This window comes from Amblyraja radiata, chromosome 13, assembly GCF_010909765.2.
Source record: "Amblyraja radiata isolate CabotCenter1 chromosome 13, sAmbRad1.1.pri, whole genome shotgun sequence".
Taxonomy (NCBI): Eukaryota; Metazoa; Chordata; class Chondrichthyes; order Rajiformes; family Rajidae; genus Amblyraja; species Amblyraja radiata.
Window position 1 is genome coordinate 52,406,629 of NC_045968.1, and position 144,179 is coordinate 52,550,807.

At 40.7% G+C, this 144,179-nt stretch overlaps 1 protein-coding gene and 3 long non-coding RNA genes across 6 annotated transcripts in view; 1 reads left to right on the plus strand and 3 right to left on the minus strand.

Moving 5' to 3' along the window:
- Positions 1–5,151, minus strand: part of LOC116980036 — a 9,724-nt gene extending 4,573 nt beyond the window's left edge. The window contains exons 1-2 of one of the 2 annotated variants that reach the window (XR_004413834.1): positions 5,121–5,151; positions 1,525–1,620 (exon numbers count right to left, since the gene is read on the minus strand). This is a non-coding gene — a long non-coding RNA (uncharacterized LOC116980036). Of the gene's footprint in view, positions 1–1,524; positions 1,621–3,686; positions 3,714–5,120 lie in introns of those variants that run through there. The other variant, XR_004413833.1, reaches the window with a different exon arrangement.
- Positions 5,152–10,370: 5,219 nt separating this feature from the next.
- Positions 10,371–14,091, minus strand: LOC116980033. Of its 2 annotated transcripts, none has more exons than XR_004413829.1 (3): positions 14,033–14,091; positions 12,669–12,764; positions 10,371–10,428 (listed from the first exon to the last, which is right to left on the minus strand). It is a non-coding gene; the product is annotated as an uncharacterized LOC116980033 (long non-coding RNA). The 2 variants fall into 2 exon arrangements; XR_004413830.1 differs by lacking the exon at positions 14,033–14,091 and adding an exon at positions 13,663–13,720.
- Positions 14,092–35,267: 21,176 nt separating this feature from the next.
- On the minus strand, positions 35,268–83,705 carry LOC116979504 (cell wall protein DAN4-like). Its single transcript, XM_033031014.1, has 10 exons — positions 83,664–83,705; positions 81,868–81,963; positions 65,063–65,122; positions 53,354–53,449; positions 51,743–51,802; positions 48,696–48,791; positions 45,950–46,009; positions 42,242–42,285; positions 41,356–41,407; positions 35,268–35,371 (listed from the first exon to the last, which is right to left on the minus strand). Exons 2-10 carry the CDS (start codon positions 81,908–81,910, stop codon positions 35,268–35,270), a joined length of 615 nt encoding a protein of 204 aa, XP_032886905.1. The 5' UTR covers positions 81,911–81,963; positions 83,664–83,705.
- Positions 83,706–126,882: 43,177 nt separating this feature from the next.
- On the plus strand, positions 126,883–132,189 carry LOC116980034. The gene is made up of 4 exons (XR_004413831.1): positions 126,883–127,066; positions 127,184–127,207; positions 128,617–128,623; positions 132,179–132,189. It is a non-coding gene; the product is annotated as an uncharacterized LOC116980034 (long non-coding RNA).
- Positions 132,190–144,179: the final 11,990 nt, after the last annotated feature.

Here is a 144,179-nt window from a genome sequence, read left to right on the forward strand (position 1 = left end):
TTATTTCCATTCGGATTGACACAATTACTCTCTAAGTCTAGGCGGGATTGACAAGAGAAGTTTAATCAATATTTCTTAATTTCCCATGCCCAGATTTGGTGTACTGACATTAATTATTTTATTTTTTATTTGATGATGTGAATTAGCAACATACAATCATGTAAGTTGTAACTGGTGCAATTGATTTACTGATATTTTCCAAATAAAAAAGGATCCACGATAATAGAAATGTTCAATTAATAATTGTCTGACTTAAATTATTGATTTTTTTGACTACGTATGATATTTCTATATAAACTATAGGGTTGATTACTATGGCAACCATTTTTCAAAGTGAATTCCAGATGTTAGGCAACAATATTCTACTCGAGTTATCACTATATTTCTGTTATGCCTTACGACCCATTATTGATTGTCACGTGTTGATCAATAATGTATCTTTTTAAATTTTGATCAGTGAATCCTGGTGCTGCATTGTCCTCATACCTGTTGTTTCGCTGCTGGTGGTGGACGTAGTCGATGCAGGGGCAGTTGTTGTGCTTGGTTCTGAGAATGAAATAAAGATGTGACATTAATGAAAATTGAAGTGGATTCAAACACTTTTTTCTTTCCTAAATGTCCCTGGGTGTTCAAGAAGATGGTATTTTTTTTAATCTGATGATGCATATTAACATCATACAATCATGTAAGTGGTAACTGGTACATTGGATCTGCTACTATTTCCCAAAACGAATAAGCATCGATGTTGTTCACAAATAATAAATTAATAATTGCCTGACTTTCATTATTGGCTTATTTGGCTGCTTGCATGATATTCTAACATAAATTATAACTGATGAGATGTAATGTTACCTAGTATTCAAGGAACATGGGTATATGGGGCAAGCATGCATATGAAGTGGTTGCGACAAGAACAGTTATATTATTCAAAAGAGACTTGGACAGATGAATGGAATAGAAAGTTTAGAGTGATATGGCACCGTCGTGGGCAAATGGAGCTAGCTTCAATGGCTGATCATATTGGACTGTGGAGATTATTTCCATTCTGATTAACACTATTACTCTCTAAATCTAAGAGGGGTTGACAAGCCAAGTGTAATCAATATTACCAAATTACCCATGCCCAGATTTGGAGTACAATTCTAAACTGACATTAATTATTTTATTTTTTATTCTGATGGTGCTGCATTATCCTCGTACCTGTTGTTTCGCTGCTGGTGACGGACGTAGTCGATGCAGTGGCAGTTGTTGTGCTTGGTTCTGAGAATGGAATAAAGATGTGACATCTTTTGGACAGGCGCATGGATTGGAACATTTTAGAGTTATATGGAAGCGCGGAGGCCAATTGGAGCTAGCTTCAATGGCTGCTCAACCGTGGCTTGGACATATTGAGCCGGAGAGACTTTTTTCATTCTGTATGACACAATTACTCTCTGAGTCGAAGAGGGGTTGAGAAGATACGTTTTACTATTATTTCTGAATTTCCCTTGCCAAATCTGGTGCACTAGATGTGACTTATGGTACCTGTCTCTGTTGATGTTGATTCTGTTGTATAAGAGGTCATCATTGTACTTTGGTGTGTGGATGTGCTTTCTGCTGTGGATGTAGATATTGTTGAATCTTCACATATGCAGAGAAATATCAGTTAAAATACATGGCAGCATACTCATGGCGACACATAAAATGTCCCTGGATGTCCAAGAAGATGTAATTTTGTTTTAAATCTGATGATGTATATTAACATCGTACAATCATGTAAGTGGTAACTGGTACATTGGATCTGCTACTACTTTTCCAAATCGAATAAGCATCGATGATGTTAAGAAATAAGAAATGAATAATTGCCTGACTTTCATTATTGGCTTATTTGACTGCTTGCATGATATTCCAACATAATTTATAACTGATGAGATGTAATGTTACCTAGAATTCAAGGAACATGGGTATATGGAGCAAGCATCCATATGAAGTAGTTGCGACAGTTATATTATTAAATGAGACTTGGACAGATGAATGGATTAGAAAGTTTAGAGTGATTTGGAACCGTCGTGGGCAAATGGAGCTGGCTTCAATGGCTGATCATATTGGACATATTGGACCGTGGAGATTATTTCATTCGGATTGACATAATTACTCTCTAAGTCCTAGGAGGGGTTGACAAGACAAATTTAATCAATATCTCTTAATTTCCCATGCCCAGATTTGGAGTACAATTCTAAACTGACATTAATTATTTTATTTTTTATTCTGATGATGTGTATTAGCAACATACAATCATGTAAGTTGTAACTGGTGCAATTGATTTACTGATATTTTCCAAATAAAAAAGGATCCACGATAATAGAAATGTTCAATTAATCATTGTCTGACTTAAATTATTGATTTTTTTGACTACGTATGATATTTCTATATAAACTATAGTGTTGATTACAATGGCAACTACTTTTCAAAGTGAATTCCAGATGTTAGGCAACAATATTCTACTCGAGTTATCACTATATTTCTGTCATGGCTTAGGACCCATTATTGATTGTCACGTGTTGATCAATAATGTATCTTTTTAAAGTTTGATCAGTGAATCCTGGTGCTGCATTATCCTCATACCTGTTGTTTCGCTGCTGGTGGTGGACGTAGTCGATGCAGTGGCAGTTGTTGTGCTTGGTTCTGAGAATGAAATAAAGATGTGACATTAATGGAAATTGAAAGTGGAATAAACACTCCTTTCTTTCCTAAATGTCCCTGGGTGTTCAAGAAGATGGTATTTTTTTAATCTGATGATGCATATTAACATCATACAATCATGTAAGTGGTAACTGGTACATTGGATCTGCTACTATTTCCCAAAACGAATAAGCATCGATGTTGTTCACAAATAATAAATTAATAATTGCCTGACTTTCATTATTGGCTTATTTGACTGCTTGCATGATATTCTAACATAAATTATAACTGATGAGATGTAATGTTACCTAGTATTCAAGGAACATGGGTATATGGGGCAAGCATGCATATGAAGTGGTTGCGACAAGAACAGTTATATTATTCAAAAGAGACTTGGACAGATGAATGGAATAGAAAGTTTACAGTGATATGGCACCGTCGTGGGCAAATGGAGCTAGCTTCAATGGCTGATCATATTGGACTGTGGAGATTATTTCCATTCTAATTGACACTATTACTCTCTAAATCTAAGAGGGGTTGACAAGCCAAGTTTAATCAATATTTCCAAATTACCCATGCCCAGATTTGGAGTACAATTCTAAACTGACATTAATTGTTTTATTTTTTATTCTGATGGTGCTGCATTATCCTCGTACCTGTTGTTTTGCTGCTGGTGGCGGACGTAGTCGATGCAGTGGCAGTTGTTGTGCTTGGTTCTGAGAATGAAATAAAGGTGTGACATCAATGGAAATTAAAAGTGAATTAAACACTCTTTTGTTTCCTAAAGTATGTAATGAGCAGCAATGAAAAATAAAATGTGAAATAAATTAGTGTGATATGGAACTGCCATTGTCAAATAGAGCTCAATTCAACGGCTGATCATCCGTGTCTTGGACATATTGGGCCATAGAGACTATTTCCATTCTGTGTGACATAATTCCTGTCTGAGTCTAAGGAAGGTTGACAAGACAAGCTTGATCATTTGCCCAGTTTTGGAATACAAGTTGATATACTGTATATGGTACCTGTCACTGTTGATGTTGATTCTGTTGTATAAGAGGTCATCGTTGTACTTTGGTCTGTGGTTGCAGAAATTGTCGAATCTTGACATATTCAGAGAAATATCAGTTTAAATAGATGGCACCAATCTCATTGCTACATTTGTAAAATCTTTTGCCCAGATTTGGAGTACAAGTTGTTATACTGTATATGGTACCTGTCTCTGATGATTCTGTTGTATAAGAGGTCATCGTTGTACTTTGGTCTGTGGTTGCAGAAATTGTCGAAACTTCACATATACAGAGAAATATCAGTTTAAATAGATGGCACCACTCTCATTGCTACATTTGTAAAATGTACCTGGATGTTCAAGCTTATTACTTTTTGTTTAATCTGATGATGCTTATTAACATCATGCAATCATGTAAGTGGTAACTGATGCAATGGATTTGCTAGTGTTTTCCAAACAAATAGGCATCCATGATATTAAAAATGAACTACATAATCTATAACTAATGAGATGTAATGTTACCAAGAACGCAACAAATTATTGTATGGATAACAATTTGATTTCTGAAGAAACCAACGAATTACAATAAATTATTTAATATAATTTTGTTCTCAGTATTCTGCTTTTATTTGTCACCACATTACGGCACAATGTTTAATGCAGTAGTCTTCAACTGAAAATACTGAAGTTGTCCATGCAAATTTGACTGAGAATTATCTGTTAGATTTATCATTCTCTCTCTCCATAGTTACCTAAATAATCTTGTCCTTTCTGACCAATCAGCTGAAATCTTTTTTTGTACAAGTCAATAACTATTCCTAATATCCCTAGTTACCTGGAATGTGGCTAGTTCATTTTAGTATTGTTTTGCAAGGCCAGCACTTTGTATAAAACTGCAATATGTTTGAGGATATAACCAGTATAAAAGCTGATCTGCACACATATGTTGGGCAGGCTTTACTTTATTTCTTGGACTGAAGGAGGATGAAGTTTTATCTGATAGATTTGTGTAAATCATGTTGAAATAGAAGTATTAATGAACAGAGTCTTTACCCAGGTTGTTTATCTAGTATTGTAGGGCACTGATTTAAGGTTAGAGGGAATAGATATAATAAGAACCTGACCTTATTTTTTCACAGAGGGTGATGGTTGTATGGAGCAGGCATGCAGATGAAGTGATTGAGGCAGGAACAATTATATTATTTAAAAGAGATTTGGACAGGCGCATGGATTGGAACATTTTAGAGTTAAATGGAAGCGCCGAGGCCAATTCGAGCTAGCTTCAATGGCTGATCAACCGTGGCTTGGACATATTGAGCTAGAGAGACTATTTTCATGCTGTATGACACAATTACTCTCTGAGTCAAAGAGGGGTTGAGAAGATACGTTTTATCATTATTTCTAAATTTCCCTTGCCCAAGTCTGGTGCACTAGATGTGATTTATGGTACCTGTCTCTGTTGATGTTGATTCTGTTGTATAAGTGGTCATCATTGTACTTTGGTCTGTGGATGTGCTTTCTTCTGTGGATGTAGATATTGTCGAATCTTCACATATACAGATAAATATCAGTTAAAATACATGGCAGCATACTCATGGCTACACAGAAAATGTCCCTGGATGTCCAAGAATATGTAATTTTACTTCGGAGTCACGTGACTGACTAGGTGAAGAACCCGCCAGGACGCAAGCGTGACATATCGCTTCACGCATTGCGAAACGACAAGCGGGGTGGAACAACGTTCCCCCGCAGAAGTAATTTTGAAACCGAGACCACAGGCAAGGGAATTACTCTGCGGTCATTTTTTGTTTCCCATGCTGTGTTTCACAGGAGAAACTATGGACAAGAGTCCACAAGGGCTGCACTGGCTGGAAAGAACCGCGGAGTTGCGGGCAGCTAGCAGCGGCTGACGGCACCAGATCACCGTGAGTGGGATCAGCTTTGCCCGACTTGGCACCCGCACCGGCCAGATCAACACCACGGCCGGGCGGGAAGGCTATACGGAACAGAGCCGTTGACTCTGAAAAGTCGGACTGGAAGAAATGCCGCGGGGACCAGCGTTGCTGGGGCCAAATGGAGCGGCTTATGGAGCAGATGCTCCAATGTGACAGACTCCGGGAGATGGAGTCTAGTCACCATGGGTTATACAAAACACCCACAGCAGCACCTTACGTAGGGCTGCACAGTGCATCCCCCTTGTCAGAGGGGAGTACTGGGGGTCAATTCTGGGCTGACCCTGAAGAGGGGTTTGCTGAACAAACAACAAGTGTGCAGGGGGTGCAGGAAGGAGAAAGAAGGAGCTCGATGAGAGGACCTCCTACACTCAAAAACAGCACCCTCACGCACCCACCAGCAGAGCAAGACAATCAGAAGCTGGTGAAAGCTCAAAGGCCGGTCATACAGGACAGCGGTCTTTTTTAGGCCATGGCCCAAACCGGTCTTTGTGGAAAATGCGCAAACCCTAAACCCAAACCCAGACACCGGCGCCTCAACCTCCTCGAAGACTACACAGGAAGGAGTAAACTTTCCACTGGTAACCATGGAGGTAGGTGGGTCTGGTCCCTTACAAATTATAGAAAGTGTGGATAATACACATATCGGTGGAGATTACACTTCTTTTGGGAGGCATGGAGTGCATTAACCAGGGATATACCATTGAATTTGTGCACAAAAATATCCCAATTCAGCATGTACCGAACCGAACGTTCGTACTTTCACGAAAATAAAAATTGGAAGCACATGCTGAACTGGTGAGACTCCACGCTAAGGGGGTTATTGAAAAAAGATGGTGGTTGTCGAATCATCATAGATTTGACCAAATTGAATACATTTGTGCAGTATATTCATTTCAAAATGGAAACCTTTGTTACTGCCAAACAATTGATTTCCACAGGCTACTTCATGGCCAGCATCGACCTAAAAGATGCTTACTATTCAGTGCCTATACGGACTGATCACAGACGTTATTTAAAATTCAACTGGATGGGGCAACACTGGCAGTATGGAGCACTACCAAATGGATTAACATCAGCCCCAGGCTGTTTACAAAAATTTTGAAGCCAGCCCTAGCGTTTCTTCGGAAACAAAAACATATGATCATGGCCTATCTAGATGACATATTGATTGTGGGCTAAACTTTGGAATTAGCCAAACTAGCTGTATCAGCCACCAAACAATTGTTTGAGAAACTAGGGTTTATCATCCATCCAGTTAAATCTAAACTAACGCCTTCCACCATAATGGATTATTTGGGGTTCACTATTGACTCAGTTCACATGTCGGTGACTTTACCAAAGGACAAGGCTACAGTCTTAACTAAGGCCTGCAACAACCTCATTGACATCAGTGAACCATCTATCAGATTGGTAGCAAGGGTGATTGGCAAAGAAGTGGCTGCTTTTCCAGCCACACAATTTGGACCTTTGTATTATCAAAATTTACAAAGGGCAAACATACAAGCACTCAAAATTAATGCTGGTCAATTTCGACAGACCAATGAAGCTACCAATCAAAGCAATTATGGAATTTAAATGGTGGAGGGATAACATTCGACATTGTTCCAGCCCTATCATTATCAGCAACCCCTCAGTGGTGCTACAAACTGATGCCAGTGCACTTGGTTGGGGTGCTACCAATTCCATCTCCAGCTGTGGAGGTAGATGGAATGCACAGGAGGCATCATTACTACAGACACTTGGCATAAACTACCTTGAAATGTTGGGTGCGTTCTATGGCCTAAAGTCATACTGTTCTGGAATATATCACCAGCATGTTAGACTACAGATTGACAATACCTACCGTGGTGGCATATATTAACCATATGGGTGGAATCAAATCGACATCATGTGACAATCCGGCTAATACAATTTGGCAATGGTGTATCCAGAGAAATATTTGGATATCAGCTACTTACCGACCAGGTAACCTAAATTCAGTGGCAGACACCAGGTCACGTAAATTCAATGAAAACATCGAATGGATGTTGGATATAAAAGTATTTGCTGATATTGTAGCACGGTATGGAACACCAGATATCGATCTATTTGCATCTAGACTCAATCACCAGTTACCAAACTATGTTACTTGGGAACCAGACCCTGGGGCATCAGCGATAGATGCTTTTTCGCTGCATTGGGGGAAATTGTTTTTTCTATGCATTCCCTCCTTTCTGCCTCATCAGTCGGGTATTACGCAAAATACAACAAGACTCAGCGTCTGGTATTTTGGTAGTGCCCGATTGGCCTAATTAACCATGGTTCCCTGTGATAGTCGACATGGTCTTAGAACCATGTATCACCATCCTGAAACGACCAGATTTGTTGGTTCATCCCGTAACTGGGGATAGCCATCCATGTCATAATACGACAAACTTATTAATTTGTAGAGTTTAAAGAAACCTCTACTGGAACTGGGACTGACGGACCGAACATTGAACATTATCTCAGCGGCTCACAGGCAGTCCACCAAAAAACAATATCTGGTATACATCAGGAAATGGGAGATATATTGTCACAGAAACAACATCACTTACAGCTCGATGAACATAACGTCTGTTCTGGAATTCCTGGCAGGCCTCCATTATGATGAGGGGCTCAGTTACAGTGCCATTAACTGCGCCAGAAGTGCCCTTTCAACATATCTATGGCGAGGATCAGAGCGTCATTCTGTTGGGACTCACCCCCTGGTAACAAAACCTATGAGGGAAATTTTTAATATCAATCCCCCAAGAACCAGGTACTCTCAAATATGGGATGTGAGTCTTGTCCCAACGTTGCTAAGGAACTGGTCTCCAGCAACAGCTCTGTCCCTGCAAAAACTGACGCATAAAACAGTCATGCTGATGGCTTTGGTCACAGTACAAAGGGTACAGTCTTTACATAAGTTAAGGCTGGACAATATGACTTCTTCAACAAGAAATATACCTTTTCATATTCACGAATTAGTCAAACAGAACAGACCATCAGGCCTCAAAATAGAATTTAGGGCTTACCCTATAGATGATCGTCTCTGTATAATAAGACATTTATTGTTAGATATGGAGAACACCAAAAACATCAGAGGCTATGAGATGGCACTACTAATCAGCCACAAGCAACCCCACAAAATAGCGTTGGTTCAAACTTTTCCAGATGGCTGAAACAGGTTTTAACAACAGCTGGAGTGGATACTAACATATTTAAATCTCATTCCACCAGGGCTGCAGCTACATCGGCAGCTATGGAGTTGGACGTACCGATGGACCAAATCCTGGAATACAGCAGGATGGTCAAGGGAAAAAACATTCCAACAATTCTACCATAAACCAGTGGTTAAGCCTGGAAATTTTGCAGAATCAATTTTAAGTTCTGTAATATGATTTCACCCCATGAAATAGGGGCTATAATTTGTTGTTAATAACTTTATCATGGATTTCAATGTCGGATTCATGTTTAAACAAGTTAACACAATTCCTCCCATAGTCAATTAAGGCAGATGTGATGCATGGACTCGTTTCCACGGCATGAAATCACAGAGCTTTGAAATCTTCACGTAGTCACTCACGTGACTCCGAAGTAAAATAGTAAGATTAAACGAGAACTTACCAGTTCGAAGTTTGATCATTATTTTATGAGGAGTAACGTTGAGCGATTACGTGCCCTCCGCTCCCACCCTTGATCATAAAGTTCAACTGGTAACCTCTTCTCTAATCTTACTATGTTCAGTCATTACTGTTATCTGTGATTTCACACCGCTGCTTTGAAGAATGACACGCATGCGTCCTGGCGGGTTCTTCGAACTGGTAAGTTCTCGTTTAATCTTACTATTTTGTTTTAAATCTGATGATGTATATTAACATCGTACAATCATGTAAGTGGTAACTGGTACATTGGATCTGCTACTATCTTCCAAATCGAATAAGCATCGATGATGTCAAGAACTAATAAATGAATATTTGCATGACTTTCATTATTGGCTTATTTTGACTGCTTGCATGATATTCCAAACATAATCTATAACTGATGAGATGTAATATTGCCTAGAATTGAACGAACATGGATATATGGAGCAAGCATCCATATGAAGTTGTTGCGACAGTTATATTATTTAAAAGAGACTTGGACAGATGAATGGATTAGAAAGTTTAGAGTGATTTAGAACCGTCCTGGGCAAATGGAGCTGGCTTCAATGGCTGATCATATTGGACATATTGGACCGTGGAGATTATTTCCATTCGGATTGACACAACTACTCTCTAAGTCTAGGAGGGGTTGATAAGAGAAGTTTAATCAATATTTCTTAATTTCCCATGCCCAGATTTGGCGTACAGTTCTAAACTGACATTAATTATTTTATTTTTTATTCTGATGATGTGTATTAGCAACATACAATCATGTAATTTGTAACTGGTGCAATTGATTTACTGATATTTTCCAAATAAAAAAGGATCCACGATAATAGAAATGTTCAATTAAAAATTGTCTGACTTAAATTATTGATTTTTTTGACTACATATGATATTTCTATATAAACTATAGGGTAGATTACAATGGCAACTACTTTTCAAAGTGAATTCCAGATGCTAGGCAACAATATTCTACTCGAGTTATCACTATATTTCTGTCATGGCTTACGACCCATTATTGATTGTCACGTGTTGATCAATAATGTATCTTTTTAAAGTTTGATCAGTGAATCCTGATGCTGCATTATCCTCATACCTGTTGTTTCGCTGCTGGTGGCAGATGTAGTCGATGCAGTGGCAGTTGTTGTGCTTGGTTCTGAGAATGAAATAAAGATGAGATTAATGGAAATTGAAAGTGGATTAAATACTTTTTTCTTTCCTAAATGTCCCTGGGTGTTCAAGAAGAAGGTATTTTTTTAATCTGATGATGCATATTAACATCATACAATCATGTAAGTGGTAACTGGTACATTGGATCTGCTACTATTTCCCAAAACGAATAAGCATCGATGTTGTTCACAAATAATAAATTAATAATTGCCTGACTTTCATTATTGGCTTATTTGGCTGCTTCCATGATATTCTAACATAAATTATAACTGATGAGATGTAATGTTACCTAGTATTCAAGGAACATGTGTATATGGGGCAAGCATGCATATGAAGTGGTTGCGACAAGAACAGTTATATTATTCAAAAGAAACTTGGACAGATGAATGGAATAGAAAGTTTAGTGATATGGCACCGTCGTGGGAAAATGGAGCTAGCTTCAATGGCTGATCATATTGGACTGTGGAGATTATTTCCATTCTGATTGACACTATAACTCTCTAAATCTAAGAGGGGTTGACAAGCCAAGTTTAATCAATATTTACAAATTACCCATGCCCAGATTTGGAGTACAATTCTAAACTGACATTAATTATTTTATTTTTTATTCTGATGGTGCTGCATTATCCTCGTACCTGTTGTTTCGCTGCTGGTGGCAGACGTAGTCGATGCAGTGGGAGTTGTTGTGCTTGGTTCTGAGAATGAAATAAAGATGTGACATCAATGGAAATTAAAAGTGAATTAAACACTCTTTTGTTTCCTAAAGTATGTAATGAGCAGCAATGAAAAATAAAATGTGAAATAAATTAGTGTGTTATGGAACTGCCATTGTCAAATAGAGCTTGATTCAATGGCTGATCATCCGTGTCTTGGACATATTGGGCCATAGAAACTATTTCAATTCTGTGTGACATAATTGCTGTCTGAGTCTAAGGAAGGATGACAAGACAAGCTTGATCATTTGCCAGATTTGGAGTACAAGTTGATATACTGTATATGATACCTGTCTCTGTTGATGTTGATTCTGTTGTATAAGTGGTCATTGTTGTACTTTGGTCTGTGGTTGCAGAAATTGTCGAACCTTCACATATACAGAGAAATATCAGTTTAAATAGATGGCACCACTCTCATTGCTACATTTGTAAAATGTACCTGGATGTTCAAGCTTATTACTTTTTGTTTAATCTGATGATGCTTATTAACATCATGTGATCATGTAAGTGGTAACTGATGCAATGGATTTGCTAGTGTTTTCCAAACAAATAGGCATCCTTGATATTAAAAATGAACTACATAAACTATAACTGATGAGATGTAATGTTATCAAGAACGCAACAAATAATTGTATGGATAACAATTTGATTTCCGAAGATACCAACGAATTACGATAAATTACTTAATATAATTTTGTTCTCAGTATTCTGCTTTGATTTGTCACCACATTACGGCACAAAATACTGAAGTTGTGCATGCAAATTTGACTGAGCATTATCGGTTAGATTTATCATTCTCTCTCTCCATGGTTACCTAAATAATCTTGCCCTTTCTGACCAATCAGCTGAAATCTTTTTTTGTACAAGTCAATAACTATTCCTAATATCCCTAGTTATCTGGAATGTCGCTAGTTCATTTTAGTATTGTTTTTCAAGGCCAGCACTTTGTACAAAACTGCAATATGTTTGAGGATATAACCAGTATAAGAGCTGACCAGCACACATATGTTGGGCAGGCTTTACTTTATTTCTTGGATTGAAGGAGGATGAAGGTTGATCTGATAGATTTGTGCAAATCATGTTGAAATAGAAGTATTAATGAACAGATTCTTTACCCAGGTTGTGTATCTAGTATTGTAGGGCACTGATTTAAGGTTAGAGGGAATAGATATAATAAGAACTTGATCTGATCTATTTCACCGAGGGTAATGGTTGTATGGAGCAGGCATGCAGATGAAGTGGTTGAGGCAGGAACAATAATATTATTTAAAATAAATTTGGACAGGTGCATGGATTGGAACATTTTAGAGTAGTATGGAACCGCCGCGGGCAAGTGGGGCTAGCGTCAATGGCTGATCAACTGTGGCTTGGACATATTGTGCCGCAGCGACTATTTTCATTCTGTATGACACAATTACTCTCTGAGTCGAAGAGGAGTTGAGAAGAAAAGTTTAACCATTATTTCAGAATTTCCCTTGCCCAAATCTGGTGTACTAGATATGACTTATGGTACCTGTCTCTGTTGATGTTGATTCTGTTGTATAAGAGGTCATCATTGTACTTTGGTCTGTGGATGTGCTTTCTTCTGTGGATGTAGATATTGTTGAATCTTCACATATGCAGAGAAATATCAGTTAAAATACATGGCAGCATACTCATGACTACACATAAAATGTCCCTGCATGTCTAAGAAGATGTTATTTTTTTTTTAAATCTGATGACGTATATTAACATCGTACAATTATGTAAGTGGTAACTGGTACATTGGATCTGCTACTACTTTCCAAATCGAATAAGCATCGATGATGTTAAGAAATAATAAATGAATAATTGCTTGACTTTCATTATTGGCTTATTTGACTGCTTGCATGATATTCCAACATAATTTATAACTGATGAGACGTAATGTTACCTAGAATTCAAGGAACATGGGTATATGGGGCAAGCATCCATATGAAGTGGTTGCGACAATTATATTAATTAAAAGAGACTTGTACAGATGAATGGATTAGAAAGTTTAGAGTGATTTGGAACCGTCATGGGCAAATGGAGCTGGCTTCGATGGCTGACCATATTGGACATATTGGACCGTGGAGATTATTTTCATTCGGATTGACATAATTACTCTCTAAGTCTAGGAGGGGTTGACAAGTTTAATCAATATTTCCAAATTACCCATGCCCAGATTTGGAGTACAGTTCTAAACTGACATTATTTATTTTATTTTTATTCTGATGATGTGCATTCGCAACATACAATCATGTCAGTTGTAACTGGTGCATTTGATCTACTGATATTTTCCAAACAAAGAAGCATCCATGATAATAGATATGTTAAATTAATAATTGTCTGACACATTATTGACTTTAACTACTTGTATGATATTTCTACATAAACTATAGGGTTCTGTCATGGATTATGACCCATTATTGATTGTCACGTGTTGATGAACAATGAATCTTTTTAAAGTTTGATCAGTGAATCCTGGTGCTGCATTATGCTCGTACCTGTTGTTTCGCTGCTGGTGGCGGACGTAGTCGATGCAGTGGCAGTTGTTGTGCTTGGTTCTGAGAATGAAATAAACATGTGACATCAATGGAAATTAAAAGTGAATTAAACACTCTTTTGTTTCCTAAAGTATGTAATGAGCAGCAGTGAAAATTAAACATGTGAAATGAATTAGTGTGATATGGAACTGCCATTGTCCAATAGAGCTCAATTCAATGGCTGATCATCCGTGTCTTGGACATATTGGGCCATAGAGACTATTTCTATTCTGTGTGACATAATTGCTGTCTGAGTCTAAGGAAGGTTGCAAAGACAAGCTTGGTCATTTGCCCAGATTTGGAGTACAAGTTGTAATACTGCATATGGTACCTGTCTCTGTTGATGTTGATTCTGTTGTATAAGAGGTCATCGTTGTACTTTGGTCTGTGGACGTGCTTTCTTCTGTGGTTGCAGAAATTGTCGAAACTTCACATATACAGAGAAATATCAGTTTAAATACATGGCAGCACTCTCATTGCTAGATTTGTAAAATGTACCTGGATGTTCAAGCTTATTATTTTTTGTTTAATCTGATGATGCATATTAACATCATGCGATCATGTAAGTGGTAACTGATGCAATGGATTTGCTAGAGTTTTCCAAACAAATAGGCATTCACAGACAGTGTACTGTGTTACATTAAAAACTGCATGGACACGGTCACAGTGGACAAACGCATCCGGGTCTACCCCAACCAGAAGCCCTGGATGAACCGGGAGTTCCAGCGGCTGTTAAAAGAGAGGAACACCGCTTTTAGGTCTGGCGATAGGGCTTTATACAGCACGGCCCAAGTTAACCTGAAGAGAGGCATCAGATACGCCAAATCAGACTACAGCAGGAAGAAAGAGGACCACCTGGACAGTAATAACAGCAGGCAGGTGCGGCAGGGGATCCAGTATCTCACCAACTACAAGACCAACCTTGGAGCTGCTGAAGGTGATGCCTCGTTGGCAGAGGAGCTGAACCTCTTCTTTGCTCGCTTTGAAGTGGAGCCACCCGAGACAGCCTCATCACACCATATGGTCCACAGCAGCCTAACCCTCAAGATAGAGGAGCATGAGGTGAGGCGCACGCTGCGGGCCATCAATCCAAGGAAGGCTACTGGACCCGACGGCGTCCCTGGACGCATGCTGAAGGACTGCGCAGACCAGCTGGCTGGAGTCTGTACGAGCATTTTCAACCAGTCTCTGGCCCAGTCCACTGTTCCACCCTGTCTCAAGTCCGCAACCATAGTCCCCTTGCCCAAAAAACCCCACATTTCCAGCCTCAACGACTACCGGCCAGTCGCACTCACACCAGTGGTGATGAAGTGTTTTGAAAAACTGGTCCGGGGTCATATCACATCACTCCTGCCCCGAAGCTTTGACCCCCACCAGTTTGCGTACAGAGCGAATAGATCTACAGAGGACGCTGTAGCCACAGCTCTCCATGCTGCACTGTCCCACCTGGAGCAGCGGGGGAGCTACGTGCGGATGCTCTTTGTGGACTACAGCTCTGCTTTTAATACCATCCTTCCCCACAAACTGGTGGACAAACTGGGGGACTTGGGACTTCCACACTCCACCTGCATGTGGATAAATAGCTTCCTGTCGGGTCGCAGCCAGAGAGTCAGAGTGGGCCATCACACATCCACGGCCCTCAGCTTCAGTACCGGCTCTCCACAGGGCTGCATGCTGAGCCCCCTGCTCTACACCATCTACACACATGACTGCACCCCCGCCCACCACAGCAACACCATAGTCAAATTTGCGGATGACACTACGGCGGTGGGACTCGTCTCCGGGGGGGACGAGTACGCCTACTGGGATGAAGCGGAGCAGCTGACAGTGTGGTGTGGAGAAAATAACCTGCTCCTCAACACCTTAAAGACAAAGGAAATAATAATAGACTTCAGGAAGAATAAAACGGACATGGTACCATTAATTATCAGAGGGGACTGTGTGGAGAGGGTGGCGGATTTCCGCTTCCTGGGAATCCATATTGAGGAGGACCTGACATGGAGCGTGAACACCTCTGCGCTGTTGAAAAAGGTCCAGCAGAGACTGCACTTCCTGAGGGTGCTCAGGAAGAATAACATCACTCAGAGACTGCTGCTGTCCTTTTATCGGTGCTCCATTGAGAGCATCCTAACATACTGTGTATGCGTATGGTACACCAGCTGCACAGCGGCTCAGAGGAAAGCGCTCCAGAGGGCCATTGACAACACCCAGAGTATTGTCGGCTGCCCTCTCCTTACCTTGGAGATCCTACACAGTTCCCGCTGCATCAAAAAATCCCAGAGTATTATAAAGGACATTTCCCACCCCGGACGCTCCCTGTTTGAACTGTTGCCATCAGGCAGACGGTACAGATCTACAAGGACAAGGACAAACAGACTTAAAAACAGTTTTTACCCCACTGCTATAAAGGCACTAAATGTAGCCGCCAAGGATATTTATTTTAGTTGTTTATCTTTTTTAATATTTTACCTTGTATGTATCGTTAGCTTTTAGAAATGTTTGAATGGTGCACTGACTGGCTGACATTTTTAAATTTCGTTGTACATGGTTCATGTTACAATGTCAATAAAGAAACTATTATACTATGATATTAAAAATAAACTACATAAACTATAACTGATGAGACGTAATGTTACCAAGAACGCAACAAATAATTGTATGGATAACAATTTGATTTCTGAAGATACCAACGAATTACGATAAATTACTTAATATCATTTTTTTCTCAGTGTGCTCCTTTGATTTGTCATATTACGGCGCAATGTTTAATGCAGTAGTCTTCAACTGAAAATACTGAATTTGTGCATGCAAATTTGACTGAACATTAGCTGTTAGATTTACCATTCTCCCTCCATAGTTACCTAAATAATCTTGCCCTTTCTGACCAAACAACTGAAATCGTTTTTTGCACGTCAATAACTCTTCCTAAAATCCCTAGTTATCTGGAATGTCGCTAGTTCATTTTAGTATTGTTTTTCAAGGCCAGAACTTTGTACAAAACTGCAATATGTTTAAGGATATAACCAGTATAAGAGCTGATCTGCACACAAATATTGTGCAGGCTTTACTTTATTTCTTGGATTGAAGGAGGATGAAGGTTGATCTGATAGATTTGTGTAAATCATGTTGAAATAGAAGTATTAATGAACAGAGTCTTTACCCAGGGTGGTATCTAGTATTGTAGGGCACTGATTTAAGGTTAGAGGGAATAGATATAATAAGAACTTGATCTGATCTATTTCACCGAGGGTAATGGTTGTATGGAGCAGGCATGCAGATGAAGTGGTTGAGGCAGGAACAATAATATTATTTAAAATAAATTTGGACAGGTGCATGGATTGGAACATTTTAGAGTAGTATGGAACCGCTGCGGGCAAGTGTGGCTTGGACATATTGTGCCGGAGAGACTATTTTCATTCTGTATGACACAATTACTCTCTGAGTCGAAGAGCAGTTGAGAAGAAAAGTTTTACCATTATTTCTGAATTTCCCTTGCCCAAATCTGGTGCACTAGATGTGATTTATGGTACCTGTCTCTGTTGATGTTGATTCTGTTGTATAAGTGGCCATCATTGTACTTTGGTCTGTGGATGTGCTCTCTTCTGTGGATGTAGATATTGACGAATCTTCACATATACAGAGAAATATCAGTTAAAATACATGGCAGTATACTCATGGCTACACATAAAATGTCCCTGGATGTCCAAGAAGAGGTTATTTTATTTTAATCTGATGACGTATATTAACATCGTACAATCATGTAAGTGGTATCTGGTACATTGTATCTGCTACTATTTTCCAAATCGAAAAAAGCATCGATGATGTTAAGAAATAATAAATGAATAATTGCCTGACATTCATTATTGGCTTATTTGACTGCTTGCATGATATTCAAACATAAATTTCAACTGATGAGATGAAATGTTATCTCGATTTTAAGGAACATGGGTATATGGAGCAAGCATCCATATAAAGTGGTTGCGACAGTTATATTATTGAAAAGAGACTTCGACAGAAGAATGGATTAGAAAGTTTAGAGTGATTTGGAATCGTCGTGGGCAAATGGAGCTGGGTTCAATGGCTGATCATATTGGACATATTGGACCGTGGAGATTATTTCCATTTGGATTGACACAATTACTCTCTAAGTCTAGGAGGGGTTGACAAGACAAATTTAATCAATATCTCTTAATTTCCCATGCCCAGATTTGGAGTACAATTCTAAACTGACATTAATTATTTTATTTTTTATTCTGATGATGTGTATTAGCAACAAACAGTCAGTTGTAACTGGTGCATTTGATCTACTGATATTTTCCAAATAAAAAAGCATCCACGATAATAGAAATGTTAAATTTATAATTGTCTGACTTACATTATTGACTTTGACTACTTGTATGATATTTCTATATAAACTATAGTGTTTATTATAATGGCGACTACTTTTCAAAGTGAATTCCAGATGTTAGGCAACAATATTCTTCTCGAGTTATCACTATATTTCTGTTATGCCTTACGACCCATTTTTGATTCTCACGTGTTGATCAATCATGTATATTTTTAAAGTTTGATCAGTGAATCCTGTTGCTGCATTATCCTCATACCTGTTGTTTCGCTGCTGGTGGCGGACGTAGTCAATGCAGTGGCAGTTGTTGTGCTTGGTTCTGAGAATGAAATAAAGATGTGACATTAATGGAAATTGAAAGTGTATTAAACACATCTTTGATTCCTAAATGTCCCTGGATGTTAAAGAAGATGTTATTTTTTTAACCTGATGATGCATATTAACTTCATACAATCATGTAAGTGGTAACTGGTGCAATTGATTTACTGATATTTTCCAAATAAAAAAGGATCCACGATAATAGAAATGTTCAATTAATAATTGTCTGACTTAAATTATTGATTTTTTTGACTACGTATGATATTTCTATATAAACTATAGGGTTGATTACAATGGCAACTACTTTTCAAAGTGAATTCCAAATGTTAGGCAACAATATTCTACTCGAGTTATCACTATATTTCTGTCATGGCTTACGACCCATTATAGATTGTCACGTGTTGATCAATAATGTATCTGATTCAATGATTTAAAGTTTGATCAGTGAATCCTGGTGCTGCATTATCCTCATACCTGTTGTTTCGCTGCTGGTGGTGGACGTAGTCGATGCAGTGGCAGTTGTTGTGCTTGGTTCTGAGAATGAAATAAAGATGTGACATTAATGGAAATTGAAAGTGGAATAAACACTTCTTTCTTTCCTAAATGTCCCTGGGTGTTCAAGAAGATGTTATTTTTTTAATCTGATGATGCATATTAACATCATACAATCATGTAAGTGGTAACTGGTACATTGGATCTGCTACTATTTCCCAAAACGAATAAGCATCGATGTTGTTCACAAATAATAAATTAATAATTGCCTGACTTTCATTATTGGCTTATTTGGCTGCTTGCATGATATTCTAACATAAATTATAACTGATGAGCTGTAATGTTACCTAGTATTCACGGAACATGGGTATATGGGGCAAGCATGCATATTTTTTATTTTTTATTAGTTATTTATTTCGGACAGAATAAAAGAATAAAAAGCAAATGTGAAACAACATACAAAAAACAAAACACAAATATTTATAGTGTCATAAACAATATCTATAAATAAATGAAATCATATGTGTCCGAAAAGGAGCAGGAAGAAGCCAAAGCTTATTAATTCCCACCCCTTATTCAACTGCTTGTAATTATCTCATACAAATTTAGCAGCTATATGTACACCATATGTACACCAGCCACTATATGTACACCAAATTATTTACATTTGAACACTAATCAAATACTTACAAAGCCATACAAAAAAGAAAAAAGAAAAAGAAAAGAAAAAACCCGCAAATACTATACAGTATCTTAGTCATATTTAAAACCCATCACTCTATAATCACCCTTCCCAATACAATCAGTACAACAAATATCACAATCACCTATCCTCATCCCAATATCCTTTTAAACAAGTGTTTTTGTACAACTTTTTAAACTGAATTATGCTTGTGCTAAGTTTTATCTCCTGTTCCAAACCATTCCACAAATTCACACCACAGATTGCTATGCACATACTTTTAAGAGTTGTTCTGACATTGAGTTTTTTAAATTATGTTCCCCTCTCAAATTATACCCACCCTGTCTTTCCATAAACAGTTTTTGTATATTTCTTGGAAGTAAATTATTTCTTGCTTTGTACATGATTTGCGCACTTAAATTTAACCAGATCAGTGAACTTCAGTGTATGTGACTTTAAGAATAATAATTCGGTATGTACAAGATATCCAACGTTATTGATAATTCTTATTGCTCTTTTGTGCATAATGGCTGTAGGTTGGTTTTGTAGGTGTTACCCCATATCTCCACACAGTAACTCAGATATGGCAATATGAGTGTATTATACAAAGTATGTAATGATTTGTGGTCCAGAATGTGTCTTGACTTTCCCAATATTGCTATAGATTTTGCCAGTTTTGCTTTGACGTGGTTTATATGTGGTTTCCAGCAGATTTTGTGGTCTAAGATCACACCAAGAAATTTATTTTCATATACTCTTTCTATACTTATGTTATCTATTTTCAATTGTACTTGAGGGTTTATTTTATGTTTTCCAAATAGCATAATCTTTGTTTTGCTTAAATTTAGAGACAATTTGTTGACATCAGACCACTGTTTTAATTTATTCATTTCTGATGTGATGACTTCCAAAAGCTGCTTCAAATAATCATCGGAACAAAAAATATTCGTATCATCGGCAAATATAATCAATTTCAGTACAGGTGCACAACCTTTTATCCGAAGATCCAAATAACGAAAACCTCCGAATAGCGGCCATTTTTTCGGTCCTTGAAGAAAGGTCCTTGAAAACGTTCACCGAGGGCGGCCCGCAGAGGTGACAGCTGAACCTCCGGTCGGTCCTCGAAGAAAGGGTGACTAAATCCCCATTCATAAAAGAGAAGGTGAGGGTATATTGCGCGGGAAGGTTAATAATTGACAATATGCTGCTGCCTGCCCGCTGAGTTAAAAAGTTCCCACGGTAGATCGTGAGTCTACCGTGGGAACTTTTTAACTCAGCGGGCAGGCAGCAGCATATTGTCAATTATTAACCTTCCCGCGCAATATACCCTCACCTTCTCTTTTATGAATGGGGATTTAGTGCCCCTTTCTTCGAGGACCGACCGGAGGTTCCGCTGTCACCTCTGCGGGCCGCCCTCGGTGAACGTTTTCAAGCGCAAGCACGGAGATCCCAGAGACCCACAGCCAACAGCAGCCCAGCCCAGCCCCACTCCAACTACAGAGGAAAACTGCAAACTGGCCGGAGACGTCAGGACCACCAGAAGCCGTTCCCCGAGCTGCGCCCCCTCATCGGGACACCGACCCCCAGGCCCACTGCAAGCACGGAGATCCCAGAGACCCACAGCCAGCAGCAGCCCAGCCCCGTTCCGACCAAAGATCTTTGGTTCCAACTACAGAGGAACCTGGGTTGCGGATGACGGGGCGCAGCTCGGGGCGTCGTAGGGGCCCATCGGGGAGCGGGTTCCTGTTGGTCCTGACGTCTCCGGCCACCTGCCATCCTCCGGGAACTGTACCGCCCTTGCAGGAGAGTGGGGTTGTTTGCAGTTGCAGAGGGAGGGGGCAAGGGCGGTACAGTTCCCAGTCTCAGATCCAGTCCAGGGGGGTGGCCAGAGACGTCAGGACCAACGGGACACCGACCCCCAGGCCCACTGCAAGCACGGAGATCCCAGAGACCCACAGCCAGCAGCAACTCCAGCCCAGCCCCGCTCCAACTCCAGGGGAACACGTAGGGGAAGAAGCTGATGGTGTGCAAGGTACGTCTTGTTCTTGGGGTGGCGGATGAGGGGGCGCAGCTCGGGCTGTGGGCAAACTGCCACTTGTCGCCGTAGCGGCCCATTGGGGAGCGGATTCCTCTGGAGTTGGAGGGGGAGGTGGGTATTGTGCTGTTTGATCGCCCCCTGCTATCCCAGGGACAGGGAGACACCGCGGCTTTTTAGACTGGTGGGCAATCACTTCCAAAGTTCTGCCCACACAGTCAGTACACCTCTCCTACACTGCATTTCATACAAACATTTATTCTGCAAGAAAAAACTACATTGAAGACACAAACTCGCGACCGAGTAACTGCCAGGATCGAGGCGCAAACTCGCGACCTAGCTCGGGGATTCAAGAATCCCCGAGCTAGGCCGCCTAAAGGCATGTAGCCCCGCTAGGGTGACATGAGTGCGAGAGGTGATTCAATGCTGCGGGCACATTTACAAATTCAGGAATTCATTCAACACACTGCATTTCATACAGACATTTATTCTGCAAGAAAAAACGACATTGAAGACTCAAACTCGCGACCGAGTAACTGCCGGGATCAAGGCGCAAACTCGTGACCTTGCGGATATGAGCCGAGCACTCTACCACTGAGCCAGCCATTAAAATCTACGCTAAAAAATTTCCATTCCGAAGACCGACAAATTCTGAATTACGAAAAGTGTCTGGTCCCAAGGCTTTCGGATAAAAGGTTGTGCACCTGTATATTTGATACTTTACATATGTCATTAATGTACATTATGAAAAGCTTTGAACCTAACACAGACCCTTGAGGTACTCCACAAGTTATGTTCATGTAAGTTGATTTATGTTCACCTATTTCTACAAATTGTTGCCTGTTTCTTAAATAGCTTCTCACCCAATCCAGTCCAACCCCTCTGATGCCATACTTATCCAGTTTCATGAGTAAAATGTCGTGATTTACGGTATCAAATGCTTTTTTTTAATCTATAAATATTCCTACTGCAAGTTTTTTATTATCTATGCAATTTGTGATTTCCTCAATTAGTTCCATTAGTGCCATAGATGTTGATCTGTCTGTCCGGAATCCATATTGACTCTCGACCAAAAGCTTATGTTTTTCAATGAAATTGTCAAGTCTTTCTGTAAAATGTTTTTCAAGGATCTTGGAGAATTGGGAGAGTAAAGAAACAGGCCTGTAATTTGTGAAATGGTGTCTATCCCCAGTTTTATATAATGGTATTACTTTAGCTATTTTCATTTTGTTTGGAAATTTACCGGATTGAAAAGACAAGTTACAGATATGAGTTAATGGTTCGGCAATTTCTTCAATAACGTTTTTTATTATAATCATGTCAATATCATTCCAATCAGTAGAGGATTTGCTTTTACATTTTCTTACAGTGTCTATGATTTATTTTCCTTCGACTGCTCTAAGGAAGATAGAACAATTATTTCTATCCCAAAGATCAGTATCTGCCCCTTCTTTTGTTTCTGGGTCATTAATTTTTTCTCCCAAATCTGGTCCCACATTTACAAAGAATTTGTGAAAACCATTAACCGCATCATCCATATTATTTATTGTCTTTTATCCTCAATAAAATACTCAGGGTAGCCTGTATTTTTGATCCATTTCTAATAATACTATTTAGCACGTTCCATAAACCTTTCATATTGTTTTTATTATTCTCTAACATTTTATTATAGTATTCTTTCTTACATATCCTCATAATATTGGTTAATTTATTCTTATATTTTTTATATTTATTTTCTGCTTCTGAAGTTCGATATTTTATGAATTGTCTATATAGTGTGTTTTTCTTTTTGCAGGCATTTTTTAAACCCTTAGTGATCCATGGACTATTTGTTTGTTTTTGTCTATCACTATATTGTTTCACAGGACAGTTTTTGTCATAAAGTGATTTAAAAATATTTAGAAATCCATTGTATGTTTGTCGACATCTTCACCCTCATATACTACCCTCCAATTCTGTTTCAGTAATTCATTCTTAAATGCATTTATGTTTTCTTCGGTTCTCACCCTTTTGTATTTGAAATGACTGGTGTTCCTAGGTTTCCTATAACTACAGTGATAAACAATAAAAACAGGTAAATGGTCACTGATGTCACTGTATAATAGTTTGCTTACTGTATTATTTTCCATAATGTTTGTGAATATGTTGTCTATTAATGTCGCACGATGAGAAGTAATTCTACTCGGTCTGGTTAATCTAGGATATAAACCCATACTGTACATAGTATTGATGAATTCTTCTGTCATTTTATGCTTTTTTGGATTCAACAGGTCAATATTGTAATCCCCACAGATGAACATAATCTTTTGTAATGATTTTGTAAACATTGTTTCCATCCAATCTTTAAATATTTCAATACTGGATCCAGGAGCTCTGTATATACAGCTCACAATAAAAATGTTGGTCTTTTCCATACAAATTTCTACTGTAATACATTCCAACAAGTCGTCAACAGCAGTTGTCATGTTCTCCACCACCTTATATTTCAGTCTTTTATCCACATAGATCGCCACAACTCCTCCATTTTTTTCCTTCTGTTTATATAATTCAGTTCATAGCCATCCATGTCAAAGTCCACACCTTTCTCAGGGCTGATCCAGGTCTCTGATATTGCTATAAGGTTAAATGGGTTATTGAACTGTCTTAAATATTCTTATATGGAGCGGAAGTTGGCATATAGACTTCTGCTATTAAAGTGGATAATTGATATATTATGTTCTGATTGGAAAGTTATATTGAATTGCTCATCTGTGTAATAACTGCAGCTGTTGTTGATATTGTTAAGTAAATTATTTTCTGGATCAATATCATTTTCTACGTTATGTGTGTTATGCTCTGTATAGGCAAAGGTTTCTAGTCCTGATAGAGATATATTTTTTTCGTCAGGAATTATCATGGTTGTGGTTTTTATTTTATATATTATTTATTTGCTACTAAGTGTATTCCATTACCTTGTTCAGGTTTGTCACCTTGGTATTTATCCAGTTCATTCTGGTCCCTAATGACTAATACTTTGGCTTGTTCAGGTGGTCCGTTCAGCTTGATGAATATTTTGCAGTTTGCAGTCCATGTAGATTGAATTTTCTTCTGCTTTCTCAAGAGTCGGGCTTTTCTGGCGATGTCAGCATTTTTCTTTGTCATGTGTTCATTCAAATATACATCCGAGCCCTTTAGCCGTCTTCCCTGTTTCAGCAGTTCAGTTTTGTGCTTCCTGTTAGCAAACCGAATTATTATGGCTGGTTTGTCCATCTTATTTCTCCGTGTGAGCGGGTGACAAGCCTTGATGTTGTCCCTGTCCATCTCAATCCCTTTTGAGTGGAGGAACGCCGTCACCTGTTGCTCCACAGATGCAGCGTCCTGCTCGCTTGTCTCCCCTTCGTTCTGCGTTGTCACCGCCCGTGCATATGAGCGGGGTTTTGTCTCCAGACCAATGACAATGATATCGTTCATTCTGGTGTACTGCTCCAGATTAGCCACCCGGTTCTCCAGCAACATAATCTGCTGTCCTTCTCGGAGTTTTGTTGCCTCAGGGCTTTAACTTCCTCCACCAAATTCATGATGGTTTCCTGCTGTTGTCTAACAACAGAAACCTCCTCCATCAGCATGTCGAGCGATTTCTTAATATAGTCAACCTCCTCAGCAGATGCGGGATTTTCTTTTGGCGGCATGGCTATCCCGACTCTCCAGCGTTCCTCGGCGAGCTGCAAATTCTCTCAGATAACCCCAGCTGATCTTAGCTGTTCCTGCAGCAACGAAAGGGATTTCTGCTATCTGTGTTGCTGGAATCTCCTTATCTCCGTTGTTCTTGCAGAGAAAAAGGAGGCTTCCTCAGCTCCAGCTTTCAAGGCCGCAGAAAGTCGAGACAGTGTAGAAATTCTCCCATACCACACAAAACCAGACCAGTAATGATGAGGCAGTAAGGAGGGTTGTTCTGGACACAGGTGTAAAGTCCAGAAACGTTGTTCTCTCCTAATGTTTGAGTCGATAAAGTTTAGGCAGGCTGCCAGCGACAGTAGTGGGAGCTACGCAGTGGGGTGATAACACCGCACACAGCCCAAAAACACGCAGAAACTTCTTCAAATACATTTCTGCAGAGTTGCAGCGATACACAAGATGTTTATGTATTGCTGTACCTCCTCCAACATCACAAAGATGTTTTGAAACACCAAATTTGTGTGATTTCCACAAGAGCACTTATACACGGACCTCCGAGCTCCGAGCTCCAACATCATCATATGAAGTGGTTGCGACAAGAACAGTTATATTATTCAAAAGAGACTTGGACAGATGAATGGAATAGAATGTTTAGAGTGATATGGCACCATCGTGGGCAAATGGAGCTAGCTTCAATGGCTGATCATATTGGACTGTGGAGATTATTTCCATTCTGATTGACACTATTACTCTCTAAATCTAAGAGGGGTTGACAAGCCAAGTTTAATCAATATTTCGAAATTACCCATGCCCAGATTTGGAGTACAATTCCAAACTGACATTAATTATTTTATTTTTTATTCTGATGGTGCTGCATTATCCTCGTACCTGTTGTTTCGCTGCTGGTGGCGGACGTAGTCGATGCAGTGGCAGTTGTTGTGCTTGGTTCTGAGAATGAAATAAAGATGTGACATCAATGGAAATTAAAAGTGAATTAAACACTCTTTTGTTTCCTAAAGTATGTAATGAGCAGCAGTGAAAATTAAACATGTGAAATGAATTAGTGTGATATGGAACTGCCATTGTCCAATAGAGCTCAATTCAATGGCTGATCATATTGGACTGTGGAGATTATTTCCATTCTGATTGACACTATTACTCTCTAAATCTAAGAGGGGTTGACAAGCCAAGTTTAATCAATATTTCGAAATTACCCATGCCCAGATTTGGAGTACAGTTCTAAACTGACATTATTTATTTTATTTTTTATTCTGATGATGTGCATTCGCAACATACAATCATGTCAGTTGTAACTGGTGCATTTGATCTACTGATATTTTCCAAACAAAGAAGCATCCATGATAATAGAAATGTTAAATTAATAATTGTCTGACACATTATTGACTTTAACTACTTGTATGATATTTCTACATAAACTATAGGGTTCTGTCATGGATTATGACCCATTATTGATTGTCACGTGTTGATGAACAATGAATCTTTTTAAAGTTTGATCAGTGAATCCTGGTGCTGCATTATGCTCGTACCTGTTGTTTCGCTGCTGGTGGCGGACGTAGTCGATGCAGTGGCAGTTGTTGTGCTTGGTTCTGAGAATGAAATAAAGATGTGACATCAATGGAAATTAAAAGTGAATTAAACACTCTTTTGTTTTCTAAAGTATGTAATGAGCAGCAATGAAAAATAAAATGTGAAATAAATTAGTGTGATATGGAACTGCCATTGTCAAATAGAGCTTGATTCAATGGCTGATCATCCGTGTCTTGGACATATTGGGCCATAGAGACTATTTCCATTCTGTGTGACATAATTGCTGTCTGAGTCTAAGGAAGGTTGGCAAGACAAGCTTGATCATTTGCCCAGATTTGGAGTACAAGTTGTTATACTGTATATGGTACCTGTCTCTGTTGATGTTGATTGTGTTGTATAAGAGGTCATCGTTGTACTTTGGTCTGTGGTTGCAGAAATTGTCGAATCTTCACATATACAGAGAAATATCAGTTTAAATAGATAGCACCACTCTCATTGCTACATTTGTAAAATGTACCTGGATGTTCAAGCTTATTACTTTTTGTTTAATCTGATGATGCTTATTAACATCATGCGATCATGTAAGTGGTAACTGATGCAATGGATTTGCTAGTGTTTTCCAAACAAATAGGTATCCATGATATTAAAAATGAACTACATAAACTATAACTAATGAGATGTAATGTTACCAAGAACGCAACAAATAATTGTATGGATAACAATTTGATTTCTGAAGATACCAACGAATTACGATAAATTACTTAATATAATTTTGTTCTCAGTATTCTGCTTTAATTTGTCACCACATTACGGCACAATGTTTAATGCAGTAGTCTTCAACTGAAAATACTGAAGTTGTGCATGCAAATTTGACTGAGCATTATCTGTTAGATTTATCATTCTCTCTCTCCATAGCTACCTAAATAATCTTGCCCTTTCTGACCAATCAGCTGAAATCTTTTTTTGCACGTCAATAACTATTCCTAATATCCCTTGTTATCTGGAATGTGGCTAGTTCATTTTAGTATTGTTTTTCAAGGCCAGCACTTTGTACAAAACTGCAATATGTTTGAGGATATAACCAGTATAAGAGCTGATCTGCACACATATGTTGGGCAGGCTTTACTTTATTTCTTGGATTGAAGGAGGATGAAGGTTGATCTGATAGATTTGTGTAAATCATGTTGAAATAGAAGCATTAATGAACAGAGTCTTTGTGTATCTAGTATTGTAGGGCACTGATTTAAGGTTAGAGGGAATAGATATAATAAGAACCTGACCTTATTTTTTCACCGAGGGTGATGATTGTATGGAGCAGGCATGCAGATGAAGTGATTGAGGCAGGAACAATTATATTATTTAAAAGAGATTTGGACAGGCGCATGGATTGGAACATTTTAGAGTTAAATGGAAGCGCCGAGGCCAATTGGAGCTAGCTTCAATGGCTGCTCAACCGTGGCTTGAACATATTGAGCCGGAGAGACTATTTACATTCTGTATGACACAATTACTCTCTGAGTCGAAGAGGGGTTGAGAAGATACGTTTTACCATTATTTCAGAATTTCCCTTGCCCAAATCTGGTGCACTAGATGTGACTTATGGTACCTGTCTCTGTTGATGTTGATTCAGTTGTATAAGAGGTCATCATTGTACTTTGGTCTGTGGATGTGCTTTCTTCTGTGGATGTAGATATTGTTGAATCTTCACATATGCAGAGAAATATCAGTTAAAATACATGGCAGCATACTCATGGCTACACATAAAATGTCCCTGGATGTCCAAGAAGATGGAATTTTGTTTTAAATCTGATGAAGTATATTAACATCGTACAATCATGTAAGTACATTGGATCTGCTACTACTTTCCAAATCGAATAAGCATCGATGATGTTAAGAAATAATAAATGAATAATTGCCTGACTTTCATTATTGGCTTATTTGACTGCTTGCATGATATTCCAACATAATTTATAATTGATGAGATGTAATGTTACCTAGAATTCAAGGAACATGGGTATATGGGGCAAGCATCCATATGAAGTGGTTGCGGCAGTTATATTAATTAAAAGAGACTTAAACAGATGAATGGATTAGAAAGTTTTGAGTGATTTGGAACCGTCGTGGGCAAATGGAGCTGGCTTCGATGGCTGATCATATTGGACATATTGGACCGTGGAGATTATTTTCATTCGGATTGACATATTTACTCTCTAAGTCTAGGAGGGGTTGACAAGACAAGTTTAATCAATATTTCTTAATTTCCCATGCCCAGATTTGGAATACAGTTCTAAACTGACATTATTTATTTTATTTTTTATTCTGATGATGTGCATTCGCAACATACAATCATGTCAGTTGTAACTGGTGCATTTGATCTACTGATATTTTCCAAACAAAGAAGCATCCACGATAATAGAAATGTTAAATTAATAATTGTCTGACACATTATTGACTTTAACTACTTTTATGATATTTCTACATAAACTATAGGGTTCTGTCATGGATTATGACCCATTATTGATTGTCACGTGTTGATGAACAATGAATCTTTTTAAAGTTTGATCAGTGAATCCAGGTGCTGCATTATGCTCGTACCTGTTGTTTCGCTGCTGGTGGCGGACGTAGTCGATGCAGTGGCAGTTGTTGTGCTTGGTTCTGAGAATGAAATAAAGATGTGACATCAATGGAAATAAAAAGTGAATTAAACACTCTTTTGTTTCCTAAAGTATGTAATGAGCTGCAGTGAAAATTAAACATGTGAAATGAATTAGTGTGATATGGAACTGCCATGGTCAAATAGAGCTCAATTCAATGGCTGATCATCCGTGTCTTGGACATATTGGGCCATAGAGACTACTTCTATTCTGTGTGACATAATTGCTGTCTGAGTCTAAGGAAGGTTGCAAAGACAAGCTTGATCATTTGCCCAGATTTGGAGTACAATTTGTAATACTGCATATGGTACTTGTCTCTGTTGATGTTGATTCTGTTGTATAAAAGGTCATCGTTGTACTTTGGTCTGTGGACGTGCTTTCTTCTGTGGTTGCAGAAATTGTCGAATCTTCACATATACAGAGAAATATCAGTTTAAATTCATGGCAGCACTCTCATTGCTACATTTGTAAAATGTACCTGTATGTTCAAGCTTATTATTTTTTGTTTAACCTGATGATGCATATTAACATCATGCGATCATGTAAGTGGTAACTGATGCAATGGATTTGCTAAAGTTTTCCAAACAAATAGGCATCCATGATATTAAAAATAAACTACATAAACTATAACTGATGAGATGTAATGTTACCAAGTACGCAACAAATAATTGTATGGATAACATTTTGATTCCTTTTTTTTTTCTTTTTTTTAATAATATTTTTATTAGAAGTAGACATATTATAAAGTATAGTTACATATTATAGTAAAAAAACTTTTCATATACATCAGTCATACATTATTAAAATTTTCAATTGTCGATTACTTCTGCTTCTAGTGTTTTTTTTAAATATAGAAAAAGAGAGAAAGAGAGAATAAAAAGTTACAAATATCAAAAAAACAGAAAAGGTGGAATGGATTACTTATAATACGTCATTGGATATAGGTTCATAGATTATAAAGTATGACTTTTCATCTAATCCTGAGTTCAAGTTTCAGTTGGGTTTTCGTGCTGGACCAATCTATCCCGTTAGATAATTAATGAATGGAGCCCATATTTTATCAAAATGTTCTTGTTTGTCCATTAAGACAAGTCTAATTCTTTCTAGATATAGGGTCTCCAACATTTCCACAATCCACATTTTAATTGTGGGGGTTGTAGGGCCTTTCCAAAATCTTAATATTAATTTTTTCCCGGTTATTATACTGTAGTCGAGGAAATTTCTTTGGCTTGTTGTGAGTGTTAAACTTTGCTCTGATATTCCAAATATTATAAATTTTGAGTTTGGATCCAGTTTTGTATTAATAACTTCTGAAATTATTTCAAAAATATCAGTCCAGAAATGTTTAATTTTTATACAATTTGCAACCGTATGTGTTAAATTAGCATCTAGATGTAGACATTTATCACAAATAGGAGAGATTTGTGGGAAGATTCTATTTAGTTTTATTTTAGAGTAGTGTAATCTATGTAAGACTTTAAATTGTATTAAAGCATGTCTGGCATTTAACGAACAATGATATATATGTTGTAAACTTTCGTCCCACAAATCTTTCGTTATAGGATGACCCAATTCATTTTCCCATGTGTGTCTATATGGTTCCGTCGGTGGTACCTCGTTGTTTAGGAGGGTGTTATAAATATAAGCTATCAATTTTTCAGTGTTAGGATGCTTGTTCAAACAATCATCAAGGATTTCTGGTTCCCTAGTCCTGTAGACTTGTGTGTTAGATTTAACATAATCTCTAATTTGTAGATATCTGAAGAAATTATTTGAGTGCAGTCCATGATTCTGTTGTAACTCTTGAAATGAAAGAAAAGTGCCTTTCCCATAAAGATGTCCATTCTTTTTAATTCCATAATTTTTCCATTGTGTGAAACCCCTATCCAAAAAGGATGGCTTGAATAAAGGATTATTTACAATGGGAAGGCATAGTGGTATATTATTCAATTTTAAAACTTTTTTAAAATGTTTCCAAATTCGTATTCCACTATGTATTATGGGGTTTTCCTTATAGGTTTTTTTGTGCAGTTTTGTGGTAGCAAATATGATCGAACCAATTTCAAAAGGTAAACAGTCTTCCTTTTCCATCCTTAACCAATCTGGTTGTTGATCCATTTCTTCCAGCCAGAAATTCATGTTTTTAATATGGACTGCCCAGAAATAAAACAAGAAATTGGGCAAAGCCAAACCTCCATTTATCTTTGACTTACATAAATGTTTTTTACTTATTCTATGATTCTTATAATCCCAGCTACAACTTGTAACAATGGAGTCGACTTTTTTGAAAAAAGTTTTTGGGATATATATCGGGATTAATTGAAATAGGTACAGTAGTTGCGGTAAGAAGATCATTTTTATAGCATTAATTCTCCCAAGCATTGAAATGGGAAGTGTTTTCCAGTATTGAATATTCTTGTGTAGTTTATTCAGTAAGGGTGTAAAATTTAGTTTAAATAAAGAGGTATATGTCTTAGTTACATAGATTCCGAAGTATTTAAATTTATCTTTAACTATTTTAAAAGGGGATTGTTGTAATGTATGTAAATTGAGTTTTGTTATTGGCATGATTTCACTTTTATTCCAATTAATTCTATATCCTGAAAACTGACCAAATTGAGTTATTAAATTTAATAGATTTGGAATACTAGTTTCTAACTTTGTAATATATATTAGTACGTCATCTGCATATAAGGACATTTTATTCCTTGTGTCTCTAGTGTTGTATCCATATATTCCTGTATGGGTTCTAACGCTTTTTGCTCAGGGTTCGATTGCAAGAGCAAATAATAGTGGGGATAGTGAACATCCTTGTCTACAACCTCAAGAGAGATTACATTTAGTTGATAACATTTGGTTTGATAATATTCTAGCTGTTGGATTAGAGTATAACAATTTAACCCATGTACAGTACTTCTCTCCCAATTGAAATGTTTCCATCACCGAAAATAAATATGGCCAATCTACCTGGTCAAATGCTTTTTCAGCATCTAACAAAATAATTGGTAGATCTGCATTAGGAATTCTATTGGAGTATATAATATTGAATAGTCTTCTCAGATTATAAAATGAATAACGTTTTGGAATAAATCCTGTTTGGTCGGGGTGTATTAATTTGTTAATCACTAAGCTCAATCTATGAGATAGAATTGTTGTTAATATTTTATGATCAGTATTTAAAAGGGCTATTGCTCTATATGAACCTGGGTCTTCAAGATCCTTATCCGTTTTTGGTATGAGTATGATTGTAGATTCATTTAGAGTTTCTGGGAGTTTCTGTTGAGTGTAAGCGTAATTGTACAGTGTCTGTAGGCGTGGAGAGACCAGATCATAATTGTTTAAATAAATTTAGAACTTAGACCATCAGGACCTGCAGCCTTTCCGTTTTTTAAAGATTTAATTGACTCTTCAATGTCTTTTATCGTAATTTCAGCACCAAGTGATTCTCTCTCTTTCTGATCTAAACCCGCAAGCTTACATTTCTGTAGAAATGTTTCCATTCCTGCTGATTGTTCTGTCATTTTAGATGAGTACAATTTTTGATAGTATTGTAAAAATCTATCATTAATATCTTTAGGCAGTGTTAATGTTTCTCCCTTGTCTTTTCTAATTTTGTAAATTGTTTTTTCCCCGTCCAGTTTACAAAGTTGTCGCGCTAATAGTTTTTGTGGTTTATCACCAAATTCAAAATTTAATTGTTTTGTATGTTGATAAAGTTTTATAACTTGGTCTGAGTATATCTTGTTCAATTTATATTTCAGTACTGCAATTTTATTGTATTTTATCATGGATGGTGCTGCTGCATTTTCTATGTGTAATTGCCTTATTTCCATTTCCAATTTCTGTTGTTTGGCCCTATTCTCTTTGTTAAGAAATGATTGAGAAGAGATTAATGCTCCTCGCACAAATGCTTTAAATGTTTCCCAAAGAAGGGAGGCAGAGATTTCAGGGTTACATTTTTTTCTCAGTGTGCTGCTTTGATTTGTCATCACGTTATGGTACAATGTTTAATGCAGTAGTCTTCAACTGAAAATATTGAATTTGTGCATGCAAATTTGACTGAGCATTAGTTGTTAGATTTCTCATTCTCTCTCCATAGTTACCTAAATAATCTTGCCCTTTCTGACCAATCAACTGAAATCGTTTTTTGCACAAGTCAATAACTCTTCCTAATATCCCTAGTTATCTGGAATGTCGCTCGTTCATTTTAGTATTGCTTTTCAAGGCCAGAACTTTGTACAAAACTGCAATATGTTTGAGGATATAACCAGCATAAGAGCTGATCTGCACATATATGTTGGGCAGGCTTTACTTTATTTCTTGGATTGAAGGAGGATGAAGGTTGATCTGATAGATTTGTGTAAATCATGTTGAAATAGAAGTATTAATGAACAGAGTCTTTACCCAGGTTGGTATCTAGTATTGTAGGGCACTGATTTAAGGTTATAGGGAATAGATATAATAAGAACTTGATCTGATCTATTTCACCGAGGGTAATGGTTGTATGGAGCAGGCATGCTGATGAAGTGGTTGAGGCAGGAACAATAATATTATTTAAAATAAATTTGGATAGGTGCATGGATTGGAACATTTTAGAGTAGAATGGAACCGCCGCGGGCAAGTGGAGCTAGCTTCAATGGCTGATCAACTGTGGCTTGGACATATTGTGCCACAGCGACTATTTTCATTCTGTATGACACAATTACTCTCTGGGTCGAAGAGCAGTTGAGAAGAAAATTTTACCATTATTTCTGAATTTTCCTTGCCCAAATCTGGTGCACTAGATATGATTTATGGTACCTGTCTCTGTTGATGTTGATTCTGTTGTATAAGAGGTCATCATTGTACTTTGGTCTGTGGATGTGCTCTCTTCTGTGGATGTAGATATTGTTGAATCTTCACATATGCAGAGAAATATCAGTTAAAATACATGGCCGCATACCCATGGCTACACATAAAATGTCCCTGGATGTCCAAGAAGATGTAATTTTGTTTTATATCTGATGATGTATATTAACATCGTACAATCATGTAAGTGGTAACTGGTACATTGGATCTTCTACTATTTTCCAAATCGAATAAGCATCGATGATGTCAAGAAATAATAAATGAATAATTGCCTGACTATCATTATTGGCTTATTTTGACTGCTTTCATGATATTCCAAACATAATCTATAACTGATGAGATGTAATATTACCTAGAATTGAACGAACATGGGTATATGGAGCAAGCATCCATATGAAGTTGTTGCGACAGTTATATTATTTAAAAGAGACTTGAACAGATGAATGGATTCGAAAGTTTAGAGTGATTTGGAACCGTCGTGGGCAAATGGAGCTGGCTTCAATGGCTGATCATATTGGACATATTGGACCGTGGAGATTATTTCCATTCGGATTGACACAATTACTCTCTAAGTCTAGGAGGGGTTGACAAGAGAAGTTTAATCAATATTGCTTAATTTCCCATGCCCAGATTTGGCGTACAATTCTAAACTGACATTAATTATTTTATTTTTTATTCTGATGATGTGTATTAGCAACATACAATCATGTAAGTTGTAATTGGTGCAATTGATTTTGTGATATTTTCCAAATAAAAAAGGATCCACGATAATAGAAATTATCAATTAATAATTGTCTGACTTAAATTATTGATTTTTTTGACTACGTATGATATTTCTATATAAACTATAGTGTTGATTACAATGGCGACTACTTTTCAAAGTGAATTTCAGATGTTAGGCAACAATATTCTACTCGAGTTATCACTATATTTCTGTCATGGGTTACGACGTATTATTGATTGTCACGTGTTGATCAATAATGTATCTTTTTAAAGTTTGATCAGCGAATCCTGGTGCTGCATTATCCTCATACCTGTTGTTTTGCTGCTGGTGGCGGACGTAGTCGATGGAGTGGCAGTTGTTGTACTTGGTTCTGAGAATGAAATAAAGATGTGACATTAATGGAAATTGAAAGTGGAATAAACACTTTTTTTTTTCCTAAATGTCCCTGGGTGTTCAAGAAGATGGTATTTTTTTAATCTGATGATGCATATTAACATCATACAATCATGTAAGTGGTAACTGGTACATTGGATCTGCTACTATTTCCCAAAACGAATAAGCATCGATGTTGTTCACAAATAATAAATTAATATTTGCCTGACTTTCATTATTGGCTTATTTGGCTGCTTGCATGATATTCTAACATAAATTATAACTGATGAGATGTAATGTTACCTAGTATTCAAGGAACATGGGTATATGAGGCAAGCATGCATATGAAGTGGTTGCGACAAGAACAGTTATTTTATTCAAAAGAGACTTGGACAGATGAATGGAATAGAAAGTTTAGAGTGATATGGCACCGTCGTGGGCAAATGGAGCTAGCTTCAATGGCTGATCATATTGGACTGTGGAGATTATTTCCATTCTGATTGACACTATTACTCTCTAAATCTAAGAGGGGTTGACAAGCCAAGTTTAATCAATATTTCCAAATTACCCATGCCCAGATTTGGAGTACAATTCTAAACTGACATTAATTATTTTATTTTTTATTCTGATGGTGCTGCATTATCCTCGTACCTGTTGTTTCGCTGCTGGTGGCGGACGTAGTCGATGCAGTGGCAGTTGTTGTGCTTGGTTCTGAGAATGAAATAAAGATGTGACATCAATGGAAATTAAAAGTGAATTAAACACTCTTTTGTTTCCTAAAGTATGTAATGAGCAGCAATGAAAAATAAAATGTGAAATAAATTAGTGTGATATGGAACTGCCATTGTCAAATAGAGCTCGATTCAATGGCTGATCATCCGTGTCTTGGACATATTGGGCCATAGAGACTATTTCCATTCTGTGTGACATAATTGCTGTCTGAGTCTAAGGAAGGATGACAAGACAAGCTTGATCATTTGCCCAGATTTGGAGTACAAGGTGATATACTGTATATGGTACCTGTCTCTGTTGATGTTGATTCTGTTGTATAAGAGGTCATCGTTGTACTTTGGTCTGCGGTCATGTAAGTGGGAACTGATGCAATGGATTTGCTAGTGTTTTCCAAACAAATAGGCATCCATGATATTAAAATGAACTACATAAACTATAACTAATGAGATGTAATGTTACCAAGAAAACAACAAATAATTGTATGGATAACAATTTGATTTCTGAAGATATCAACGAATTACGATAAATTACTTAATATAATTTTGTTCTCAGTATTCTGCTTTGATTTGTCACCACATTACGGCACAATGTTTAATGCAGTAGTCTTCAACTGGAAATACTGAAGTTGTGCATGGAAATTTGACTGAGCATTATCTGTTAGGTTGATCTGATAGATTTGTGTAAATCATGTTGAAATAGAAGTATTAATGAACAGAGTCTTTACCCAGGTTGTGTATCTAGTATTGTAGGGCACTGATTTAAGGTTAGAGGGAATAGATATAATAAGAACCTGACCTTATTTTTTCACCGAGGGTGATGGTTGTATGGAGCAGGTATGCAGATGAAGTGATTGAGGCAGGAACAATTATATTATTTAAAAGAGATTTGGACAGGCGCATGGATTGGAACATTTTAGAGTTAGATAGAACTGCCGAGGCCAATTGGAGCTAGCTTCAATAGCTGCTCAACCTTGGCTTGGACATATTGAGCCGGAGAGACTATTTTCATTCTGTATGACACAATTACTCTCTGAGTCGAAGAGGGGTTGAGAAGATACGTTTTACCATTATTTCTGAATTTCCCTTGCCCAAATCTGGTGCACTAGATGTGATTTATGGTACCTGTCTCTGTTGATGTTGATTCTGTTGTATAAGTGGTCATCATTGTACTTTGGTCTGTGGATGTGCTTTCTTCTGTGGATGTAGATGTTGTCGAATCTTCACATATACAGAGAAATATCAGTTAAAATATATGGCAGCATACTCATGGCTACACATAAAATGTCCCTGGATGTCCAAGAAGATGTAATTTTGTTTTAAATCTGATGATGTATATTAATATATAGTCAGATGTAATAATAATCAGATGTAATATTACCTAGAATTGAACGAACATGGGTATATGGAGCAAGCATCCATATGAAGTTGTTGCGACAGTTATATTATTTAAAAGAGACTTGGACAGATGAATGGATTCGAAAGTTTAGAGTGATTTGGAACCGCCGTGGGGAAATGGAGCTGGCTTCAATGGCTGATCATATTGGACATATTGGACCGTGGAGATTATTTCCATTCGGATTGACACAATTACTCTCTAAGTCTAGGCGGGATTGACAAGAGAAGTTTAATCAATATTTCTTAATTTCCCATGCCCAGATTTGGTGTACTGACATTAATTATTTTATTTTTTATTTGATGATGTGAATTAGCAACATACTATCATGTTAGTTGTAACTGGTGCAATTGATTTACTGATATTTTCCAAATAAAAAAGGATCCACGATAATAGAAATGTTCAATTAATAATTGTCTGACTTAAATTATTGATTTTTTTGACTACGTATGATATTTCTATATAAACTATAGGGTTGATTACTATGGCAACCATTTTTCAAAGTGAATTCCAGATGTTAGGCAACAATATTCTACTCGAGTTATCACTATATTTCTGTTATGCCTTACGACCCATTATTGATTGTCACGTGTTGATCAATAATGTATCTTTTTAAATTTTGATCAGTGAATCCTGGTGCTGCATTGTCCTCATACCTGTTGTTTCGCTGCTGGTGGTGGACGTAGTCGATGCAGGGGCAGTTGTTGTGCTTGGTTCTGAGAATGAAATAAAGATGTGACATTAATGAAAATTGAAAGTGGATTAAACACTTTTTTCTTTCCTAAATGTCCCTGGGTGTTCAAGAAGATGGTATTTTTTTTAATCTGATGATGCATATTAACATCATACAATCATGTAAGTGGTAACTGGTACATTGGATCTGCTACTATTTCCCAAAACGAATAAGCATCGATGTTGTTCACAAATAATAAATTAATAATTGCCTGACTTTCATTATTGGCTTATTTGGCTGCTTGCATGATATTCTAACATAAATTATAACTGATGAGATGTAATGTTACCTAGTATTCAAGGAACATGGGTATATGGGGCAAGCATGCATATGAAGTGGTTGCGACAAGAACAGTTATATTATTCAAAAGAGACTTGGACAGATGAATGGAATAGAAAGTTTAGAGTGATATGGCACCGTCGTGGGCAAATGGAGCTAGCTTCAATGGCTGATCATATTGGACTGTGGAGATTATTTCCATTCTGATTAACACTATTACTCTCTAAATCTAAGAGGGGTTGACAAGCCAAGTGTAATCAATATTACCAAATTACCCATGCCCAGATTTGGAGTACAATTCTAAACTGACATTAATTATTTTATTTTTTATTCTGATGGTGCTGCATTATCCTCGTACCTGTTGTTTCGCTGCTGGTGACGGACGTAGTCGATGCAGTGGCAGTTGTTGTGCTTGGTTCTGAGAATGGAATAAAGATGTGACATCTTTTGGACAGGCGCATGGATTGGAACATTTTAGAGTTATATGGAAGCGCGGAGGCCAATTGGAGCTAGCTTCAATGGCTGCTCAAACGTGGCTTGGACATATTGAGCCGGAGAGACTATTTTCATTCTGTATGACACAATTACTCTCTGAGTCGAAGAGGGGTTGAGAAGATACGTTTTACTATTATTTCTGAATTTCCCTTGCCCAAATCTGGTGCACTAGATGTGACTTATGGTACCTGTCTCTGTTGATGTTGATTCTGTTGTATAAGAGGTCATCATTGTACTTTGGTCTGTGGATGTGCTTTCTGCTGTGGATGTAGATATTGTTGAATCTTCACATATGCAGAGAAATATCAGTTAAAATACATGGCAGCATACTCATGGCTACACATAAAATGTCCCTGGATGTCCAAGAAGATGTAATTTTGTTTTAAATCTGATGATGTATATTAACATCGTACAATCATGTAAGTGGTAACTGGTACATTGGACCTGCTACTATTTTCCAAATCGAATAAGCATCGATGATGTCAAGAAATAATAAATGAATAATTGCCTGACTTTCATTATTGGCTTATTTGACTGCTTGCATGATATTCCAAACATAATCTATAACTGATGAGATGTAATATTACCTAGAATTGAACAAACATGGATATATGGAGCAAGCATCCATATGAAGTTGTTGCGACAGTTATATTATTTAAAAGAGACTTGGACAGATTAATGGATTAGAAAGTTTAGAGTGATTTGGAACCGTCGTGGGCAAATGGAGCTGGCTTCAATGGCTGATCATATTGGACATATTGGATCGTGGAGATTATTTCCATTCGGATTGACACATTTACTCTCTAAGCCTAGGAGGGGTTGACAAGAGAAGTTTAATCAATATTTCTTAATTTCCCATGCCCAGATTTGGCGTATAGTTCTAAACTGACATTAATTATTTTATTTTTTATTCTGATGATGTGTATTAGCAACATACAATCATGTAAGTTGTAACTGGTGCAATTGATTTACTGATATTTTCCAAATAAAAAAGGATCCACGATAATAGAAATGTTCAATTAATCATTGTCTGACTTAAATTATTGATTTTTTTGACTACGTATGATATTTCTATATAAACTATAGTGTTGATTACAATGGCAACTACTTTTCAAAGTGAATTCCAGATGTTAGGCAACAATATTCTACTCGAGTTATCACTATATTTCTGTCATGGCTTACGACCCATTATTGATTGTCACGTGTTGATCAATAATGTATCTTTTTAAAGTTTGATCAGTGAATCCTGGTGCTGCATTATCCTCATACCTGTTGTTTCGCTGCTGGTGGCGGACGTAGTCGATGCAGTGGCAGTTGTTGTGCTTGGTTCTGAGAATGAAATAAAGATGTGACATTAATGGAAATTGAAAGTGGAATAAACACTCCTTTCTTTCCTAAATGTCCCTGGGTGTTCAAGAAGATGGTATTTTTTTAATCTGATGATGCATATTAACATCATACAATCATGTAAGTGGTAACTGGTACATTGGATCTGCTACTATTTCCCAAAACGAATAAGCATCGATGTTGTTCACAAATAATAAATTAATAATTGCCTGACTTTCATTATTGGCTTATTTGACTGCTTGCATGATATTCTAACATAAATTATAACTGATGAGATGTAATGTTACCTAGTATTCAAGGAACATGGGTATATGGGGCAAGCATGCATATGAAGTGGTTGCGACAAGAACAGTTATATTATTCAAAAGAGACTTGGACAGATGAATGGAATAGAAAGTTTACAGTGATATGGCACCGTCGTGGGCAAATGGAGCTAGCTTCAATGGCTGATCATATTGGACTGTGGAGATTATTTCCATTCTGATTGACACTATTACTCTCTAAATCTAAGAGGGGTTGACAAGCCAAGTTTAATCAATATTTCCAAATTACCCATGCCCAGATTTGGAGTACAATTCTAAACTGACATTAATTATTTTATTTTTTATTCTGATGGTGCTGCATTATCCTCGTACCTGTTGTTTCGCTGCTGGTGGCGGACGTAGTCGATGCAGTGGCAGTTGTTGTGCTTGGTTCTGAGAATGAAATAAAGATGTGACATCAATGGAAATTAAAAGTGAATTAAACACTCTTTTGTTTCCTAAAGTATGTAATGAGCAGCAATGAAAAATAAAATGTGAAATAAATTAGTGTGATATGGAACTGCCATTGTCAAATAGAGCTCGATTCAATGGCTGATCATCCGTGTCTTGGACATATTGGGCCATAGAGACTATTTCCATTCTGTGTGACATAATTGCTGTCTGAGTCTAAGGAAGGATGACAAGACAAGCTTGATCATTTGCCCAGATTTGGAGTACAAGGTGATATGCTGTATATGGTACCTGTCTCTGTTGATGTTGATTCTGTTGTATAAGAGGTCATCGTTGTACTTTGGTCTGCGGTCATGTAAGTGGGAACTGATGCAAAGGATTTGCTAGTGTTTTCCAAACAAATAGGCATCCATGATATTAAAAATGAACTACATAAACTATAACTAATGAGATGTAATGTTACCAAGAAAACAACAAATAATTGTATGGATAACAATTTGATTTCTGAAGATATCAACGAATTACGATAAATTACTTAATATAATTTTGTTCTCAGTATTCTGCTTTGATTTGTCACCACATTACGGCACAATGTTTACTGCAGTAGTCTTCAACTGGAAATACTGAAGTTGTGCATGCAAATTTGACTGAGCATTATCTGTTAGGTTGATCTGATAGATTTGTGTAAATCATGTTGAAATAGAAGTATTAATGAACAGAGTCTTTACCCAGGTTGTGTATCTAGTATTGTAGGGCACTGATTTAAGGTTAGAGGGAATAGATATAATAAGAACCTGACCTTATTTTTTCACCGAGGGTGATGGTTGTATGGAGCAGGTATGCAGATGAAGTGATTGAGGCAGGAACAATTATATTATTTAAAAGAGATTTGGACAGGCGCATGGATTGGAACATTTTAGAGTTAGATAGAACTGCCGAGGCCAATTGGAGCTAGCTTCAATAGCTGCTCAACCTTGGCTTGGACATATTGAGCCGGAGAGACTATTTTCATTCTGTATGACACAATTACTCTCTGAGTCGAAGAGGGGTTGAGAAGATACGTTTTACCATTATTTCTGAATTTCCCTTGCCCAAATCTGGTGCACTAGATGTGATTTATGGTACCTGTCTCTGTTGATGTTGATTCTGTTGTATAAGTGGTCATCATTGTACTTTGGTCTGTGGATGTGCTTTCTTCTGTGGATGTAGATGTTGTCGAATCTTCACATATACAGAGAAATATCAGTTAAAATATATGGCAGCATACTCATGGCTACACATAAAATGTCCCTGGATGTCCAAGAAGATGTAATTTTGTTTTAAATCTGATGATGTATATTAATATATAGTCAGATGTAATAATAATCAGATGTAATATTACCTAGAATTGAACGAACATGGGTATATGGAGCAAGCATCCATATGAAGTTGTTGCGACAGTTATATTATTTAAAAGAGACTTGGACAGATGAATGGATTCGAAAGTTTAGAGTGATTTTGAACCGCCGTGGGGAAATGGAGCTGGCTTCAATGGCTGATCATATTGGACATATTGGACCGTGGAGATTATTTCCATTCGGATTGACACAATTACTCTCTAAGTCTAGGCGGGATTGACAAGAGAAGTTTAATCAATATTTCTTAATTTCCCATGCCCAGATTTGGTGTACTGACATTAATTATTTTATTTTTTATTTGATGATGTGAATTAGCAACATACAATCATGTAAGTTGTAACTGGTGCAATTGATTTACTGATATTTTCCAAATAAAAAAGGATCCACGATAATAGAAATGTTCAATTAATAATTGTCTGACTTAAATTATTGATTTTTTTGACTACGTATGATATTTCTATATAAACTATAGGGTTGATTACTATGGCAACCATTTTTCAAAGTGAATTCCAGATGTTAGGCAACAATATTCTACTCGAGTTATCACTATATTTCTGTTATGCCTTACGACCCATTATTGATTGTCACGTGTTGATCAATAATGTATCTTTTTAAATTTTGATCAGTGAATCCTGGTGCTGCATTGTCCTCATACCTGTTGTTTCGCTGCTGGTGGTGGACGTAGTCGATGCAGGGGCAGTTGTTGTGCTTGGTTCTGAGAATGAAATAAAGATGTGACATTAATGAAAATTGAAAGTGGATTAAACACTTTTTTCTTTCCTAAATGTCCCTGGGTGTTCAAGAAGATGGTATTTTTTTTAATCTGATGATGCATATTAACATCATACAATCATGTAAGTGGTAACTGGTACATTGGATCTGCTACTATTTCCCAAAACGAATAAGCATCGATGTTGTTCACAAATAATAAATTAATAATTGCCTGACTTTCATTATTGGCTTATTTGGCTGCTTGCATGATATTCTAACATAAATTATAACTGATGAGATGTAATGTTACCTAGTATTCAAGGAACATGGGTATATGGGGCAAGCATGCATATGAAGTGGTTGCGACAAGAACAGTTATATTATTCAAAAGAGACTTGGACAGATGAATGGAATAGAAAGTTTAGAGTGATATGGCACCGTCGTGGGCAAATGGAGCTAGCTTCAATGGCTGATCATATTGGACTGTGGAGATTATTTCCATTCTGATTAACACTATTACTCTCTAAATCTAAGAGGGGTTGACAAGCCAAGTGTAATCAATATTACCAAATTACCCATGCCCAGATTTGGAGTACAATTCTAAACTGACATTAATTATTTTATTTTTTATTCTGATGGTGCTGCATTATCCTCGTACCTGTTGTTTCGCTGCTGGTGACGGACGTAGTCGATGCAGTGGCAGTTGTTGTGCTTGGTTCTGAGAATGGAATAAAGATGTGACATCTTTTGGACAGGCGCATGGATTGGAACATTTTAGAGTTATATGGAAGCGCGGAGGCCAATTGGAGCTAGCTTCAATGGCTGCTCAACCGTGGCTTGGACATATTGAGCCGGAGAGACTATTTTCATTCTGTATGACACAATTACTCTCTGAGTCGAAGAGGGGTTGAGAAGATACGTTTTACTATTATTTCTGAATTTCCCTTGCCCAAATCTGGTGCACTAGATGTGACTTATGGTACCTGTCTCTGTTGATGTTGATTCTGTTGTATAAGAGGTCATCATTGTACTTTGGTCTGTGGATGTGCTTTCTGCTGTGGATGTAGATATTGTTGAATCTTCACATATGCAGAGAAATATCAGTTAAAATACATGGCAGCATACTCATGGCTACACATAAAATGTCCCTGGATGTCCAAGAAGATGTAATTTTGTTTTAAATCTGATGATGTATATTAACATCGTACAATCATGTAAGTGGTAACTGGTACATTGGACCTGCTACTATTTTCCAAATCGAATAAGCATCGATGATGTCAAGAAATAATAAATGAATAATTGCCTGACTTTCATTATTGGCTTATTTGACTGCTTGCATGATATTCCAAACATAATCTATAACTGATGAGATGTAATATTACCTAGAATTGAACAAACATGGATATATGGAGCAAGCATCCATATGAAGTTGTTGCGACAGTTATATTATTTAAAAGAGACTTGGACAGATTAATGGATTAGAAAGTTTAGAGTGATTTGGAACCGTCGTGGGCAAATGGAGCTGGCTTCAATGGCTGATCATATTGGACATATTGGATCGTGGAGATTATTTCCATTCGGATTGACACATTTACTCTCTAAGCCTAGGAGGGGTTGACAAGAGAAGTTTAATCAATATTTCTTAATTTCCCATGCCCAGATTTGGCGTATAGTTCTAAACTGACATTAATTATTTTATTTTTTATTCTGATGATGTGTATTAGCAACATACAATCATGTAAGTTGTAACTGGTGCAATTGATTTACTGATATTTTCCAAATAAAAAAGGATCCACGATAATAGAAATGTTCAATTAATCATTGTCTGACTTAAATTATTGATTTTTTTGACTACGTATGATATTTCTATATAAACTATAGTGTTGATTACAATGGCAACTACTTTTCAAAGTGAATTCCAGATGTTAGGCAACAATATTCTACTCGAGTTATCACTATATTTCTGTCATGGCTTACGACCCATTATTGATTGTCACGTGTTGATCAATAATGTATCTTTTTAAAGTTTGATCAGTGAATCCTGGTGCTGCATTATCCTCATACCTGTTGTTTCGCTGCTGGTGGCGGACGTAGTCGATGCAGTGGCAGTTGTTGTGCTTGGTTCTGAGAATGAAATAAAGATGTGACATTAATGGAAATTGAAAGTGGAATAAACACTCCTTTCTTTCCTAAATGTCCCTGGGTGTTCAAGAAGATGGTATTTTTTTAATCTGATGATGCATATTAACATCATACAATCATGTAAGTGGTAACTGGTACATTGGATCTGCTACTATTTCCCAAAACGAATAAGCATCGATGTTGTTCACAAATAATAAATTAATAATTGCCTGACTTTCATTATTGGCTTATTTGACTGCTTGCATGATATTCTAACATAAATTATAACTGATGAGATGTAATGTTACCTAGTATTCAAGGAACATGGGTATATGGGGCAAGCATGCATATGAAGTGGTTGCGACAAGAACAGTTATATTATTCAAAAGAGACTTGGACAGATGAATGGAATAGAAAGTTTACAGTGATATGGCACCGTCGTGGGCAAATGGAGCTAGCTTCAATGGCTGATCATATTGGACTGTGGAGATTATTTCCATTCTGATTGACACTATTACTCTCTAAATCTAAGAGGGGTTGACAAGCCAAGTTTAATCAATATTTCCAAATTACCCATGCCCAGATTTGGAGTACAATTCTAAACTGACATTAATTGTTTTATTTTTTATTCTGATGGTGCTGCATTATCCTCGTACCTGTTGTTTCGCTGCTGGTGGCGGACGTAGTCGATGCAGTGGCAGTTGTTGTGCTTGGTTCTGAGAATGAAATAAAGGTGTGACATCAATGGAAATTAAAAGTGAATTAAACACTCTTTTGTTTCCTAAAGTATGTAATGAGCAGCAATGAAAAATAAAATGTGAAATAAATTAGTGTGATATGGAACTGCCATTGTCAAATAGAGCTCAATTCAACGGCTGATCATCCGTGTCTTGGACATATTGGGCCATAGAGACTATTTCCATTCTGTGTGACATAATTCCTGTCTGAGTCTAAGGAAGGTTGACAAGACAAGCTTGATCATTTGCCCAGTTTTGGAATACAAGTTGATATACTGTATATGGTACCTGTCTCTGTTGATGTTGATTGTGTTGTATAAGAGGTCATCGTTGTACTTTGGTCTGTGGTTGCAGAAATTGTCGAATCTTCACATATACAGAGAAATATCAGTTTAAATAGATAGCACCACTCTCATTGCTACATTTGTAAAATGTACCTGGATGTTCAAGCTTATTACTTTTTGTTTAATCTGATGATGCTTATTAACATCATGCGATCATGTAAGTGGTAACTGATGCAATGGATTTGCTAGTGTTTTCCAAACAAATAGGCATCCATGATATTAAAAATGAACTACATAAACTATAACTAATGAGATGTAATGTTACCAAGAACGCAACAAATAATTGTATGGATAACAATTTGATTTCTGAAGATTACCAACGAATTACGATAAATTACTTAATATAATTTTGTTCTCAGTATTCTGCTTTGATTTGTCACCACATTACGGCACAATGTTTAATGCAGTAGTCTTCAACTGAAAATACTGAAGTTGTGCATGCAAATTTGACTGAGCATTATCTGTTAGATTTAGCATTCTCTCTCTCCATAGTTACCTAAATAATCTTGCCCTTTCTGACCAATCAGCTGAAATCTTTTTTTGCACGTCAATAACTATTCCTAATATCCCTTGTTATCTGGAATGTGGCTAGTTCATTTTAGTATTGTTTTTCAAGGCCAGCACTTTGTACAAACTGCAATATGTTTGAGGATATAACCAGTATAAGAGCTGATCTGCACACATATGTTGGGCAGGATTTACTTTATTTCTTGGATTGAAGGAGGATGAAGGTTGATCTGATAGATTTGTGCAAATCATGTTGAAATAGAAGTATTAATGAACAGATTCTTTACCCAGGTTGTGTATCTAGTATTGTAGGGCACTGATTTAAGGTTAGAGGGAATAGATATAATAAGAACCTGACCTTATTTTTTCACCGAGGGTGATGGTTGTAAGGAGCAGGCATGCAGATGAAGTGATTGAGGCAGGAACAATTATATTATTTAAAAGAGATTTGGACAGGCGCATGGATTGGAACATTTTAGAGTTATATGGAAGCGCCGAGGCCAATTGGAGCTAGCTTCAATGGCTGCTCAACCGTGGCTTGGACATATTGAGCCGGAGAGACTATTTTCATTCTGTATGACACAATTACTCTCTGAGTCGAAGAGGGGTTGAGAAGATACGTTTTACCATTATTTCTGAATTTCCCTTGCCCAAATCTGGTGCACTAGATGTGACTTATGGTACCTGTCTCTGTTGATGTTGATTCTGTTGTATAAGAGGTCATCATTGTACTTTGGTCTGTGGATGTGCTTTCTTCTGTGGATGTAGATATTGTTGAATCTTCACATATGCAGAGAAATATCAGTTAAAATACATGGCAGCATACTCATGGCTACACATAAAATGTCCCTGGATGTCTAAGAAGATGTTATTTTTTTTTAAATCTGATGACGTATATTAACATCGTACAATCATGTAAGTGGCAACTGGTACATTGGATCTGCTACTACTTTCCAAATCGAATAAGCATCGATGATGTTAAGAAATAAGAAATGAATAATTGCCTGACTTTCATTATTGGCTTATTTGACTGCTTGCATGATATTCCAACATAATTTATAACTGATGAGATGTAATGTTACCTAGAATTCAAGGAACTTGGGTATATGGGGCAAGCATCCATATGAAGAAGTTGCGACAGTTATATTAATTAAATGAGACTTGGACAGATGAATGGATTAGAAAGTTTAGAGTGATTTGGAACCGTCGTGGGCAAATGGAGCTGGCTTCAATGGCTGATCATATTGGACATATTGGACCGTGGAAATTATTTTCATTCAGATTGACATAATTACTCTCTAAGTCTAGGAGGGGTTGACAAGACAAATTTAATCAATATCTCTTAATTTCCCATGCCCAGATTTGGAGTACAATTCTAAACTGACATTAATTATTTTATTTTTTATTCTGATGATGTGTATTAGCAACATATAATCATGTCAGTTGTAACTGGTGCATTTGATCTACTGATATTTTCCAAAGAAGGAAGCATCCACGATAATAGATATGTTCAATTAATAATTGTCTGACACATTATTGACTTTAACTACTTGTATGATATTTCTACATAAACTATAGGGTTCTGTCATGGATTATGACCCATTATTGATTGTCACGTGTTGATGAACAATTAACCTTTTTAAAGTTTGATCAGTGAATCCCGGTGCTGCATTATGCTCGTACCTGTATTGGGCCATAGAGACTATTTCCATTCTGTGTGACATAATTGCTGTCTGAGTCTAAGGAAGGTTGCAAAGACAAGCTTGATCATTTGCCCAGATTTGGAGTACAAGTTGTAATACTGCATGAGGTACCTGGCTCTGTTGATGTTGATTCTGTTGTATAAGAGGTCATCGTTGTACTTTGGTCTGTGGACGTGCTTTCTTCTGTGCTTGCAGAAATTGTTGAATCTTCACATATACAGAGAAATATCAGTTTAAATACATGGCAGCACTCTCATTGCTACATTTGTAAAATGTACTTGGATGTTCAAGCTTATTATTTTTAGTTTAATCTGATGATGCATATTAACATCATGTGATCATGTAAGTGGTAACTGATGCAATGGATTTGCTAGAGTTTTCCAAACAAATAGGCATCCATGATATTAAAAATAAACTACAGAAACTATAACTGATGAGATGTAATGTTACCAAGAACGCAACAAATAATTGTATGGATAACATTTTGATTTCTGAAGATACCAACGAATTACGATAAATTACTTAATATAATTTTTTTCTCAATGTGCTGCTTTGATTTGTCATCACGTTATGGTACAATGTTTAATGCAGTAGTCTTCAACTGACAATAATGAATTTGTGCATGCAAATTTGACTGAGCATTAGCTGTTAGATTTCTCATTCTCTCTCCATAGTTACCTAAATAATCTTGCCCTTTCTGACCAATCAACTGAAATAGTTTTTTGCACAAGTCAATCACTCTTCCTAAAATCCCTAAATATCTGAAATGTCGCTAGTTCATTTTAGTATTGTTTTTCAAGGCCAGAACTTTGTACAAAACTGCAATATGTTTGAGGATATAACCAGTATAAGAGCTGATCTGCACACAAATATTGTGCAGGCTTTACTTTATTTCTTGGATTGAAGAAGGATGAAGGTTGATCTGATAGATTTGTGTAAATCATGTTGAAATAGAAGTATTAATGAACGGAGTCTTTACCCAGGTTGGTATCTAGTATTGTAGGGCACTGATTTAAGATTAGAGGGAATAGATATAATAAGAACTTGATCTGATCTATTTCACCGAGGGTAATGGTTGTATGGAGCAGGCATGCAGATGAAGTGGTTGAGGCAGGAACAATAATATTATTTAAAATAAATTTGGATAGGTGCATGGATTGGAACATTTTAGAGTAGTATGGAACCGCCGCGGGCAAGTGGAGCTAGCTTCAATGGCTGATCAACTGTGGCTTGGACATATTGTGCCGCAGCGACTATTTTCATTCTGTATGACACAATTACTCTCTGAGTCGAAGAGCAGTTGAGAAGAAAAGTTTTACCATTATTTCTGAATTTCCCTTGCCCAAATCTGGTGCACGAGATGTGATTTATGGTACCTGTCTCTGTTGATGTTGATTCTGTTGTATAAGTGGCCATCATTGTACTTTGGTCTGTGGATGTGCTTTCTTCTGTGGATGTAGATATTGTTGAATCTTCACATATACAGAGAAATATCAGTTAAAATAAATGGCAGAATACTCATGGCTACACTTAAAATGTCCCTGGATGTCCAAGAAGAGGTTATTTTTTTTAAATCTGATGACGTATATTAACATCGTACAATCATTTAAGTGGTAACTGGTACATTGTATTTGCTACTATTTTCCAAATCGAATAAGCATCGATGATATTAAGAAATAATAAATGAATAATTGCCTGACATTCATTATTGGCTTATTTGACTGCTTGCATGGTATTCCAACATAAATTTCAACTGATGAGATGAAATGTTATCTCGATTTCAACGAACATGGGTATATTGAGCAAGCATCCATATAAAGTGGTTGCGACAGTTATATTATTGAAAAGAGACTTCGACAGAAGAATGGATTAGAAAGTTTAGAATTATTTGGAATCGTCGTGGGCAAATGGAGCTGGGTTCAATGGCTGATCATATTGGACATATTGGACCGTGGAGATTATTTCCATTTGGATTGACACAATTACTCTCTAAGTCTAGGAGGGGTTGACAAGACAAATGTAATCAATATCTCTTAATTTCCCATGCCCAGATTTGGAGTACAATTCTAAACTGACATTAATTATTTTATTTTTTATTCTGATGATGTGTATTAGCAACAGTCAGTTGTAACTGGTGCATTTGATCTACTGATATTTTCCAAATAAAAAAGCATCCACGGTAATAGAAATGTTAAATTAATAATTGTCTGACATACATTATTGACTTTGACTACTTGTATGATATTTCTATATAAACTATAGTGTTGATTACAATGGCGACTACTTTTCAAAGTGAATTCCAGATGTTAGGCAACAATATTCTACTCGAGTTATCACTATATTTCTGTTATGCCTTACGACCCATTATTGATTGTCACGTGTTGATCAATAATGTATATTTTTAAAGTTTGATCAGTGAATCCTGTTGCTGCATTATCCTCATACCTGTTGTTTCGCTGCTGGTGGTGGACGTAGTCAATGCAGTGGTAGTTGTTGTGCTTGGTTCTGAGAATGAAATAAAGATGTGACATTAATGGAAATTGAAAGTGTATTAAACACATCTTTGTTTCCTAAATGTCCCTGGATGTTCAAGAAGATGTTATTTTTTTAATCTGATGATGCATATTAACATCATACAATCATGTAAGTGGTAACTGGTACATTGGATTTGCTACTATTTCTCAAAACGAATAAGCATCGATGTAGTTCACAAATAATAAATTAATAATTGCCTGACTTTCATTATTGGCTTATTTGACTGCTTGCATTATATTCTAACATAAATTATAACTGATGAGATGTAATGTTACCTAGTATTCAAGGAACATGGGTATATCCGGCAAGCATGCATATGAAGTGGTTGCGACAAGAACAGTTATTTTATTCAAAAGCGGCTTGGACAGATGAATGGAATAGAAAGTTTAGAGTGATATGGCACCGTCGTGGGCAAATGGAGCTGGCTTCAATGGCTGATCATATTGGACTGTGGAGATTATTTCCATTCTGATTGACACTATTACTCTCTAAATCTAAGAGAGGTTGACAAGCCAAGTTTAATCAATATTTCCAAATTACCTATGCCCAGATTTGGAGTACAATTCTAAACTGACATTAATTATTTTATTTTTTATTCTGATGGTGCTGCATTATCCTCGTACCTGTTGTTTCGCTGCTGGTGGCGAACGTAGTCGATGCAGTGGCAGTTGTTGTGCTTGGTTCTGAGAATGAAATAAAGATGTGATATCAATGGAAATTAAAAGTGAATTAAACACTTATTGTTTCCTAAAGTATGTAATGAGCAGCAATGAAAAATAAAATGTGAAATAAATTAGTGTGATATGGAACTGCCATTGTCAAATAGGGCTCGATTCAATGGCTGATCAGCCGTGTCTTGGACATATTGGGCCATAGAGACTATTTCCATTGTATGTGACATCATTGCTGTCTGAGTCTAAGGAAGGTTGACAAGACAAGCTTGATCTTTTGCCCAGATTTGGAGTACAAGTTGTTATACTGTATATGGTACCTGTCTCTGTTGATTCTGTTGTATAAGAGGTCATCGTTGTACTTTGGTCTGTGGTTGCAGAAATTGTCGAAACTTCACATATACAGAGAAATATCAGTTTAAATAGATGGCACCACTCTCATTGCTACATTTGTAAAATGTACCTGGATGTTCAAGCTTATTACTTTTTGTTTAATCTGATGATGCTTATTAACATCATGCGATCATGTAAGTGGTAACTGATGCAATGGATTTGCTAGTGTTTTCCAAACAAATAGGCATCCATGATATTAAAAATGAACTACATAATCTATAACTAATGAGATGTAATGTTACCAAGAACGCAACAAATTATTGTATGGATAACAATTTGATTTCTGAAGAAACCAACGAATTACAATAAATTATTTAATATAATTTTGTTCTCAGTATTCTGCTTTTATTTGTCACCACATTACGGCACAATGTTTAATGCAGTAGTCTTCAACTGAAAATACTGAAGTTGTCCATGCAAATTTGACTGAGAATTATCTGTTAGATTTATCATTCTCTCTCTCCATAGTTACCTAAATAATCTTGTCCTTTCTGACCAATCAGCTGAAATCTTTTTTTGTACAAGTCAATAACTATTCCTAATATCCCTAGTTACCTGGAATGTGGCTAGTTCATTTTAGTATTGTTTTGCAAGGCCAGCACTTTGTATAAAACTGCAATATGTTTGAGGATATAACCAGTATAAAAGCTGATCTGCACACATATGTTGGGCAGGCTTTACTTTATTTCTTGGACTGAAGGAGGATGAAGTTTTATCTGATAGATTTGTGTAAATCATGTTGAAATAGAAGTATTAATGAACAGAGTCTTTACCCAGGTTGTTTATCTAGTATTGTAGGGCACTGATTTAAGGTTAGAGGGAATAGATATAATAAGAACCTGACCTTATTTTTTCACAGAGGGTGATGGTTGTATGGAGCAGGCATGCAGATGAAGTGATTGAGGCAGGAACAATTATATTATTTAAAAGAGATTTGGACAGGCGCATGGATTGGAACATTTTAGAGTTAAATGGAAGCGCCGAGGCCAATTCGAGCTAGCTTCAATGGCTGATCAACCGTGGCTTGGACATATTGAGCTAGAGAGACTATTTTCATGCTGTATGACACAATTACTCTCTGAGTCAAAGAGGGGTTGAGAAGATACGTTTTATCATTATTTCTAAATTTCCCTTGCCCAAGTCTGGTGCACTAGATGTGATTTATGGTACCTGTCTCTGTTGATGTTGATTCTGTTGTATAAGTGGTCATCATTGTACTTTGGTCTGTGGATGTGCTTTCTTCTGTGGATGTAGATATTGTCGAATCTTCACATATACAGATAAATATCAGTTAAAATACATGGCAGCATACTCATGGCTACACAGAAAATGTCCCTGGATGTCCAAGAAGATGTAATTTTACTTCGGAGTCACGTGACTGACTAGGTGAAGAACCCGCCAGGACGCAAGCGTGACATATCGCTTCACGCATTGCGAAACGACAAGCGGGGTGGAACAACGTTCCCCCGCAGAAGTAATTTTGAAACCGAGACCACAGGCAAGGGAATTACTCTGCGGTCGTTTTTTGTTTCCCATGCTGTGTTTCACAGGAGAAACTATGGACAAGAGTCCACAAGGGCTGCACTGGCTGGAAAGAACCGCGGAGTTGCGGGCAGCTAGCAGCGGCTGACGGCACCAGATCACCGTGAGTGGGATCAGCTTTGCCCGACTTGGCACCCGCACCGGCCAGATCAACACCACGGCCGGGCGGGAAGGCTATACGGAACAGAGCCGTTGACTCTGAAAAGTCGGACTGGAAGAAATGCCGCGGGGACCAGCGTTGCTGGGGCCAAATGGAGCGGCTTATGGAGCAGATGCTCCAATGTGACAGACTCCGGGAGATGGAGTCTAGTCACCATGGGTTATACAAAACACCCACAGCAGCACCTTACGTAGGGCTGCACAGTGCATCCCCCTTGTCAGAGGGGAGTACTGGGGGTCAATTCTGGGCTGACCCTGAAGAGGGGTTTGCTGAACAAACAACAAGTGTGCAGGGGGTGCAGGAAGGAGAAAGAAGGACCTCGATGAGAGGACCTCCTACACTCAAAAACAGCACCCTCACGCACCCACCAGCAGAGCAAGACAATCAGAAGCTGGTGAAAGCTCAAAGGCCGGTCATACAGGACAGCGGTCTTTTTTAGGCCATGGCCCAAACCGGTCTTTGTGGAAAATGCGCAAACCCTAAACCCAAACCCAGACACCGGCGCCTCAACCTCCTCGAAGACTACACAGGAAGGAGTAAACTTTCCACTGGTAACCATGGAGGTAGGTGGGTCTGGTCCCTTACAAATTATAGAAAGTGTGGATAATACACATATCGGTGGAGATTACACTTCTTTTGGGAGGCATGGAGTGCATTAACCAGGGATATACCATTGAATTTGTGCACAAAAATATCCCAATTCAGCATGTACCGAACCGAACGTTCGTACTTTCACGAAAATAAAAATTGGAAGCACATGCTGAACTGGTGAGACTCCACGCTAAGGGGGTTATTGAAAAAAGATGGTGGTTGTCGAATCATCATAGATTTGACCAAATTGAATACATTTGTGCAGTATATTCATTTCAAAATGGAAACCTTTGTTACTGCCAAACAATTGATTTCCACAGGCTACTTCATGGCCAGCATCGACCTAAAAGATGCTTACTATTCAGTGCCTATACGGACTGATCACAGACGTTATTTAAAATTCAACTGGATGGGGCAACACTGGCAGTATGGAGCACTACCAAATGGATTAACATCAGCCCCAGGCTGTTTACAAAAATTTTGAAGCCAGCCCTAGCGTTTCTTCGGAAACAAAAACATATGATCATGGCCTATCTAGATGACATATTGATTGTGGGCTAAACTTTGGAATTAGCCAAACTAGCTGTATCAGCCACCAAACAATTGTTTGAGAAACTGGGGTTTATCATCCATCCAGTTAAATCTAAACTAACGCCTTCCACCATAATGGATTATTTGGGGTTCACTATTGACTCAGTTCACATGTCGGTGACTTTACCAAAGGACAAGGCTACAGTCTTAACTAAGGCCTGCAACAACCTCATTGACATCAGTGAACCATCTATCAGATTGGTAGCAAGGGTGATTGGCAAAGAAGTGGCTGCTTTTCCAGCCACACAATTTGGACCTTTGTATTATCAAAATTTACAAAGGGCAAACATACAAGCACTCAAAATTAATGCTGGTCAATTTCGACAGACCAATGAAGCTACCAATCAAAGCAATTATGGAATTTAAATGGTGGAGGGATAACATTCGACATTGTTCCAGCCCTATCATTATCAGCAACCCCTCAGTGGTGCTACAAACTGATGCCAGTGCACTTGGTTGGGGTGCTACCAATTCCATCTCCAGCTGTGGAGGTAGATGGAATGCACAGGAGGCATCATTACTACAGACACTTGGCATAAACTACCTTGAAATGTTGGGTGCGTTCTATGGCCTAAAGTCATACTGTTCTGGAATATATCACCAGCATGTTAGACTACAGATTGACAATACTACCGTGGTGGCATATATTAACCATATGGGTGGAATCAAATCGACATCATGTGACAATCCGGCTAATACAATTTGGCAATGGTGTATCCAGAGAAATATTTGGATATCAGCTACTTACCGACCAGGTAACCTAAATTCAGTGGCAGACACCAGGTCACGTAAATTCAATGAAAACATCGAATGGATGTTGGATATAAAAGTATTTGCTGATATTGTAGCACGGTATGGAACACCAGATATCGATCTATTTGCATCTAGACTCAATCACCAGTTACCAAACTATGTTACTTGGGAACCAGACCCTGGGGCATCAGCGATAGATGCTTTTTCGCTGCATTGGGGGAAATTGTTTTTTCTATGCATTCCCTCCTTTCTGCCTCATCAGTCGGGTATTACGCAAAATACAACAAGACTCAGCGTCTGGTATTTTGGTAGTGCCCGATTGGCCTAATTAACCATGGTTCCCTGTGATAGTCGACATGGTCTTAGAACCATGTATCACCATCCTGAAACGACCAGATTTGTTGGTTCATCCCGTAACTGGGGATAGCCATCCATGTCATAATACGACAAACTTATTAATTTGTAGAGTTTAAAGAAACCTCTACTGGAACTGGGACTGACGGACCGAACATTGAACATTATCTCAGCGGCTCACAGGCAGTCCACCAAAAAACAATATCTGGTATACATCAGGAAATGGGAGATATATTGTCACAGAAACAACATCACTTACAGCTTGATGAACATAACGTCTGTTCTGGAATTCCTGGCAGGCCTCCATTATGATGAGGGGCTCAGTTACAGCGCCATTAACTGCGCCAGAAGTGCCCTTTCAACATATCTATGGCGAGGATCAGAGCGTCATTCTGTTGGGACTCACCCCCTGGTAACAAAACCTATGAGGGAAATTTTTAATATCAATCCCCCAAGAACCAGGTACTCTCAAATATGGGATGTGAGTCTTGTCCCAACGTTGCTAAGGAACTGGTCTCCAGCAACAGCTCTGTCCCTGCAAAAACTGACGCATAAAACAGTCATGCTGATGGCTTTGGTCACAGTACAAAGGGTACAGTCTTTACATAAGTTAAGGCTGGACAATATGACTTCTTCAACAAGAAATATACCTTTTCATATTCACGAATTAGTCAAACAGAACAGACCATCAGGCCTCAAAATAGAATTTAGGGCTTACCCTATAGATGATCGTCTCTGTATAATAAGACATTTATTGTTAGATATGGAGAACACCAAAAACATCAGAGGCTATGAGATGGCACTACTAATCAGCCACAAGCAACCCCACAAAATAGCGTTGGTTCAAACTTTTCCAGATGGCTGAAACAGGTTTTAACAACAGCTGGAGTGGATACTAACATATTTAAATCTCATTCCACCAGGGCTGCAGCTACATCGGCAGCTATGGAGTTGGACGTACCGATGGACCAAATCCTGGAATACAGCAGGATGGTCAAGGGAAAAAACATTCCAACAATTCTACCATAAACCAGTGGTTAAGCCTGGAAATTTTGCAGAATCAATTTTAAGTTCTGTAATATGATTTCACCCCATGAAATAGGGGCTATAATTTGTTGTTAATAACTTTATCATGGATTTCAATGTCGGATTCATGTTTAAACAAGTTAACACAATTCCTCCCATAGTCAATTAAGGCAGATGTGATGCATGGACTCGTTTCCACGGCATGAAATCACAGAGCTTTGAAATCTTCACGTAGTCACTCACGTGACTCCGAAGTAAAATAGTAAGATTAAACGAGAACTTACCAGTTCGAAGTTTGATCATTATTTTATGAGGAGTAACGTTGAGCGATTACGTGCCCTCCGCTCCCACCCTTGATCATAAAGTTCAACTGGTAACCTCTTCTCTAATCTTACTATGTTCAGTCATTACTGTTATCTGTGATTTCACACCGCTGCTTTGAAGAATGACACGCATGCGTCCTGGCGGGTTCTTCGAACTGGTAAGTTCTCGTTTAATTTTGTTTTAAATCTGATGATGTATATTAACATCGTACAATCATGTAAGTGGTAACTGGTACATTGGATCTGCTACTATCTTCCAAATCGAATAAGCATCGATGATGTCAAGAACTAATAAATGAATATTTGCATGACTTTCATTATTGGCTTATTTTGACTGCTTGCATGATATTCCAAACATAATCTATAACTGATGAGATGTAATATTGCCTAGAATTGAACGAACATGGATATATGGAGCAAGCATCCATATGAAGTTGTTGCGACAGTTATATTATTTAAAAGAGACTTGGACAGATGAATGGATTAGAAAGTTTAGAGTGATTTAGAACCGTCGTGGGCAAATGGAGCTGGCTTCAATGGCTGATCATATTGGACATATTGGACCGTGGAGATTATTTCCATTCGGATTGACACAACTACTCTCTAAGTCTAGGAGGGGTTGATGAGATAAGTTTAATCAATATTTCTTAATTTCCCATGCCCAGATTTGGCGTACAGTTCTAAACTGACATTAATTATTTTATTTTTTATTCTGATGATGTGTATTAGCAACATACAATCATGTAATTTGTAACTGGTGCAATTGATTTACTGATATTTTCCAAATAAAAAAGGATCCACGATAATAGAAATGTTCAATTAAAAATTGTCTGACTTAAATTATTGATTTTTTTGACTACATATGATATTTCTATATAAACTATAGGGTAGATTACAATGGCAACTACTTTTCAAAGTGAATTCCAGATGCTAGGCAACAATATTCTACTCGAGTTATCACTATATTTCTGTCATGGCTTACGACCCATTATTGATTGTCACGTGTTGATCAATAATGTATCTTTTTAAAGTTTGATCAGTGAATCCTGATGCTGCATTATCCTCATACCTGTTGTTTCGCTGCTGGTGGCAGATGTAGTCGATGCAGTGGCAGTTGTTGTGTTTGGTTCTGAGAATGAAATAAAGATTAGATTAATGGAAATTGAAAGTGGATTAAATACTTTTTTCTTTCCTAAATGTCCCTGGGTGTTCAAGAAGAAGGTATTTTTTTAATCTGATGATGCATATTAACATCATACTGGTAACTGGTACATTGGATCTGCTACTATTTCCCAAAATGAATAAGCATCGATGTTGTTCACAAATAATGTAAGTGGTAATGTAAGTGGTAACTGGTACATTGGATCTGCTACTATTTCCCAAAACGAATAAGCATCGATGTTGTTCACAAATAATAAATTAATAATTGCCTGACTTTCATTATTGGCTTATTTGGCTGCTTCCATGATATTCTAACATAAATTATAACTGATGAGATGTAATGTTACCTAGTATTCAAGGAACATGTGTATATGGGGCAAGCATGCATATGAAGTGGTTGCGACAAGAACAGTTATATTATTCAAAAGAAACTTGGACAGATGAATGGAATAGAAAGTTTAGTGATATGGCACCGTCGTGGGAAAATGGAGCTAGCTTCAATGGCTGATCATATTGGACTGTGGAGATTATTTCCATTCTGATTGACACTATAACTCTCTAAATCTAAGAGGGGTTGACAAGCCAAGTTTAATCAATATTTACAAATTACCCATGCCCAGATTTGGTGTACAATTCTAAACTGACATTAATTATTTTATTTTTTATTCTGATGGTGCTGCATTATCCTCGTACCTGTTGTTTCGCTGCTGGTGGCAGACGTAGTCGATGCAGTGGGAGTTGTTGTGCTTGGTTCTGAGAATGAAATAAAGATGTGACATCAATGGAAATTAAAAGTGAATTAAACTCTCTTTTGTTTCCTAAAGTATGTAATGAGCAGCAATGAAAAATAAAATGTGAAATAAATTAGTGTGTTATGGAACTGCCATTGTCAAATAGAGCTTGATTCAATGGCTGATCATCCGTGTCTTGGACATATTGGGCCATAGAGACTATTTCAATTCTGTGTGACATAATTGCTGTCTGAGTCTAAGGAAGGATGACAAGACAAGCTTGATCATTTGCCAGATTTGGAGTACAAGTTGATATACTGTATATGATACCTGTCTCTGTTGATGTTGATTCTGTTGTATAAGTGGTCATTGTTGTACTTTGGTCTGTGGTTGCAGAAATTGTCGAACCTTCACATATACAGAGAAATATCAGTTTAAATAGATGGCACCACTCTCATTGCTACATTTGTAAAATGTACCTGGATGTTCAAGCTTATTACTTTTTGTTTAATCTGATGATGCTTATTAACATCATGAGATCATGTAAATGGTAACTGATGCAATGGATTTGCTAGTGTTTTCCAAACAAATAGGCATCCTTGATATTAAAAATGAACTACATAAACTATAACTGATGAGATGTAATGTTATCAAGAACGCAACAAATAATTGTATGGATAACAATTTGATTTCCGAAGATACCAACGAATTACAATAAATTACTTAATATAATTTTGTTCTCAGTATTCTGCTTTGATTTGTCACCACATTACGGCACAAAATACTGAAGTTGTGCATGCAAATTTGACTGAGCATTATCGGTTAGATTTATCATTCTCTCTCTCCATGGTTACCTAAATAATCTTGCCCTTTCTGACCAATCAGCTGAAATCTTTTTTTGTACAAGTCAATAACTATTCCTAATATCCCTAGTTATCTGGAATGTCGCTAGTTCATTTTAGTATTGTTTTTCAAGGCCAGCACTTTGTACAAAACTGCAATATGTTTGAGGATATAACCAGTATAAGAGCTGACCAGCACACATATGTTGGGCAGGCTTTACTTTATTTCTTGGATTGAAGGAGGATGAAGGTTGATCTGATAGATTTGTGTAAATCATGTTGAAATAGAAGTATTAATGAACAGAGTCTTTACCCAGGTTGTGTAACTAGTATTGTAGGGCACTGATTTAAGGTTAGAGGTAATGGTTGTATGGAGCAGGCATGCAGATGAAGTGGTTGAGGCAGGAACAATAATATTATTTAAAATAAATTTGGACAGGTGCATGGATTGGAACATTTTAGAGTAGTATGGAACCGCCGCGGGCAAGTGGGGCTAGCGTCAATGGCTGATCAACTGTGGCTTGGACATATTGTGCCGCAGCGACTATTTTCATTCTGAAATAAACATGTGACATCAATGGAAATTAAAAGTGAATTAAACACTCTTTTGTTTCCTAAAGTATGTAATGAGCAGCAGTGAAAATTAAACATGTGAAATGAATTAGTGTGATATGGAACTGCCATTGTCCAATAGAGCTCAATTCAATGGCTGATCATCCGTGTCTTGGACATATTGGGCCATAGAGACTATTTCTATTCTGTGTGACATAATTGCTGTCTGAGTCTAAGGAAGGTTGCAAAGACAAGCTTGGTCATTTGCCCAGATTTGTAGTACAAGTTGTAATACTGCATATGGTACCTGTCTCTGTTGATGTTGATTCTGTTGTATAAGAGGTCATCGTTGTACTTTGGTCTGTGGACGTGCTTTCTTCTGTGGTTGCAGAAATTGTCGAAACTTCACATATACAGAGAAATATCAGTTTAAATACATGGCAGCACTCTCATTGCTACATTTGTAAAATGTACCTGGATGTTCAAGCTTATTATTTTTTGTTTAATCTGATGATGCATATTAACATCATGCGATCATGTAAGTGGTAACTGATGCAATGGATTTGCTAGAGTTTTCCAAACAAATAGGCATTCACAGACAGTGTACTGTGTTACATTAAAAACTGCATGGACACGGTCACAGTGGACAAACGCATCCGGGTCTACCCCAACCAGAAGCCCTGGATGAACCGGGAGTTCCAGCGGCTGTTGAAAGAGAGGAACACCGCTTTTAGGTCTGGCGATAGGGCTTTAAACAGCACGGCCCAAGTTAACCTGAAGAGAGGCATCAGATACGCCAAATCAGACTACAGCAGGAAGAAAGAGGACCACCTGGACAGTAATAACAGCAGGCAGGTGCGGCAGGGGATCCAGTATCTCACCAACTACAAGACCAACCTTGGAGCTGCTGAAGGTGATGCCTCGTTGGCAGAGGAGCTGAACCTCTTCTTTGCTCGCTTTGAAGTGGAGCCACCCGAGACAGCCTCATCACACCATATGGTCCACAGCAGCCTAACCCTCAAGATAGAGGAGCATGAGGTGAGGCGCACGCTGCGGGCCATCAATCCAAGGAAGGCTACTGGACCCGACGGCGTCCCTGGACGCATGCTGAAGGACTGCGCAGACCAGCTGGCTGGAGTCTGTACGAGCATTTTCAACCAGTCTCTGGCCCAGTCCACTGTTCCACCCTGTCTCAAGTCCGCAACCATAGTCCCCTTGCCCAAAAACCCCACATTTCCAGCCTCAACGACTACCGGCCAGTCGCACTCACACCAGTGGTGATGAAGTGTTTTGAAAAACTGGTCCGGGGTCATATCACATCACTCCTGCCCCGAAGCTTTGACCCCCACCAGTTTGCGTACAGAGCGAATAGATCTACAGAGGACGCTGTAGCCACAGCTCTCCATGCTGCACTGTCCCACCTGGAGCAGCGGGGGAGCTACGTGCGGATGCTCTTTGTGGACTACAGCTCTGCTTTTAATACCATCCTTCCCCACAAACTGGTGGACAAACTGGGGGACTTGGGACTTCCACACTCCACCTGCATGTGGATAAATAGCTTCCTGTCGGGTCGCAGCCAGAGAGTCAGAGTGGGCCATCACACATCCACGGCCCTCAGCTTCAGTACCGGCTCTCCACAGGGCTGCATGCTGAGCCCCCTGCTCTACACCATCTACACACATGACTGCACCCCCGCCCACCACAGCAACACCATAGTCAAATTTGCGGATGACACTACGGCGGTGGGACTCGTCTCCGGGGGGGACGAGTACGCCTACTGGGATGAAGCGGAGCAGCTGACAGTGTGGTGTGGAGAAAATAACCTGCTCCTCAACACCTTAAAGACAAAGGAAATAATAATAGACTTCAGGAAGAATAAAACGGACATGGTACCATTAATTATCAGAGGGGACTGTGTGGAGAGGGTGGCGGATTTCCGCTTCCTGGGAATCCATATTGAGGAGGACCTGACATGGAGCGTGAACACCTCTGCGCTGTTGAAAAAGGTCCAGCAGAGACTGCACTTCCTGAGGGTGCTCAGGAAGAATAACATCACTCAGAGACTGCTGCTGTCCTTTTATCGGTGCTCCATTGAGAGCATCCTAACATACTGTGTATGCGTATGGTACACCAGCTGCACAGCGGCTCAGAGGAAAGCGCTCCAGAGGGCCATTGACAACACCCAGAGTATTGTCGGCTGCCCTCTCCTTACCTTGGAGATCCTACACAGTTCCCGCTGCATCAAAAAATCCCAGAGTATTATAAAGGACATTTCCCACCCCGGACGCTCCCTGTTTGAACTGTTGCCATCAGGCAGACGGTACAGATCTACAAGGACAAGGACAAACAGACTTAAAAACAGTTTTTACCCCACTGCTATAAAGGCACTAAATGTAGCCGCCAAGGATATTTATTTTAGTTGTTTATCTTTTTTAATATTTTCCCTTGTATGTATCGTTAGCTTTTAGAAATGTTTGAATGGTGCACTGACTGGCTGACATTTTTAAATTTCGTTGTACATGGTTCATGTTACAATGTCAATAAAGAAACTATTATACTATGATATTAAAAATAAACTACATAAACTATAACTGATGAGACGTAATGTTACCAAGAACGCAACAAATAATTGTATGGATAACAATTTGATTTCTGAAGATACCAACGAATTACGATAAATTACTTAATATCATTTTTTTCTCAGTGTGCTACTTTGATTTGTCATATTACGGCGCAATGTTTAATGCAGTAGTCTTCAACTGAAAATACTGAATTTGTGCATGCAAATTTGACTGAACATTAGCTGTTAGATTTACCATTCTCTCTCCATAGTTACCTAAATAATCTTGCCCTTTCTGACCAAACAACTGAAATCGTTTTTTGCACGTCAATAACTCTTCCTAAAATCCCTAGTTATCTGGAATGTCGCTAGTTCATTTTAGTATTGTTTTTCAAGGCCAGAACTTTGTACAAAACTGCAATATGTTTAAGGATATAACCAGTATAAGAGCTGATCTGCACACAAATATTGTGCAGGCTTTACTTTATTTCTTGGATTGAAGGAGGATGAAGGTTGATCTGATAGATTTGTGTAAATCATTTTGAAATAGAAGTATTAATGAACAGAGTCTTTACCCAGGGTGGTATCTAGTATTGTAGGGCACTGATTTATGGTTAGAGGGAATAGATATAATAAGAACTTGATCTGATCTATTTCACCGAGGGTAATGGTTGTATGGAGCAGGCATGCAGATGAAGTGGTTGAGGCAGGAACAATAATATTATTTAAAATAAATTTGGACAGGTGCATGGATTGGAACATTTTAGAGTAGTATGGAACCGCTGCGGGCAAGTGTGGCTTGGACATATTGTGCCGGAGAGACTATTTTCATTCTGTATGACACAATTACTCTCTGAGTCGAAGAGCAGTTGAGAAGAAATGTTTTACCATTATTTCTGAATTTCCCTTGCCCAAATCTGGTGCACTAGATGTGATTTATGGTACCTGTCTCTGTTGATGTTGATTCTGTTGTATAAGTGGCCATCATTGTACTTTGGTCTGTGGATGTGCTCTCTTCTGTGGATGTAGATATTGACGAATCTTCACATATACAGAGAAATATCAGTTAAAATACATGGCAGTATACTCATGGCTACACATAAAATGTCCCTGGATGTCCAAGAAGAGGTTATTTTATTTTAATCTGATGACGTATATTAACATCGTACAATCATGTAAGTGGTATCTGGTACATTGTATCTGCTACTATTTTCCAAATCGAAAAAGCATCGATGATGTTAAGAAATAATAAATGAATAATTGCCTGACATTCATTATTGGCTTATTTGACTGCTTGCATGATATTCAAACATAAATTTCAACTGATGAGATGAAATGTTATCTCGATTTTAAGGAACATGGGTATATGGAGCAAGCATCCATATAAAGTGGTTGCGACAGTTATATTATTGAAAGGAGACTTCGACAGAAGAATGGATTAGAAAGTTTAGAGTGGTTTGGAATCGTCGTGGGCAAATGGAGCTGGGTTCAATGGCTGATCATATTGGACATATTGGACCGTGGAGATTATTTCCATTTGGATTGACACAATTACTCTCTAAGTCTAGGAGGGGTTGACAAGACAAATTTAATCAATATCTCTTAATTTCCCATGCCCAGATTTGGAGTACAATTCTAAACTGACATTAATTATTTTATTTTTTATTCTGATGGTGCTGCATTATCCTCGTACCTGTTGTTTCACTGCTGGTGGCGGACGTAGTCGAATCAGAGGCAGTTGTTGTGCTTGGTTCTGAGAATGAAATAAAGGTGTGACATCAATGGAAATTAAAAGTGAATTAAACACTCTTTTGTTTCCTAAAGTATGCCATGAGCAGCAATGAAAAATAAAATGTGAAATAAATTAGTGTGATAGAAACATAGAAACATAGAAACATAGAAATTAGGTGCAGGAGTCGGCCATTCGGCCCTTCGAGCCTGCACCGCCATTCAATATGATCATGGCTGATCATCCAACTCAGTATCCCGTACCTGCCTTCTCTCCATACCCTCTGATCCCCTTAGCCACAAGGGCCACATCTAACTCCCTCTTAAATATAGCCAATGAACTGGCCTCGACTACCCTCTGTGGCAGGGAGTTCCAGAGATTCACCACTCTCTGTGTGAAAAAAGTTCTTCTCATCTCGGTTTTAAAGGATTTTCCCCTTATCCTTAAGCTGTGACCCCTTGTCCTGGACTTACCCAACATCGGGAGCAATCTTCCTGCATCTAGCCTGTCCAACCCCTTAAGAATTTTGTAAGTTTCTATAAGATCCCCTCTCAATCTCCTAAATTCTAGAGAGTATAAACCAAGTCTATCCAGTCTTTCTTCATAAGACAGTCCTGACATCCCAGGAATCAGTCTGGTGAACCTTCTCTGCACTCCCTCTATGGCAATAATGTCCTTCCTCAGATTTGGAGACCAAAACTGTACGCAATACTCCAGGTGTGGTCTCACCAAGACCCTGTACAACTGCAGTAGAACCTCCCTGCTCCTATACTCAAATCCTTTTGCTATGAAAGCTAACATACCATACCATAACATACCATACCATGATATGGAACTGCCATTGTCAAATAGAGCTCGATTCAACGGCTGATCATCCGTGTCTTGGACATATTGGGTCATAGAGACTATTTCCATTCTGTGTAACATAATTGCTGTCTGAGTCTAAGGAAGGTTGACAAGACAAGCTTGATCATTTGCCCAGATTTTGAGTACAAGTTGTTATACTGTATATGGTACCTGTCACTGTTGATGTTGATTCTGTTGTATAAGAGGTCACCGTTGTACTTTGGTCTGTGGTTGCAGAAATTGTCGAATCTTGACATATACAGAGAAATATCAGTTTAAATAGATGGCACCAATTTCATTGCTACATTTGTAAAATGTACCTGGATGTTCAAGCTTATTACTTTTTATTTAATCTGATGATGCTTATTAACATCATGCGATCATGTAAGTGGTAACTGATGCAATGGATTTGCTAGTGTTTTCCAAACAAATAGGCATCCATGATATTAGAAATGAACAACATAAACTATAACTAATGAGATGTAATGTTACCAAGAATGCAACAAATAATTGTATGGATAACAATTTGATTTCTGAAGATACCAACGAATTATGATAAATTACTTAATATAATTTTGTTCTCAGTATTCTGCTTTGATTTGTCACCACATTACGGCACAATGTTTAATGCAGTAGTCTTCAACTGAAAATACTGAAGTTGTGCATGCAAATTTGACTGAGCATTATCTGTTAGATTTCCATTCGGATTGACACAATTACTGTCTAAGTCTAGGAGGGGTTGACAAGAGAAGTTTAATCAATATTTCCAAATTTCCCATGCCCAGATTTGGCGTACAGTTCTAAACTGACATTAATTATTTTATTTTTTATTCTGATGATGTGTATTAGCAACATACAATCATGTAAGTTGTAACTGGTGCAATTGATTTACTGATATTTTCCAAATAAAAAAGGATCCACGATAATAGAAATGTTCAATTAATAATTGTCTGACTTAAATTATTGATTTTTTTGACTACGTATGATATTTCTATATAAACTATAGGGTTGATTACAATGGCAACTACTTTTCAAAGTGAATTCCAAATGTTAGGCAACAATATTCTACTCGAGTTATCACTATATTTCTGTCATGGCTTACGACCCATTATAGATTGTCACGTGTTGATCAATAATGTATCTGATTCAATGATTTAAAGTTTGATCAGTGAATCCTGGTGCTGCATTATCCTCATACCTGTTGTTTCGCTGCTGGTGGTGGACGTAGTCGATGCAGTGGCAGTTGTTGTGCTTGGTTCTGAGAATGAAATAAAGATGTGACATTAATGGAAATTGAAAGTGGAATAAACACTTCTTTCTTTCCTAAATGTCCCTGGGTGTTCAAGAAGATGTTATTTTTTTAATCTGATGATGCATATTAACATCATACAATCATGTAAGTGGTAACTGGTACATTGGATCTGCTACTATTTCCCAAAACGAATAAGCATCGATGTTGTTCACAAATAATAAATTAATAATTGCCTGACTTTCATTATTGGCTTATTTGGCTGCTTGCATGATATTCTAACATAAATTATAACTGATGAGCTGTAATGTTACCTAGTATTCACGGAACATGGGTATATGGGGCAAGCATGCATATTTTTTATTTTTTTATTAGTTATTTATTTCGGACAGAATAAAAGAATAAAAAGCAAATGTGAAACAACATACAAAAAACAAAACACAAATATTTATAGTGTCATAAACAATATCTATAAATAAATGAAATCATATGTGTCCGAAAAGGAGCAGGAAGAAGCCAAAGCTTATTAATTCCCACCCCTTATTCAACTGCTTGTAATTATCTCATACAAATTTAGCAGCTATATGTACACCATATGTACACCAGCCACTATATGTACACCAAATTATTTACATTTGAACACTAATCAAATACTTACAAAGCCATACAAAAAAGAAAAAAGAAAAATAAAAGAAAAAACCCGCAAATACTATACAGTATCTTAGTCATATTTACAACCCATCACTCTATAATCACCCTTCCCAATACAATCAGTACAACAAATATCACAATCACCTATCCTCATCCCAATATCCTTTTAAACAAGTGTTTTTGTACATCTTTTTAAACTGAATTATGCTTGTGCTAAGTTTTATCTCCTGTTCCAAACCATTCCACAAATTCACACCACAGATTGCTATGCACATACTTTTAAGAGTTGTTCTGACATTGAGTTTTTTTAAATTATGTTCCCCTCTCAAATTATACCCACCCTGTCTTTCCATAAACAGTTTTTGTATATTTCTTGGAAGTAAGTTATTTCTTGCTTTGTACATGATTTGCGCACTTAAATTTAACCAGATCAGTGAACTTCAGTGTATGTGACTTTAAGAATAATAATTCGGTATGTACAAGATATCCAACGTTATTGATAATTCTTATTGCTCTTTTGTGCATAATGGCTGTAGGTTGGTTTTGTAGGTGTTACCCCATATCTCCACACAGTAACTCAGATATGGCAATATGAGTGTATTATACAAAGTATGTAATGATTTGTGGTCCAGAATGTGTCTTGACTTTCCCAATATTGCTATAGATTTTGCCAGTTTTGCTTTGACGTGGTTTATATGTGGTTTCCAGCAGATTTTGTGGTCTAAGATCACACCAAGAAATTTATTTTCATATACTCTTTCTATACTTATGTTATCTATTTTCAATTGTACTTGAGGGTTTATTTTATGTTTTCCAAATCTTTGTTTTGCTTAAATTTAGAGACAATTTGTTGACATCAGACCACTGTTTTAATTTATTCATTTCTGATGTGATGACTTCCAAAAGCTGCTTCAAATAATCATCGGAACAAAAAATATTCGTATCATCGGCAAATATAATCAATTTCAGTACAGGTGCACAACCTTTTATCCGAAGATCCAAATAACGAAAACCTCCGAATAGCGGCCATTTTTTCGGTCCTTGAAGAAAGGTCCTTGAAAACGTTCACCGAGGGCGGCCCGCAGAGGTGACAGCGGAACCTCCGGTCGGTCCTCGAAGAAAGGGTGACTAAATCCCCATTCATAAAAGAGAAGGTGAGGGTATATTGCGCGGGAAGGTTAATAATTGACAATATGCTGCTGCCTGCCCGCTGAGTTAAAAAGTTCCCACGGTAGATCGTGAGTCTACCGTGGGAACTTTTTAACTCAGCGGGCAGGCAGCAGCATATTGTCAATTATTAACCTTCCCGCGCAATATACCCTCACCTTCTCTTTTATGAATGGGGATTTAGTGCCCCTTTCTTCGAGGACCAACCGGAGGTTCCGCTGTCACCTCTGCGGGCCGCCCTCGGTGAACGTTTTCAAGCGCAAGCACGGAGATCCCAGAGACCCACAGCCAACAGCAGCCCAGCCCAGCCCCGCTCCAACTACAGAGGAAAACTGCAAACTGGCCGGAGACGTCAGGACCACCAGAAGCCGTTCCCCGAGCTGCGCCCCCTCATCGGGACACCGACCCCCAGGCCCACTGCAAGCACGGAGATCCCAGAGACCCACAGCCAGCAGCAGCCCAGCCCCGTTCCGACCAAAGATCTTTGGTTCCAACTACAGAGGAACCTGGGTTGCGGATGACGGGGCGCAGCTCGGGGCGTCGTAGGGGCCCATCGGGGAGCGGGTTCCTGTTGGTCCTGACGTCTCCGGCCACCTGCCATCCTCCGGGAACTGTACCGCCCTTGCAGGAGAGTGGGGTTGTTTGCAGTTGCAGAGGGAGGGGGCAAGGGCGGTACAGTTCCCAGTCTCAGATCCAGTCCAGGGGGGTGGCCAGAGACGTCAGGACCAACGGGACACCGACCCCCAGGCCCACTGCAAGCACGGAGATCCCAGAGACCCACAGCCAGCAGCAACTCCAGCCCAGCCCCGCTCCAACTCCAGGGGAACACGTAGGGGAAGAAGCTGATGGTGTGCAAGGTACGTCTTGTTCTTGGGGTGGCGGATGAGGGGGCGCAGCTCGGGCTGTGGGCAAACTGCCACTTGTCGCCGTAGCGGCCCATTGGGGAGCGGATTCCTCTGGAGTTGGAGGGGGAGGTGGGTATTGTGCTGTTTGATCGCCCCCTGCTATCCCAGGGACAGGGAGACACCGCGGCTTTTTAGACTGGTGGGCAATCACTTCCAAAGTTCTGCCCACACAGTCAGTACACCTCTCCTACACTGCATTTCATACAAACATTTATTCTGCAAGAAAAAACTACATTGAAGACACAAACTCGCGACCGAGTAACTGCCAGGATCGAGGCGCAAACTCGCGACCTAGCTCGGGGATTCAAGAATCCCCGAGCTAGGCCGCCTAAAGGCATGTAGCCCCGCTAGGGTGACATGAGTGCGAGAGGTGATTCAATGCTGCGGGCACATTTACAAATTCAGGAATTCATTCAACACACTGCATTTCATACAGACATTTATTCTGCAAGAAAAAACGACATTGAAGACTCAAACTCGCGACCGAGTAACTGCCGGGATCAAGGCGCAAACTCGTGACCTTGCGGATATGAGCCGAGCACTCTACCACTGAGCCAGCCATTAAAATCTACGCTAAAAAATTTCCATTCCGAAGACCGACAAATTCTGAATTACGAAAAGTGTCTGGTCCCAAGGCTTTCGGATAAAAGGTTGTGCACCTGTATATTTGATACTTTACATATGTCATTAATGTACATTATGAAAAGCTTTGAACCTAACACAGACCCTTGAGGTACTCCACAAGTTATGTTCATGTAAGTTGATTTATGTTCACCTATTTCTACAAATTGTTGCCTGTTTCTTAAATAGCTTCTCACCCAATCCAGTCCAACCCCTGATGCCATACTTATCCAGTTTCATGAGTAAAATGTCGTGATTTACGGTATCAAATGCTTTTTTTTAATCTATAAATATTCCTACTGCAAGTTTTTTATTATCTATGCAATTTGTGATTTCCTCAATTAGTTCCATTAGTGCCATAGATGTTGATCTGTCTGTCCGGAATCCATATTGACTCTCGACCAAAAGCTTATGTTTTTCAATGAAATTGTCAAGTCTTTCTGTAAAATGTTTTTCAAGGATCTTGGAGAATTGGGAGAGTAAAGAAACAGGCCTGTAATTTGTGAAATGGTGTCTATCCCCAGTTTTATATAATGGTATTACTTTAGCTATTTTCATTTTGTTTGGAAATTTACCGGATTGAAAAGACAAGTTACAGATATGAGTTAATGGTTCGGCAATTTCTTCAATAACGTTTTTTATTATAATCATGTCAATATCATTCCAATCAGTAGAGGATTTGCTTTTACATTTTCTTACAGTGTCTATGATTTATTTTCCTTCGACTGCTCTAAGGAAGATAGAACAATTATTTCTATCCCAAAGATCAGTATCTGCCCCTTCTTTTGTTTCTGGGTCATTAATTTTTTCTCCCAAATCTGGTCCCACATTTACAAAGAATTTGTGAAAACCATTAACCACATCATCCATATTATTTATTGTCTTTTTATCCTCAATAAAATACTCAGGGTAGCCTGTATTTTTGATCCATTTCTAATAATACTATTTAGCACGTTCCATAAACCTTTCATATTGTTTTTATTATTCTCTAACATTTTATTATAGTATTCTTTCTTACATATCCTCATAATATTGGTTAATTTATTCTTATATTTTTTATATTTATTTTCTGCTTCTGAAGTTCGATATTTTATGAATTGTCTATATAGTGTGTTTTTCTTTTTGCAGGCATTTTTTAAACCCTTAGTGATCCATGGACTATTTGTTTGTTTTTGTCTATCACTATATTGTTTCACAGGACAGTTTTTGTCATAAAGTGATTTAAAAATATTTAGAAATCCATTGTATGTTTGTCGACATCTTCACCCTCATATACTACCCTCCAATTCTGTTTCAGTAATTCATTCTTAAATGCATTTATGTTTTCTTCGGTTCTCACCCTTTTGTATTTGAAATGACTGGTGTTCCTAGGTTTCCTATAACTACAGTGATAAACAATAAAAACAGGTAAATGGTCACTGATGTCACTGTATAATAGTTTGCTTACTGTATTATTTTCCATAATGTTTGTGAATATGTTGTCTATTAATGTCGCACGATGAGAAGTAATTCTACTCGGTCTGGTTAATCTAGGATATAAACCCATACTGTACATAGTATTGATGAATTCTTCTGTCATTTTATGCTTTTTTGGATTCAACAGGTCAATATTGTAATCCCCACAGATGAACATAATCTTTTGTAATGATTTTGTAAACATTGTTTCCATCCAATCTTTAAATATTTCAATACTGGATCCAGGAGCTCTGTATATACAGCTCACAATAAAATGTTGGTCTTTTCCATACAAATTTCTACTGTAATACATTCCAACAAGTCGTCAACAGCAGTTGTCATGTTCTCCACCACCTTATATTTCAGTCTTTTATCCACATAGATCGCCACAACTCCTCCATTTTTTTCCCTTCTGTTTATATAATTCAGTTCATAGCCATCCATGTCAAAGTCCACACCTTTCTCAGGGCTGATCCAGGTCTCTGATATTGCTATAAGGTTAAATGGGTTATTGAACTGTCTTAAATATTCTTATATGGAGCGGAAGTTGGCATATAGACTTCTGCTATTAAAGTGGATAATTGATATATTATGTTCTGATTGGAAAGTTATATTGAATTGCTCATCTGTGTAATAACTGCAGCTGTTGTTGATATTGTTAAGTAAATTATTTTCTGGATCAATATCATTTTCTACGTTATGTGTGTTATGCTCTGTATAGGCAAAGGTTTCTAGTCCTGATAGAGATATATTTTTTTCGTCAGGAATTATCATGGTTGTGGTTTTTATTTTATATATTATTTATTTGCTACTAAGTGTATTCCATTACCTTGTTCAGGTTTGTCACCTTGGTATTTATCCAGTTCATTCTGGTCCCTAATGACTAATACTTTGGCTTGTTCAGGTGGTCTGTTCAGCTTGATGAATATTTTGCAGTTTGCAGTCCATGTAGATTGAATTTTCTTCTGCTTTCTCAAGAGTCGGGCTTTTCTGGCGATGTCAGCATTTTTCTTTGTCATGTGTTCATTCAAATATACATCCGAGCCCTTTAGCCGTCTTCCCTGTTTCAGCAGTTCAGTTTTGTGCTTCCTGTTAGCAAACCGAATTATTATGGCTGGTTTGTCCATCTTATTTCTCCGTGTGAGCGGGTGACAAGCTTTGATGTTGTCCCTGTCCATCTCAATCCCTTTTGAGTGGAGGAACGCCGTCACCTGTTGCTCCACAGATGCAGCGTCCTGCTCGCTTGTCTCCCCTTCGTTCTGCGTTGTCACCGCCCGTGCATATGAGCGGGGTTTTGTCTCCAGACCAATGACAATGATATCGTTCATTCTGGCGTACTGCTCCAGATTAGCCACCCGGTTCTCCAGCAACATAATCTGCTGTCCTTCTCGGAGTTTTGTTGCCTCAGGGCTTTAACTTCCTCCACCAAATTCATGATGGTTTCCTGCTGTTGTCTAACAACAGAAACCTCCTCCATCAGCATGTCGAGCGATTTCTTAATATAGTCAACCTCCTCAGCAGATGCGGGATTTTCTTTTGGCGGCATGGCTATCCCGACTCTCCAGCGTTCCTCGGCGAGCTGCAAATTCTCTCAGATAACCCCAGCTGATCTTAGCTGTTCCTGCAGCAACGAAAGGGATTTCTGCTATCTGTGTTGCTGGAATCTCCTTATCTCCGTTGTTCTTGCAGAGAAAAAGGAGGCTTCCTCAGCTCCAGCTTTCAAGGCCGCAGAAAGTCGAGACAGTGTAGAAATTCTCCCATACCACACAAAACCAGACCAGTAATGATGAGGCAGTAAGGAGGGTTGTTCTGGACACAGGTGTAAAGTCCAGAAACATTGTTCTCTCCTAATGTTTGAGTCGATAAAGATTAGGCAGGCTGCCAGCGACAGTAGTGGGAGCTACGCAGTAGGGTGATAACACCGCACACAGCCCAAAAACATGCAGAAACTTCTTCAAATACATTTCTGCAGAGTTGCAGCGATACACAAGATGTTTATGTATTGCTGTACCTCCTCCAACATCACAAAGATGTTTTGAAACACCAAATTTGTGTGATTTCCACAAGAGCACTTATACACGGACCTCCGAGCTCCGAGCTCCAACATCATCATATGAAGTGGTTGCGACAAGAACAGTTATATTATTCAAAAGAGACTTGGACAGATGAATGGAATAGAATGTTTAGAGTGATATGGCACCATCGTGGGCAAATGGAGCTAGCTTCAATGGCTGATCATATTGGACTGTGGAGATTATTTCCATTCTGATTGACACTATTACTCTCTAAATCTAAGAGGGGTTGACAAGCCAAGTTTAATCAATATTTCGAAATTACCCATGCCCAGATTTGGAGTACAATTCCAAACAGACATTAATTATTTCATTTTTTATTCTGATGGTGCTGCATTATCCTCGTACCTGTTGTTTCGCTGCTGGTGGCGGACGTAGTCGATGCAGTGGCAGTTGTTGTGCTTGGTTCTGAGAATGAAATAAAGATGTGACATCAATGGAAATTAAAAGTGAATTAAACACTCTTTTGTTTTCTAAAGTATGTAATGAGCAGGAATGAAAAATAAAATGTGAAATAAATTAGTGTGATATGGAACTGCCATTGTCAAATAGAGCTTGATTCAATGGCTGATCATCCGTGTCTTGGACATATTGGGCCATAGAGACTTTTTCCATTCTGTGTGACATAATTGCTGTCTGAGTCTAAGGAAGGTTGGCAAGACAAGCTTGATCATTTGCCCAGATTTGGAGTACAAGTTGTTATACTGTATATGGTACCTGTCTCTGTTGATGTTGATTGTGTTGTATAAGAGGTCATCGTTGTACTTTGGTCTGTGGTTGCAGAAATTGTCGAATCTTCACATATACAGAGAAATATCAGTTTAAATAGATAGCACCACTCTCATTGCTACATTTGTAAAATGTACCTGGATGTTCAAGCTTATTACTTTTTGTTTAATCTGATGATGCTTATTAACATCATGCGATCATGTAAGTGGTAACTGATGCAATGGATTTGCTAGTGTTTTCCAAACAAATAGGTATCCATGATATTAAAAATGAACTACACAAACTATAACTAATGAGATGTAATGTTACCAAGAACGCAACAAATAATTGTATGGATAACAATTTGATTTCTGAAGATACCAACGAATTACGATAAATTACTTAATATAATTTTGTTCTCAGTATTCTGCTTTAATTTGTCACCACATTACGGCACAATGTTTAATGCAGTAGTCTTCAACTGAAAATACTGAAGTTGTGCATGCAAATTTGACTGAGCATTATCTGTTAGATTTATCATTCTCTCTCTCCATAGCTACCTAAATAATCTTGCCCTTTCTGACCAATCAGCTGAAATCTTTTTTTGCACGTCAATAACTATTCCTAATATCCCTTGTTATCTGGAATGTGGCTAGTTCATTTTAGTATTGTTTTTCAAGGCCAGCACTTTCTACAAAACTGCAATATGTTTGAGGATATAACCAGTATAAGAGCTGATCTGCACACATATGTTGGGCAGGCTTTACTTTATTTCTTGGATTGAAGGAGGATGAAGGTTGATCTGATAGATTTGTGTAAATCATGTTGAAATAGAAGCATTAATGAACAGAGTATTTGTGTATCTAGTATTGTAGGGCACTGATTTAAGGTTAGAGGGAATAGATATAATAAGAACCTGACCTTATTTTTTCACCGAGGGTGATGATTGTATGGAGCAGGCATGCAGATGAAGTGATTGAGGCAGGAACAATTATATTATTTAAAAGAGATTTGGACAGGCGCATGGATTGGAACATTTTAGAGTTAAATGGAAGCGCCGAGGCCAATTGGAGCTAGCTTCAATGGCTGCTCAACCGTGGCTTGAACATATTGAGCCGGAGAGACTATTTACATTCTGTATGACACAATTACTCTCTGAGTCGAAGAGGGGTTGAGAAGATACGTTTTACCATTATTTCAGAATTTCCCTTGCCCAAATCTGGTGCACTGGATGTGACTTATGGTACCTGTCTCTGTTGATGTTGATTCAGTTGTATAAGAGGTCATCATTGTACTTTGGTCTGTGGATGTGCTTTCTTCTGTGGATGTAGATATTGTTGAATCTTCACATATGCAGAGAAATATCAGTTAAAATACATGGCAGCATACTCATGGCTACACATAAAATGTCCCTGGATGTCCAAGAAGATGGAATTTTGTTTTAAATCTGATGAAGTATATTAACATCGTACAATCATGTAAGTACATTGGATCTGCTACTACTTTCCAAATCGAATAAGCATCGATGATGTTAAGAAATAATAAATGAATAATTGCCTGACTTTCATTATTGGCTTATTTGACTGCTTGCATGATATTCCAACATAATTTATAATTGATGAGATGTAATGTTACCTAGAATTCAAGGAACATGGGTATATGGGGCAAGCATCCATATGAAGTGGTTGCGGCAGTTATATTAATTAAAAGAGACTTAAACAGATGAATGGATTAGAAAGTTTTGAGTGATTTGGAACCGTCGTGGGCAAATGGAGCTGGCTTCGATGGCTGATCATATTGGACATATTGGACCGTGGAGATTATTTTCATTCGGATTGACATATTTACTCTCTAAGACTAGGAGGGGTTGACAAGACAAGTTTAATCAATATTTCTTAATTTCCCATGCCCAGATTTGGAATACAGTTCTAAACTGACATTATTTATTTTATTTTTTATTCTGATGATGTGCATTCGCAACATACAATCATGTCAGTTGTAACTGGTGCATTTGATCTACTGATATTTTCCAAACAAAGAAGCATCCACGATAATAGAAATGTTAAATTAATAATTGTCTGACACATTATTGACTTTAACTACTTTTATGATATTTCTACATAAACTATAGGGTTCTGTCATGGATTATGACCCATTATTGATTGTCACGTGTTGATGAACAATGAATCTTTTTAAAGTTTGATCAGTGAATCCAGGTGCTGCATTATGCTCGTACCTGTTGTTTCGCTGCTGGTGGCGGACGTAGTCGATGCAGTGGCAGTTGTTGTGCTTGGTTCTGAGAATGAAATAAAGATGTGACATCAATGGAAATAAAAAGTGAATTAAACACTCTTTTGTTTCCTAAAGTATGTAATGAGCTGCAGTGAAAATTAAACATGTGAAATGAATTAGTGTGATATGGAACTGCCATGGTCAAATAGAGCTCAATTCAATGGCTGATCATCCGTGTCTTGGACATATTGGGCCATAGAGACTACTTCTATTCTGTGTGACATAATTGCTGTCTGAGTCTAAGGAAGGTTGCACAGACAAGCTTGATCATTTGCCCAGATTTGGAGTACAATTTGTAATACTGCATATGGTACCTGTCTCTGTTGATGTTGATTCTGTTGTATAAAAGGTCATCGTTGTACTTTGGTCTGTGGACGTGCTTTCTTCTGTGGTTGCAGAAATTGTCGAATCTTCACATATACAGAGAAATATCAGTTTAAATTCATGGCAGCACTCTCATTGCTACATTTGTAAAATGTACCTGTATGTTCAAGCTTATTATTTTTTGTTTAACCTGATGATGCATATTAACATCATGCGATCATGTAAGTGGTAACTGATGCAATGGATTTGCTAAAGTTTTCCAAACAAATAGGCATCCATGATATTAAAAATAAACTACATAAACTATAACTGATGAGATGTAATGTTACCAAGTACGCAACAAATAATTGTATGGATAACATTTTGATTCCTTTTTTTAAACTTTTTTTTAATAATATTTTTATTAGAAGTAGACATATTATTAAGTATAGTTACATATTATAGTAAAAAAACTTTTCATATACATCAGTCATACATTATTAAAATTTTAAATTGTCGATTACTTCTGCTTCTAGTGTTTTTTTTAAATATAGAAAAAGAGAGAAAGAGAGAATAAAAAGTTACAAATATCAAAAAAACAGAAAAGGTGGAATGGATTACTTATAATACGTCATTGGATATAGGTTCATAGATTATAAAGTATGACTTTTCATCTAATCCTGAGTTCAAGTTTCAGTTGGGTTTTCGTGCTGGACCAATCTATCCCGTTAGATAATTAATGAATGGAGCCCATATTTTATCAAAATGTTCTTGTTTGTCCATTAAGACAAGTCTAATTCTTTCTAGATATAGGGTCTCCAACATTTCCACAATCCACATTTTAATTGTGGGGGTTGTAGGGCCTTTCCAAAATCTTAATATTAATTATTTCCCGGTTATTATACTGTTGTCGAGGAAATTTCTTTGGCTTGTTGTGAGTGTTAAACTTTGCTCTGATATTCCAAATATTATTAATTTTGAGTTTGGATCCAGTTTTGTATTAATAACTTCTGAAATTATTTCAAAAATATCAGTCCAGAAATGTTTAATTTTTATACAATTTGCAACCGTATGTGTTAAATTAGCATCTAGATGTAGACATTTATCACAAATAGGAGAGATTTGTGGGAAGATTCTATTTAGTTTTATTTTAGAGTAGTGTAATCTATGTAAGACTTTAAATTGTATTAAAGCATGTCTGGCATTTAACGAACAATGATATATATGTTGTAAACTTTCGTCCCACAAATCTTTCGTTATAGGATGACCCAATTCATTTTCCCATGTGTGTCTATATGGTTCCGTCGGTGGTACCTCGTTGTTTAGGAGGGTGTTATAAATATAAGCTATCAATTTTTCAGTGTTAGGATGCTTGTTCAAACAATCATCAAGGATTTCTGGTTCCCTAGTCCTGTAGACTTGTGTGTTAGATTTAACATAATCTCTAATTTGTAGATATCTGAAGAAATTATTTGAGTGCAGTCCATGATTCTGTTGTAACTCTTGAAATGAAAGAAAAGTGCCTTTCCCATAAAGATGTCCATTCTTTTTAATTCCATAATTTTTCCATTGTGTGAAACCCCTATCCAAAAAGGATGGCTTGAATAAAGGATTATTTACAATGGGAAGGCATAGTGGTATATTATTCAATTTTAAAACTTTTTAAAATGTTTCCAAATTCGTATTCCACTATGTATTATGGGGTTTTCCTTATAGGTTTTTTTGTGCAGTTTTGTGGTAGCAAATATGATCGAACCAATTTCAAAAGGTAAACAGTCTTCCTTTTCCATCCTTAACCAATCTGGTTGTTGATCCATTTCTTCCAGCCAGAAATTCATGTTTTTAATATGGACTGCCCAGAAATAAAACAAGAAATTGGGCAAAGCCAAACCTCCATTTATCTTTGACTTACATAAATGTTTTTTACTTATTCTATGATTCTTATAATCCCAACTAAAACTTGTAACAATGGAGTCGACTTTTTTGAAAAAAGTTTTTGGGATATATATCGGGATTAATTGAAATAGGTACAGTAGTTGCGGTAAGAAGATCATTTTTATAGCATTAATTCTCCCAAGCATTGAAATGGGAAGTGTTTTCCAGTATTGAATATTCTTGTGTAGTTTATTCAGTAAGGGTGTAAAATTTAGTTTAAATAAAGAGGTATATGTCTTAGTTACATAGATTCCGAAGTATTTAAATTTATCTTTAACTATTTTAAAAGGGGATTGTTGTAATGTATGTAAATTGAGTTTTGTTATTGGCATGATTTCACTTTTATTCCAATTAATTCTATATCCTGAAAACTGACCAAATTGAGTTATTAAATTGAATAGATTTGGAATACTAGTTTCTAACTTTGTAATATATATTAGTACGTCATCTGCATATAAGGACATTTTATTCCTTGTGTCTCTAGTGTTGTATCCATATATTCCTGTATGGGTTCTAACGCTTTTTGCTAAGGGTTCGATTGCAAGAGCAAATAATAGTGGGGATAGTGAACATCCTTGTCTACAACCTCAAGAGAGATTACATTTAGTTGATAACATTTGGTTTGATAATATTCTAGCTGTTGGATTAGAGTATAACAATTTAACCCATGTACAGTACTTCTCTCCCAATTGAAATGTTTCCATCACCGAAAATAAATATGGCCAATCTACCTGGTCAAATGCTTTTTCAGCATCTAACAAAATAATTGGTAGATCTGCATTAGGAATTCTATTGGAGTATATAATATTGAATAGTCTTCTCAGATTATAAAATGAATAACGTTTTGGAATAAATCCTGTTTGGTCGGGGTGTATTAATTTGTTAATCACTAAGCTCAATCTATGAGATAGAATTGTTGTTAATATTTTATGATCAGTATTTAAAAGGGCTATTGCTCTATATGAACCTGGGTCTTCAAGATCCTTATCCGTTTTTGGTATGAGTATGATTGTAGATTCATTTAGAGTTTCTGGGAGTTTCTGTTGAGTGTAAGCGTAATTGTACAGTGTCTGTAGGCGTGGAGAGACCAGATCATAATTGTTTAAATAAAATTTAGAACTTAGACCATCAGGACCTGCAGCCTTTCCGTTTTTTAAAGATTTAATTGACTCTTCAATGTCTTTTATCGTAATTTCAGCACCAAGTGATTCTCTCTCTTTCTGATCTAAACCCGCAAGCTTACATTTCTGTAGAAATGTTTCCATTCCTGCTGATTGTTCTGTCATTTTAGATGAGTACAATTTTTGATAGTATTGTAAAAATCTATCATTAATATCTTTAGGCAGTGTTAATGTTTCTCCCTTGTCTTTTCTAATTTTGTAAATTGTTTTTTCCCCGTCCAGTTTACAAAGTTGTCGCGCTAATAGTTTTTGTGGTTTATCACCAAATTCAAAATTTAATTGTTTTGTATGTTGATAAAGTTTTATAACTTGGTCTGAGTATATCTTGTTCAATTTATATTTCAGTACTGCAATTTTATTGTATTTTATCATGGATGGTGCTGCTGCATTTTCTATGTGTAATTGCCTTATTTCCATTTCCAATTTCTGTTGTTTGGCCCTATTCTCTTTGTTAAGAAATGATTGAGAAGAGATTAATGCTCCTCGCACAAATGCTTTAAATGTTTCCCAAAGAAGGGAGGCAGAGATTTCAGGGTTACATTTTTTTCTCAGTGTGCTGCTTTGATTTGTCATCACGTTATGGTACAATGTTTAATGCAGTAGTCTTCAACTGAAAATATTGAATTTGTGCATGCAAATTTGACTGAGCATTAGTTGTTAGATTTCTCATTCTCTCTCCATAGTTACCTAAATAATCTTGCCCTTTCTGACCAATCAACTGAAATCGTTTTTTGCACAAGTCAATAACTCTTCCTAATATCCCTAGTTATCTGGAATGTCGCTCGTTCATTTTAGTATTGCTTTTCAAGGCCAGAACTTTGTACAAAACTGCAATATGTTTGAGGATATAACCAGCATAAGAGCTGATCTGCACATATATGTTGGGCAGGCTTTACTTTATTTCTTGGATTGAAGGAGGATGAAGGTTGATCTGATAGATTTGTGTAAATCATGTTGAAATAGAAGTATTAATGAACAGAGTCTTTACCCAGGTTGGTATCTAGTATTGTAGGGCACTGATTTAAGGTTATAGGGAATAGATATAATAAGAACTTGATCTGATCTATTTCACCGAGGGTAATGGTTGTATGGAGCAGGCATGCTGATGAAGTGGTTGAGGCAGGAACAATAATATTATTTAAAATAAATTTGGATAGGTGCATGGATTGGAACATTTTAGAGTAGAATGGAACCGCCGCGGGCAAGTGGAGCTAGCTTCAATGGCTGATCAACTGTGGCTTGGACATATTGTGCCACAGCGACTATTTTCATTCTGTATGACACAATTACTCTCTGGGTCGAAGAGCAGTTGAGAAGAAAATTTTACCATTATTTCTGAATTTTCCTTGCCCAAATCTGGTGCACTAGATATGATTTATGGTACCTGTCTCTGTTGATGTTGATTCTGTTGTATAAGAGGTCATCATTGTACTTTGGTCTGTGGATGTGCTCTCTTCTGTGGATGTAGATATTGTTGAATCTTCACATATGCAGAGAAATATCAGTTAAAATACATGGCCGCATACCCATGGCTACACATAAAATGTCCCTGGATGTCCAAGAAGATGTAATTTTGTTTTATATCTGATGATGTATATTAACATCGTACAATCATGTAAGTGGTAACTGGTACATTGGATCTTCTACTATTTTCCAAATCGAATAAGCATCGATGATGTCAAGAAATAATAAATGAATAATTGCCTGACTATCATTATTGGCTTATTTTGACTGCTTTCATGATATTCCAAACATAATCTATAACTGATGAGATGTAATATTACCTAGAATTGAACGAACATGGGTATATGGAGCAAGCATCCATATGAAGTTGTTGCGACAGTTATATTATTTAAAAGAGACTTGAACAGATGAATGGATTCGAAAGTTTAGAGTGATTTGGAACCGTCGTGGGCAAATGGAGCTGGCTTCAATGGCTGATCATATTGGACATATTGGACCGTGGAGATTATTTCCATTCGGATTGACACATTTACTCTCTAAGCCTAGGAGGGGTTGACAAGAGAAGTTTAATCAATATTTCTTAATTTCCCATGCCCAGATTTGGCGTATAGTTCTAAACTGACATTAATTATTTTATTTTTTATTCTGATGATGTGTATTAGCAACATACAATCATGTAAGTTGTAACTGGTGCAATTGATTTACTGATATTTTCCAAATAAAAAAGGATCCACGATAATAGAAATGTTCAATTAATCATTGTCCGACTTAAATTATTGATTTTTTTGACTACGTATGATATTTCTATATAAACTATAGTGTTGATTACAATGGCAACTACTTTTCAAAGTGAATTCCAGATGTTAGGCAACAATATTCTACTCGAGTTATCACTATATTTCTGTATGGCTTACGACCCATTATTGATTGTCACGTGTTGATCAATAATGTATCTTTTTAAAGTTTGATCAGTGAATCCTGGTGCTGCATTATCCTCATACCTGTTGTTTCGCTGCTGGTGGCGGACGTAGTCGATGCAGTGGCAGTTGTTGTGCTTGGTTCTGAGAATGAAATAAAGATGTGACATTAATGGAAATTGAAAGTGGAATTAAACACTCTTTCTTTCCTAAATGTCCCTGGGTGTTCAAGAAGATGGTATTTTTTTTAATCTGATGATGCATATTAACATCATACAATCATGTAAGTGGTAACTGGTACATTGGATCTGCTACTATTTCCCAAAACGAATAAGCATCGATGTTGTTCACAAATAATAAATTAATAATTGCCTGACTTTCATTATTGGCTTATTTGACTGCTTGCATGATATTCTAACATAAATTATAACTGATGAGATGTAATGTTACCTAGTATTCAAGGAACATGGGTATATGGGGCAAGCATGCATATGAAGTGGTTGCGACAAGAACAGTTATATTATTCAAAAGAGACTTGGACAGATGAATGGAATAGAAAGTTTAGAGTGATATGGCACCGTCGTGGGCAAATGGAGCTAGCTTCAATGGCTGATCATATTGGACTGTGGAGATTATTTCCATTCTGATTGACACTATTACTCTCTAAATCTAAGAGGGTTTGACAAGCCAAGTTTAATCAATCTCTCCAAATTACCCATGCCCAGATTTGGAGTACAATTCTAAACTGACATTAATTATTTTATTTTTTTATTCTGATGGTGCTGCATTATCCTCGTACCTGTTGTTTCGCTGCTGGTGGCGGACGTAGTCGATGCAGTGGCAGTTGGTGTGCTTGGTTCTGAGAATGAAATAAAGATGTGACATCAATGGAAATTAAAAGTGAGTTAAACACTCTTTTGTTTCCTAAGGTATGTAATGAGCAGCAATGAAAAATAAAATGTGAAATAAATTAGTGTGATATGGAACTGCCATTGTCAAATAGAGCTCGATTCAATGGCTGTTCATCCGTGTCTTGGACATATTGGGCCATAGAGACTATTTCCATTCTGTGTGACATAATTGCTGTCTGAGTCTAAGGAAGGATGACAAGACAAGCTTGATCATTTGCCCAGATTTGGAGTACAAGTTGATATACTGTATATGGTACCTGTCTCTGTTGATGTTGATTCTGTTGTATAAGAGGTCACCGTTGTACTTTGGTCTGTGGTTGCAGAAATTGTCGAATCTTCACATATACAGAGAAATATCAGTTTAAATAGATGGCACCACTCTCATTGCTACATTTGTAAAACGTACCTGGATGTTCAAGCTTCTTACTTTTTGTTTAATCTGATGATGATTATTAACATCATGCGATCATGTAAGTGGTAACTGATACAATGGCTTTGCTAGTGTTTTCCAAACAAATAGGCATCCATGATATTAAAAATGAACTACATAAACTATAACTAATGAGATGTAATGTTACCAAGAACGCAACAAATAATTGTATGGATAACAATTTGATTTCTGAAGATACCAACGAATTACGATAAATTACTTAATATAATTTTGTTCTCAGTATTCTGCTTTGATTTGTCACCACATTACGGCACAATGTTTAATGCAGTAGTCTTCAACTGAAAATACTGAAGTTGTGTATGCAAATTTGACTGAGCATTATCTGTTAGATTTATCATTCTCTCTCTCCATAGTTACCTAAATAATCTTGCCCTTTCTGACCAATCAGCTGAAATCTTTTTTTGTACAAGTCAATAACTATTCCTAATATCCCCAGTTATCTGGAATGTGGCTAGTTCATTTTAATATTGTTTTTCAAGGACAGCATTTGTACGAAACTGCAATATGTTTGAGGATATAACCAGTATAAACTGATCTGCACACATATGTTGTGCAGGCTTTATTGTATTTCTTGGATTGAAGGAGGATGAAGGTTGATCTGATAGATTTGTGTAAATCATGTTGAAATAGAAGTATTAATCAACAGTCTTTACCCAGGTTGTGTATCAAGTATTGGAGGGCACTGATTTAAGGTTAGAGGGAATAGATATAATAAGAACCTGACCTTATTTTTTCACCGAAGGTGATGGTTGTATGGAGCAGGCATGCAGATTAAGTGATTGAGGCAGGAACAATTATATTATTTAAAAGAGATTTGGACAGGCGCATGGATTGGAACATTTTAGAGTTAAATGGAAGCGCTGAGGCCAATTGGAGCTAGCTTCAATGGCTGCTCAACCGTGGCTTGGATATATTGAGCCGGAGAGACTATTTTCATTCTGTATGACACAATTACTCTTTGAGTCGAAGAGGGGTTGAGAAGCTACGTTTTACCATTATTTCTGAATTTCCCTTGCCCAAATCTGGTGCATTAGATGTGATTTATGGTACCTGTCTCTGTTGATGTTGATTCTGTTGTATAAGTGGTCATCATTGTACTTTGGTCTGTGGATGTGCTTTCTTCTGTGGATGTAGATATTGTCGAATCTTCACATATACAGAGAAATATCAGTTAAAATACATGGCAGCATACTCATGGCTACACATAAAATGTCCCTGGATGTCCAAGAAGATGTAATTTTGTTTTAAATCTGATGATGTATATTAACATCGTACAATCATGTAAGTGGTAACTGGTACATTGGATCTGCTACTACTTTCCAAATCGAATAAGCATCGATGATGTTAAGAAATAATAAATGAATAATTGGCTGACTTTCATTATTGGCTTATTTGACTGCTTGCATGATATTCCAACATAATATATAACTGATGAGATGTAATGTTACCTAGAATTCAAGGAACATGGGTATATGGGGCAAGCATCCATATGAAGTGGTTGCGACAGTTATATTAATTAAAAGAGACTTGGGCAGATGAATGGATTAGAAAGTTTAGAGTGATTTGGAACCGTCATGGGCAAATGGAGCTGGCTTCAATGGCTGATCATATTGGACATATTGGACCGTGGAGATTATTTTCATTCGGATTGACATAATTACTCTCTAAGTCTAGGAGGGGTTGACAAGAAAAGTTTAATCAATATTTCCAAATTTCCCATGCCCAGATTTGGAGTACAGTTCTAAACTGACATTATTTATTTTATTTTTTATTCTGATGATGTGCATTCGCAACATACAATCATGTCAGTTGTAACTGGTGCATTTGATCTACTGATATTTTCCAAACAAAGAAGCATCCACGATAATAGAAATGTTAAATTAATAATTGTCTGACACATTATTGAGTTTAACTACTTGTATGATATTTCTACATAAACTATAGGGTTCTGTCATGGATTATGACCCATTACTGATTGTCACGTGTTGATGAACAATGAATCTTTTTAAAGTTTGATCAGTGAATCCTGGTGCTGCATTATGCTCGTACCTGTTGTTTCGCTGCTGGAGGCGGAGGTAGTCGATGCAGAGGCAGTTGTGCTTGGTTCTGAGAATGAAATAAAGATGTGACATCAATGGAAATTAAAAGTGAATTAAACACGCTTTTGTTTCCTAAAGTATGTAATGAGCAGCAGTGAAAAATAAACATGTGAAATGAATTAGTGTGATATGGAACTGCCATTGTCAAATAGAGCTCAATTCAATGGCTGATCATCCGTGTCTTGGACATATTGGGCCATAGAGACTATTTCCATTCTGTGTGACATAATTGCTGTCTGAGTCTAAGGAAGGTTGCAAAGACAAGCTTGATCATTTGCCCAGATTTGGAGTACAAGTTGTAATACTGCATATGGTACCTGTCTCTGTTGATGTTGATTCTGTTGTATAAGAGGTCATCGTTGTGCTTTGGTCTGTGGACGTGCTTTCTTCTGTGGTTGCAGAAATTGTCGAATCTTCACATATACAGAGAAATATCAGTTTAAATACATGGCAGCACTCTCATTGCTACATTTGTAAAATGTACCTGGATGTTCAAGCTTATTATTTTTTGTTTAATCTGATGATGCATATTAACATCATGTGATCATGTAAGTGGTAACTGATGCAATGGATTTGCTAGAGTTTTCCAAACAAATAGGCATCCATGATATTTAAAATAAACTACAGAAACTATAACTGATGAGACGTAATGTTACCAAGAACGCAACAAATAATTGTGTGGATAACATTTTGATTTCTGAAGATACCAACGAATTACGATAAATTACTTAACATAATTTTTTTCTCAGTGTTCTGCTTTGATTTGTCACCACGTTATGGTACAATGTTTAATGCAGTGGTCTTCAACTGAAAATACTGAATTTGTGCATGCAAATTTGACTGAGCATTAGCTGTTAGATTTATCAATCTCTCTCCATAGTTATCTAAATAATCTTGCCCTTTCTGACCAATCAACTGAAATCGTTTTTTGCACAAGTCAATAACTCTTCCTAATATCCCTAGTTATCTGGAATGTCGCTAGTTCATTTTAGTATTGTTTTTCAAGGCCAGAACTTTGTACAAAACTGCAATATGTTTGAGGATATAACCAGTATAAGAGCTGATCTGCACACAAATATTGTGCAGGCTTTACTTTATTTCTTGGATTGATGGAGGATGAAAGTTGATCTGATAGATTTGTGTAAATCATGTTGAAATAGAAGTATTAATGAACAGAGTCTTTGTGTATCTAGTATTGTAGGGCACTGATTTAAGGTTAGAGGGAATAGATATACAGGTGCACAACCTTTTATCCGAAAGCCTTGGGACCAGACACTTTTCGTAATTCAGAATTTGTCGGTCTTCGGAATGGAATTTTTTTAGCGTAGATTTTAATGGCTGGCTCAGTGGTAGAGTGCTCGGCTCATATCCGCAAGGTCGCGAGTTTGTGCCTTGATCCCGGTGTACTGACTTTGTGGGCAGAACTTTGGAAGTGATTGCCCACCAGTCTAAAAAGCCGCTGTGTCTCCCTGTCCCTGGGATAGCAGGGGGCGATCAAACAGCACAATACCCTCCTCCCCCTCCAACTCCAGAGGAATCCGCTCCCCGATGGGCCGCTACAGCGACAAGTGGCAGTTTGCCCACAGCCGGAGCTGCGCCCCCTCATCCGTCACCCCAAGAACAAGAAGTACCTTGCACACCATCAGCTTCTGCCCCTACGTGTTCCTCTGGAGTTGGAGCGGGGCTGGGCTGGAGTTGCTGCTGGCTGTGGGTCTCTGGGATCTCCGTGCTAGCAGTGGGCCTGGGGGTCGGTGTCCCGTTGGTCCTGACGTCTCCGGCCACCCCGCTGGACTGGAGCTGAGACTGGGAACTGTACCGCCCTTGCCCCCTTCCTCTGCAAATGCAAACAACCCCACTCTCCTGCAAGGGCGGTACAGTTCCCGGAGGATGGCAGGTGGCCGGAGACGTAAAGACCAACAGGAACCCGCTCCCCGAGCCACTGGCCGGACGCCTCTTCCTTGGCTTTAGATCCAGCCCGCTGCTCAGGCGCTAGCTGGGCTCGGCACGGTGTCGGGATAGCGGACGCCGGGTAAGCTGACCAAGCGGTACCCCCCCCCCCCCCCCAGATGGACGCTCCTCCGTGGAGTCGAGCGGGGGACAGGTTTGTTGTAGAGCCTTTCTTCTCTGCCGGACAGCAGAAAGCTCCCTGTGAAAGAAAAAGCCTCTACGACGCCCCGAGCTGCGCCCCGTCATCCGCAACCCAGGTTCCTCTGTAGTTGGAGCGGGGCTGGGCTGGGCTACTGTTGGTTGTGGGTCTCTGGGATCTCCGTGCTTGCAGTGGGCCTGGGGGTCGGTGTCCCGATGAGGGGGCGCAGCTCGGGGAACGGCTTCTGGTGGCCCTGACGTCTCCGGCCAGTTTGCAGTTTTCCTCTGGAGTTGGAACGGGGTTGGGCTGCTGCTGGCTGTGGGTCTCCGTGCTTGCGGTGGGCCTAGTGGTCGATGCCCAGTTGGTCCTGACGTCACCGGTGACTGACACGGTCCTGCTAGCATCACCGACGTGAAGACAGTGTTATTGCAGCCACATTTATAGATTCGTTCCTGAGCAATCTAAATGGGAAACAAACCCACTGATTCATCCCAAACCCTTTTCCTTGGCAACTCCACTTTGAAGGGAAATGTTAAACTTCGACAGAGGCTGCTGTATGATTCATCTTTTCAAAGGTGGAAAGAGTTAAACTTCAACTTGCTGGAACGTTTTTCCAACTGGATGGGGATCGGGCGCGTTCAGTCAAGCCGAGGTCTGGAGGATCGAGGATTTGGATGTATTAGCAGCCGTAAGTTATGTCGGGACCCAGCAGGTTTGGAGAGGCAGGGAGGCCGGGCTTTGCTGTTTTCTGAGGGTTTAGTAATGGTGAGGAACACAAATTTAGCAACGTGACGGATGGCGAGGCTTCCAGTCCTCTTCATAGATACAAAGGTGACGCCTGGCCTCGCTGCTCTTCCCGTTTCTTCCCGACTTGCCACGGCTGAGAAACACAACGGGGGAGATGTTGGCGACTCCGGGGTGAAAGAGGCGGCGGCGGAGTGTGGAACGGCGGAGTGGACATAGCGATGGTTGAATGGAAGAAGCGGTAGCATCAGCGGGCCCTGCAGCGCTGCAAGAGTGGAGGGAGCCCCAGGGTGACGGAGCACATCGTGTTGATGGCGGCGCCCACAAACGGCATTGTGGCACCTCACTGATATCCCTGAAGAAAGCGCTGTCTCCCAGCAAGATGCCACATCACCACTTGGCGGCCAGCAAACCTCTCTGCATTTTTGTTAACTATTGACCCTAATATGATTAGCTTACACCATGATTGGACAGGTTAAAAAGTGATTTATTTAAATGTGCCCCATAAGCTAAATGCTGTAAATAAAGCCTGACTACAATGCACAGAAAGGAACTGCAGATGCTAGTTTAAAGCAAAGATAGACACAAAAAGCTGGAGTAACAGGCCGCATCTCTGGAGAGAAGGAATAAATGTTGTTTCGTGTCGAGACCCTTCTTTTTGCCTGAAGTCTGACCTTAATGGGCCTCCCACGCCGATTTTTTAGGCAACTGCCGGCGACTGTCACAGTCTTGGCAGGTCGCCGAAAAATTGTCGACTGGACCCCCCCTACGACAATGTCTGCAGCAAGCTACAACAACCTACAACCTAGCTACGGCAAGCCAAGTTACGGCAAGCTCCCGACAACCGGTGACCCAATAGTCGTGACTTAGGACGTCGACCTACAACCACACCTACGACAACCTAGAATGTCAACTACGACAACCGACGTCAAGCTACGACCCTGTCGGCGTCAACTGAAGGAAATTGACCTCATTTTGACCTGCAAAGCAATGGAATGATCATTCCTATTATAGGGTTTGTAGGGTGGGTTTTTCCAATCATTCTGCATCATGACTGACATGGAGCAACATCAGAGGGCATTGCTCTCACAAGAAGAAGAAGCCCTGCTGCTTGCAGCAGCCCTCATGTTTATAGATCAGAAAGACAGAAGGACAAGAAGAATGGGGAAAAAGGAGCCCAATAATGGTCTGTGTGGTTGAAGGCCCTGTCCCTGATCAGAATCAGGTTGGGCCAGTATGAAAACCTGATGACTGTGCTCCAGCACAAAGATGAGGCTTCTTTCAGAAACTTCACTAGGTTCCCCCCTGAGCTGTTTCGGGAGCTGAAGACACGGGTGGGCCCTCTCCTGGAGAAAAAGGAGACCTTCATGAGGAAGCCACTAGAACCAGGCCAGCTTCTGCTACCTGTCACCAGGAGACTTCTACAAGAGCGGAATTGCAACCAGCGGCCGCAATCAGGGCGGGCAGGGTGTGGGAGGAGGAGGAGATGGAGCCGCTATCGTGCCGCTGCTGCCGCTGTGCGGGTCCCGTCATTCGCTCTGACCCTTCTTTGCCCCGCAAAACAGTCGTCGCCAACACGAAACGTCACGTTCCTATTCTCCAGAGATGCTGCCTGACCCGCTGAGTTACTCCAGTTTTTTGTGTCTATCTTCGGTATAAACCAGTATCTGCAGTGCCAAGCCGGGCAAAATGACTCGGCGTTTAGGTTGCCCGGCAGCACTTTGGGTAGTCATTGGCACCCGGGCAACCGCTAATTTCGAGCCCTGCTAAATAGTAGTACACTCCCATTAAGGAGATCATCCCCTTTGCATTTGTCAGCTCCACCCACATAGTCTCACTGGAAGATCCCACCAATGTCACTTTGGACCTGATTAGTTTAGTTTAGATTAGAGATACAGCGTGGAAATTGGACCTCCGGCCCACCGAGTCTGTACCAAGCAGCGATCCCCTCACATTAAAACTATCTACACACATTAGTGACAATTATCACATTCATACCAAGCCAATTAACCTACAAACCATTACCTCTTTGGAGTGTGGGAGGAAATCAAAAATCTCGGAGAAAACTCACGTGGTCACGGGGAGAACGTACAAACTCCATACAGACAGCACCCATAGTCAGTATTGAACCTGTCTCTGATGCTGTAAGTAACTCTACTGCTGTGTCACCGTGCGCCCCATGTCCTCTTAAATGAATAAACCAACCCTCCTTCCACTTTAACAACACCCAACCCTATCTCACCAGTAGCACCTCTTCCATGAAACATCAAGCTGCCAATCCTCACCCTCCAATAGCTAGGTTTCGGCATTGGCTATAATGTCCCAGTAGCACAAACTTATCCATGGCCTGAGTTCACCTGCCTTATCTTTCAGGCCTCTTGCAATAAAATCATGCAATTTACCCAGACATCTTGCCTTGTTCTTTCTTTGTCCTCTCTACTCAAATTGCTGTCATCAACTTCTGTATCAATTTCCAGCCTCCCATTTGCCTCACTATTGCATGATGTTACATTGCATAACCTATGATGAGAGTTTGTTAACCTATGATGAGAGTTTGTTAACCTATGATGAGAGTTTGTCGGCACTGTGCATATACTTACTGGAATTTAGAAGAATAAGGAGGACACTCATTGAAACATTGAGAATAGTGAAAGGCTTGGATAGAGTGGGTGTGGACAGGATGTTTCCACTAGTGGGAGACTCTAGGACTAGCGATCATAGCCTTAGAATTATAGGACCTTTTTGGAGATGAGGAGCAATTTCTTTAGTCAGAGGGTGATGAATTTGTGGAATTCATTGCTACAGAAGGTTGTGGAGGCCAAGACAGTGGACATTATTAGGGCAGCGATAAATAGATTTTGATTAGTACAGGCTTCAGAGGTTATGGGGAGAAGGCAGGAAAACGGGGTTAGGAGGGAGAGATAGATCAGCCATGATTGAATGCCGGAGTAGACTTGATGGGACAAATGATCTAATTCTACTCCAATCACTTATGACCTTATGCAATCCCAACCCTCTGCCAATGTAGTAGTCTTCAAGAGATGATTTTGCATTTGTTCATTCAAATTTATATTGATCATGCAATATGATTTAGAATTCAGCATCCATTGAAAGAAATTATGTTGACAAGACAATTTCTTCTACTATTTGTAAATGTCCCTTGCACGCATTTGTGGTATGAGATTGCAATAGATGTTACCTGTCAGTGTTGGCGAGGATTCGGTTGCAGAAGTTATCAAAGTAGTATTTTGAACCGTAGTACGATTTTGTGTTGTGATATCTGAAGATGTCAATACAGAGAAAATACAGAGAAATGTCAGTTAAAATACATGGCAGCACTCTCATGGCAACAAACTGTATAAAATGTTCAAAGAAATTGAAACTGACATCAATTACTCGATTTTTCAAATACCCCATTGGAGATGCTACTATTTTCCAAATATAGAAGCACCATGATATAGAAAGTGATGAATGAGTTAAGAATAATAAAGGGCAACATTTTCACTCAGAATGTGTTGGGTATCGGGAACAAGCAGGTGAGGCAGATACAATGGCAACATTTAAAATACATTTAGATGGGTACATGGATAGGAAAGGTTTAAAGTGATATGGGCCATATGTGGATACGTGGGAATAGTGTAGATGAGGCGACTCGGTTGCCATGGGCAAGCTGGGCTGAAGGGCCTTTCCTTGCTGGATGATTCTATAAAGATTCTATGACTCAGGGTATTTCTGATGAAAATACTGAGTTGATTACAATAGCAACTGCTTTGCTTTCTCATTTGAAGGTCAGAGGTAGGAAAGAACTGCAGATGCCGATTAGAATCGAAGGTAGACACACAGTGTTGGAGTAACCCAGCGGGACAGGCAGCATCTCTGAAGAGAAGGAATGGGTGATGTTTCAATTTGAGGGGTCTCGAGGGGTTGTGACCCAAAACGACACCCATTATTTCTCGCCAGAGATGCTGCCTGTCCCGCTGAGTTACTCCAGCATTTTGTGTCTTCCTTTCATGTCAGGGGTCATGGGGAGAAGGCAGGAGAATGGGGTTAAGAGGGAAAGAAAGATCAGCCATGATTGAATAACATAGTAGACTTGATTGGCTGAATGGCCTAATTCAGCTCCTATCACTTTTGGATTTATAAGTGTGTTAGGGTATCAATATTATAGTCTAGTTGTGACTCACTTCACTAATGGCTGCAGTCTAAACTGAGTAACCACATGTTTCAACCGTGCAAATGCATGAATTATTCTTGGAAAGAAACTTCTTGCAATGGTGACGATAAAACTTTAAGCAATATACTATTGCATAAAGGGCCTGTCCCACGAGTATGCGACCTGCATTCGGCAAGCACGACCAAACCAGAAGCGGGGGTCGCGCGGATGTCGAGTGATCCCCGTAGAGGGCCGTTCCCACAAGCATGTGCCTGCATGTGGCGAGCGTGACCAAACCGGAAGCTGGGTCCGCACGGAGGTCGAGTGAGTGACGTGAAATCCACGGGAAGTTCGCGCATTACGTACGGCGTCAAGACGCTGCGTCCTGTGTCGGGACGCTGCGTATGCCCGTCGAGGTGGTGCGTATGTCATTGAGGTGGCTGCGGGCCGGCAGGCCGTTGCCGCGCGGAATTTCTGTACATGGTCAGTTTTTCGGACACCCGCGCGATATCGGGACCAGCTCCGCACAACTCCAAACAGCTCCGCCGATCTAAGTGGGACCCAGCCCCGCGAGGCCGTACGTCTCAAGCGACCACGTTAGGTCACGCTTGCTGCATGGAGTCGCATGCTCATGGGACAGGTCCTTAACAGGATGTGTTAGGTGGTCCCGTTTCCTGAATGGCCTGTGTTATTGCAGCCACATTTATAGATTCGTTCCTGAGCAATCTAAATGGGAAACAAACCCACTGATTCATCCCAAACCCTTTTCCTTGGCAACTCTACTTTGAAGGGAAATGTTAAACTTCGACAGAGGCTGCTGTATGATTCATCTTTTCAAAGGTGGAAAGAGTTAAACTTCAACTTGCTGGAACGTTTTTCCAACTGGATGGGGATCGGGCGCGTTCAGTCAAGCCGAGGTCTGGAGGATCGAGGATTTGGATGTATTAGCAGCCGTAAGTTATGTCGGGACCCAGCAGGTTTGGAGAGGCAGGGAGGCCGGGCTTTGCTGTTTTCTGAGGGTTTAGTAATGGTGAGGAACACAAATTTAGCAACGTGACGGATGGCGAGGCTTCCAGTCCTCTTCATAGATACAAAGGTGACGCCTGGCCTCGCTGCTCTTCCCGTTTCTTCCCGACTTGCCACGGCTGAGAAACACAACGGGGGAGATGTTGGCGACTCCGGGGTGAAAGAGGCGGCGGCGGAGTGTGGAACGGCGGAGTGGACATAGCGATGGTTGAATGGAAGAAGCGGTAGCATCAGCGGGCCCTGCAGCGCTGCAAGAGTGGAGGGAGCCCCAGGGTGACGGAGCACATCGTGTTGATGGCGGCGGCCACAAACGGCATTGTGGCACCTCACTGACCGCCCTGAAGAAAGCGCTGTCTCCCAGCAAGATGCCACATCACCACTTGGGGCCAGCAAACCTCTCTGCATTTTTGTTAACTATTGACCCTAATATGATTAGCTTACACCATGATTGGACAGGTTAAAAAGTGATTTATTTAAATGTGCCCCATAAGCTAAATGCTGTAAATAAAGCCTGACTACAATGCACAGAAAGGAACTGCAGATGCTAGTTTAAAGCAAAGATAGACACAAAAAGCTGGAGTAACAGGCAGCATCTCTGGAGAGAAGGAATAAATGTTGTTTCGTGTCGAGACCCTTCTTTTTGCCTGAAGTCTGACCTTAATGGGCCTCCCACGCCGATTTTTTAGGCAACTGCCGGCGACTGTCACAGTCTTGGCAGGTCGCCGAAAAATTGTCGACTGGACCCCCCTACGACAATGTCTGCAGCAAGCTACAACAACCTACAACCTAGCTACGGCAAGCCAAGTTACAGCAAGCTCCCGACAACAGGTGACCCAATAGTCGTGACTTAGGACGTCGACCTACAACCACACCTACGACAACCTAGAATGACAACTACGACAACCGACGTCAAGCTACGACCCTGTCGGCGTCAACTGAAGGAAATTGACCTCATTTTGACCTGCAAAGCAATGGAATGATCATTCCTATTATAGGGTTTGTAGGGTGGGTTTTTCCAATCATTCTGCATCATGACTGACATGGAGCAACATCAGAGGGCATTGCTCTCACAAGAAGAAGAAGCCCTGCTGCTTGCAGCAGCCCTCATGTTTATAGATCAGAAAGACAGAAGGACAAGAAGAATGGGGAAAAAGAAGCCCAATAATGGTCTGTGTGGTTGAAGGCCCTGTCCCTGATCAGAATCAGGTTGGGCCAGTATGAAAACCTGATGACTGTGCTCCAGCACAAAGATGAGGCTTCTTTCAGAAACTTCACTAGGTTCCCCCCTGAGCTGTTTCGGGAGCTGAAGACACGGGTGGGCCCTCTCCTGGAGAAAAAGGAGACCTTCATGAGGAAGCCACTAGAACCAGGCCAGCTTCTGCTACCTGTCACCAGGAGACTTCTACAAGAGCGGAATTGCAACCAGCGGCCGCAATCAGGGCGGGCAGGGTGTGGGAGGAGGAGGAGATGGAGCCGCTATCGCGCCGCTGCTGCCGCTGTGCGGGTCCCGTCATTCGCTCTGACCCTTCTTTGCCCCGCAAAACAGTCGTCGCCAACACGAAACGTCACGTTCCTATTCTCCAGAGATGCTGCCTGACCCGCTGAGTTACTCCAGTTTTTTGTGTCTATCTTCGGTATAAACCACTATCTGCAGTGCCAAGCCGGGCAAAATGACTCGGCGTTTAGGTTGCCCGGCAGCACTTTGGGTAGTCATTGGCACCCGGGCAACCGCTAATTTCAAGCCCTGCTAAATAGTAGTACACTCCCATTAAGGAGATCATCCCCTTTGCATTTGTCAGCTCCACCCACATAGTCTCACTGGAAGATCCCACCAATGTCACTTTGGACCTGATTAGTTTAGTTTAGATTAGAGATACAGCGTGGAAATTGGACCTCCGGCCCACCGAGTCTGTACCAAGCAGCGATCCCCTCACATTAAAACTATCTACACACATTAGTGACAATTATCACATTCATACCAAGCCAATTAACCTACAAACCATTACCTCTTTGGAGTGTGGGAGGAAACCAAAAATCTCGGAGAAAACCCACGTGGTCACGGGGAGAACGTACAAACTCCATACAGACAGCACCCATAGTCAGTATTGAACCTGTCTCTGATGCTGTAAGTAACTCTACTGCTGTGTCACCGTGCGCCCCATGTCCTCTTAAATGAATAAACCAACCCTCCTTCCACTTTAACAACACCCAACCCTATCTCACCAGTAGCACCTGTTCCATGAAACATCAAGCTGCCAATCCTCACCCTCCATTAGCTAGGTTTCGGCATTGGCTATAATGTCCCAGTAGCACAAACTTATCCATGGCCTGAGTTCACCTGCCTTATCTTTCAGGCCTCTTGCAATAAAATCATGCAATTTACCCAGACATCTTGCCTTGTTCTTTCTTTGTCCTCTCTACTCAAATTGCTGTCATCAACTTCTGTATCAATTTCCAGCCTCCCATTTGCCTCACTATTGCATGATGTTACATTGCATAACCTATGATGAGAGTTTGTTAACCTATGATGAGAGTTTGTTAACCTATGATGAGGTCGGCACTGTGCATATACTTACTGGAATTTAGAAGAATAAGGAGGACACTCATTGAAACATTGAGAATAGTGAAAGGCTTGGATAGAGTGGGTGTGGACAGGATGTTTCCACTAGTGGGAGACTCTAGGACTAGCGATCATAGCCTTAGAATTATAGGACCTTTTTGGAGATGAGGAGCAATTTCTTTAGTCAGAGGGTGATGAATTTGTGGAATTCATTGCTACAGAAGGTTGTGGAGGCCAAGACAGTGGACATTATTAGGGCAGCGATAAATAGATTTTGATTAGTACAGGCTTCAGAGGTTATGGGGAGAAGGCAGGAAAACGGGGTTAGGAGGGAGAGATAGATCAGCCATGATTGAATGCCGGAGTAGACTTGATGGGACAAATGATCTAATTCTACTCCAATCACTTATGACCTTATGCAATCCCAACCCTCTGCCAATGTAGTAGTCTTCAAGAGATGATTTTGCATTTGTTCATTCAAATTTATATTGATCATGCAATATGATTTAGAATTCAGCATCCATTGAAAGAAATTAGGTTGACAAGACAATGTCTTCTACTATTTGTCCCTTGCACGCATTTGTGGTATGAGATTGCAATAGATGTTACCTGTCACTGTTGGCGAGGACTCGATTACAGAAGGTATCAAAGTAGTATTTTGAACCGTAGTACGATTTTGTGTTGTGATATCTGAAGATGTCAATACAGAGAAAATACAGAGAAATGTCAGTTAAAATACATGGCAGCACTCTCATGGCAACAAACTGTATAAAATGTTCAAAGAAATCGAAACTGACATCAATTACTCGATTTTTCAAATACCCCATTGGAGATGCTACTATTTTCCAAATATAGAAGCACCATGATATAGAAAGTGATGAATGAGTTAAGAATAATAAAGGGCAACATTTTCACTCAGAATGTGTTGGGTATCGGGAACAAGCAGGTGAGGCAGATACAATGGCAACATTTAAAATACATTTAGATGGGTACATGGATAGGAAAGGTTTAAAGTGATATGGGCCATATGTGGATACGTGGGAATAGTGTAGATGAGGCGACTCGGTTGCCATGGGCAAGCTGGGCTGAAGGGTCTTTCCTTGCTGGATGATTCTATAAAGATTCTATGACTCAGGGTATTTCTGATGAAAATACTGAGTTGATTACAATAGCAACTGCTTTGCTTTCTCATTTGAAGGTCAGAGGTAGGAAAGAACTGCAGATGCCGATTAGAATTGAAGGTAGACACAAAGTGTTGGAGTAACCCAGCGGGACAGGCAGCATCTCTGAAGAGAAGGAATGGGTGATGTTTCAATTTGAGGGGTCTCGAGGGGTTGTGACCCAAAACGACACCCATTATTTCTCGCCAGAGATGCTGCCTGTCCCGCTGAGTTACTCCAGCATTTTGTGTCTTCCTTTTATGTCAGGGGTCATGGGGAGAAGGCAGGAGAATGGGGTTAAGAGGGAAAGAAAGATCAGCCATGATTGAATAACATAGTAGACTTGATTGGCTGAATGGCCTAATTCAGCTCCTATCACTTTTGGATTTATAAGTGTGTTAGGGTATCAATATTATAGTCTAGTTGTGACTCACTTCACTAATGGCTGCAGTCTAAACTGAGTAACCACATGTTTCAACCGTGCAAATGCATGAATTATTCTTGGAAAGAAACTTCTTGCAATGGTGACGATAAAACTTTAAGCAATATACTATTGCATAAAGGGCCTGTCCCACGAGTATGCGACCTGCATGCGGCAAGCACGACCAAACCAGAAGCGGGGTTCGCGCGGATGTCGAGTGATCCCCGTAGAGGGCCGTTCCCACAAGCATGTGCCTGCATGTGGCGAGCGTGACCAAACCGGAAGCTGGGGCCGCACGGAGGACGAGTGAGTGACGTGAAATCCACGGGAAGTTCGCGCATTACGTACGGCGTCAAGACGCTGCGTCCTGTGTCGGGACGCTGCGTATGCCCGTCGAGGTGGTGCGTATGTCATTGAGGCGGCTGCGGGCCGGCAGGCCGTTTCCGCGCGGAATTTCTGTACATGGTCAGTTTTTCGGACACCCGCGCGATATCGGGACCAGCTCCGCACAACTCCAAACGGCTCCGCCGATCGAAGTGGGACCCAGCCCCGCGACGCCGTACGTCTCAAGCGACCACGTTAGGTCACGCTTGCTGCATGGAGTCGCATGCTCATGGGACAGGTCCTTAACAGGATGTGTTAGGTGGTCCCGTTTTCTGAATGGCCTGTGTTATTGCAGCCACATTTATAGATTCGTTCCTGAGCAATCTAAATGGGAAACAAACCCACTGATTCATCCCAAACCCTTTTCCTTGGCAACTCTACTTTGAAGGGAAATGTTAAACTTCGACAGAGGCTGCTGTATGATTCATCTTTTCAAAGGTGGAAAGAATTAAACTTCAACTTGCTGGAACGTTTTTCCAACTGGATGGGGATCGGGCGCGTTCAGTCAAGCCGAGGTCTGGAGGATCGAGGATTTGGACGTATTAGCAGCCGTAAGTTATGCTGGGACCCAGCAGGTTTGGAGAGGCAGGGAGGCCGGGCTTTGCTGTTTTCTGAGGGTTTAGTAATGGTGAGGAACACAAATTTAGCAACGTGACGGATGGCGAGGCTTCCAGTCCTCTTCATAGATACAAAGGTGACGCCTGGCCTCGCTGCTCTTCCCGTTTCTTCCCGACTTGCCACGGCTGAGAAACACAACGGGGGAGATGTTGGCGACTCCGGGGTGAAAGAGGCGGCGGCGGAGTGTGGAACGGCGGAGTGGACATAGCGATGGTTGAATGGAAGAAGCGGTAGCATCAGCGGGCCCTGCAGCGCTGCAAGAGTGGAGGGAGCCCCAGGGTGACGGAGCACATCGTGTTGATGGCGGCGGCCACAAACGGCATTGTGGCACCTCACTGACCGCCCTGAAGAAAGCGCTGTCTCCCAGCAAGATGCCACATCACCACTTGGGGCCAGCAAACCTCTCTGCATTTTTGTTAACTATTGACCCTAATATGATTAGCTTACTCCATGATTGGACAGGTTAAAAAGTGATTTATTTAAATGTGCCCCATAAGCTAAATGCTGTAAATAAAGCCTGACTACAATGCACAGAAAGGAACTGCAGATGCTAGTTTAAAGCAAAGATAGACACATAATGCTGGAGTAACAGGCAGCATCTCTGGAGAGAAGGAATAAATGTTGTTTCGTGTCGAGACCCTTCTTTTTGCCTGAAGTCTGACCTTAATGGGCCTCCCACGCCGATTTTTTAGGCAACTGCCGGCGACTGTCACAGTCTTGGCAGGTCGCCGAAAAATTGTCGACTGGACCCCCCCTACGACAATGTCTGCAGCAAGCTACAACAACCTACAACCTAGCTACGGCAAGCCAAGTTACGGCAAGCTCCCGACAACCGGTGACCCAATAGTCGTGACTTAGGACGTCGACCTACAACCACACCTACGACAACCTAGAATGACAACTACGACAACCGACGTCAAGCTACGACCCTGTCGGCGTCAACTGAAGGAAATTGACCTCATTTTGACCTGCAAAGCAATGGAATGATCATTCCTATTATAGGGTTTGTAGGGTGGGTTTTTCCAATCATTCTGCATCATGACTGACATGGAGCAACATCAGAGGGCATTGCTCTCACAAGAAGAAGAAGCCCTGCTGCTTGCAGCAGCCCTCATGTTTATAGATCAGAAAGACAGAAGGACAAGAAGAATGGGGAAAAAGAAGCCCAATAATGGTCTGTGTGGTTGAAGGCCCTGTCCCTGATCAGAATCAGGTTGGGCCAGTATGAAAACCTGATGACTGTGCTCTAGCACAAAGATGAGGCTTCTTTCAGAAACTTCACTAGGTTCCCCACTGAGCTGTTTCGGGATCTGAAGACACGGGTGGGCCCTCTCCTGGAGAAAAAGGAGACCTTCATGAGGAAGCCACTAGAACCAGGCCAGCTTCTGCTACCTGTCACCAGGAGACTTCTACAAGAGCGGAATTGCAACCAGCGGCCGCAATCAGGGCGGGCAGGGTGTGGGAGGAGGAGGAGATGGAGCCGCTATCGCGCCGCTGCTGCCGCTGTGCGGGTCCCGTTATTCGCTCTGACCCTTCTTTGCCCCGCAAAACAGTCGTCGCCAACACGAAACGTCACGTTCCTATTCTCCAGAGATGCTGCCTGACCCGCTGAGTTACTCCAGTTTTTTATGTCTATCTTCGGTATAAACCACTATCTGCAGTGCCAAGCCGGGCAAAATGACTCGGCGTTTAGGTTGCCCGGCAGCACTTTGGGTAGTCATTGGCACCCGGGCAACCGCTAATTTCGAGCCCTGCTAAATAGTAGTACACTCCCATTAAGGAGATCATCCCCTTTGCATTTGTCAGCTCCACCCACATAGTCTCACTGGAAGATCCCACCAATGTTACTTTGGACCTGATTAGTTTAGTTTAGATTAGAGATACAGCGTGGAAATTGGACCTCCGGCCCACCGAGTCTGTACCAAGCAGCGATCCCCTCACATTAAAACTATCTACACACATTAGTGACAATTATCACATTCATACCAAGCCAATTAACCTACAAACCATTACCTCTTTGGAGTGTGGGAGGAAACCAAAAATCTCGGAGAAAACCCACGTGGTCACGGGGAGAACGTACAAACTCCATACAGACAGCACCCATAGTCAGTATTGAACCTGTCTCTGATGCTGTAAGTAACTCTACTGCTGTGTCACCGTGCGCCCCATATCCTCTTAAATGAATAAACCAACCCTCCTTCCACTTTAACAACACCCAACCCTATCTCACCAGTAGCACCTGTTCCATGAAACATCAAGCTGCCAATCCTCACCCTCCATTAGCTAGGTTTCGGCATTGGCTATAATGTCCCAGTAGCACAAACTTATCCATGGCCTGAGTTCACCTGCCTTATCTTTCAGGCCTCTTGCAATAAAATCATGCAATTTACCCAGACATCTTGCCTTGTTCTTTCTTTGTCCTCTCTACTCAAATTGCTGTCATCAATTTCTGTATCAATTTCCAGCCTCCCATTTGCCTCACTATTGCATGATGTTACATTGCATAACCTATGATGAGAGTTTGTTAACCTATGATGAGAGTTTGTTAACCTATGATGAGAGTTTGTCGGCACTGTGCATATACTTACTGGAATTTAGAAGAATAAGGAGGACACTCATTGAAACATTGAGAATAGTGAAAGGCTTGGATAGAGTGGGTGTGGACAGGATGTTTCCACTAGTGGGAGACTCTAGGACTAGCGATCATAGCCTTAGAATTATAGGACCTTTTTGTAGATGAGGAGCAATTTCTTTAGTCAGAGGGTGATGAATTTGTGGAATTCATTGCTACAGAAGGTTGTGGAGGCCAAGACAGTGGACATTATTAGGGCAGCGATAAATAGATTTTGATTAGTACAGGCTTCAGAGGTTATGGGGAGAAGGCAGGAAAACGGGGTTAGGAGGGAGAGATAGATCAGCCATGATTGAATGCCGGAGTAGACTTGATGGGACAAATGATCTAATTCTACTCCAATCACTTATGACCTTATGCAATCCCAACCCTCTGCCAATGTAGTAGTCTTCAAGAGATGATTTTGCATTTGTTCATTCAAATTTATATTGATCATGCAATATGATTTAGAATTCAGCATCCATTGAAAGAAATTAGGTTGACAAGACAATTTCTTCTACTATTTGTAAATGTCCCTTGCACGCATTTGTGGTATGAGATTGCAATAGATGTTACCTGTCACTGTTGGCGAGGACTCGGTTGCAGAAGGTATCAAAGTAGTATTTTGAACCGTAGTACGATTTTGTGTTGTGATATCTGAAGATGTCAATACAGAGAAAATACAGAGAAATGTCAGTTAAAATACATGGCAGCACTCTCATGGCAACAAACTGTATAAAATGTTCAAAGAAATCGAAACTGACATCAATTACTCGATTTTTCAAATACCCCATTGGAGATGCTACTATTTTCCAAATATAGAAGCACCATGATATAGAAAGTGATGAATGAGTTAAGAATAATAAAGGGCAACATTTTCACTCAGAATGTGTTGGGTATCGGGAACAAGCAGGTGAGGCAGATACAATGGCAACATTTAAAATACATTTAGATGGGTACATGGATAGGAAAGGTTTAAAGTGATATGGGCCATATGTGGATACGTGGGAATAGTGTAGATGAGGCGACTCGGTTGCCATGGGCAAGCTGGGCTGAAGGGCCTTTCCTTGCTGGATGATTCTATAAAGATTCTATGACTCAGGGTATTTCTGATGAAAATACTGAGTTGATTACAATAGCAACTGCTTTGCTTTCTCATTTGAAGGTCAGAGGTAGGAAAGAACTGCAGATGCCGATTAGAATCGAAGGTAGACACAAAGTGTTGGAGTAACCCAGCGGGACAGGCAGCATCTCTGAAGAGAAGGAATGGGTGATGTTTCAATTTGAGGGGTCTCGAGGGGTTGTGACCCAAAACGACACCCATTATTTCTCGCCAGAGATGCTGCCTGTCCCGCTGAGTTACTCCAGCATTTTGTGTCTTCCTTTTATGTCAGGGGTCATGGGGAGAAGGCAGGAGAATGGGGTTAAGAGGGAAAGAAAGATCAGCCATGATTGAATAACATAGTAGACTTGATTGGCTGAATGGCCTAATTCAGCTCCTATCACTTGGATTTATAAGTGTGTTAGGGTATCAATATTACAGTCTAGTTGTGACTCACTTCACTAATGGCTGCAGTCTAAACTGAGTAACCACATGTTTCAACCGTGCAAATGCATGAATTATTCTTGGAAAGAAACTTCTTGCAATGGTGACGATAAAACTTTAAGCAATATACTATTGCATAAAGGGCCTGTCCCACAAGTATGTGCCTGCATGTGGCGAGCGTGACCAAACCGGAAGCTGGGGCCGCACGGAGGTCGAGTGAGTGACGTGAAATCCACGGGAAGTTCGCGCATTACGTACGGCGTCAAGACGCTGCGTCCTGTGTCGGGACGCTGCGTATGCCCGTCGAGGTGGTGCGTATGTCATTGAGGCGGCTGCGGGCCGGCAGGCCGTTGCCACGCGGAATTTCTGTACATGGTCAGTTTTTCGGACACCCGCACGATATCGGGACCAGCTCCGCACAACTCCAAACGGCTCCGCCGATCGAAGTGGGACCCAGCCCCGCGAGGCCGTACGTCTCAAGCGACCACGTTAGGTCACGCTTGCTGCATGGAGTCGCATGCTCATGGGACAGGTCCTTAACAGGATGTGTTAGGTGGTCCCGTTTCCTGAATGGCCTGTGTTATTGCAGCCACATTTATAGATTCGTTCCTGAGCAATCTAAATGGGAAACAAACCCACTGATTCATCCCAAACCCTTTTCCTTGGCAACTCTACTTTGAAGGGAAATGTTAAACTTCGACAGAGGCTGCTGTATGATTCATCTTTTCAAAGGTGGAAAGAATTAAACTTCAACTTGCTGGAACGTTTTTCCAATTGGATGGGGATCGGGCGCGTTCAGTCAAGCCGAGGTCTGGAGGATCGAGGATTTGGATGTATTAGCAACCGTAAGTTATGTCGGGACCCAGCAGGTTTGGAGAGGCAGGGAGGCCGGGCTTTGCTGTTTTCTGAGGGTTTAGTAATGGTGAGGAACACAAATTTAGCAACGTGACGGATGGCGAGGCTTCCAGTCCTCTTCATAGATACAAAGGTGACGCCTGGCCTCGCTGCTCCTCCCGTTTCTTCCCGACTTGCCACGGCTGAGAAACACAACGGGGGAGATGTTGGCGACTCCGGGGTGAAAGAGGCGGCGGCGGAGTGTGGAACGGCGGAGTGGACATAGCGATGGTTGAATGGAAGAAGCGGTAGCATCAGCGGGCCCTGCAGCGCTGCAAGAGTGGAGGGAGCCCCAGGGTGACGGAGCACATCGTGTTGATGGCGGCGGCCACAAACGGCATTGTGGCACCTCACTGACCGCCCTGAAGAAAGCGCTGTCTCCCAGCAAGATGCCACATCACCACTTGGCGGCCAGCAAACCTCTCTGCATTTTTGTTAACTATTGACCCTAATATGATTAGCTTACACCATGATTGGACAGGTTAAAAAGTGATTTATTTAAATGTGCCCCATAAGCTAAATGCTGTAAATAAAGCCTGACTACAATGCACAGAAAGGAACTGCAGATGCTAGTTTAAAGCAAAGATAGACACAAAAAGCAGGAGTTAAGCGGCCTTTTCACGGGGCGACTTGACGCAAGAGTTAACCGGAGTTTAACATCGTGGGAACCTCGTGCGATAACAGTGCGGCATTCGTGGACCACCGTGGACCACCGTAGCGCTAACGGCAGGTCATCGTGTAACTTGGTCACTCGGGAGAAAATTCAAGAAAGTTTGAATTTCTCCAAGATTGACTTGTACACTTGTGGTTGAGTATTGCAACATTATATGAACGTAGTGGCCAGTGCGATATCCGTAATAACTCTTGCGGGTACCGTGGGAACTCCTGCGAACGGTGAACCCGGAAGCTGGACAGAGGGAACAGAAGGTGAGTAAAAATTATCTTATGTGGGATTGAATTAAAAAAATAAATAAAAATAAAGATTTGCATCTGCATATGGACATCAACTTATTCATGAGTTATGTTAATGAGATTCAAGAAAATAACTATAATCTTTAAAAGGGACTTTAAAAGGGACTTTACTGAAAGGTTACGCATTTTTATGGTCCGTGAGAAATTTTTCACATGTACTTCTTTGAGAGAAACAGGTCGGAGTCCTCGGGTCCAGGGGTCCGGAACGATACCAATCAATGTTGTACAGAGACCCGTGTAAGGAGTGAACTGTACATGCTGGTTTAAACCGAAGACAGACACAAAAAGCTGGAGTAACTCAGCGAGTCAAGCAGCATCTCTGGAGAAAAAAAGCTGATGTTTCGGGACGAGACACATCTTCAGACTCAATTCCGATTAGGCTGTCTGAAGAAGGGTTCCGGTTGGGGGAGTCCAGAACCAGGGTCCCAGTTTTACAGTCTACCGTGGGAACTCTTTAACTCAGTAAAGTAAAGTAGCCTTTATTGTCATATCAGCACACAGGCAGCAGTTGACTGTTGCTCTATTCAGTTTCCCAGGGGGTCGGGACGGGACTGGAGTTGGGAGAGAAAGGTGGGGGAGTCGAGGGAGAGGAGGGGGAGACAGATGGGGGTGTCTTCATTTACTGACGGCGGGTGTCTGTCACTGAAACAGGCAGGTGAGATTTCACATCCACCTTGTGTGTGCCTCTCTCTGTCTCTCCCTCCCTCTTACACAGGCTGAGAGACTCTGCCTCTGTGAGTGTACGTCTCTTTCTCCCCCTCTCCCACACACAGTAAGACCGAGGTACTGTGCTCAGTCCATCTGTGTCTCCCACATACACAGTAAAATATGTCTCCAAATGAGCCAATTCAACCAAGGGAGGATATATATAGTGTGTGAAAAAAAAAGTTACATCATTTGTGTCACATGTAGTTCACGATGTTCATTCAAGATTTAACGGGAATGCTCGGGAAACGGACAAGTCACTCGCACAAATAGCAGAAATGCCGAGTACCGTGGGAACTCTTTATCTACTGCCGTTATATCGTGCGAGACTCGTGCTGGACCACGACCTCTTCACTCTGGTGACATCTTGCGTCAACTCGCCCCGTGAAAAGGCCGCTTAACAGGCAGCATCTCTGGAGAGAAGGAATAAATGTTGTTTCGTGTCGAGACCCTTCTTTTTGCCTGAAGTCTGACCTTAATGGGCCTCCCACGCCGATTTTTTAGGCAACTGCCGGCGACTGTCACAGTCTTGGCAGGTCGCCGAAAAATTGTCGACTGGACCCCCCCTACGACAATGTCTGCAGCAAGCTACAACAACCTACAACCTAGCTACGGCAAGCCAAGTTACGGCAAGCTCCCGACAACCGGTGACCCAATAGTCGTGACTTAGGACGTCCACCTACAACCACACCTACGACAACCTAGAATGACAACTACGACAACCGACGTCAAGCTACGACCCTGTCGGCGTCAACTGAAGGAAATTGACCTCATTTTGACCTGCAAAGCAATGGAATGATCATTCCTATTATAGGGTTTGTAGGGTGGGTTTTTCCAATCATTCTGCATCATGACTGACATGGAGCAACATCAGAGGGCATTGCTCTCACAAGAAGAAGAAGCCCTGCTGCTTGCAGCAGCCCTCATGTTTATAGATCAGAAAGACAGAAGGACAAGAAGAATGGGGAAAAAGAAGCCCAATAATGGTCTGTGTGGTTGAAGGCCCTGTCCCTGATCAGAATCAGGGAGGATTTGGAGGAGCAGCCTCTGGTAGAGGGAGAAAGGTGGTTTATAGACGGTTCTTCCCGATGTATAAATGGAAAAAGATATAGTGGGTATGCCATAATAGGAGGAGAAGGATTTGAAGGAGTGGAGGCGGGCAGGTAGCCAGGTAGTTGGTCGGCTCAGTCATGTGAATTGTATGCCTTAATACGGGCGTTAGAATTGTTGGAGGGGAAGGAAGGAACGGTGTACACCGACTCCAAATATGCATTTGGAGTAGTGCACACGTTTGGGAGAATATGGAAAGAAAGGGGGATGATTACAGCAAGAGGAAAGGAGTTGGCACATGAGCAATTAATTGAGAAGGTGCTGGAAGCATTACATTTGCCAGAAAGGATAGCGGTGGTCCATGTGGCGGGACACCAAAAGGGGAACTCATTAGAAGCAAGGGGAAATGAAGCGGCAGACGGAGCCGCCAAAAAGGCAGCGACAGAAGGAACAGTGAAGATGTTGTCTTTAATACCATTAAGGGAAGGAGTAGGAAAGATACCTGTATTCTCACAGGAGGAGGAGGATAAAATGAATGAGTTAGGGGCTCGGCGTTCCACTGACGGGAGGTGGTGGACGCCGGATGGGAAACAAATGTTAACCAAAGGATTAACTCGGGATTTGATGACACAACTGCACTCCCAGTCACATTGGGGAGCGCAGGCCCTGTGTGACACACTACTACGGACCTACGCTTGCCGAGGTATCTATACTTTGGCTAAGCAGACAGTCTCCGGTTGTGTGTTATGTCAGAGGGTTAACAAGAAGGTAATGAGAGCTGTCCCTGGTGGAGGACAACAATTGGCTATAAGACCCTTCCAGAGAATACAGGTAGATTTTACAGAACTTCCAAGAATACAAAGGTGGAAGTGCCTCCTAGTAGTTGTAGACCATTTCACCAGGTGGGTGGAAGCATTTCCCACGATAAATGCCACCGCTCAGGCAGTAACCCGGATATTATTAGAACAAATCATTCCCCGATACCGGGTCATCGAATCCATAGATTCCGACCGAGGAACACATTTTGCCTCTAAGGTCACCTGTTGGTTTGCAGTACCTTGGGAATAAATTGGAAATTGCATACACCCTGGCACCCCCAGAGTTCTGGGCGAGTGGAAAGGATGAATGCAACCCTTAAAACACAGATAACTAAGTTAATGGAGGAAACCAGACTACCCTGGACTAAGTGTTTACCAATTGCATTATTAAGAATACGAAAGGCACCCCGTAAAGATATTGCGGTGTCTCCCTACGAAATGTTGTTTGGGCTGCCCTATCTTGGAAAGGTAGAGGGCACGCCGACCTTCGAAGGCAGCGATGTGTTCCTGAGGAACTATTTACTGGCAGTGTCTCGTTCCCTTGCAGAATTAAAAATAAAAGGACTGTTGGCACAAAGTCCACCACTCGACTTTCCAATACACGATATAAAGGCCGGTGACTGGGTACTGATTAAAAGTTGGAAGGAGGAGAAACTGCAGCCCCGGTGGACTGGCCCATACCTGGCATTGCTGACAACGGAGACAGCAGTACGAACAAAAGAAAAAGGGTGGACGCATGCGACCCGGGTTAAAGGACCCGAGAAAGACGATCAGTGGACGGTAAAACCAGGGAATATGCCCCTGGTATTAACTTTCAGTAAGAAATAAGTGTATGAAACTAACAGCATGAAAGGAGCAGTTGTAGTATTACTAACTATGTATGTAACCATTATAAGAAGTGTTAATAACTGTGATAAGTGCTACCATCCTATCAGATATGGAGGGCGAATAACTAGAGCATTTACCTATCATTCCCATGTAAGTGATGTTTGCTACGACCTAAGGACTAGAGCTGTTTGTCAGGAAGGAGGGAGGGGGTATTATGTAGTAGAAAATAAGGGACGTAGGAAGTGTTGGGCACATTACCTGCCCAAAAGGGGAGAAATGGGTCTGCATGACCAAGAGAGGACAGTTAGGCATCTCTTCCCGAGCCAGGGAGGAAACATTAGAAAAAAAGAAGGAGGTAGTGATAGGGAAGTTAGCAGAAGCAGTAGTCAACAAACCTCCCCCACCTTCCCAGCCTCAACTGCACCAGACTATGTATGATGAAATAAAGCAGCAGATTGAGATCCCCGAAGTGGGGAGAAACTTGTTTGTGGACTTGGCCCTCCGGATAGCCAGAACCCTGAATGTGACTAACTGTTGGGCTTGTGGAGGACCGCTGATGAGCTCACGCTGGCCATGGAGAGGATCTATCATTGAGGTATGGGACCTGATAAAGTGGAATTTGACGGTGGGAAGAGATCGAAGTCCCCAGGAATGGGTCCTGACACACACCCCGGTTGGAACTGAGTGTATCGCCAGGTCCTGGGCAAAGGATGCCATCCTAGTAGGCAGCAGCCCCTGCCAGCGCATCATCACCCAGTGGCCAAATCAATCCCGAGTGTGGTGGTCAGAGGAACCTCAATGGTATCCCACTGTAAAGGATGAAGGAAACTGTACTATCTGGATGAAGACTGATGGAAGCGAATCGACTGGATTATGGAATTGCACCGGGAACAACCCTTAGCAGGGAATCCCAGTGTTGCAGGACATATGGAACAATGTTACCTCTAGTGGACCGGCTCCTGAAGGACTGCTATATGGATATGCGGACACAAGGCATACTCGGTATTGCCAGAAAAATGGAGTGGGACTTGTTTATTTGGAATGGTACAACCAGGGTTTTTTCTGTTGACCACTGAGGAGGGGCGGTCGCTAGGAACACCCATCTTTGACGATCTACACCGAATGAAGAGAGGAATGGACATCGGAAAATGGGAAAATGATGAGTGGTCACCTGTAAGAATCATCTCATATTATGGACCAGCCACTTGGGCACAGGACGGATCCTGGGGCTACCGGACCCCAGTGTATAAGAATGGGGAAAAAGAAGCCCAATAATGGTCTGTGTGGTTGAAGGCCCTGTCCCTGATCAGAATCAGGTTGGGCCAGTATGAAAACCTGATGACTGTGCTCCAGCACAAAGATGAGGCTTCTTTCAGAAACTTCACTAGGTTCCCCCCTGAGCTGTTTCGGGAGCTGAAGACACGGGTGGGCCCTCTCCTGGAGAAAAAGGAGACCTTCATGAGGAAGCCACTAGAACCAGGCCAGCTTCTGCTACCTGTCACCAGGAGACTTCTACAAGAGCGGAATTGCAACCAGCGGCCGCAATCAGGGCGGGCAGGGTGTGGGAGGAGGAGGAGATGGAGCCGCTATCGCGCCGCTGCTGCCGCTGTGCGGGTCCCGTCATTCGCTCTGACCCTTCTTTGCCCCACAAAACAGTAGTCGCCAACACGAAACGTCACGTTCCTATTCTCCAGAGATGCTGCCTGACCCGCTGAGTTACTCCAGTTTTTTGTGTCTATCTTCGGTATAAACCACTATCTGCAGTGCCAAGCCGGGCAAAATGACTCGGCGTTTAGGTTGCCCGGCAGCACTTTGGGTAGTCATTGGCACCCGGGCAACCGCTAATTTCGAGCCCTGCTAAATAGTAGTACACTCCCATTAAGGAGATCATCCCCTTTGCATTTGTCAGCTCCACCCACATAGTCTCACTGGAAGATCCCACCAATGTCACTTTGGACCTGATTAGTTTAGTTTAGATTAGAGATACAGCGTGGAAATTGGACTTCCGGCCCACCGAGTCTGTACCAAGCAGCGATCCCCTCACATTAAAACTATCTACACACATTAGTGACAATTATCACATTCATACCAAGCCAATTAACCTACAAACCATTACCTCTTTGGAGTGTGGGAGGAAACCAAAAATCTCGGAGAAAACCCACGTGGTCACGGGGAGAACGTACAAACTCCATACAGACAGCACCCATAGTCAGTATTGAACCTGTCTCTGATGCTGTAAGTAACTCTACTGCTGTGTCACCGTGCGCCCCATGTCCTCTTAAATGAATAAACCAACCCTCCTTCCACTTTAACAACACCCAACCCTATCTCACCAGTAGCACCTGTTCCATGAAACATCAAGCTGCCAATCCTCACCCTCCATTAGCTAGGTTTCGGCATTGGCTATAATGTCCCAGTAGCACAAACTTATCCATGGCCTGAGTTCACCTGCCTTATCTTTCAGGCCTCTTGCAATAAAATCATGCAATTTACCCAGACATCTTGCCTTGTTCTTTCTTTGTCCTCTCTACTCAAATTGCTGTCATCAACTTCTGTATCAATTTCCAGCCTCCCATTTGCCTCACTATTGCATGATGTTACATTGCATAACCTATGATGAGAGTTTGTTAACCTATGATGAGAGTTTGTTAACCTATGATGAGAGTTTGTCGGCACTGTGCATATACTTACTGGAATTTAGAAGAATAAGGAGGACACTCATTGAAACATTGAGAATACTGAAAGGCTTGGATAGAGTGGGTGTAGACAGGATGTTTCCACTAGTGGGAGACTCTAGGACTAGCGATCATAGCCTTAAAATTATAGGACCTTTTAGGAGATGAGGAGCAATTTCTTTGGTCAGAGGGTGATGAATTTGTGGAATTCATTGCTACAGAAGGTTGTGGAGGCCAAGACAGTGGACATTTTTAGGGCAGCGATAAATAGATTTTGATTAGTACAGGCTTCAGAGGTTATGGGGAGAAGGCAGGAAAACGGGGTTAGGAGGGAGAGATAGATCAGCCATGATTGAATGCCGGAGTAGACTTGATGGGACAAATGATCTAATACTACTCCAATCACTTATGACCTTATGCAATCCCAACCCTCTGCCAATGTAGTAGTCTTCAAGAGATGATTTTGCATTTGTTCATTCAAATTTATATTGATCATGCAATATGATTTAGAATTCAGCATCCATTGAAAGAAATTAGGTTGACAAGACAATTTTTTCTACTATTTGTAAATGTCCCTTGCACGCATTTGTGGTATGAGATTGCAATAGATGTTACCTGTCACTGTTGGCGAGGACTCGGTTGCAGAAGGTATCAAAGTAGTATTTTGAACCGTAGTACTTTTTTGTGTTGTGGTATCTGAAGATGTCAATACAGAGAAAATACAGAGAAATGTCAGTTAAAATACATGGCAGCACTCTCATGGCAACAAACTGTATAAAATGTTCAAAGAAATCGAAACTGACATCAATTACTCGATTTTTCAAATACCCCATTGGAGATGCTACTATTTTCCAAATATAGAAGCACCATGATATAGAAAGTGATGAATGAGTTAAGAATAATAAAGGGCAACATTTTCACTCAGAATGTGTTGGGTATCGGGAACAAGCAGGTGAGGCAGATACGATGGCAACATTTAAAATACATTTAGATGGGTACATGGATAGGAAAGGTTTAAAGTGATATGGGCCATATGTGGATACGTGGGAATAGTGTAGATGAGGCGACTCGGTTGCCATGGGCAAGCTGGGCTGAAGGGCCTTTCCTTGCTGGATGATTCTATAAAGATTCTATGACTCAGGGTATTTCTGATGAAAATACTGAGTTGATTACAATAGCAACTGCTTTGCTTTCTCATTTGAAGGTCAGAGGTAGGAAAGAACTGCAGATGCTGATTAGAATCGAAGGTAGACACAAAGTGTTGGAGTAACCCAGTGGGACAGGCAGCATCTCTGAAGAGAAGGAATGGGTGATGTTTCAATTTGAGGGGTCTCGAGGGGTTGTGACCCAAAGCGACACCCATTATTTCTCGCCAGAGATGCTGCCTGTCCCGCTGAGTTACTCCAGCATTTTGTGTCTTCCTTTTATGTCAGGGGTCATGGGGAGAAGGCAGGAGAATGGGGTTAAGAGGGAAAGAAAGATCAGCCATGATTGAATAACATAGTAGACTTGATTGGCTGAATGGCCTAATTCAGCTCCTATCACTTTTGGATTTATAAGTGTGTTAGGGTTTCAATATTATAGTCTAGTTGTGACTCACTTCACTAATGGCTGCAGTCTAAACTGTGGTTCCACATGTTTCAACCGTGCAAATGCATGAATTATTCTTGGAAAGAAACTTCTTGCAATGGTGACGATAAAACTTTAAGCAATATACTATTGCATAAAGGGCCTGTCCCACGAGTATGCGACCTGCATGCGGCAAGCACGACCAAACCAGAAGCGGGGGTCGCGCGGATGTCGAGTGATCCCCGTAGATGGCCGTTCCCACAAGCATGTGCCTGCATGTGGCGAGCATGACCAAACCGGAAGCTGGGGCAGCACGGAGGTCGAGTGAGTGACGTGAAATCCACGGGAAGTTTGCGCATTACGTACGGCGTCAAGACGCTGCGTCCGGTGTCGAGACGCTGCGTATGCCCGTCGAGGTGGTGCGTATGTCATTGAGGCGGCTGCGGGCCGGCAGGCCGTTGCCGCGCGGAATTTTTGTACATGGTCAGTTTTTCGGACACCCGCGCGATGTCTGGACCAGCTCCGCACAACTCCAAACGGCTCCGCCGATCGAAGTGGGACCCAGCCCCGCGAGGCCGTAAGTCTCAAGCGACCACGTTAGGTCACGCTTGCTGCACGGAATCGCATGCTCATGGGCCAGGTCCTTAACAGAATGTGTTAGGTGGTCCCGTTTCCTGAATGGCCTGTGTTATTGCAGCCACATTTATAGATTCGTTCCTGAGCAATCTAAATGGGAAACAAACCCACTGATTCATCCCAAACCCTTTTCCTTGGCAACTCTACTTTGAAGGGAAATGTTAAACTTTGACAGAGGCTGCTGTATGATTCATCTTTTCAAAGGTGGAAAGAGTTAAACTTCAACTTGCTGGAACGTTTTTCCAACTGGATGGGGATCGGGCACGTTTAGTCAAGCCGAGGTCTGGAGGATCGAGGCTTTGGATGTATTAGCAGCCGTAAGTTATATCAGGACCCAGCAGGTTTGGAGAGGCAGGGAGGCCGGGCTTTGCTGTTTTCTGAGGGTTTAGTAATGGTGAGGAACACAAATTTAGCAACGTGACGGATGGCGAGGCTTCCAGTCCTCTTCATAGATACAAAGGTGACGCCTGGCCTCGCTGCTCTTCCCGTTTCTTCCCGACTTGCCACGACTGAGAAACACAACGGGGGAGATGTTGGCGACTCCGGGGTGAAAGAGGCGGCGGCGGAGTGTGGAACGGCGGAGTGGACATAGCGATGGTTGAATGGAAGAAGCGGTAGCATCAGAGGGCCCTGCAGCGCTGCAAGAGTGGAGGGAGCCCCAGGGTGACGGAGCACATCGTGTTGATGGCGGCGGCCACAAGCGGCATTGTGGCACCTCACTGACCGCCCTGAAGAAAGCGCTGTCTCCCAGCAAGATGCCACATCACCACTTGGCGGCCAGCAAACCTTTCTGCCTTTTTGTTAACTATTGACCCTAATATGATTAGCTTACACCATGATTGGACAGGTTAAAAAGTGATTTATTTAAATGTGCCCCATAAGCTAAATGCTGTAATTAAAGCCTGACTACAATAATAATAATACATTTTATTTAATGGGCGCCTTTCAAACATCTCAAGGACACCTTACATAGTATATCGGAATAACATATAATCGGAATAAAACAAGTAATAAAGACATCACAGAGACATAAATTAAAAAACAGGATTCAATCCAAAAACAGAAAATCAAAAACACAGTGTGAAGAGGGAGCAGCGGCAGCCAAAGCGCGCCAGCGTTCACTCTCTCTTCACGGCAGCCATCTTGGACACAGACCTACAAGACTACAATTAGACAAAAAAAATCATCCCCCCACAGTGGGTAGCACTGTGGGGGAAGGCACAATGTCCAGTCCCCACCCCATGTTCACCCCAAAGTCAGGCCTATTGAGGCCACCGCAATTGCCTCTACGGAGGCCCGATGTCCCTGGCCGTTCTCACCGGGTGGTCTTGCCCCGGCGTCGGGAGAGTCCTTTCGGCGGCTGGGCCACCTGGAACGGCCGCTGCCTGGTTGGAGCCCGCGGCTGCCGAAGCCGACAAGGCCACGCCGGTTTGGAGCTCCCAGGCTCCCGATGACAAAATCGGCGCCACCTCTCCGCGCCGCCGCCTCTCCGCACTGCCGCCTGTCTGCTCCGCAGACCCGCAGCCCGGAGTTGTTGCTCTCGGCGGTCCAGCTCACCAAGCTCCAGCGCTTCGCTCCAGCGCGGCGACCCAGGCAAGGGATCGCCCGCTCCGCTCCAGCGCTCCAATGCTGTGCCGCCGCCGAGGCCGAGGTGCTGGGCGGATCCCGCCAGGAAACGGCGCTCCAAGCCCGCAGGTAGGCCACGAGGACATGTCGACGGGCAGCCCGGAGAAAAGGCTGCCACACCGACCAGGTAGGGACCTAGAAATTAAGTTTACACCTACCCCCCACAATAAAAAGACCATATCCCCTACAAACAAAAAACAGGACTCACTAAAAACTATAAAAAAAACGGATTTAAAACGGATGGCTGCTGGCTAGCAGCCGTTCACCAAGATGGCTCCTCCTCATGCACAGAAAGGAACTGCAGATGCTAGTTTAAAGCAAAGATAGACACAAAAAGCTGGAGTAACAGGCAGCATCTCTGGAGAGAAGGAATAAATGTTGTTTCGTGTCGAGACCCTTCTTTTTGCCTGAAGTCTGACCGTAATGGGCCTGTCCCACTTGCCGATTTTTTAGGCAACTGCCGGCGACTGTCACAGTCTTGGCAGGTCACCGAAAATTTGTCGACTGGACCCCCCTACGCAATGTCTGCAGCAAGCTACAACAACCTACAACCTAGCTACGGCAAGCCAAGTTACGGCAAGCTCCCGACAACCGGTGACCCAATAGTCGTGACTTAGGACGTCGACCTACAACCACACCTACGACAACCTAGAATGACAACTACGACAACCGACGTCAAGCTACGACCCTGTCGGCGTCAACTGAAGGAAATTGACCTCATTTTGACCTGCAAAGCAATGGAATGATCATTCCTATTATAGGGTTTGTAGGGTGGGTTTTTCCAATCATTCTGCATCATGACTGACATGGAGCAACATCAGAGGGCAATCCTCTCACAAGAAGAAGAAGCCCTGCTGCTTGCAGCAGCCCTCATGTTTATAGATCAGAAAGACAGAAGGACAAGAAGAATGGGGAAAAAGAAGCCCAATAAGTGGTCTGTGCGGTTGAAGGCCCTGTCCCTGATCAGAATCAGGTTGGGCCAGTATGAAAACCTGATGACTGTGCTCCAGCACAAAGATGAGGCTTCTTTCAGAAACTTCACTAGGTTCCCCCCTGAGCTGTTTCGGGAGCTGAAGACACGGGTGAGCCCTCTCCTGGAGAAAAAGGAGACCTTCATGAGGAAGCCACTAGAACCAGGCCAGCTTCTGCTACCTGTCACCAGGAGACTTCTACAAGAACTTCTCCTACAGCTTTCTTGTGCCCCACAACACCATCAGCAAGGTTGTACAAGAGACCTGTGAAGCCATCATCAATGCTTATGTAGATGAAGTTATGGACTGTCCTAGTACACCAGATGAGTGGAAGAGAGTGGCGCAGGGCTTTGATACCAGATGGAACCTCCAGCATACTTGTGGGGCAATTGACGGCAAGCATGTGGCCATCAGGTGTCCACCCAAGGGAGGTTCAAAGTACTTCAACTACAAGAAGTTTCATTCCATCGTACTCTTAGCTGTGGTGGATGCAAACTATAACTTCCTGTTTGTGGATGTGGGCACACCTGGCAGTGTCACAGATATTAGGATCTGGAGAGAGACCTCCTTTGGGCAAGCACTGGAATAAGGAAGAGCAGACTTTCCTGATCCAGAACCTGCCAGGAGAAGACAAACGTGACATCCACTACACACTGGTTGCCGATGATGCCTTCCCACTCAGGTCATGGGTGATGAAGCCATACCCTTGCAGGCAGATGTCAGGGGAGCAGAGGATCTTAAAAATGTCAGCAATTTGACTGTAGGGTGATGGCAGATTTTAAGCCGCGCCGGGCGATGAAAGGCCCCGTGAACGGGCCGATTCAATCTCTGCTCTATGATTTTTGCTCCCCCAGGACGTTTCCCTCGTTCAGTCACCACGCACTATCCTCAGTCCCACCCCCCTACTTCCGCTCTGACCGACACCTCCCTACTCCAATCATTGCGCTGAATCATCATGTCCCCCCCCCCCCCCACTGCCTGCTGACCGATGTCTCTATCGTCCAATCGGTGCCCTCGATCATCAGTCCCACCCCAACTGTCTCGCGGAAAGCGGAGAGTTTTAATAGATTTTTTTCACTTAATTTCAAAATCAGGATCACAAAACGTATCCCCCTGCCCCCCCTGGGATTTCTGCCTGTGCTGACTGGTGAATTTCATTGGCACATTGGAAAAAACAGAGTTCACAGCTCCATGTGGTAGTTTCATATAATCTATATAGTCTATAGTCTATATGCGCCCACCACGTGGAGCTGTGGACTTGGGTTTTTCCGATGCGGCAATGAAATTCACTGGTCAGCACCGGCGGGAACCTTCGTCACCTGGCAACAACCTGCGTCATCCCGGCAACAACCTATGACAGCACCTACATCAGGAGACCTCAAGCTACACTCATTGGTGTCAAACCAACAGTCGGCGATAAATTTTCAAGCTAAAGAATCGCCTTAGTGGGACAGGCCCATAAGGCACCATGAATTGCCGATTACAGAATTTACACATGTATAGTGTAGGAAGGAACTGCAGATGCTGGTTTAAACCGAACATAGACACGGAATGCTGGAGTAACTCAGTGGGCCAGGCAGCATCTCTGACTAGAAGAAACAGGTGACGTTTCGGGTCGACACCTTTCTATTTTACACAGGTACTGAAGTATTGTGAGCGATTTCGACTTGGGTAAAATCTAACCTATGTTAGAGTTTACGGATCTGATGTTTTGTGATGGTCCAGTGCTTCACGTTCCTTGATTGAAAAAAATCACAATTTAATTGGGCAACCAAGTCAATGCTGTGGACAAGAAATCACACCCGTACCTCTACTTCCTCAAAAGACGAAGGAAATTCGGCATGTCACCGATACCAATATCATCTACAGATGCATCAGAGAAAGCATCCTCTCTAGACAAGTCGGAGTATGGACTGGCTACTGCTTTACCCAAGAAATTGCAGAGTTGTGAATGCAGCCCAGTCCATCGGGCAAACCAGCCTCCCCCTCACTGACTCCATCTACACCTCACACTGCCAAGGGAAAGCGGCCAACAAAACCAAGGACCACTCACACCCCGGACATTCTCTCTTCTCCACTCTCCTCTCAGGCGGAAAATATAAAAGCTTGAAAGCAGCATACTGTTCTCTGACATAGAACATAAAACATAGAACATGGGACAGCACAGCACAGGAATGGGCCCTTCAGCCCACAATGTTTGTGCTGAGCACGATGCCATGTTAAACTGATTTCATCTGTCTCTATTCCTTGCTCTTCCATGTGCCTCTCAGGCCACTACCATATCTGCCTCCATCACCCCTGGCAATGTGTTTCAGGCCCCCACATGTACTGTATTATTCTGAGCGAATTTGACGCGTAAAATCTGACCTATGTTAGAGTTTACGGATCTGATGTTTTGTGATGGTCCAGTGCTTCACGTTCCTTGATTAAAAATATCACAATTTTGGTGCAACCAAGTCAATGCTGTGTAAATAAACGTTACCTACACATCTCTATTAAAGTTTCTCTCTTTCACTCAATAGTTTCCCTACCACTGATGTGAGACTCACCAGCCTATAGATTCTCGCTACTGGATCTCCCTGCTATCCTTCTTAAACAAAGATAACACATTAGCCATTTTCCAGTCCTCTGGGACCTCGCCTGTGGCTAGAAGAGAAACAAAGATCCTCTTCAAGGATCCCACCATCTCCTCTGCCTTCCTCAATAACCTGCGATAGACCCTATCAGGCCCCGGGGGACATCCACCTTAATGCTTTTCAAGAGCCTCAGAACCATCTCCTTCTTGATCTCAAACTGTACACCTTGAAAATAAGTACTCCTGTTTGAGTACGGTTGGGGGGGGCCAGCCTGCCCGGGGGTAGCGACAGCGGCCGGGCCTCCGGCATAGAGACCGGACCTGTTGCTCAGAAAGGTAGGGAGAAAAAGAGGAGAGCAATAGTGATTGGGGACTCTATAGTTAGGGGGTCGGATAGGCGATTCTGTGGACGCAGTCGGGAGACCCGGATGGAAGTCTGCCTCCCTGGTGCCAGGGTCTCGGATGTGTCTCACGTGTCCAAGATATCCTGAAATCAGAGGGAGAGGAGCCTGAGGTCGTGGTACATATAGGTACCCATGACATAGGTAAAAAAAGAGAAGAGGTCCTGAAGGGAGAATTTAGGGAGTTGGGAGGAGAGTTAAGGAAAAGGACCAAAAAAGTAACAATCTCAGGATTACTGCCTGTGCCACGCGACAACGAGAGTAGGAATGGAGCGAGGTGGAGGACAAATGCGTGGCTGAAGGATTGGTGCAGTGGGCAGGGATTCAAGTTTCTGGATCATTGGGACTTCTTTTGGGGAAGTTGTGACCTGTACAGAGGGGACGGGTTGCACTTGAACCCGAGGGGGACCAATATCCTGTCGGGGAGATTTGCAAAGGCTACTGGGGAGACTTTAAACTAGAATGGTTGGGGGGAGGGACTCAAATAGAGAAAGCTAGTAGACAGAGTGTGAGGCAGGAGGCAGAGAAGGGAAGCACTCGGACCCAAAATCTAGGGGAGAAAGAAGAAAAAGAAAATAAACAGAGAATACGAGGGGGTGGGTTTCTTAAATGTGTATATTTTAATGCTATGAGCATTGTAAGAAAGGTGGATTAACTTAGAGCCTGGATTGACACCTGGAAGTATGATGTTGTGGCGATCAGTGAAACATGGTTGCAGGATGGCTGTGATTGGAAACTAAATATTCCAGGATTTCAGGTGTGATAGAATTGGAGGGGCAAGAGGTGGAGGTGTTGCATTGCTTGTCAGGGAAGATATTACAGCAGTGCTTTGGCAGGATAGATTGGAGGGCTCATCTAGGGAGGCTATTTGGGTGGAACTGAGAAGTGGAAAAGGTGTAGCAACACTTATAGGGGTGTATTATAGACCGCCAAATGGGGAGCCAGAATTGGAAGAGCAAATATGTAAGGAGATAGCAGATATTAGTAGTAAGCAAAGGTAGTGATTGTGGGAGATTTCAATTTTCCACAAATAGACTGGGAAACACATTCTGTAAATGGGCTGGATGGTTTGGAGTTTGTGCAGGATAGTTTTTTGCAGCAATACATAGAGGTACCTACTAGAGAAGGGGCAGTGCTGGACCTCCTGTAAAGAAATGCGACAGGTCAGGTGGCGGAGGTATGCGTTGGGGAGCACTTCGGGTCCAGTGATCAGAATACCATTAGTTTCAATATAATTATGGAGAGGGTCAGAACTGGACCTAGGGTTGAGATTTTTGATTGGGGAAAAGCTAACTTTGATGAGATGCGAAAGGATTTATAAGGAGTGAATTGGGACATTTTGTTTTATGGGAAGGATGTAGAAGAGAAATGGAGGGCATTTAAAGGGAAATTTTAAGAGTACAGAATACTTATGTCCCTGTTCGGTTGAAAGGAAATAGTGAAAATTGGAAAGAGCCATGGTTTTCAAGGGAAATTGGACACAGTTCGGAAAAAGAGAGAGATCTACAATTTTTATAGGCAGCATGGTGAATGAGGTGCTTGAGGAGTATAAAGAATGTAAAAAGAATCTTAAGAAAGAAATTAGAAAAGCTAAATGAAGATTGCTTTGGCAAGTAAGGTGAAAGTAAATCCAAAGGGTTTCTACAGCTATATTAATAGCAAAAGGATAACGAGGGATAAAATTGGTCCATTAGAGAGACAGTGTGGACAGCGATCTGCAGAGCCAAAAGAGATGGGGGAGATATTGAACAATTTATTTTCTGCAGTAATCACCAAGGAGAAGGATATTGAATTATGTGAGGTAAGGGATACAAGTAGAGTAGCTATGGATACTATGAGATTCAATGAAAAAGAAGTACTGATACTTTTGAAAAACATAAAAGTGGATAAGTCGCCAGGTCCCGACAGGATATTCCCTAGGACATTGAGGGAAGTTAGTGTAGAAATAGCAGGGGCTATGACAGAAATATTTCAAATGTCATTAGAAACGGGAATAGTGCCCGAGGATTGACGTACTGCGCATCTTGTTCCATTGTTTAAAAAGGGTTCTAAGAGTAAACCTAGCAATTATAGACCTGTTAGTTTGACTTCAGTGGTGGGCAAATTAATGGAAAAGATACTTAGAGATAATATATTTAAGCATCTGGATAAACAGGGTCTGATTAGGAACAGTCAACATGGATTTGTGCCTGGAAGATCATGTTTGACTAATCTTCTTGAATTTTTTGAAGAGGTTACTAGGGAAATTGATGAGGGTAAAGCAGTGGATGTTGTCTATATGGACTTTAGTAAGGCCTTTGACAAGGTTCCTCATGGAAGGTTGGTTAAGAAGGTTCAATTGTTGGGTATAAATGCAGGAGTAGCAAGATGGATTCAACAGTGGCTGAATGGGAGACGCCAGAGAGTAATGGTGGATGGCTGTTTGTCAGGTTGGAGGCAGGTGACTAGTGGGGTGCCTCAGGGATCAGTGTTGGGTCCACTGTTGTTTGTCATGTACATCAATGATCTGGATGATGGTGTGGTAAATTGGATTAGTAAGTATGCAGATGATACTAAGATAGGTGGTGTTGTGGATAATGAAGTAGATTTCCAAAGTCTACAGAGATTTAGGCCTTTTGGAAGAATGGGATGAAAGATGGCAGATGGAGTTTCATGCTGATAAGTGTGAGGTGCTACATCTTGGCAGGACAAATCAAAATAGGACGTACATGGTAAATGGTAGCAAATTGAGGAATGCAGTTGAACAGAGGGATCTAGGAATAACTGTGCATAGTTCCCTGAAGGTGGAATCTCATGTAGATATGGTGGTAAAGACAGCTTTTGGTATGCTAGCCTTTATAAATCAGAGCATTGAGTACAGAAGTTGGGATGTAATGTTAAAATTGTACAAGGCATTGGTGAGACCAATTCTGGAGTATGGTGTACAATTTTGGTCACCCAATTATAGGAAGGATGTCTGTAATGGGAAATAAAGAAATGGCAGAGAAATTGGACACATTTTTTGCTTCAGTCTTCACAGTGGAAGACACCAGCAACATGCCGAACATTCAAAAGAGTTAGGGGGTAAATGTTAATGGAGTGGCTATTATTAAAGAGAAGGTGCTTGGGAAGCTGAAAGGACGGTGGATAAGTCACCTGAACCTGATGGATTGTACCCCAGGGTTCTGAAAGAGGTGGTTTTAGAGATTGTGGAAGCATTGGTTGTGTTCTTTCTCGAATCACTAGAGTTAGGAGAGGTTCCAGCCGATTGGAAAAGTGCAAATATTACCCCCTAACTCTTTTGAATGTTCGGCATGTTGCTGGTGTCTTCCACTGTGAAGACTGAAGCAGAAAATGTGTCCAATTTCTCTGCCATTTCTTTATTTCCCATTATCACTTCTTCAGCAACGTTTTCCAGTGGTCCAATGTCAACTCTTGCCTTTCTTACTCTTTATATAACTGAAGAATCGTTTGTTATCCTCTTTTATATTATTATTCGTACTTCAACTTTTCTCCCTGTATTGTCTTTTTAGTTACCTTCTGTAGCTTTTTAAAAGCTACCTAATCCTCCAGTTTCTCACTACTCCTTGCAAAGTGATATGCCTTCTCTTTTAGTTTTATGCTGTCTTTGACTTCCCTTGTCAGCCACAGTCACCTCATTCTCCCCTTATAATCTTTCTTCCTCTTTGGAATGAAAAGATACTGAGTCTTCCGAATGACCTTATTCTGCTTTAGAACTTACAAAGACGAAGAGTAAATCATAGGTAGGCAAAAATGCTGGAGAAACTCAGCGGGTGCAGCAGCGTCTATGGAGCGAAGGAAATAGGCAACGTTTCAGGCCGAAACCCTTCTTCAGACTAGTGTAAATCACAGCTGGTATTGCATTTTGGGAATTTGAACTAGGATAGGATTTTCATGGTGAACAGCAGGGGGCTGGGGAGCTCAGTACAGAGTACAGAGGGACCTAGAAGTATAAGTACATCGTTTGTGAAAGTGGCCTCAAAGATATAGTGGTGACGAAGGCATTTGGCACACTGGTATTAACCAGTCTTTATTGATTACTGAATGAGTTTATGTTGGGTCTGTTTATGAAGGGCCTGTTTCCGTGCTGTATTAATCGGACTCTATAACTTGGTCATTCCACCACTGCCACAATCATAGCTGCAGAGCATTTCATCTGCACCTGTGCTAGATCTGCATTCCAAAGCTTCTTCAAGTGCACCTTTCAAAGCCGTGACCTCTATTAACCAGAAGGAATAAGGCAACAGACATGTGGGAACCGAACCATTACCAGATTCAGCTGCAGGTCACACACTGTCTTGTTTTGGAAATATATCTGTACTTGATTCCTTATCTAAGAGCTTCACCACAATTAGTACAACGGTTCAAAAGGTTATCTTGCTGACATCTCAAAACCAGTTCAGGATCGGCATTGAATTGTAGCAATGTCAGTCAGATCCACATTGAATGTAAGAATAAATAAATACTCCTCCTGTGAGGATTGGGCACACTATGCCTAAATTCACTCTTTTACAGAAGAATAAAAATATATCTCCTTGAAATCTTATTCTTAACAATACAATACAATACAATACAATACCTTTTATTTGTCATTTGTACCTCACATGAGGTTCAAACAAAATTTGGTTTCTGCAGTCATACAAGAAAAGAACCAAGACACACACCAACACAATTTACACAAACATCCATCACAGTGAGTCTCCTCCTCACTGTGATGGAAGGCAAAGTCTTGTCTCTCCCCTGCTCTCCATTCCTTTCCCGAAGTCGAGGTCAAAGCCCCCGGCAGGCGCTAGCAAGTTCGCGGCAAATTAAAGCCGCACCGGGCGTTGTAAGGCCCCGCTCCAGGTCACTCTCAACCCCGCAATTCGGGCGGGAGAAGTCGCCATTGCCGGTGCCCCGCGAAGCAGTCTCCCACCGGGGACCCGCGAGCTCCCGGTGTTACCATCCACCGGAGTCGGGTCGCAGCAGCGCGCCACCGCAGCTCTCCACGCTCCGAAGCTGGCCAGCTCCACGGAGGTAGGTCCGCAGGTCCACAGCTCCACAGGCTCCGCAGCTCCGTGACTTGAGCCTCCAGGTCGTTCCGGTTGGGGGCCGCTCCACGGCGCTAGGCCCCAATGGCAACGGAGACCTGACAGGGAAAAGGTCGGGTCTCCATGCAGGGAAGAGATATAAAAGTTTCCCCCACCCACCCCCCACCCCCCACATATACACATTTAAAAACCCGCTACAAACTAAACCCTCAACAGGACTAAAAAATAAAAAATACACAGACAGACTGCAGAAGCCTCTGTAATTACAACACTGCGACAACATTGACAGAGAAAAAAAATCCAGGTTCTTAATCTCCTCATGTTCACACCTATGTACAAATTAGCAGCCATCAATTTTACAGATTATGAATAGGCAATTTATTATAGTTAATTTAAAATTAAAGCTTTTAAGAACATAATACATTGCAGGACAGGAACAGACCCTTCGGCCCACAATGTCTGTGCTGAAAATGATGCCAAAACTAACTCTTATCTACCTGCACATAATCCATATCCTTCCATTCCCTGCATATCCATGTGCCTATCCAAAAGTCTCTTAAATGCCATTATAGTATCTGCCACCACCACCATCACTGGCAAGGCATTCCAGGCAGTCACCAACCTGCGTGGAAAAAACTAGCCCTGCTCATCTGCTTTAAACTTTGCTCATCCCACAGTACACTATGTCCTCTAGTATTAGATTTTCCTATCGATGGAACACAGTTCTATCCTATCTATGCCTCTAATAATTGAAATGCCTCTCCCCTCAACCTTCAGCATTTCAGAGAAAACAATCCAAGTCTGTCCCCCCCCCCCCCCCCCCCCCCCCCCCATCAGTCTGAAGAAGGGTTTCGGCCCGAAACTTTGTCTCTTTCCTTCGCTCCATAGATGCTGCTGCAACCGCTGAGTTTCTCCAGCATTTTTGGGTACCTTCCAAGTCTGTCCAACCTCTCCCTGTAGCTAATATCCTCTAATCCAGGCATTGTTCTGGTAAATCTCATCTGAATTACAGATGGTGATGAGTGAAAGAGTATAGAAGTGAGATTGACCGATTGACCAAATGGTGCTAGCACAACAACCTGGCTCTCAATATCAGTAAAACCAATTAAGTGATTGTGGACTTCGGAAAAGGAAAAATGAGGACCCAAAATCAATGTTCCCTCTAAGCTGTGCGCGTGTGCGCGCGCACACCAGTTTTGAAACCAGCACACAAGAATATTTATGTACGCACAAAGGATTTTGAAATTCGGGAAAAAAAATCTCTAGTGGATTTATAGCGGTTAAAATATATCCGCTATAAATATTAGAGGAGAAATTTTATTGCAGAGACTTTTTTTTTCTGAAACTTCAAAATCCGCGGCCCGATCCGGGACAGCTGCAGCTCGCTCTGGCATCGGGGAAATCCGGTCCGCAGGTGGCGCATCTGGTCTGCGGGCACCGCATCCGTCCCCATGCTTCACCTGGGGGAGAGCCAGGGCCCCCCTTGCCAAAGATGGTGGTGCTGCTGGCAGGAACCCAGCGGTAAAGGTTGGGACTCGACCTTGGAGAGGAGGGAGGGGAAGGTGGGGAGGGAGGGCTTGGGGGAAAGGGAGAGGGGTGGAGAGGGAAAGAGGAGGGAGATGGAAGGGAGAGGGAGAGGGAGGGGGAGAGTGGGGGGAGAGAGCAGGGCCGGATTTACGTATAAGCTAGACAAGCTTAAACTTAGGGCCTCAAGATCTAGGGGGACCTATGCTCGCTACACCAAGGTGTGTTAAACCTTTGAGATAGTGGCGTTGTTAAAAAACGGTTTGTCCGCAGCAGAGGCCTCACCTTTGTCCCTTCCACCGGCCGATAATTAGTAAAGTTTTGAATTGGTCTACCAACCTGCTTTGTGAGTTGTCTGTTTATTAAATAGTGAACCTGTTTGTTTAGTTATGTTAGCCTTTTTCAAGCAGATTTGATTCAGATGTTATTCAGGTTTTGCAATATAACGTCAATAAGGAACATTAAGGAACAAATATTTCTCTACTATTATACAGATTTTTTTTTCTTCACTCAAGTGCACTGCATTTTGTGAGAATGCCCCTTCATGTTTCCTTTCTAAGTGCCTTTCCTTAATGACAACATACAGTAGGATCTAAAAGTGTCACACTGTCACTGTCGTGTAGTCATGGTCCTCTAGTCGTGTGGGTGGGGGATTGGGGGGGAGGGGGCCTCACAAGTGAAATAGCATAGGGCCTCTCTTCATCTAAATCCAGCCCTGGGAGAGGGGTAGGGGAGGGGAGAGGGGTAGGGGAGGGGAGAGGGAGGAGAAGAGAGAGGGGGAGAGGTGGACGAGAGAGGGAGAGGAGAGGTGGAGGAGAGAGGGGAAGGAGGGAGGGGGAGGACTTGTTACAGTTAAAATAAAGAACTGTTTCATTTGAAAAACGAAAGCATTCAAGAGTCTGTCATAGACACTACAATGTTACCTAAAATGTAGTAATCAATAATTGTACAGTATATAATTGATACATTTGTAAAAATCTCATAATTATATTGACTTTATTGTACAGTTTACAAAGATCCATTTCAAATTCTGTAGCTGGCTTATTGAGTTTTTATAGAAAGAAATGTTGATTCACCATGTCAAATTCAAAGGATGCAAAGGGTGTGAAGCGCAAAAGAACTGCAAGCTGGTTTAAAGTTGAATGGCTTAACAAAATAGTAAAAACTGCTACACCAAAAGCTCATGAGGTCATATATTTGCACAAGAATTCATTGCGCACACACATTTGTAACAGCATAAAAAATTGCACAATGCAAGATTACTGCGCACATGAGTTACTAAAAATTAGAGGGAACATTGTGGAGAGAGTCAAAAACTTCAAATTCCTGGGCGGCATATTTCCGAACATCTTTTCTGGACCCAGCACTCTGAAGCAATTGTAAATAAAGCACATCAACGTCTCTACTTCCTGAGAAGCTTGAGGAGATTCGGTAGGGTAAAGAGGATTCTCTTGAACTTCGACAGGTGTACAGTACAGAGCTTATTGACTGGTTGCATCATGGCCTGATTTGGCAATTTGAACGTCCAGGAGCGGAAAAGACTGCAAAAAGTTGTGAACACTGCCCATCACCGGCTCTAACCTCCCCACCATCAAAGGGATTTATCAGAGTCTCTGCCTCAAAAAGGCAGCCAACATCATCAGAGACCCACATCACCCTGGTCACACATTCATTTCACCGCTGCCATCAGGAAGAAGGTACAGGAGCCTGAAAACTGCAATGTCCAGGTTCAGGAACAGCTTCTTCTCTACACCCATCAGGCTGCTAAACACTACAACCTCAAATAAACTCTGAACTATAATTAACTATTATTGTTATTATTATCATCATTGCACTATTGTTTGTTTTTTCAGTATGTGTGTATGTGTATATATGTGTGTATGTGTATATATGTATGTGTGTGTATATATGTATGTATGTGTGTATATATATATATATGTATGTATATATACTGTATGTGTGTGTACTTGTGAGTATGTGTACATATAGACACTGAACTTTTTTTTCCCTCTCTCTCGTTTATCATATAGTTTACAGTGTAAGAATTTCATTGTTCTATCTGGGACATATGACAATAAAACACTCTTTACAACTCTCTTGACCTCATGAAGTCCAACACCTCCCACTTGCCTCCACCATTGTACAAAACACACATGTGCAATCCCTCATGATTTACTCGTCCTCTTTCTTCACTGAACTGGCTCCTTGGAATTCAATGCACTTAGTGGGAATAATCAATGATCAAAGGTTGACCAGAGCTCCCACATCTTTGATTTCTCATCACCATTTTCATTCTCGTGGAGTTTAAATGCTCGTTGTTTCTAAAGGGGCTGTCCCACTGCAGTGACCTAATTGGCGAGTTTAGAAGAGTTTAGGAAAGTTTGAAAAAATGTCATGTTGAAGACCTCCTTCGACTTCCTTCGACTATGTTGAAGACTAGCCTCGACTAGCTTCAGGAAAATTGGACACCGAATAGTGGAGAGTGAAGACAACCTCCTTCGATCTGCATCGACCTCCCTTCGACTATGTTGACGACTATTTTCGACTACCTTCGATTACCTTTGACTACCCTCGATTACCTACGAATAACATGTCGACCTACATTGACTAAACTACGAGTAAAAAAAAGTATACATTTTTTCCATGGCGACCTTTTTTTACTCGCGAGCATTTATCAACGTTGAAAAATACGCTGCGACCTAGCTGAGGCCTCGAGTACGCGGGGACTACTCTCGAGCATGAAGGAGAGTTACAAAGACCTCCTAGGACTTCGTGTCGATCATGCTGCGAGTATGAGTCCAGGGCAAACTTGCCAGAACTCTCGGATTAGGTCGCAGCCGTGGGACAGCATCTTTTGTTGCAGTTTAGAAGTTTGAGGGGGGAACTTATAGAAACTTACAAAATTCTTAAGGGGTTTGACAGGCTAGATGCAGGAAGATTGTTCCCGATGTTGGGGAAGTCTAGGACAAGGGGTCACAGTTTAAGGATAAGGGGGAAATCTTTTAGGACCGAGATGAGGAAAACATTTTTCACACAGAGAGTGGTGAATCTGTGCAATTCTCTGCCACAGAAAGTAGTTGAGGCCAGTTCATTGGCTATATTTAAGAGGGAGTTAGATGTGGCCCTTGTGGCTAAAGGGATCAGGGAGTATGGAGAGAAGGCAGGTACAGGATACTGAGTTGGATGATCAGCCATGATCATATTGAATGGCAGTGCAGGCTCGAAGGGCCGAATGGCCTACTCCTGCACCTATTTTCTATATTTCTATGTTTACATTGCTTCAATAGATGGGGCATTGGGCAACCAAAGCTTTGACACAATTTAGTCCATTGGTTCATAATTAAAAACGTGCTTTTAGTTAAATAACACATGGTCTGATGGAAAAAACTATCCCGGCTTACTATAATTTATCCCTTCACCCTATTGGATGCACTAAAATAAAGGACCAAATGAATACAATTAATGATTATTCAAAAATAATTGGCATAAGTGGGCATAATAACTTACTCTCTTAACTCTCCAAAGATGTTTTGATTATCACCTGTGAAATAACATTGCTACAACATTATTTAAAACACACTATTAGAAATATTCATCAGTCAACAATAACAATTTTGGAACTAACTAATTCTTACCATTGTAGTCTTGATTTGAACGCTGAACCATGGCAAATAATAGAAGGCACAAGGGCCACATTCTGTATCTTTTTTCAAAATACTTCAACTCCATTGAAATGTTCTTTTGAGTTAAGGAATAGGAAGCAGTTTCATTTCCAGATTCAGCTACCTGTTCTGCTTGAGGTGATGTTTCTCTCTGTGATCATTATTTATACTCCTTGAAGAGAGGCGGGGTTTAAAGTTACTGTATCTGCAATTGTGCTGTCACTGTCTTTTTTGGAGCTTATTTTATGGGATTAATTTCCTTGTGTGAGTAATCAATTACACGAATTTGTCCCTACTGCTGATCTTATTTCCTTATTTGGTGGAATTAAGGATTTCACGAGCTAACTGTGCTTTTACACCATTCCCATTATTTTATCCTCTACGTATGTGTGAGTGAATGGGCTGGATATATAAACAATTTCTCTTTGAAAATTATTTATTTTGTGTGAGTGTTCAAGGTATTCAATTTATGACAGAGACAGGACCAGCTCCATGAACATGTCCAGACAAGAGACTGCTGGAGGCAGGAGAAATATAGAGAAATATGATCCATTTTCTCCAGAGATGCTGCCTGACCCACTGAGTTACTCCAGCACTTTGTGGGGTTTTTTATCTGCAGTTTTTTTTGTAATCTATTGAGAGTGACCGATCAATACAACCTTTCCACTACCTGTGTGGCACAGATCTGATATATGATAGAATGCAATGTATTTAACTGGATGGATATAACCAACAAGACAAGAGAAGTTCAAAACAGAGCAGTCCATTTGATTGCATCTTCCCCACACTACCCTTTTTGCTTATACAAAAAAAGTTAAAAGGAACTTTAATCTGATTTTATCTAGGCAGAGGCTGCCTGATCTATTTTACTTTAAACATTAGTTATCTCAACTCTCTAAGTTTTAAGATTGTTTTGAATCGGGGCATATCTAGCAGTCAGAGGAAGGTCATAATTGGGCAAGGCAGATTAACACTGTCATTAGGCAGGAACCAAGGAGGGTAAATTGGGAGCAGTTGTTATTTGGTAAGTCCACAGATAATATGTAGGAGCCATTTAAAAGCCAGCTGATCAAAGTGCAGGATCAGAATGTTCCAGGAAGGTGGAGGGATAAGGATGGCAAGTTTGTGAACCATGGATGACCAAGGAGACTGTAAACGTGTAGGAAGGAACTGTAGATGCTGGTTTAAACCGAAAATAGACATAAAAACTGGAATAACTGCAGATCAGAGAAAGCAAAGGAATGGGTGACGTTACGGGTCAAGACCCTTCTTCAGACTGACAGTCAGGGGAAAGGGAAATGAGAGATATCGATGGTGATGTAGATATGTAGAACAAATGAATGAAAGATATGCAAAAAAGTAACGAAACTTGGTCAGTTAAAGAAAGTGGCATCAGACAGGTCTTGTGAGAAATATAAAGTAGGAAAGAGCTCAAGCAGGTGATTAGAAGTTCCAAAAGGGGCCATGAGGTATCAAGGCTTTTTATCCATATGTTTAAAAGAAGAGGGTGATCCCAGGAAAAGGCAAGGATGAAGGAGGGAACCAATGCTTGGAGTCGGAGGATGAAGGTGAGCCACTAAATGTGCATCTGTATTTACTGAGGAGAAGGTCAAGATCAGTGTGGAGAATACAAATATGCTGGTGCTGTTTGTGATCAAGAAAGAGGTATTGCTGATGCTCTTGAAGAACATTAAGTAGGATGTCCTCAAGGCCTGATGGAATCGATTTCAGGTTATTTAGAGAGGCAGGAGAGGAGGTTGCAGGGGCCCTGCTGAGGATCTTTGACTTCTCTAGCCACGGGTGAGGTCCCAGATGACTGGAGAGCAGCCAAAGTTGTTCCATTATTTAAGAAGGGGAGAGAATCCAGGGAACTATAGGTCAGTGAGCCACACATCAGTAATTGCGAAACTATTAGAGAGAATTTTTACAGATAGAATATACTCCCATTTCAAAGAGAATGACCTAATCAGCAGGTTATGTCTTAATAACGATTGAGGTTTTGAGGAGATAACAATAGAAATTGATAAAGGTAAAGCGGTGAATGTTGTGTACATGGACTTTGGTTGGGCCTTTGAATAGGTCTCTCATTATAGGCTGATCTAGAAGATGAAGAAGCATGAGACATTCCTGCCAACTACCCCTTCCCTCTCCGCACCCTGCTCCTGGGTCTGAGCTGCACACATTCTGACACATGCAGGATCAGGCATTTACACTAAATGGACATTTCTGTAAACGCTGGGTGTGATTTTCCTGAGAAATGCTGAGATTTTTCTGTGTAAGTGTCAAAATGTTCAGAACATAAATGAATAAAGAAGTTCAGGATAACATAACTTGGACTAATCAGGTCAGAAGCATTTGGCCCTTTGAACATTCCACATTCTTCAACATCATGATTCACCTTAATGCCATTTTCCTGCTCTATCCCATATCCATTGATTCCTAAACATCTAGAAATCTATTGAAGATAGACACAAAATGCTGGAGTAACTCAGCGGCACAGGCAGCATCTCTGGATAGAAGTAGTGGGTGACTGAAGAAGAGTCTCGACCTGAAACATCACCCATTGGGTCTGAAGAAGCGAAACGTCACCCATTCCTTCTATTCGGAGAAGCTGCCTGTCCCTCTGAGTTACTCCACCATTTTGTGTCTATCTTCAGTGTAAACCAGCATCTGCAGTTCCTTCTTAGAAATCTATTGATCTCTGCTTTGAAATATCTCAGTGATTGAGCCTCCAGGGTAGAACGTTATGCAAGTTCACCATTCACCTCATGAGTAAATTTCCATTCTAAATGGCCTAGCACTTATTCTGAGACTGTGACTCCTAATTTCTGACTCATCAACAAGAGGATAACTATCCTCTCTCGTCTCCTACCTACCCCCATGAGCATTTTGTATGTTTCGGTGAGATCTTTCCTCAGCTGTAGAAATGCTAAAAGATATAGGCCTAGCTATTCAGTTTCACCCCATATAACATTTATTGTCCATTCAAAATTGCATCCACAATTTGTGGCTTTACAGGCTATTCCAGGATCTGAGCAGACGGCGGCAATATCATCCATGTATGGGGAGGTTTACATCTGGGTGCCCCATTGCCAGGCAATGTCACTCTAATGCTCTCATCCTTCCTGTTGGATTCAACAAAGACTTCGCACAAACAAGACAGGGGAGAGTGGGCAAATATGCCTGACTCTAGACCAAATGGGGAAGCTATCTGTTTCCCACTCATTCATTTGTACGGCACTACAGGAATCTGTGTAGAGCAGTTGGACCCAGTTCCTGATTCCCTCCCCAAATCCCACTTTGGAGAATGCGTCTATCATTGTGTGATATACTGTCAAAAGGCTTCTCTTTGTCAAAGCTGACCAGGCAGGTATCCACCCTTCTGACCTGCATGTAGGCATTATATCTCTGAGAAGCTAGAGAATGCCGGTTAAACCTGCCAGGTACAGCACAGATTTGACCCGGGTGGATCACTTGTCCCAGCGCCGGCTTGACCCAGATGACAATAGCTTTGGATTTTAGAGTTTCTGCATTTGGCTTTGAGATTGGTCAGCAATTCCTGATCCGATTCTTCTCCCCATTCAGCTTGTAGGTGAAGCTTACATGCTGCCAGCCAGAAGCATAGCATTGTGCACTTCCAGCAGCTCCGGGCCCACCCAGTGCCACAGAGCTGAGTACAACATGCCAGTAACCATGGCATCCGATAGTGTTATTCAAGTCAAAGGAATAGGTGGGTCAGTCATTTCCTACAGGGTCAGTGATTGGTCCTGACTCTCCCACTTCGTGTCTTCCAAGATCTCCATGATAGAGAAGAGGATGTTCAGGAAAACTGTGGGTGTAATGGCCACATGGGTGCACAGCGCTAGAGTTGCTACCTGACAATGCCAGAAACCTGAGTTAGATTCTGAGTTAGTTATGTGTATGGAGTTTGTACATTCTCCCCGTGACCATGTGGGGTTGCTCCCACACACCAAACATGTACAGGTTTGTAGATTAATTAGCTTAAGTAAAGATTGTAAATTGTCGTAGGATAATGCTAAGTGTATGGGGATCACTGGTTGGCGCAGACTCGGCGGGCCGAAGGGTCTATTTCCATGCTGTATCTCTAAACTAAAACTAAACTATCTGATATACAGTTTGGCTTCGAAGGACCTGCAAATCCTCAATATATCCATCGGCAAGGAATTAATGAGCTGTCCTTTGTGAACATTTTGGATGAAGAAGCGTGAGCATGTCTCATTCTGCTCCACGAAAGGGACTCTGAATTGGAAGACGACGTGGAAGGATTTTGAGGTAAAGAGCTTGGCTCCACAGCTCTGTCAAGTTCCCCTGCCCCACCTTTGACATGAGCTGAAGGGAACATTGAGTTCATCAGTTGCCTCACAACCTGAATGAAAGCAAGTCACTCTCAATTGTAGGAGGCTGCCTAAGGCAGATGAAGAACAGAAATAAACTGATAGTTAAGTTCAGAGTCGTAACAAATGTTTAAACATTATGGATAAATTGAAGGAGGAGCAGGTGGAGAAGACAGAGTGTTTGATGATCGTCATATCAAGACCACGACTCTTGATCCAAGCTATTTATACAGCCGCATGATTGATCTCTGGAATGAGCCATCATTTTCTAGTACTATCAGTAATTACAAAATAGGTCTGCGTTTTAGATTTACACTATCGAAATAAAGACAAGTATAGGTATTTCAGATAATGTAGACCAGTTGTTACTACATGAGTCCACACTTTAAAGGGCCAACCCCACTTAGGCGACTATTTAGGCGAGTGCAGTAGACTGCACTCACCTCATGATCGCTACATGGTCGCCACATGTTCGCTGGTGGTCTCTGGTGAGTCTCCTTCATGGTCGCGAGGAGTTCCCGCATTCTGGGAACAAATCGCGGCCTCAGTATGGTCGGCGCAAATTTTTCAACATGTTGAAAACATTTCTACAACCATAAATTGGTTGCCATGGAGAAAATTGATACTTTTGTAGTTGTAGATGCAGTGGTAGTGGGGTCGCCATGTAATTGTAGGTAGTCGAGGTAGCCGTTGGTAGTTTTAGTTATTCTCCTTTGCTGACCGGGCATTTTCATTGGCTCATTGGGGAAAAAAAACGTAAGCACGAGTTTTCAGAAGCAAGGAAAACTGATAGGTAATGTTAAATGTCCGCCAAACTTCACAGCTGTTTATGTCTGGCTTATTAAAAGTTGTCTGGCTTATTAAAAGTGTCTCCACTCTTTCTCCCCCTTCTTCCCCCCAATCTCCCCCCTTCTCCCCTCCCCCCACCTCCCCGTTCTTTTAAAGGACTTACCGTACACTGTGCTGGCCATCTTAACCTGTTCATCGTGGTGTGTGGCTGTATCACCTTGGCTTTGCACCGTGTGAATTTCAGACAGCGCTCCCCCACTTTCCCTGGCCCCTGCATTTGCGATGTGTTTGTGTGTGTTCCACTCTTGACACTCGCCGTTCCATTTCCCAGTTTTTCAGCGAGTGCCACGAACTTGACACTCGCCGGCAGACCACTGAAAAATCGCCAAAGTGGGACAGGCCCTTAACAGTAAGCAAATGACTCATATTTTAAAAGTGATTGCATTACTCTTGTATTTAACCTGCACAAGTAAAGATAGTTAACAAGTCACTTTAATTTCATGTTTCATGTATTTTGTGCTTTTATGACTGTTGGCAGATCTATTTTCCTCCTGGGATAAATAAAGTTCTATCATATCGTATCGTGAAATGATGTTCAATACATTTATAAACAAATGCAGATTACAACACGTGGGATCCGTGATAAGTGTTTAACTCAAGAGGCAACAATAGCACACTCATTTGTTTTCTGTGCAAAACTTCAGAAATTTTGGAAGGAAATTTTTGAAAGCTTTTCAAAAATATTTAATTTAAGACTGGAACCAAATACAGAATTGATTATTTTAGGAGCAATGGAAGCCTGTTCTGAACTAACTATATTTCAAAGATGTTTCCTAAACTATGGTTTGATAACGGCAAAAAAACTGGCAAAATGTGGATCCAAATATGTCGGAAATATTACATCTCGAGGAAATGAGACTCGTTCTAGCAGGAAAACACGAACAATTCTTAAGAATATGGTGACCTTTCATTGAGTTGTTACAAATGTGATATGGTGCAACACAACCCTGGAAAGTAATTGTTTTAGAACTAGGTGATGGGTGTGAATCGTTATGAATTAGGCACATTCCCTTTCTTTTTTGTTTAGCTCTATCTTCTTTGGACTCTCTACTAATTTATTTTATTTTCTCAAGGCCCTCTTCTCTTTAGGGCCAATGTTTATATTTATTTATTTATTAAAAAAACTTTTTTAATTTTATTTTTTTCTCGCTTTCAAGCACGCAGTTTACTTAACCATCATCATTCATTTAACGCCAACTATTGCGCACTCCACCACTATCCTTATTCTTTTCATTCTCTTTTCTCTTTTTCTATTATTGGTTAAAGTTTTTTTTAAATAAGTTGTACACGAAATGTATTATGTTGCATATCATGATTGAGATGTATGTACATTGCTTCTAATAACATTAAAAATAAATAAATAAATAAATAGATAAATAAATAAAAACAACATGTGGAATCACCAGTGCATTTTGACTGTGTGCCACAATAGGATTCCTAATCCCATGTATTTGCCACACACCCAGTTATAAACCCCCACCTCTGTCCCTTCTCTTCAATCACTCATATTAATATTGGCAAGTGCTCGGTTCCAAGAGGCTCCGGTTGTGGAATTCATGTGGAGCGAGACAGAAAACGTGGAATTCTAGACCAGTTAGCCTGACATTGGTGGTGGGGAAGATGCTGGGGTCAATTATTAAAGAAGTAATAATGGTGCATTTGGATAGCAGTAAAAGGATTGGTCCAAGTCAGCATGGATTTATGAAGGGGAAATCCTGCTTGACTAATCTTCTGGAATTTTTTGAGGATGTGACAAGTAAAATGGATGAAGGAGAGCGGATGTGCTGTATCTGGACTTTCAGAAAGCCTTTGATAAGGTTCAACACAGGAGATTAGTGGGCAACAATAGAGCACATGGTATTGGGGGTAGGGTATTGACATGGATAGAGAATTGGTTGGCAGACGGGAAACAAAGAGTAGAAATAAATGGGTCCCTGTCAAAATGGCAGGCACTGGCGAGTGGAGTGCTGCAAGGTTCAGTACTTGGGCTGCAACTATTTACAATATATATTCATGATTTACATGTTGGGATTAAAAGCATAACTCGCAAATTTGCATATGACACAAAGCAAGGTGGCAGTGTGAAATGCGAAGAGGATCCTACGAGGTTGCAGGGTGACTTCATAATGAGAGGATTTGAGTATAGGAGTAAAGAAATTCTTCTGCAGTTGTACAGGGCCCTGGTGAGACCACATTTGGAGTATTGTGTGCAGTTTTGGTCTCCTAATTGGAGGAAGGACATCCTTGCTATTGAGGTTCATGAGGTTAATCCCCGGGACTGTCATTTAAGGTAAGATTGGAAAGATTGGAAAGACTGGGCTTGTATTCACTGGAATTTAGAAGATTGAGAGGGGATTTTATAGAAACATATAAAATTATAAAAGGACTGGTCAAGCTAGATGCAGGAAAAATGTTCCCAATGTTGGGGAGTCCAGATTCAGGGCCACAGTCTAAGAATAAAGGGGAGGCCATTTAAAATTGAGATGAGAAAAAAGTTTTCACCCAGAGAGTTGTGAATTTATGGAATTCTCTGCCACAGAAGGCAGTGGAGGCCAATTCACTGGATTTAAAAGTTAGATAGAGCTCTAGGGGCTAGTGGATTCAAGGGATATGGCAAGAAGGCAGGCACAGATTACTGATTGTGGATGATCAGCCATGATCACAATGAATGGCAGTGCAGGCTCAAAGGCCAAATGGCTTCTTCCTGCACCTATTTTCTATGTTTCTATGCCTATGATGTTTTCCAGTCCCATTGGCTGCAATACTGATGTACTTTTTTTTAATGGCTTAATCATTTAATTGTTCATAGCTGCTCTGCTCTTTGCAATTTTGAAAACTTATTTCAAATTAGTCTGCAACCTACTCCCTTCTGATGATTAAAAATCCACAATTTTTAAGTTCTTATCATTTTCAGCATTTGAGAGAAAAAATGAAATTGTAAAATACTGTAAATTTGCCATACCGATCAAGGGAAAGGAACATCAGTCAAGTAGGATGGTTCTAAAATTGTACTGACAAAAGCTCAAGATATGCATGTCCCTTTGAGAGTGAAGGGCAACGCTGGCAAGCTTAAGGAAGCTTGGCCGACGAGATACATTGAGGCATTGGTCAAGAATAAGAGGGATGCATGGGACAGGTATAGGCAGCTGGGATCAAGTGTATCCCTGGAGGAGTTCCAGGAATGAAGGAGCAAAGTAAAAAAGGAGATCGGAAGGGCAAAAAGGGGTCAGGAGATAGCTCTGGCGGGTAGCATTAAGGACAATCACAAGAGATTTTATAAATACATAAGAGGTAAAAGGGTAACTAGAGAGAGAGTGGGACCTCTCAGGAATCAAAGCAGTCAAGTCTGTGTGGAGCCACAGGAGATGGGCAAAGACCTTAATGAGTATTTCTCCTCTGTATTTACCGAGGAGAAAGACAGTAGGATGGAGGAACTTGAGGCAGTCAATGGAAGTGTCTTGAGAGCAGTCAGTGTTATGGTCGAAGATTTGCTGAAGCTGCTATCGTGTATGAAGATAGACAAATCTCCAGGGCCTGATTGGATATATCCGAGGACATTGTGGGAAACTAAAGAGGAAATTTCTGGAGCCCAGGTGAAATATACGAGTCGTCTTTAAATACAGGAGAGGTGCCGGAAGACTGGAGGGTAGCAAATGTTGTGCCTCATTCAAAAACAGTTGCAGGGAAAATAATGGGAACTATAGGCCAGTGAGCTTAACAACTGGAGTTGGAAAGTTACTAGAGTGTATTCTGAGAGATAGGAAATACAGGCATATAGATAGTCAAGGGCTGATTATGGATAGTCAGCATGGCTTTGTACGTGGGAGCTTACGGCTTACAAATCTGATCGAGTTTTTTGAAGACGAGACCAAAAAGGTCGATGAGGGCAGAACTGTAGATGTTGTATATATGGACTTCAACAAAGCATTTGACAAGGCTACGCATGGTAGGCTCCTCTGGAAGGTGAGATCACATGGGGTCCAAGGAGAGATAGCTGAATAAATAGAAAATTGGCTTAATTGAAGGAATCAGAGGGTGATGGTGGAAGGTTGCATCTTGGACTGGAGGCCTGTGACTAGTGGTGTGCCTCAGGGTTCGGTGCTGGGCCCGTTACTTTTTAAAATCTATATCAATGATTTAGATGAGAACAAACACGACAAGATTAGCAAATTTGCAAATGATACAAAAGTGGGTGGTTTTGCAGATAGTGAAGATGGTTGTGAAAAATTGCAGGATAATGATCGATTGGCCAGGTGGGATGAGGAATGGTTGATGGAATTTAATACAGAGAAATGTGAGGTGTTGCAGTTTGGTAAGTCTAACATAGGCAGTACCTACACAGTGAATGGTAGGGCTCTGGGTAGTGTGGCAGAGCAGAGGGATCTAGGAGTGCAGGTGGAGTCGTAGTTAGATAGGCTGATAAAAAAGGTGTTTGGCACATTGGTCTCCTTCAGTCAGAGTATTGAGTATAGAAGTTGAGAGGTCATGTTGCAGTTGTACAAGATCTTGGTGAGGCTGCATTTAGAGGATTGTCTTCAGTTCTGGGCACCATGTTGTAGAAAATATGTTGTCAAGCTGGAAAGGATACAGATAACATTCACAAGTATGTTGCCAGGGCGAGAGAGTCTTAGCTATAGGGAGAGGTTGAGTAGGCTGGGACTATTCCTTGGAGTGCAGGAGGATAAGGGGTAATCTTATTGAGGAGCATAACATCATGAGAGGAATAGATTGAGTAGATGCACAGAGTCACTTTCCCAGAGTAGTTGAATCGAGGACCAGAGGTCATAGGTTTAAGGTGAAGGGGCAAAGGTTTATTAGGAATCTGTGGGGTAAAATTTTCACACAAATGGTGGTGGGTGTACGGAACAAGCTGCCAGAAGAGGTAGTTGAGGAAGGAACTATCCCCACACTTAAAAAAACAGTTAGACATGTACATGGATAGGACATGTTGGCCGGTTTGGGCAAGTTGGGACACGGGGCCCGTTTCCACACTGTATCACTGTATCACTCTATAACTCTATAACTTCAGATAGTTTCCTGGATGAGACAAATTATATTTTTAGTTTCAGGTTATTGTTTGTCATCATAGATGCAAATTTTTAAATCATGTTAGTAGATCCAAAGTCAAGATAGGAGATCCAAGTCTGATGAACAAAAGGGGACATGGGTGGGGTAGAATGCTGGAATTATTAAATGCCAAAGGCAAATCTCAAGGAATGTTTATATAAAAGGAACTGGTATCTACAAAATCAGTACCAGTATCACCTGACAAAGTGGTGTAAATAATTCTGACAGTTGTTGAACTTGTTTTTCAGTACTGAAAGATTTAAGGAATTTAAGCTGAAATAACATTTTGGCTCTTGCATTTCCTCAGAGGACAGAGAATTGAGTGAATCGAAATTGCAACTAAATTATTGCTCAGTGTCACATTTGTGGACCGAGTGCAGAAGAAGAGGTAAAAAAGGGGCATGTGTACATGTCCTATTTTGGAAACATCCACTGGCATTGGTGATAAATGACGGGCATTGAAGTTGGAATTATTACTGTAATTGCTGAAAGGCTTGGATAGAGTGGACGTGAGAGGATGTTTCTACAAGTGGGAGTCTAGGACTAGAGGTCATAACCTCCAAATTAAAGGAGGTTCCTTTAGGAAGAAGATTAGAAGGCATTTCTTTAGTCAGAGGGTGGTGAATCTGTGGAATTCTTTGCCACAGAAGGCTGTAGAGGCCAAGTCAGTGGATATTTTTAAAGCAGAGATAGATATATTCTTGATTAGTACAGGTGTCAGGAGTTATGGGGAGAATGCAGGAGAATGCTGTGGTATAATTAGAGCCCAAAGAAGATAGTTGGTTGTATTTACAGAAAAGTATCAAATCAATTAATAGGAATCTCAGGTGTAACCTTTTCACACAAAGGGAGGTGGGTGTATGGATGAAGCTGCCAGAGGAGGTAGTTGAGGCTGGGACTATCCCAATGTTTAAGAAACAGTTAGACAGGTACATGGATTAGACGGGTTTGGATGGGTATGGACCAAGCATGGGCAGGTGGGACTAGTATAGCTAGGATGTGTTGGCCGGTGTGGGCAAGTTGGGCCGAAGGGCCTGTTTCCATGCCATACCATTCAATGACTCTATGATAATCCAGGAGTAGTAATTTGTCCTTGTTTGCTAATGGTTCCTGGCTGTCAGCCACATTGTCCTTTCCAACATATGAAAATAATCAGGAGGGGGTAGAATATATAACCCGTTTTCTTACACCTCTTGACACGTGCAATCAAATTTTCTACCAATAATTTCTGCCAGAATTAGTTTCTAAAATCTTTTTGATTGCCATTACTATTTTTTCACCAGGGTGAGCACATGCTGCCAGAAATAAAGTTGCTTACATTTATTTTAATGTTGTATTTGCTTTGTTTCTGTCTCTTAAAATTCAATTAATTTCCTCCAACTCTTATTTCCAAAGATTAAACAGGTTTATGTTAAACTCTGTGCACCCTTGGGCAACTTAATCTCACTTTCAGTATTAACCATGTGTACCAATTTGTACCAATTTGAATGCCTCTGGCCTATATTAATGTACTAACCAGGAAGAACACAGGATATTCAGACAGAATGGTGCATTTGAAGGTAGGAAGAGAACCCGTGACATGAATTGCATCAAGAAGATGTAACTATAGCTAATCCTACCTCATAAACTGTTTAATGAATCAGAGTTTACTAGAAACTTGAAATGATTAAGACAAAGAAAGAAGACAAAGAAAGCAGTGTTGCGGGACGTGACGCAGCGGTAGAGTTGCTGCCTTACAATGTTTGCATTGCCTGAGATCCAGGTTCAATCCTGACTACGGATGATGTCCGTAAGAAGTTTGTACGTTGTGACAGCATTGGTTTTCTCCGAGATCTTCGGTTTTCCCCCACACTCCAAAGACTTACAGGTTTGTAGGTTAATTGGCTTGGCATAAGTGTAATTTGTCCCTAGTGTGTGTAGGGTAGTGTTAATGTGTGGGGATCGCTGGTTGGGGTGGATTCATTGGGCCAAAGGGCCTGTTTCCTCACTGTATCTCAAAACTAATCCAAATAGTCTGAAGAAGGGTCTCAACCCGAAACGTCATCTATTCCTTTTCTCCAGATTTGCTGCCTGAACCACTGTTACTCCATCTTTGGCCTTTAAATCCACTGGTTTTGAGCATGTTTTTTTTAATGGGTCATTCTATAAAGACCTATTCCTCGTCTGGATCCAACTATCTTTGGAAAGACTGGATTGACACTATTTCCATCTGTCTTACAGTCAGTGACTACCAGATCATTTGTTCTTTGGAAAAGGAAATTACATCCCTCCTGAGTATTTTGCACAGCACTATGGGTCTGTGTCATCCGGTTATCGAATTATGGGCCCAGCCATACAGGTGAGAATTGAGAAGAAACTTCTTCACTTGGAATATTTGGAGTGAAATGTTGGAATTCCATACTCTAGAAGGATGTGGAGTCTCAGTTTCTCACTGTGTATTCAAACAATGATTATTAGATGTTCAAATATTAAGAGATTCAAGACATTGGGAGTTACTAAAGGAAAGTGGTACAGATCTTATTAAATGGCAGAGCAGTCACGAAGGCCTAACTGGCCTATTCCTGTTTCTATTGTTATCTTCTCATGTCCTCACTTCATCTCAATGTCATTTCCAAATCTTGCAGGATTTCAGATCCTTATCATGATTTGGCAGCCAGGTTAGCAGAAGGGAAGTAATCCACCATATCAATAAATAACCATAATAACAAGGCTACTGATGTAAAACACATTTTATTGCTGACCCCCTTCCATAAGTATATCAAATTATGAGGCATAGAAAGGGTTGACAGTCAGAACCTTTCTCCCAGGGCAGATAGATCCAACACTAGAAGACATAGCTATAAGGTGAGAGGGAGAATGTTTAATGGAGATATGTTTTTACACAGATGGTGCAGGGGCCTGTAACGCATTGGTGGTACAGGCATATACAATAGTGGCATTTAAGGGGCTTTTGGATAGGTACATGAAAGTGCAGGTTATAGAGGGATATGCATCATGTACAGGCAGGAGAGATCAGTTTAACTTTACATCCTGTTTGGCACAAACATTGTGGGCCACAGGGCCCTATCCCGTGCTGTACAGTTCTATGTTTGATGGATCAGGTTTCAAACTGAAGAAGAGTCCTGAATGGAAAAGTTGCCTATCCATTCTCTCGACAAATACTGCCTGACCTGCTGACTGCCATCAGTGAGTTCCAGACCAAATATCCTGATCGCTTCATTGTGGTGGCTGGGGATTTTAATCACACCAGCCTTATGACTGTGCTCCCAAAATTCAAGCAATATGTGGATTTTGAGACCAGGGGAGAGAACATCTTGGACTTGGTTTACACCAACACCCCAGAGGCTTACAAGGCAGCCCCACGCCCTCACCTGGGCCACTCGGACCACATTTCAGTGTTTTTAACACCAGCCTACAGACCTCTGCAAAAACAAGTCAGAGCGGAGAGAAAACACACCAGGGTCTGGCCAGAGGGAGCAGCCTCAGCACTGCAGGATTGCTCCCTGCACACTGACTGGGATGTGTTCAGGACAGCAGCATCCTATGATGACCTCATCAACATCGAAGAGTACGCAGAGACTGTAACCAGCTACATTGCCAACTGCACCGAGGATGTCACTATCATGAAAAACTTCACTGCACGTGGAAACGAAAAGCCATGGATGACAGCAGAGGTGCGCTCGCTGCTGAGGGCTCGTGATGCAGCCTACAGAGCCGGTAACACAGCCGCTCTTCGATCTACCAGGACTGCACTGGAAAAAGGAATTAGGGCAGCGAAACGTGCCTTCGCGGGGAAAATCCAGGGACACCTCTGTGACACAGGAGACACCAGGAGGATGTGGAAGGGAATCCAAACACTGACGGGGTACAAGGCAAGGCAGCAGGTAACTGACACGGACACTTCTCTCCCAGATGAACTGAACAACTTCTTTGCACGTTTTGATGCAGCAAACACCACACCCAAGGGGAGAGCCAGCCCCTGCTTACAAACTGAACAGCCAGTCCTGACCATAGACTCAATGGACACACGGAGAATCCTGTCTAAGGTCAACCCGTGGAAAGCAGTCGGACCCGACAACATCCCAGGACGTGTGCTCAAGGAATGTGCTGAGGAGTTAGCAGATGTGCTAACAGACATCTTTAACATCTCCCTTAGTCAAGCCATTGTCCCCACATGCCTCAAAACTTCCACGATAATCCCCATAGCCAGTGGTTGCCTGCCTAAATGACTACCGCCCTGTCGCCCTGACCCCAATAATAATGAAGTGTTTTGAACGCCTGGTGAAACCACACATTACTGCCAGCCTCCCCTCATCGTTAGACCCCCTCCAGTTTGCC

Bases quoted from the DNA above. Each gene is read 5' to 3' on its own strand.
- LOC116979504 (XM_033031014.1), bottom strand. From the start codon at position 81,910: ATGATGACCTCTTATACAACAGAATCAACATCAACAGAGACAG. The intron at 65,123-81,867 runs GTACCATAAATC...TTTCATTCTCAG, and splicing joins ATCAACATCAACAGAGACAG to AACCAAGCACAACAACTGCC. The intron at 42,286-45,949 runs GTACGAGGATAA...GTATATGTGAAG, and splicing joins CACCAGCAGCGAAACAACAG to ATTCGACAACATCTACATCC.